Source organism: Eupeodes corollae, chromosome 2 (genome assembly GCF_945859685.1).
Source record: "Eupeodes corollae chromosome 2, idEupCoro1.1, whole genome shotgun sequence".
Taxonomy (NCBI): domain Eukaryota; kingdom Metazoa; phylum Arthropoda; class Insecta; order Diptera; family Syrphidae; genus Eupeodes; species Eupeodes corollae.
This window is the reverse complement of record NC_079148.1, coordinates 7298235-7413490: the sequence shown is the minus strand read 5'-3', so window position 1 is coordinate 7413490 and position 115256 is coordinate 7298235. Positions and strand designations below refer to the sequence as shown.

General features: G+C 33.6%; 2 protein-coding genes across 6 annotated transcripts in view; both read right to left on the bottom strand.

Annotated features, from left to right (window-relative positions):
- Positions 1–7558: 7558 nt before the first annotated feature.
- LOC129948200 (ubiquitin carboxyl-terminal hydrolase Usp2) lies at positions 7559–102882 on the bottom strand. Of its 4 annotated transcripts, none has more exons than XM_056059083.1 (11): positions 102739–102882; positions 37828–38594; positions 26517–27965; positions 21399–21561; positions 15389–15535; positions 15092–15305; positions 14707–15029; positions 14488–14637; positions 14338–14416; positions 13772–13840; positions 7559–9451 (listed from the first exon to the last, which is right to left on the bottom strand). In XM_056059083.1, exons 2-11 carry the CDS (start codon positions 38164–38166, stop codon positions 9445–9447), a joined length of 2940 nt encoding a protein of 979 aa, XP_055915058.1. In that variant the 5' UTR covers positions 38167–38594; positions 102739–102882; the 3' UTR covers positions 7559–9444. The 4 variants fall into 4 exon arrangements, with proteins under 4 accessions (XP_055915058.1, XP_055915059.1, XP_055915060.1 ...); XM_056059084.1 differs by lacking the exon at positions 102739–102882 and adding an exon at positions 74526–74675; XM_056059085.1 differs by lacking the exon at positions 102739–102882 and adding an exon at positions 74177–74326.
- Positions 102883–111964: 9082 nt separating this feature from the next.
- LOC129947291 (protein ILRUN) overlaps positions 111965–115256 on the bottom strand; it is an 11946-nt gene continuing 8654 nt past the window's right edge. For both annotated transcript variants that reach the window (XM_056057800.1, XM_056057801.1), the window contains 2 exons: positions 112929–113224; positions 111965–112852 (listed from right to left, as the gene is read on the bottom strand). In XM_056057800.1, coding sequence (XP_055913775.1) covers positions 112710–112852; positions 112929–113224 — 439 coding nt within the window. In that variant the 3' untranslated portion in view covers positions 111965–112709. The remainder of the gene's footprint in view (positions 112853–112928; positions 113225–115256) is intronic.

Sequence of the window (115256 nt, the reverse complement as noted above, 5' to 3'; positions counted from 1 at the left end):
GATCATAGGGATCTTCCCAAGGAAGACCTTTTAGGGCAAAGCGAATGAAATTATGTTGAATTGATTCAATACGTTTTCTATGAATTTCGTAATAGGGAGTCCATACCTGCGAAGCATATTCAAGATGAGGACGAACATGGCAATTATACAAAGAAAGGGTAACATAGGGATCATTGAACTCCTTTGCCCAGCGTTTTATAAAACCAAGCATAGAACTTGCCTTATTAACAATAAAATTAATGTGATGTGTAAACTCTAAGTTTGAACAAAAATGTACACCTAAATCTTTAAATGTGGAGACACGACAGAGTTTTTGCTGTGATATACAGTAGTCAAATACGTTACTGATTAGTTTTTTAGTGAAAGTTATAGTCTGGCATTTTAAAGGGTTGAGTAAAAGGCTATTTTTCCCACACCAAAATGTGAAACTATCAATGTCGGCTTGTAAAAGAATACGATCATGGTTGGACTTTATTATTTTGAAAATCTTCATATCGTCAGCAAAAATGAGAAGTTCACTTGAGCGTAGACATGACGATACATCGTTAATAGACAGGATGAACAGAAAAGGGCCAAGATGGCTTCCCTGGGGAACACCAGATTGAGCAACAAAAGGTTCAGAATGACAATTTCTAAATTTTACCTCGTAGGATCTGTTTTCAAGGTATGACTTAATCCAAGCTAAGAAAAATGGTGGAAAACCAAGAGCCTTAAGTTAAAATAAAATAATTCCGTGGCTAAGTTGGTCAAAACCTTTAGAAAAGTCAGTGTATACACAGTCAACTTCATAACCTTGTTCTAAAGCGTTTGAACATATGTTTGAGAATGTGAGGAGATTAGTAACGGTTGATCTTTTTTTCACAAAACCATGTTGCTGTTCGCAAATGATATTTTTACTAAAATATGCTACGCTTTCACAAACAACTTGTTCAAATACTTTAGGAATGCAAGAAAGCTTTGCAATGGGCCTGTAGTTGCATGTATCCGACTTGTTACCTTTCTTGAAAATTGGTGTTAGAAATGACTTCTTCCATATACTGGGAAATTTGCCTGTTTTTAGAGAAAGTTTGAATAAAAACGTAAGGGGTTCAACTAAAGCATTACTACACTTTTTTAGTACTATCGGGGGAATACCATCAGGACCGGCTGAGCAGTCATCATTCAACGCAGATAAAAGATCAAGGACCGTACTCTGTAGCACAGGTATGTGACTACAGCTAGTTTGCGAAAAAGTGTGAAGATTATGAAAATATACTTCATCAACTTCTTGAGGGCTATTAACAAATGACTCACGGAAATTCGATGCGAAAGTGTTACAGATATCAGAAGTTTTATCTAAAGAAAGGTTCTTGTAAGTAAAGTTAACTGGAAAGCCATCTGATTTTTTCTTTGAGTTTACAAAATTCCAAAATTTGAATTTGACAGAAATTGAATTTTCTGCTTGGGCAGTACAGTTCCTTTCTCATTTCGTTCCGAATTTCTCATTACTTTCTGTTCGTCGATGAGAGAGGTATATTTGTTTTGCTCTTCGGCTTTGTACATATTGAATACACTGTTGCCACATTGGTCATATATGACTAAATTTGGTCATTATTTTTTCACTTGGTCAAATGGTAATTTTGTATTCCATTTGGTCATATTTTTCGGAAATGGCACAGATGTTCAACAATTTGAGTAACGAAAACGTTCTTTTAACATACTCACTTGGCTAAATAAAATAACTGTTAAAATCATTTAAGTAACTTTGATCTGAATTGGACTTAGGGAACAGAGAGAATTATCTACGCTAAATTATTGTAAAAACTTATATACTGTGATCTCATGTTAAAACGCTTTGTTTTTATATTTCGTCATCTGTATTTGGGTTAATATAATTTAATAAAGTATGTTAGGGATTTTGTGAGTTTATTATTATGTGATTAAAAAATAAATGTCATCTGCATAATATGGAAAATATGTTGAACAAAATATTATGAATTCATTAATCACAAATTTTCCGGACTTGAATTAGTTGGTCATTTTTATTTTCAAATTTGAACAAAAACTTTTAGTTTCAACGTGTAGTCTGCTATTACACGATGAATCTAGATGCATGCGACACTTCGAACAACATAAGTGCAAAAGAGAAAAAAAATTCGAAAACATGAGACGCAAGAAAATCGACCTGTGTCGCACGGGTAAAATTTTCCTTTCGACAATTTGACGTTTCTCTGTTCTCTTATTCGTATTTTTGCTATTCTCTTTCATATGGTTTCGTTGTTCGAGAAGCATACTTCGACGGACAGTTCATTTTGTAGGAATCTATGTCTTTGTTTTTTTATTTTAAATTATATTTTAATAATAAAACTCATAAATTTTACAAAACAAAATGTTTTTTATTGATTTTAAGGAATAACAAAATTTTCTCGATTAATGAAAGCAAACAGAGAAACAAACAAGTCGATGACGAAATAAAAATGAAAGAGAACTGTCAAAATAGATTCATGAATATAGTTTCAACGTGTAATAGCAGACATAGCGAACTACACATTCGACGTACTACGGTTGGCGAACTTTACAATTCGAGTTCGAAATTCAGTGCTACCACACAAAACAAAAAAGAAAAACACACATAAATAAACGTCAACTCATGAAATTTCAAAAAAAAAGACTGTTGTGTTCATTAATTGATAATTTTCATATTTAATAAAATTACAAAATAAACCAAAATGATAAGCAACACACATTTTTTTTTTGGAGAAAACGAAAATAACAGAAAAAAAGTAAGAATACTTCGACTGTAAGAATACTTTTAAGGGCCATGTTACCAGGAGTAATTGGATGTGTTGACGAAACCCATATAGGAATCGTTGCTCCGATTGAACTGCGCCATCGGTATCTTAACAGAAAAGGATATTACAGTTTAAACGCAATGATAGTAAGTGTTTTCCTTGAGAATAGGTTTTCTTTTTTAATGCAAGTTTTTAAGGCGTGTGGCCATCAAATGTGTATTCGTTATGTTGACGCAAGATATTCTGGATTGACCCATGATTCCTTTGTATGGAACTGCATTCATCTTAAGTCAGTTTTTGAAACGTGGTACCAAAGAGGACAACGTTCAATATACCTTGGTAGTATTTATATTTTTATTTCGTGGTTCAATTATTTGTTTGTATTATTTTTTCTAAATTTTAGGAGACGCCGGTTACCCACTATCGTCTTGTGTGCTCACTCGTTTCAGCAACGTAAGTTCTGGTTTAAGGCAGTCTTTATTCAATAAGCAACACGCCAAAGGCAGACATATAATAGAAAGGACTATTGGCATTCTTAAGAGTCGATTTCGCTGTTTTTTAAATGAAAGAAAAATGCATTACGCTCCTTCAAAGGCAAAACAAATTGTGAATGCATGCTGTACCTTGAAAAACATTTGTATAAAATACCGAGTTACAGTTCCCGAGATTGTAGAAGAGGAAAAAAACTTTACCAACAGAAGGGCTACAACTCGAAATTCCAAGCAGTGCAGAAGTCAAACGGAGAGGAAATCAAATAATGGAATCTCTGTAAATAGGAACATAACATTGGGATGGAATTCAAGTTCAAGTATATTTTGCTTTCTTAAAAAATAAAAAATATATTCGATTTGAAAATTAAGTCTTAACTCTTTATTAACAAGAAAAAAAAGAAAAGGATTCATTCATAACTATAATATAAGAAAACATACAAGAAAATAAAAATTATTTCAATTTTTTTAAAATTAAATTTAAGCATTCCAATTCGTGCTTTTTCGTCTCCATTTCCAGATATTCAACATGGCGGAGATTTTTATCAACATTTTCTTTTTCTTTCCTTTTTTCTGCTGCTTTAAATACAGCAAGCTTCTTGGATTTCGTAACTGTTTCTGGAAAATCTGGCGATGTCGGACAGAAAACTTAGCTTTTATTTTTCGATTTTTAACTTTTGTTGTTTATCGGCTTCACCAGTCTTTTTCATTGAGCACCTCAATGTCTTGTAAGTCGATGAATAAGTCCCCTGAAATTTGGCTAGATGAACCAAAAAACACATACATTCTGGCCTTACAGCTTGCTCAAGTCCAAGCAATTCATTCAAAACTTGTTCCGAAGGAGTTAGGGAAACTTGAGAGTATTTACCCCCCACCAGTCACCACCACTTCCGCTTTATTCATCGCAATTTTTCTTTTTATTTTAAGCTTATAATCCAGCCAAACCTGTTGTATGAATAGGTACACATTTTTTTCAAATTCACATTACCTTGTGCCATTATTTTCCATCACGAGTAGGTGCGCCAAGTGAGTTAAAGGACATCCTCAAATACAGCTTCAACTAACATTTTGTATCTTTTTGTTTACCAACAAATACAAAAAGCTGACATCAATTTTCAAGTTTCTTGAAATTCAACGATGTGTTGAATCAGCTGTTCTGTCAGATACCTACACTAAAAAAATTGCACGTACAGCAATTGAAAATAAAAGGGTTTTCCTTACACTATGAACATCCTACCACAAATCTGAATTTATTTTAAAAAATTATAAAGTATAATAGGAAATGCAACAAAACTACAACAAAATGTTCGAGCTTTGCCTCATGGTTTTACCGTTTTTTTACCGCTAGTAGAATTTTGCCAGGAATGTCAAAAAATTGGTCGTACATCAAACAAATGTTCGTACACTGCTCTCTTCTCTAACAAAATGGAAATAAACGGTTCTTTTTGAAATGTAAATTGTGTACTGTAATGATATTAATTATCTAGGCTCAGTATGCCGTGGTGTATTGACCTTTTCAATTGTTTTTGTCAACTATTGGTAGACCACGGTCTACAGTTCATTATGTATTCAAAAAACATTTGAAAAATAAAAGAGGTCGAAAAAAAAATACTAGACGCTCATATGGAACGAAAAATTGAAAGAATGGTAAAGGCTGATCGCAAGTTAAGTGCTCCTAAAATAGCTGCTGAAATTTAAGGAAATGATGGAATATTGCTTAACCCTCAAACTGTTCGTAACTTTCTGCATTCAAATGGATGTGATGGTCGCACGGTACAAAAAAAAAAACCTTTTATTTCAAAAGCAAACGTTTCAAAACACTTGAGCTATTCGAATGCATGTACGTTTCGAAAGCAGATGATTTTTGGAAAAATGTGTTATTTCTTGACGAGAGCAAGTTTAATGTGTTAGGGTCGGACGGTCGCAGACTTGTGTGGAGGAAACCAAACACTGCATTAGATGTGAAGAATTTGCAATCAACGGTGAAACATGGAGGCGGAAATGTTATGGTCTGGGGAGCTATGGGGTCTAATAGTGTGGGAAATTTAGTTTTTATAGAAACGACAATGGATAAAAACAAATATTTACAAATTTTAAAAGAAAATTTGAAAGCCAGCGCTTCAAAAATCGGTCTTAAAGACGACTTTTTACTTGTTGCAAGACAACGATTCTAAGCATTCATCAAGGATAGTAAAGGATTGGCTTCTCTGTAATGTTATATCGCAAATGCCTCATCTTCCCTAATCCCCTGACCTTAATCCCATTGAGCATCTTTGTGATTATTTAGGAAGAAAGGACCGAGAATAAAACAATATCTATGAAGAATCACCTTCAGGATGTTAGAAAAGCGAAAGGTTAACACACTCGCTACTAAAACTTACATACATACATATATATAATTAAGTTTTTTATCACTGCACGTGCAATTTTTTGACCTTTGATTTTCTGTTTTGCCTAATTTGTTGCATTTTTTTTTTCTTCATGAAGTTTTCTTGTTTTGGGTTTAATCCTCATATACTAAACAATACCAAATTTGTAAATCTGTTTTTCTTTAAATTCTTTAGCTATTATTTTGAAGAATCACCTGTACGAACAATTTTTTGATATAGTGTACATACCCCAGAAATTCTTGGATACCTTTTTTGACATCAACGCTGTTTTTGACACGAAACACACTAACAAAAAGGTATTCGGATACCCTATATGTCTGATTGAACGCAGCCATTATGGTTGAATTTGAAGGAACCCGAAAACTGATTTCAAATTTGTATCTTTTTAATAAAGATCCGGTGAATTATTTAAATTATGCGTTCACAATTGAGTTTACCAATAGTTTTGGACCTTGCAATATAACAGTGCGTCTGCTTTTTCGGCTAGCTGAAATTGAAGGTATCCAACTCTTTCATTGTTTTTGGATCCTGAGTAGGTGATTTTTTATAAAACTTATTAGATCAATCTCTTGTTGGATAGGCTGTACTGGATATGTAGATTTTTAGATATTTACGAGCCCTTATTCTGGTAGAGTATGGGGGGAAATCACTAGCTCAATCAGCACCAATGTCTGGAACTTGCATCAATGAGACGATATTCTCAATATGTGCAGCAGAAGCTACAGGGTCCGGCAAAAAGATCTCCCATATTTTAAAAGGCACTGACAAATTAATAAACAATTTCACAGCTAAATGTTATTTTTAAAATTGGGCCAGACTTCTTTGTGGTTCCTAGTAAACTGATTTGAGTTTGGTTGGAGGAAGGTCTTAATCAGGTGACAGTAGCGATCTGCATTAACTGTAACTTTTTAACTACAGCTGCAGCACACCAAACTGTCACATAAGGGCCACGCAATCATGATTACTAAAAACGGCACTTAGATCTCTATCTATCTATACCCGGAATACCATTTTATCTATAAATATCTTTAAATATAAACCTCTAAAAATACGGGATTTTTTTTGCCGGACCCTATACTTCTTGTGAAACGATCACAAACGCGATGTCGCCAAAAATTCTGCAAGATGTTTGGGTTTTCTTAGATGATGCAAGGAATGGGTCTTCCTTGTACCTATAATTTACAAAACCTATATATGTACGTCCAAACCTTGAGTATAACTCCTATCTCTGATCTGGTGCTCCAGGAACTTACTTAAGCCTCTTGGACAGGATTTAAAGAAGAGCTTTTAAAATGATTGGCGACAATAATAATAATATCATGAACTCTATTATGATCCTGGAACAACCTTTCGTTCCCATCGATAACCGAAATCAAGCGTGGTTAGTAGACAGATGGGGGACCGTCTCGAAATCTATACCGCGTGCTGTTGTCAACTTGTTCCTTCTGTCTGTTGTTCTTCCTCCTCTGTCCTTCTGTCTTGTGTTGTTATCACCTTATAGTCTTAGTCGCTCAAGGAGCTGTGTCCCTACTCTGAGCATTTATGTATGTGCTGAGTAGTATGTAATGTAATGATACTGGAACATCGTTATGAAGTTTCTTGGCTCGCCATTTTGCTCGAGTGAAGCACTCAGTTTTTTCCCTCCTCTTAAACAGTTCAACCGTAATACTCGCACTTCTAGGAATGCCCATCTGTTTGCCTTGAGCTAAAGTTAGGCCGTACTGTAAAGTACAGATATTCGTTTTTTAGCCGTACTACGCTAATATGGAATTCCTTACCACTACTCTATCTTTCCTTGTCATTGCAATGTTCAAGAATTTAAAACCAATGTGGTGCACACACCTCCTTATTTTAAAAGCATTTCATATTCTTTGAGTGCGTTTTAAAATGGTTAAATTAAAAGACATGATTTTTACGACAAAATAATTAGTTTCTTTTTATTAGTACTTTTTTTTTCTTTTTATATTCATGAATTATATATTAATTTATAATCTAAAGTTCATAAAAATGTGGATAGTAGAGAGTTGAAAAATTGTATTATTTAGCTTTTTGAATATGCGTCGGGTGTTTTTCTTGTTGGTTGATGTTTAAAAACCACTGTTCCAAAATGTCAGTATGTAATGAGTATCTTGTTAATGTATTTAAGTGTTACTGTGTACCTTTTAATGGATACTAAATCTCTTGTTGAAAGTTAAAAATAAAAACATTATATGACTTCCGTTGAAATAACAATAAAAATCACATGCGACATTATTATAACCAAACAATAAATAAACTTTCTTTTTATTCATCATTAAAGATTTTTTGTTTATATATATAAATAATAACAGAAACAAAAAACAAAAGCAATAACATAAAATAAGACAAATAAAAATGTTGACTCCTTTTTTTTAATATATTTACATTTTAAAACTTAAACTTCTAAAGCACTTTTTTATTTTATTTAAAATTAATTTTACATTTTCGTATTATTTTTAATTCTGTTTTATTTTTAGTTTTAGTTTTTTTTCTGTTGTTGTTTTATTTAATAAAAATAAATAAAGTTTTTGTTGTTAATTAGTTTTCGACATTCCGTACATTCTTTTGTTTATTTTTGTTTTGGAAATATTATTTTAGTTCGTATTATTTTTCAGCTTTGATGTTAAAATTTGATACACAATTTTGGTTAATTTCTTTTCTTTTTTTTAAATTTAAATTGTATTTCTTAGTTTGCTATTTTATTATTGTTTGTTTGCTTTTTTTAACTATTCTTAGATTTTATTAATTGCACTTAATAAAACTTGTTGTTTCGCATGTTTTTTTTTTTAATTTACTTTATTTTGTTTAATATTTATTACATATTTTTCGATTCTTTACTATTTTGGTAAATGGCTTTTGTGGCATCAAAGAAAATCGATTTCTATTTTTAGTGTTCTTTCTTTTGTTTTGTTTTAATCAACTTATAAGTCTAAGGTTTTTTAAATTATAAGTTTATGTTTTTATATATTTTTAATCATACATATATTTACTTCTTTTCAAAAAGTCTTTGGTTCATCAGATTAGAATTAAAAATGTTTTTATAAATATTTAGATGTTTGATCGTTTTTTATTATTTTAACAAAAATAAAAACATTGTTATTTTGTGTGTGCAAAAAAAATATAATAAAATAATAGAATAAATTATTATTAATAAATTATACAAAATAAAGAATACAACAAATAACAATTATAAATCATAAAAGGATTGAACAACAAATGTAGTTTTGTTTTCTTTTTTTGTTTTAAATTAAGTTTAAGTTTTATTTAAATTTATTTATTTATTTAAACTTGTCTGCCATAATTTTAAAAAAAGAAATAATAACATGATGTAAAAAATATTGCATAAAATATAATTCCAAGCAGAAAGTTCATAAGATAAATAGGTTCTTGATGCTTGAGATGATGTTGTTTGTTGTTGTTGTTGAAGCTTTTCAACCTCACACTACCATCATCATTGCGATGAGTTCTTGGATCAAATGGATTGAATGTTTTATTTGATGTATAAAATATAGATTCGGGAAATGCAACAACAACATTTTCTTGTCGGTCGTGATATTGATTTCTTTTGAATTTAAAATTATTTTGAATCTTTCGCTGTGACAACGCTTGATCGGCGTTGTTGTTGTTTAAGTGATCTTCAATATTTCGTCGCTGACTGTGCGAAAATAATGATGAACGAGACAAGGGATGTCTTTGTGATTAATATTGCCGCTTTCTTTTATTGTTTTTATTTTTTATTTTTTAAATGTTGTGTGTGGATGTTTTTATTTTTATTTTTTAATTTCTGGAGAAAGATATATTTATATATATATATAAAATGAATAATTCAAAATCGAAATCAATTATTTTGAATGATTAAAATTAGAGCTTGAGCAGCTTTTTTATTAGTAATTTAATTAGTTTAAGGGTTAGTATTGAAAGAAATATAAAACAACAACAACAACACGGAGGAAAATAAGGATCATTTAAAGTTGCAAGAGTTGTTTGGGCTCATTTTTGGGGATATCCTCTAAACGGTTCTAAGAGAAATACAACTGAAAAATATTTAACAATTGAATATTTTTGAAGGAGATGTTACTCACTTCTGTCATAGTTACGATTAATTTGTATCGTACCCGTGCTACATATAAATAAATCTAATGATTTTTAATTTGAATGAATTATCTTTGAATTATCATTTGATTTCAGAATCAATATTATGTGCCAAATTAATTTAAAATTAAATATCAACAAATATTTAACACGATATTTAAGTTTTTGAGTTTTGTAACGACTCAAATTAAAACTGATCACAAGTGAAACTTTTTGGTATGCTCAATATTTGAGTTCTGTGTTTTTTTTTTTTTTTTGAATAATATTTTAGTTGTATAAATCTAAGACCCGTTTAGTCGATACTTGTGATACATACAATTATTGTTAATGGAAATAATAGAGCTCATATATAATAAACAATGTCATTTTACAAAGGTTGTTTCAATATGACGTACAGATTATAATAATAATTTACATATATTTAAAGAAAATGGATAGAACAATTATATTGCAAGGGAAGTTTCTAGTTGGCAGAAGTTGTATAGTTCAATTAATTAGTTCAATATGCTCCTAAATTGGCTGAAATGGTAAAAACTGGCCTCAACAAAAATGTAACCTCCACCGCTTGATGGACAATAAGAAAAAGTGGATACAATAGCAGATCACCAAAAAACAATGGATCACAGAAGTCAATCGAAAGAGTTTTTAATTTGCAAAGAGCTACCACAATTAGAGTTCTGGAAGAACGTTATTTCCACCGATTAAAGTTTAATTTATTTGGATTTGATGATCGACAGGGAGTTTGGAGAAAACTTAACCAGGAGTAGAACTTGGTTGTGGACCTGTAATCGTGAATTTGAATGATTTCGGAAGCTTTGAAGTAATAAATGGAATAATGAACTAGGATGTACATACATAGTTGCGTTCAGTAAGTTCTATTCTTAGGCCGAAAGGCAGTAACTATAAAATAATGGATTAACTTAGAGCACCCACATAGCGCCAGTAAGATATTTTTTAAGCTTTTGAAATTTACGCTAGTGTTTTTAAGAATTTTTGTCTAGCTCTAAGATAGTTTTAAGATTTTGTTAAAATAAAAATCAAACATTTTTTTTTTAAATAATTAACAGGCACTCAAGGAGTTATTAGTGCCCTTTATATGTTTATATTTAAACACAGTGTGAGCATCAGGTAGGGAAGGATTTAGGAAGAGATACCGGTGCACATTGGTCTTAAAGTTCTGAACATCAAAATGGGAGGAAAAAACACAGTTGGCTAAATCATTCCACATTCTCGATGTGCGATTTAAAAAAGTATCTCTATACTTGACAGTACGCCCGAAATTGAGCTTAAGGGTAAATTGATGAGCATTCCTTAAAGTGCGAGTATTACAGCCGAATCGTTTATGGCTGAATCACAAACACGCTTCAGCTTTAGCTTCGTCTGCGTTACGATAGGCCTGCTTCGAGGTTGCTTTGAATGACATTTCTATTATTTCATCCCTCCAAAGAGCAAATATTTTGTTTGTTGACATTTTTGTACAGCTGTTGAGCTGTGAGACAAAGCAAATGTTCAGATAATGGCTGAAACACATACGCGCTTCAGATTCGGCTTTGCCTGCGTTACGTTAGGCCTGCTTCGAGGTTGCTTTGAATGACATTTCTATTATTTCATCCCTCCAAAGAGCAAATATTTTGTTTGTTGACATTTTTTTACAGCTGATGAGCTGTCAGACAAAGCAAATGTTCAGATAATTGAACTAGAGCTTCCGTTTGGAGTCACATTACGTTACATTACGTTCTTTTCCTTACGATTGTCAAACGAAACGTGAGGTCGAAGCTCCATTGTGATAGCATGCATTGAATTCCTATGGTTGAACTCGTAAACTTTAGGCGAAGCCGAAGCTGAAACGTGTATGTGTTTCAGCCATTAAGGGCTGAAATGCAACTGGCCAATTCGACAGAACAATGTATGTAAAAATATCGATAAAACAACGAACGGCATGAAACATTGCGGCGGTGTTCGAGCAATGTAAATGTTTCGATTGTAGTTCTATAGCCTATCATTTTTAAAGCCCTTTTTGTATTCTGTCCAAGAGATTTAAACTTGTTTTAGGGGCAATTTCCCAGATATGCGAATTATATATTTAAGTTTTGGTCGGATGAAGGCTTTGTATATTACAGCCACATCAGAAGAGGTGACAAATTTCTTGCACCGTCGGAGAAACCCTAACCAACTGGCAGCATTTTTGACAATATCAAATATATGACCATTCCATAAAAGGTGATCTGTGATACACATACCGAGTACTGACAGATGATTAGTTTCCTGGTTGCAAGTGCCATTCATAGATAGTGGCATCGGGGTAAGTTTCTCTTTAACGGCAGGAGACAGCATTGAGTTTTCGAAGCATTAAATTCTACACGGTTTCTGACTCCCTATTGGACAATGCTGTCAAGATCAGAATTTAATGAGCTTATCATATGCTGCCGTTTAAATTTCACATCTGAAGGACAAGACTGTGAATCTAGAAACGAGTATGAGAAGCTGAGGGTACTGTCGTCGGCGAAACAGTTTAATGGATTAGAAGTGGCAGACATAAGATCATTTATGAATATAAGGAAGAGAGTCATGGTCAAAACGGAGCCAGGGGAAACCAGCATTTATTTTATGAATTTCAGACTTGAAACCATACAATACAACTTGTATTGAACGGTTAGAAAGGTAATTTCTAATCCAACAAGTTTTTGTTTTACCAAGTCAATGATCATAAACACACCTTGTTGAAAGCTCGTACATGGTGTTTATATAACTGTGTATCCACAATCACTGGACAGAAATCATATTAAGAATCTTTGGGAGCATTTGGATTCAAGAATTCGTAAGACGACTAATAGAAAATTACATTACAACTGACACGAGTTTCACCCATAAATTAGTCGAATCAATGCCAAAAAGATTGAAAGCTGTCAAAGAAAATAAAGGATATGTTATAACTATTAACAATGTTTTTACTTTTTCCCAAAATGATATTGAAATGTATATCATGGGAAGTATTGTATAATATTATTTTCGAAAAATGTTTTATTTTTTAAGTCAATATGTTATTATAGCTTTTTCACACGTTTGTCAAACAAAATGTTCGATTGAATTCAGCCCTGAAGATTGTTGTGGTTGTGAAAGCCTGTTTGGATCATATACAGACATCGTGAACGGCATTCCTGAATTTGAAACATCGTGAAATATTTAGCTCTTTGAGTCATTTTGAGACTTTTTATAAGGTTTTCCTTTAAAATGTCAATATAAATTTTTCTGTCCCAATGACAACTAAATCGTCCACACATGAAACGGTTATGTAGACCCACACTATTTTTCGATGCGTTTTCCAAGTTTATTTTTTGTATTGCTGTGTTAGACTTTCTTTACAAGAAGTGTAAATATTCCTCTTTGATTTATGAAGGCCAAAACCTTCTCAATTTGTCTGATAAAATGCAACCGAAAGAGAATCCAGGGAAACAGTCTAACGGACTGTATTTTGCCAAGGAACATATGACCTACCTATAACAAAAGTCGTTCTATCGAACTTTTATGTTGATTACTATTACATTAAGGCGACTGAGCTTGTATTTTAGGTCTGCCAATTTCAATTTAAAAAAAATATCGAACTGCACTTTATTCGAAACATTTAATTCTGCCAACTATACCACTGATTCAAAATAATAGAAACATATATTCTGACATTGTTATTTAACATATTTCAATATTGGACTTTGGTCAGTTAAATTGAACAAACAAGTTTTAAGTTAGTTATATTAATTTTCAATGATTTATTACTATTATAAAATATACATGATGAAACCAAAACTAAGGAGAATAATATAACAGACATTTTAGTAGGTGTTAGTTTTTGATTTTAGTTTGCAATAATCTTGTTAAATATTTTTTAAACTAAGTTAAAAACTAAACTATTAATAACACATGTGGTGTGGGATTTAATATATAATTTCTCTTAATGTTTTCTTGTTAGTTTGTAGTAAAAATAGAAAGAAAGAAAAAACAAAAATAATAATCTTACGCTCGTTCGTAGAACAAAATGTAGGCACTAGATGACACTAAATGACTTTCTGTCAATTCACTGCTGACACTGAAATTGAAGAAACATTTATATTTATTTATTTCACACTAACACTACAAAAAGCTTCTTTTTTTAGATCCACTTTATCACGGACGACAAGAATTTTATACTCTGTTCAACAAAAATATTTAGTAGAGGCCTTAAGCGTAAGCTTTTTCCAAAACAATGGCGCCTGGTGTACCCTCATTGTCTGACCGTTGTATCCCTTCTTCAATCGTGTGCTTGTCAGAGTTCCCATTATCACTTTCAATTGCAAGCAAAGAGCTTATTCATTGAATCTTATTATGGAGCTTTTTATTTCTAAAGCTTTTGAGAGATAAAACCCTGTCAGAACTTAAAAAAGCGACACGCTTATGCAAGTCAATACAATCAGAGTGAGAGGCAAACACGTCTTATCTTCCCTGTACTGACTTATTTTGTTAAACAGAGTATAGTAACCTATCATGATGAAGCATTTTCAAGACCAGATTGAGTTAGTAATAATATTTGTTCTGAAATTTACTTACACATTGTCATTAAACTCATGCCATTTTTTGGTATTAGGATGTTTACACAATGCTACATAATGTCCACCTGCTGTTGAACCTTTACGCCATACAAAAACAAATAAGTTAATATATTTGTAAGTTTATATTAAGCAACAAATTCATATTTACCCATGTGATTTGAAATTGCATACAAAGAATAATAAACATTTGTACTTGAATTAGATCCATAAGGACCCATATTCAATTCTCGCTCGCCAGTAGGGAATTCCACAATATTCGACATTTTACTCCATCGTGTTTCTGAGAAGCGTTTCAGATCTTCAAAAAAATGAAAACCAAATTAAAAAATTGTACATTTACAATCAGTTGTTATTATCATTAACTTACGGATAACCAAATACTTCGGAAATCGTTGAATTGTAAAGCTTTTCGTACTTTTCCGTCGTGTTTGGCATTTTGAACAGGTTGGCATCTCGTCTCCATCGAGAATTTCTTCGCGGATAAAAAGATCCAAGCAGGCTTCTAATTTACACCGTGACGACGAGGGCAGTGGCACACTCAAATCCCAAACAGGATCGAAGGTTACACTTGTATTGCCACAAACGGTACATCTTAGTGTACTTTTTAATTGGCCAACAAATAAATCACGGATGACAGAGTTTTCTGCCTTTGCATACCATTCCCATGTTATATCAGCCTTTCGGTTGTCACTACAAATAGAAAAAAACAAATTTTAAAACCTTAGAACTTATTCCATCAAATTCAAACTCACCTTAAACTTTCATCAATTTTTAAAAGGTCACCTTTTACGCCTGAGTTTAATGCAGAGTGCAAAGAATCAAGGAAGAAACGCAAAAACTCTTGCGCATCTTGTTGATTATAATCACTATACATTCTGTGTTTGCTTGAAAATGCTCTTTTAAGCTCACTCGGTGTAACGGTATTTACGTTTGAAGTCCACATTTCACGTATTAATTTGGCAAACTCTAGAGACAACAAAAAAAGATATCAAATTCGATTTAAATAAGTTCAATCTCTCTTGCATCAAATTTTAGGTTATACAACGTACCGCTTAAAATTTGTTGATCCTTCGACGATGAGGATCTTACACCGTTTTGTGTTTTTAGAAATTTGGTTAGCTCGCTGGTGTGACTTAGACATTGAATAACAGAATTCATAAAACATGTATTGCCGATATTTCTCAGTCCACATAATCCTGTAAATAAAATTTGTTATTTTATTATAAAAGACATTTTGACAAATATAAAAACGGTCAAATGGGTATTTTGAAATCTTAGAAGTACAGAAATTATATAATTTTAATAAAAAACGAAATCTGAAGTTAAAATGGTCTAACCCGCTTGAAACGGGCGATATCTTGACATCTATAAATTGACATTACAATAATTTTAAATTTAAATAAATAAAACTACGTTTGAAAAAAAAAATACTGACATTGAAAGTTTTAAAAGTTTAAAGGTTGAAGATTTGGTTTTTGTTTTTCAAAAAATCTTTGAAAGCTTTGTTTTTTGTGGTAAAAATATTAATAATATTATTTTAAAAGGACAAGTACCATTTTTGTAGAATTGACAAACCAATATATGATTAAAATTTTGAATATAAGTGGTACGGGTGCGGCTTGGTTACTTCCTTATCTGAAACTCTCGCAACTGAGCGGCTATTAATAGTAAAGTGTTGGTTTATGGCCTGTTCGAAAACACGTTTGCTAAATTTTTCGTTATGACTCGTTCAGTGTCAACAATGCAGTGGACAAAGCAAGAGCGCGCGTTCGCCGTGGAGGCCTACTTTTCTTTCAGTCGTCGCAATCAGCGTGCTTTCAGAAACCATTTTTATTTGCACCTGCAGGCCGTATGCTTGATCAGATAGATTTTATTGGCCCATTGTTCTTTGAAGAGAACGAAAGAGCAGTTAGCAGTCAATTCTGTTATGTCAACATGATTGTGGATTTTGTTCTGCCCAAACTTGAAGAAATTAATGTAGGGAAAGTGTGGTTTCTACAGGATGGCGCCACAGCTCAGACGGAAAGAAAGTCAAGATCTCTTAGAGGCGATCTTCAGTCGCCACCACGATCGCCAGATTTAGCCTAATATGATTTTTTCCAGTGAGGCTAGCTTAAATCGTTGGTATAAACTGATTGTCCAGAGACCCTTCGTCATCTTAAAAATAATATTCGTGCTGCTATCCCTGACATAAGCACAGATATGGTAGAAAAAGTGGAAACTAATTAAATTCCCACTATCTAAGTGCATTGATTAGAACGGTGGCCACCGTCACGCTGTCGTTTTTAAAACCAAATAAAATAAAACTTTAAATGTACTTCTATACAGAGACAAAATAATGAAATCAATATTGCCAATACTTTTTGTGTTATGATTTTCTAAAATAAGAAAGTAACTACGCCCCGCCCTGTATTTGTTTTTAGTGGGCAAGGATAAATTTAAAAATGTGTACAGTGGCTCGCACGACCAATAGGACAAAGAAAATGTAAATGTTCTCAATCAATGTCTCCAAGAAAATGTATAGATGGTGTAGAACTCAACCATCCTTTTAAAAAATATTTAAATTCAACATCACTTTAACTAAAAAAACCACATTTTAAAATATTAATTAGCAAATAAATAAAAAAAATAGCACACATTCCTTAATTTAAACTCTCACACTTCATTGGACGATTTAAAACCGAAAATAGGATTCATAATTTGAGCAGAAAAGTAAAAGAAAGGAAGCTGAAGACGTACAATGAGAAGCTTCTTTACGCTAGTCAATTAAAATTCCTTCTTATCTTCGGTATCTCGAAAGACTTAAACGAAAACATAAGAAGAACCATCGCCATAGAAGAAATGACCGAATTGGCAGTATACAAAAATAAATAAATTGGGTGGCGCAACAGTCCGTTGAGAACCAGGGCCTAGTTACTTATCACTCTCAACCATTCCTGGGTGCGAGTAATTGCAGGGATGGAGGAATTACTCTTGTAGAATTTGTGAATTCCTCTCAAGAGTCAGTACCAGTGAAAAAAACTTCAAGGATCGAACCCAAGACTTCTGGCATGACAGTCTAACGCACCAACCATCATGCCAAAAACTGAAGTTTACTAATGAACATATTATAACACAGGATACTACTCGTATCTTCTTGGAATAAGGTGGAACTACATATTTTTGTATTGTTAGTTAAATCTTAGACATAAGACAATATTATGATAAATGTTCACGGATAGAAGCAAATTCAACCTTAAAGGGTGAAAGAATGTTCATATGTGCGGCGGAAAGCAAATGAAGAATTTTCTCATAAGCATACTTGAGATACTGTAGGTATAAGCATCGCCTTGGGTCAGTTATGGTATGAGAATGTGTTACAATTTCTGGTGATCAGAACTAATATTTTTGTCTAACATCAATATTTTGAAACATCTTTTACAGCAAGATCGTAGTTGTTGTATAGTTACCATTAAGTGCTTAGAAGACAGAAAAACTCTCTGGCTTTAATGCAATCGAGACGTTGAGTTCCTCAAAAGAACTAGAAATATTGAGGACCACCTAAATATGGACAAACTTTGTCATAAAATTAGCTGGCTGTCGACGGACAGGCAAGCGTGTGCCAACCAAATTGACCACTTCGCGATTAGTCGACACTTTAGAAGCAGTCTCTTGGATGTATGAAACCGAAGAGGCGCTGATATTGGACTTGCCCTCGACCACCACTTAATGATAGCTACCCTAAGATTACGTACAGCTACAGTTCGAAGATCCAACGGAATAACAAGAGCCCCCAAATTCAACATCGCCAGACTAAAGGATCCCACGACCCGTCAACAATTTAGGGACTACCAGCCACACGAAATTAGAACAATCAGCAGCACAGTACATGACGACATCGAACACCATTGGAATGCTGTGAAAATTTTTTTTATTTCAGGTGCTGACAGAATAATCTGTCGGAAAAATGGAAACAACAACAATTTTTGGCTTTCAGAAGAATTTTGGACAAGGATCAACGAACGCAAACAGTTAAGGGCCCGAATAACTGCTGCACAAGAGGAAGAAAGAAACGAGCTGGAGTCCTGGTATCGCATGAAGAAGAGAGAGGTTCACCGCAGTGTGCACCGCGACAAGCGTAACTACATCAGCAGCAGAAGATGCTACAAATAGGTGCGACAGCAGGACCGTTTACAGAATAACCAAAGAGCTGATCGGTACACACAATTCAAAGCAACACCTGGTGAAAGAAGTAAACGGTACTAAGTTCGGTGGATCAGCAAGTCAGAAGGTGGAAAGAACACTTTTCCTAGGTTTTAAACCGAATGTTTGCAAACAACGTGCAGCCGATACCTTCTAAAGCGCCTGAAGAAACTAATCACCGAATTCGCACCGCACTACTTGGTAAAGATGAAATCGTTGCCGCAATTAAAGCGCTTAAGAATAACAAAGCTGTAGGACAGAGCTTTTACAAGCAGTGTCAACGTTATCAAGCGAACTGCTTCATCCGCCATCCAAGAAGCCTGGACCACCAGATTTCCCCATGAGTGGAAGAAGGGAATTATAGTGAAGCTCACAAAAAAATGAGATCTTACAAAGTGCGAAAATTGGAGAGGAATTTGCGTTCTACCAGCCGTTGCCAAAATAGTAACAAAAGTTATACTGGAACGCATCAGAGAACACCTGGAGGCCACGTTCGATGCCGAACAAGCAGGATTCCGCGCTGGATCCTCCTGTATTGATCATATTAACACCCTGCGGATCATTATTGAACAGTGCGTTGAATATCGATCACCACTACACCTGCTGTTCATCGATTTCGAGAAGGCTTTTGATAGCGTTAACAGGGAGTATATGAATTTGAAATCCGAAACAGAGTCAGACAGGGCTGTATTCTGTCGCCAATATTGTTTTTGTTGGTGATAAGCGATGAACTGCGCTCAGCTCTGTCAGGTAGCGGAGGGAAACAATGGACTTTGACATCCTATTTAAAGCACTTGGATTACGCGGACGATGTTTGCTTACTGTCTCATAGGATCATGGAACTCCATCAAATGACAACAGCAGCTATTTTTTGTTAAAAAATCTCTTGACTTGATTGGTTGAATGATCTTGTTAAAAATAGTAAAGTAACAAAATAATTGGTGCAAAAATCTCCAAAGTAAAACAAGGGTAAATACGAATATGTTGAGCCTGTAAGTTTCAGTTTGTTGGAATTGACATCATCAAGAAATTGATTTTTGGATTGTATAAAATATATACGTTAGTAGTAAATGAAGACTGCACGTTTTTGAGTTTTTGGAATAAATTTGTAAGGTCAAAACGTAGAGCCAAACATTTTTTTCTGACATACGTTTTTGAGCAAGTTTTGTAGAAACAAATATTGAGTTCTTCGACCAAAGGAGTTTAAAAATAGCCCTGCATTCCCCCTTCATTAGTCTTATAAGATTGTTTTATTTCAAAAAGTCACCAACAATTTCGAGGGTTAAGTGTAAGCCTTTGATTCCTTCATTATCAGTTTTTTTTTTAATTTTGAACTTAAAAGTGGTGTGTTTCTAGCTTGACATGGAGCTGGGATCATCACAAGCATTTGGGAGAAAGGATTTTTTAACCAAGCCGATACAAGAGCACTAAATAAGAATCCTAATTTAAAGCATCATTAGAATTTTGAAATTCCACTTTGGTGTTTTCAGTTTTGCGGAACTGGAATTTTTGCTCCCAGGTTTAGACCCCGGAAACTACTGGCTGTTCAAAAACCTCAACAAGAAATTTAGCTCGAATGAAGTGTTTGTTGTCGCTGAACCAGAGGCCTGTTTTAAGGTACATAAATGATGTTCTACAAAAATGGTATGGAAATATTAGAGCGGTATTGGAATGATTGTGTGCTCTTGATGAACTTTTTCAGCAAATGTATTGTTAACTGATGTTAAGTTTCTATTTAGAATATTCAAACCGGACGCAAAATCGGAACGTTTCATTCGAAAAGCTATTTTTTGCATGACATACTCTTAGAGACCTTGGGTCATATGTAAAGAGATGAGTTCAAGCTCTCTCTCAAAATGGCCGAGTTTCTGAACGATTTTGTTACAAATCGTGTTTATAAAAATAGAAGATGTCCAATTCGTAAAGATTTTCGAAAATTGTATAGATTTATTGAAACAGGTTTTCAATTATTGACAGATGAGTTTTTGGGCCAACCCTGGAAACACGCGGTAGTCCTTTGACTCATAGAGAAAAAATGAGGATTTTTCTGCTTTATGAAGGAGATCTTGGATTTTAAAGCGGTGTTGGTGAAGTCATTGGTGTCAATCAATCAAAAATATCTAGGGTGGTGCAGCAAGTCGCAACAAAAATTGCAAGCCGTGCAACTGATTGAATCATATTCCCACACACTTTTGAAGAAATAGAAGAAGCGCAAAGGTGGGGCAGTAAGTATAAGTTTTCTTACGCCATTGGTGCTCTGGATTATACACATATTCCTATAAGGAAACCACTTTATCACCACGAGGAGTACGTCATCCGAAAAGGATACTACTCAATAAATGAACAGTCTGTTCGCGTTCAACGCGGACGAAAAATGTACAAGCATTGAAAATTTGCTGGCCACGATCAGTCCATGACTCCCGTATTTTGAAAAATAGTTACTTATTTAATCATATGAATAATAATTCCTCAGCAATATTACTGGGCGATGAAGGGTATGGCACAACGCTTTGGTTAATGACACTATTTTCCTTCTTGACCCGACTGACCGCACAGAAACTACTGTTTTAACTAGTGCAAGTACATATAAAGAGCTATGAGATCGTTCTCATATAACTGAGTCAGAACTGTAGAGTGAACTCGTTTTTTTGCATATGAAACAGAGTCCGAGTCTGCTCGATTGATCTCATATGCGAGTTCAAGCTCGTCAGCTCTGACTCTGAGAACTTTCTCATCTTTTAGCATATGACCCCTTGTCTCTTCTACGCAACAATCAGTGCCATCTAAGAAATTTCAGATACAGTCATGACTACACCACGGTACTAAATAATAAGATTTTAGCATTAATCAATAAATATATATTATATAAGAACTCACCTTCTTGTTCTGGGGATAGTTTTCTCGATGATGACGACGAATAATCATCCGATAGATTTCGACTAGATAAAATCGATGATGTGCTGCTGTCACGATCCCAATCACGTGTTGGTTTCGGTGATATTGGTGGAAGGGTACTCCGTAGTGAGGAAGTATTCCGAACCTATTTTAAAAAAATCAATATAAATATTCTATTAATTTAATAATAATCTTTTTGAATTAATTTTAGTTTTTTTAATATGTTATTTGCGCTTCGAGAACAAAACAAGATTATGATTATATTTTATGGCTTTTACAAACAAAATGAAATGATTATTATTTTTATTTGTTGAAATATTTAAATATTAACGCGATTTAAGAAGAAAAAAATATACGATTTTGCGCGAAGATTTTGATTTTATTTAATGTTATATTTTAGAAAACTAAAAGTAATGTTATGAGGAAAAATGTTTTGTTTCACTAAAATATGTGTGTTGTTTTTATAATGCAGAGTAAGTATTTTGTTTAAAGTGTGTTTTATGTTGTTCTGATTTTCTTTCAAATATTAATTATTGTATTAAAGCAAAACAAAAAAATAAATTCAAATTAATTTCAAACAATTTAAGCTTAACAAATTATACAAACAAGAGTTACTGTGAAGCAAGAAGGTGTTATGGTCAAAATAATTAATACAAATTAAGCATCATATTTGTGATGAATGAAAACGCAAAGCTTAGGAACTCAAAACGTTTACTTATACATAAAATCGTATAAATAAGGCAACATAGCAACAAGCAAGCATACAAACCCCATTCATTCAAAATAAGTAAATGTCTTATTAAGAATTGTATTTTTAATAAATAATTAGAAATATTTTTACAAATATACATTTTTTTCGGAAAGGAAAAGTATTGCATATAAAAATGTGTGCCTCAAAGTAAGGAATAGTTTTAGGCGTATCCTTTTTAGAAAACAAAATTGAAGTATCAACTTTTTGCAGGTTTCCGTTTCCATTCAATTCTTTGAACCTATTTTTATTTTTACAAAGGTTTCTAATGTCTTGAGTATATATTAGAACTTCCTGGAAGCCCAACAGTTAAAAGGTACTTAAATTCAAGGTTAAGGACCAAAGAAATACATTTTAACAGCAATTGAAGTTCCAACAATGTTTTGTCTATACATATTGCAGGACATTGCTAACTATTATTATTGGTAATCCATCGTGTCTGATCGGGTAACAGTTGATAGCCTATAACTTGGCTTAGTCCAGCAGCTAAACTTTTAACCACGAAGAAGTCGCAAACATTATGTGTGTCCCTTTATGGATAACTAAGCTATTTTATGGAAGTTAGCATTCTTCGTAACTGAATTGGATCCTTTAACGAAATCGAAAAGAAAAAGGAGACCCTCTAAACTGCACCAACTATAAAGGTATCAGTCTACTTAACATCGCCTATAAAATCTTCTCTGCCGTTATATGTGAACGTCTAACGCCCATCGTCAAGAACCTGATATGTCCTTATCAGTGTGGTTTTAGACCAGGAAAGTCCACAGTTGATCAAATATTCACATCAAGGCAGATCCTGGAAAAAACCGAACAACACCAAATCGACACCCACCATCTTTTCATCGATTTTAAGGCCGCATATGACAGCATCTACAGGGACGAGCTGTATAAAGCCATGTTTAGTTTTGGCATCCCTGCCAAACTCATCTGTTTGTGCAGGATGACCATGGAGAATTCACGCTGCTCAATTAAGGTTGGAAACAACTTAACATAACCTTTCGATGTCAAAAAAGGTTTTAGATAAGGTGATGCGCTGTCATGTGATTATTTTTAACATCGTGCTTAAAAGAATAGTGCAGAGCTTACACGTCAACACTAGAGGCACTATCTTTCAAAAGGCTTTCCAATTACTGGCATATGCTGATGACTTTGACATAATCGGAAGAACTCAGCGTGATGTCAATGGGGCTTTTGTGAGTATTGAGGCAGAGGCGACAGAAGATTTAACGGTTAATGAGGGCAAAAAAAAGGACATACAACACCGACGTCTTGGTCAAAACGTCAATATCGACAGACGTAACTTTGACGTAGTCAAGGACTTCGTCTACCTAGGCTCCATTGTAAACGCAGAAAACAACACCAGGGCTGAGATCAAACGCAGAATAACTCTTACTAACCGCTGTTTCTTTGGGCTTAAAAAGCAATTGAGTGGAAAAGTCCTCTCTCGAAGGACCAAAGTGTCGCGTCGCTATATAAGACTCTTATCATCCTGCTATACGGTGCAGAAGCACAGACTATGACAAAGGGTCGTTTCGAGAGAAAAGTTCTTCGCGTGATCTACGGCCACGTATGCATCGAAGGGGAGTGAAGGAGAAGATGGAACCACGAGCTGTACGGGCTGTACAGCGACGTAGGCTTAGCCAGAAGGGTAAAAGTTCAACGACTAAGATGGCTGGGTCACGTAGAGCGCATGCAAACCAATCCTCCGACCCGGAAGGTCTTCGAATCCACACCCAAAGGACAGCGCAGTAGAGGGAATCAGTTGACGCGCCCAAGTAGAAATTAAAAGCGCGAAACTGGAGACATCTTGGGTGAGGCCCGAGTTCACACAGGACTGTAGCGCCACCTTAAGTAAGTAAGTAAGAAACCGAAACTAAGCCTCACACGTTAGGCAGGTCCACAAAACGCGAGATTCCTTAAATTGGTGGGAGAGGGAGTTCATGCAGCATACCATGGTCCATGAATATCTTAGAGCTTAGTGACGTACGACGGCAGTTGGGAACGGAAAATATAAGACGCCAACTCTATTGCGGAATCTACATGCATATGTGAGAAAAGAAACCTGGGGCAATCGTGATGCCAGAGTTTGGCTGCCCTCAACTGAAACAACTACCAGAAATCTAATTTCATGGGAACATGGGAATAGGTAAACGGGGTTTGAAGGCCAGATTTCAGAGTAAAGTACGAAACGGGTTGCATCATTGTATTGTGTTGCAACGACAATGATAAGAGTTTAGTGGACTTTTTAAACGCTAACACTCTTGTGATTTATGGTTCCATGTTTGAACACAAGACGTGCCACAATACAAGGTGGGTGTCGACTGATAGATACGAGTGAGCTTCTTCCAACCAAATTGATCGCTTCGCAATAAGTCGAGGACCCTCAAGAAGAAGTGTGAGTATTATTAACTAAACTTAAGTTATAGCTGCAGTACCGGTAGCGTGATGGTTAGTGCGTTGGACTGTCATGCAAGGGGTCTTGGGTTCAATCCCTCCCTATGCCACCTAACTTTCACGGAGACTACTTCTGGCGAGGAATTGACAAATCCTCCAAGCGTAATTCTTGTCATGAAAAGTGCTTTCTCAAATTAGCGTTCGGATTCGGCATATAAACTGTAGGTTCCTTCCATTTCTGACAACATTACTCACACACAGGAATGGTTAAGAGTTGTAAGTCATTAGGCCCTTGTTCTTCATGGACTGTTTCGCCACTTAAGTTATTTATAAGTTATAGCTGGTAATTACTGACATCAATGTCATTCTCTTGTGATAACTCTCTGAAAGTAAGATTTTAAACTTTGATATCTAATAGTTGTCATTTTCCAGCCATTAAGAGTCTTAGATAAAGCCCAAGAGACTGTTTCATGGAAGGTTTTTGAGTTCCTCAAGAATTTTGAAAAAGTATATACCTAAGAATTTATATTTTCTAATCTTTTATTGGTTGCTCGCATTATTTGGCTTGAAAGACATTGCTTTGATCGAAAAGTACATATATTCCAGGAACCATTTTCGGTATAACTAGTATTAAATATACAAATACATTTGTTGGCTCAGCAGTCCGCTGAGAACTCAACCATTCTTTTGTGTGAGTAATGTTGTCAGGCATAGAAAGATAACCAATATTACCAATGGTCTAAAAGTCGCTTTGAAAAAACATAGACTTCTATAATGGAAAAGCTATATACTGTTACCGTATTTTTAGTAAGTTTAATTTGTTTACTATCTGCAAAGACTTTTGCTTCTTCTATCTTCAAAGACCGTTTGGGAAAGTATTTATGCAATTTGTCCTAGACTTTTGAATAATAGTTGAATGAGTAAGATAACTTCATAATATTCATATAAACGAAAGATCGAAAAAATCTTTCGTAAACACTAAAGCATCTTGCACATATGCTACGAACTGTGGATGTTCGCATATTTTGACTTTTCTTTCACATGAGCTTTCTTTCTATTCGCAGACAGCGACGAACTGTCAATTTATAATTACCCTTTTCAACAAACAAAACAATAGTCGCATAATTTTGAGGTCAAGTTAAGCGTAAGTATTAATTGTCAATTTAAACAAAAATACATTTAAATTATAAGAAACCAATTGACACTAAGGTTAGGATAATAAAATTTGCGTTTTGTTCTCTAAAACATGAAAATTTTGTAAAAACAATTTGGTAGCAACGAATTGCAGTGTGGTTGCTACGAACTGTCAAACTATATTCGCGTTCCACATACCATCCACACTGCAACGAATAAATTGTTCGCGTTCAACTTAACATCAAAATTATACCACTCTTGTTTTGTTTGTTGAAAAGGGTAATTATAAATTGACAATTCTACGCTGTCTACGAATAGAAATAAAGCTCATGTGAAAGAAAAGTCAAAATATGCAAACATCCACAGTTTGCAGTTCGTAGCTCATGTGCAAGATGCTTAAAGTCCAAAAATGACATTTCTGAACAATGTTTTATATGTATTTGTTTAACCTTAAAAAATATATACATATATATATTCAAATTCAAGCACAAATAAGATTACGAAACTGAAATGTAAAAAGCTTAACCATCACCAAATAAATATCGCATATGTCTAAGAAATTAAAAACTACGTCTATGAATGAAGCCGTCAAAATGCGAATACAAATTAATAATTTTAACGGTATTAAAAAATGCATTTTATGTGTGCTAAGAGATACATCATATTTATAATATCTCTTAAAATAAATAAATAATACATAACAATAATGAATTAATCTTGTCTCCCATCTTTTTATTTTTTTTTTTTTTTTTGAGAATCAAATGAAGACAGAAAAGTAGAGAAGAGAGAAAACTAAAGAGAATAGAGTCTAAAGGATAACTTACACTTTCATCAATGTCAGAATTTTTATTCGATGGCGACGAAGAAGAAGACGATGCAGATGGCGCTGATGGCGGTATTTTTTTCTCTATCGATATCGTCCTCGAGGTGACTGTTGAAAGTGTTGGCGTTGGACAGCTTAGCATTGACACCGTAGTTAGTGTTACTTTGTCATAGGTGACGCTACTTTTCACCAAATTCGATGTACTTCCATTGAGACCACCTGTGAATGTAGTGATCGAGGTTTTTCGCAGATGTTTTGGCGAATGTGATGGCGACGATTCGGTACTACGATTTCTTAGGATCAGATTATTGCTGGCTATGCTGCCACTGCTCGTGCTATTACTAGCGGCCAGGTTCGATGTGATGCTGGAGCCTCGGGTTGTGGCCGTGCTGCTACTCGTGGCCGGAGACGCCGATCGCTCCCGCAGTGGGACTCGCCTATCATAATCGTTGGATAGTTGTAAGTTGGTGGTGCTACATCTGGTCGGTAGACGTTTGGCTTCTGCCAGCGTATTGAACTTCTCAATTGATGCCTTAATACTAGACGTGTCGCACCTGCGTCCACCCATCAATGGCAGCGTTGAGGACGGCGATGAGGTCGCTGTCGATGTTGTCGATGTGGGTGCCGACGATGAGACCGGCGGGGACGAGGAGAGCAACGTTCCATTCTGATACTTGTACGGGTTGACCTTTTCGAAGAGCAAACTCTGATTGGACGAGGAAATAATGGAAGATTTTGGTCGGAGTTTCGGTTTGTGCTGTCTTTGTTGTAATTGCTGCTGTTGATGTTGCTGTTGTTGACGTTCGGTGTCATCGCTGTCGATGTACTTAATGTCATCCAACAGTTCCGAATTTGAATGCAGACAATGCATGTTGTTGTTGGCGGGCAATCTTGACAACAAAAACCTATTGTTGTTACTACTACTAATTGGGGCACGATGAATTAGGGGCTTTATCGAGGGCTGATGCTTAACAGCAGCAGCGGCGGAGTTCACACCCTGTAGCTTATGATTGTCATGGATGTTAGTGACAATGCTACTTGCCTTTCTTGCTAATGGCGAGCCACCATTTTCATTATTATTGACACATTGACTGTCATCGATATTGTTGTTGATAATATTGTTATTGTTGTCGTCATCAATGCCGTTTTCCAATTCGAATCTTTGTCTCGAACGAGAGACTTGCGAGCGCGCCAATTCACATTCTTTTTTAAGAAAGTTCTGATCCTTGAAGGCGGAAATTAGAAAGAATTGTTGATTATCAGCTTTCGCTGATGTTTTTGGTGGTGTTGTTGTTTTTGTTGTTGATTGGTTTGAAGTTGGATTTGTATTTGGATTTTTGGAAGTTGTTGTGGTTGTGCCAGCTGCGGCAGAAGTTGTCTGGGTTGTCGTCGTGGAGTTGGTGTTGTTGGAGGAGATTGTAGTGATTTTAGCCTCAACACTACGTTTTTGCTTGGGGAATTTCAAATTTTTAATATTAGCATCTATCATATCTAGCTTTTGGTTTTTTAAAAGTTTTTCTTGTTTTTTGTTTACTATAGTGGACTTTTTTTCATTTGTTTACTCACAATGATGCACTCTCTAAAGTTTATAACTTTTGCTTTAAAATTTTACACAACACCTTCATCAAGTTTTTATGTACAGTAAAATATAAATATTTATATATTATGTAGTTAATATATAAATGGATATATCTAGTATATTTTTCACCCTATGATATCTATATGCACACGTAAACACTATATGTTTATTATTTATTTATTTTTTGGTTAAATTTATTTTTTGAAAATTCTGTATGGCGTCAAACAACACACGCTATATATATGTTATATTTTATATTTATTTGTGAGCCATTTACGAACTGTACGTCTAGAACAGAGAAAAGAATTAATAAAAAAATGTCATTTTTGCTTTTTAGAGAATGAAAAACTGGGAAATTTTTCTCATTTTAATTTTGTTTTTATTTTTAAGAAACAAGCAAAAAGCATTGCGATGTTTTTCAATTTTCTCTACGTTCTGTAAAAATTGGGGATATTTTTTTTATTTTGAAACAAAAAGAAAAAACTTTTGAAACTTTCAAACAAAAATCATGGCTAGCAAAATAGAACTATATGTATATTTTTTTAAGTTTAAGTTTTATAGAATATACATAATGAAAATAAAAATTAAAAAAAAAACATATATAGAAATAAATTTTGGCAAATTGGTTTTTAATTTACATAATTTGAATTCTTTATAAAAACTTTATGAGTGAGGTGAAAATCATAAATAAAACAATTATATGATTTAAAATTTCAAGCTGAAAGATTATACATATACATAATAGTGTTTTGTATTTGGGCGTGTGGTTTGTGTTTTTGGGTTTTGTATAGATTTGTGTTTATTTTGGATAAAAACTGAATACGAAGTTTGTATCATAATTTTGTAAGCCTAAAACTTTGAAGTTATTCAGTTTATTTATTTGTGTCTCAGCAGATGGACCCTATACAATTTTTAAGACCTACGCCCATGTTCCGAATTTCGATCGAAAGCGAATTGAAATCACTTTACAATTTCACGTGAAATGAAATTGCATGTTCTTCAATTCGATCGATTTCGAAATTACTTCGAACTGTCAGAACTGAAGTATTTTATTTTGTTTCTGAAGTACAATTTTTGCTGTTTTGAAGATGGATGCAATATTATTGGCAAATTTAAGTGAAAAAAGGAAGCAGAATTTAAGAGCAAAAACAAGAGGACGAATTTCGGGAGACAAAACAAATATATTATTCGATTTACCTGACACAATGTAAGTGTGTGAAAATTATGAAGAATTGTTCTGATGAATTAAGTAAATTCTTGATTTCCTCTTTTAAGCTTTGATTGTAATCTAAGATTAAGCAAAGACGCTTTTTATATGTTCTAAGAGAAATAGAACCTTTGATAATACCTTCATCGATTCCTTTAATTCAAAAAACTTGATGTAACCCTCCTATTCCTAGCAAAAGGAAGCTACAAAAGATCAATTCACAGAAATAAAAAATGTGATTTGAATGCGTTCAAAAAATGGAACAAACCGAAATACAGAACATCTATTTTCATGTTCGAAAATCCAATTCACAATAACGAATTGTGGAACACCCAGATTCACTTTCGCAAAGTGTATTCACAAGAAGTGAAATGCAGAACATGGGCACTATTCTTTGTATTCTTTAACATATCTGTAGACCAAAACTTCGAAATGTAAAGCCTGCAAATTACAATTTTACGGAAATAAAACAGCTTGGTGTATACATTTTGATAACATTTCTTAACATTATGATAATGTCATAAGATCATACCTGATGGTTTGTTTTCAATATAACTAAATACAATGGGTGGGTTAAAAGTTCCTACCTAATGTGTATTAGAGAGGACCAAACTTATTGTTTTATTGTTACTAAGGTTAAACTGAAAGAGTTAGCTTTAAGACGTCATTCCAATGTGCTTAATCCAGCCACTGTGCACTTTAACAAGGGGCATTAGGTGATCTTTCCGGAGCTGGAAGAATTGACACTGCCTTAACTGAAGCGAATGTGAGCACGAAGGTCTTTGGTTAGGTAATGTTAAAAAGGCTGCAGATTCAGAATCCACCCACTTAGGGAAAAAATAAAGGCACATTTTGATACCACATGAATCTAGAGAATTACTTCCCACTAGTCGAACCATTTTTAGCTTTTTATAAAGCGAAGAATATATTTGATATCCTTTTTAGCTAATTCACTGGTATTATCAAAAGAGTAGTCTCCCAGATGAAGTTTGCGTCTTAGTGAAAGAGCAGGGCAAGTGCAGAGAAGGTGAGAGATTGTTTCCTCGTCCAAACAGCTCTTGCATCATTGGAGGCTACACCAATTCGTATTGCGTGTCTGCCTATAAGACTGTGTATCGTAAGGACACCTATTAGGAAGTCTGCTTTGAGATAACAAGGCCATATGAGTTTTGTGGCTGCGCATGTTCGTAAATTGTGTAACTTAGAGTTTGTTATCGTAAGAGCTGTTCCTTTTAGCAGAAATTTACATGTAGCTATCGGTATACCTATCTTCTCACTTTTAGGTGAAATAGGTATGACGGTTCTATTTTTAGCGAGTTCATCGGCTATACAATTTCCTGTGATGTCTTGTCTCTGTGGTCCGGCCGGCACCCAAAAGAGGTTAATGTTAAATTGCTGCGCTATCTCCATAAGAGACGATTGAAAATCGAAGGCCTCCCGTTAAGAGATTTAAAAGCAGCCTGACTGTCAGAGAAGATGTCGATATCAGAAGTTGATAGCACGTTTTCTCTTATCGCTAAAATTTTCGCTTGGAAGACGCTACATTGATTAGGGAGGCGGAATGAGAGCTTAGATTAAGCTTTTCTGAGTACACACCATCCATCCATCTGATAAAATTAATGCTTTTGCCATCCAGGAGTTTTTTGTCTTCCTTTTCTTCTCTGGATGGAATGGATACCTGGGAATTTTTTCCAAATTAGGGTTTTGGAATAGTGTAGTCTATGTACTTTGGTATAGATCCAAAGAGGTTCAAAATGATGGAGTGCCCCAAATTGTTGTTGGTCTATTGAAATGAGGCGTTGAGTCTTATAGCTGTACTCGCTGCCACTTGTTTACTGAAGATGTCGAGATGATGTCTGATGGAGAAGAGTGTCTAACGCTGCTGAGGGTGTGGTTCTTAATGCACCGCTTATGCAGAGACATGCAGTGTGTTGAACTCTGCTGAGTTTGTCGTAGTAAGTGACTTTCTCCAGTGCAGTCCACCATGCTGCAACCCCATACATAAGTATTGGGCGATGACCGATGTGTATAGCCTATAGGTTATGCGAAGTTGAAAACCCCATTTTCTGCCTATGGCTTTCTTGCAAAGGAAAAGATCTACTGTAGCTTTCTTAACTCTTTCCTGAATGTTAGGTTTTCAACTTAATTTTTTGTCGAATATCAGACCATGATCTTTGGCTTCATTGGTAAAAATTAGTGGTACACCTTTTCTTGATGGAGGTACAATTACTGGGATCTTGTATTTCTATGTAAAAAGGACAAGGTCTGTTTTTTGGAGATTAATACTAAGTCCGCAGGGATCAACCCATCTAGTGAGCATATTGAGTGCGTTTTGGAGGAGGTCTCTAAGTGTATTAGGATGTTTCCCTATGACGGCGATAGCAACGTCATCGGCATACGCAACCACTCTGTAGCTTTCCCTGTCAAGGGATATTAGCAGTTCGTTAACCACTATGTTCCACAGGAGAGGAGACAGAACACCACCTTGCAGAATGCCTCTACCGACAGATCTTTTCGTACAAAAACGCCCCATCTTAAAGTTGATGATCCTGCTTTTTAGCATAATATTAATCAACTCACAGAGTGAGTACGATTTCATCTGAACCTGGAGATTTATAAGGTTTGAAACTATTCAGAGCACATGCCAATTTTTTCTTTTGTAACCAGACCTTGAAAAGTTAAGTTCATACCCGACCCAGTACAGTTTATTTTATTAATGGATTTGGAGCTATCTGGGAACTGGATGTCTAGTAGAAGGTTTAGCGTTTCTTCGCAAGAGTTAGTCCATGTACCATCTGAATTTTTAAGACAACTAGGCATGGTTGGATTTGTCTTTGGTCAATTCGGTGTGTTTCGCAATATTAAGCCATTCTTCTTGGAAGACGATGCAGCTACAACTGTAACTATACAAATTGAAGGGTATCGGGCTATGATCGAACATTTTTTGAGACCAGCGATTGCTGATATTCCTGAGATATAGTTGAGATAGCATGGAGCTTATGTGCATATACCTATATGTTTGCTCCCAAAGGGCGCTACTAAATGATATTTTAAGCGACCAGATGTCTTACATAGTGTTATGGAAAAGGCTCTAGAACGAGACTGTCTTTGTGAGCACCAAAGATTTATTTGAGGGTTATTATATTTGCAGTTTGTGATTCTTAAACAAATTATCAATGAAAAATAATGATATGAGTTATTATTTCTTTAAATTCGGAAGTCACTTTTGAGCAATATTGAACATTTTTAAATACACCCATCAAAATATTTAAATTGATGTTTGACAGATATAAGGTCTTTTTTCTAAAGGGGGCCTTTGCAGTCATATTTATAATTATGTTGATATTTTTGTTCAGTGTGCTCAGAGCACAGAAACAGATTGATATTCACATTTGCTGGGTGCCGGATACATTCCAGATAACTGTAAGGCAGATGGACTTGCCAGGAACGTTACAGTGCAGCCCATCCTACCAAGTTTGGCATACACTGGCATACTAATCGCCACTTGTAAACTGTTGCTAATACAAGACGCTATGAGGAGGGCAGGCACCAGGTGAAACAACATCACCACCTGTCAGGGTACAAAAAACATCTGGCCAACACCAGATTTAAAGCGTTCAAGGTTCTTGCTATCTCTAAGCAGATCGCATATAATCTCGATAATAGGTGCCATAACCGGAAACTGTCTAATAGGAAAGCACGCCACGAGACTAAGGCTTTTGCAGAAGCTGTATGGACGAGTAAGAGGAGAAAACAGTTCTTCATCTTCTCTATACATGTCCTGCTCTATCTCAAGAAGAAGAATAACCTAGGAGAATTGTTCTTTAACGATCTACATCATGTCAGTAAAATCAGCATCTGACGTTTCGTAAGGGACTCAAACTGGTTCCATTGAGCTTAGGAGGAAGCCTCAAGATTCATGTGGTATCCCAAGGGGCCATTAAACGCGTCTTAGTGTGTCTGTTTCAATCATGGACAGCCACTTTAACCTAACCTGACCTAACAGATTGACACAGCATCTTTGACACTTTTCAAATCGATTTGATTACATTAACATTAATTTGAATGTCAACATAAACCTTAGACCTGAACCATAAATTATATGTCGCTGTGCAATTGCTACTAACTTTTAAGGCGTAATTTTATTCTCAAATTAAAATATCATTTTGTTTCGGATAGAATAACCAAGCGTTGTGAGCAAAACGCTAAACCTGACAAATTTTCGGAGTGTATCTCATGAAAATAAATCTAGTTCTCAAATCAATTGAAATGGAGAAAAAGGAAGGTTTGTCTGGAAAAGAAGGTACATTTTTATATGAATAAATAGTTCGAGATCTGAGTGTTCAGAATCGTGTTCAGCATTCTCTAAGAACTACAGAGTGAGTTCAGAGCCCCGAATTAAAAAAAAAAAAAAAAAAAAAAAACAATACAAAAAGTTAACAATAAATAAATCCACTTTTATTACAATTTTATTCCAACCATCATAGTTGAACCACACAATATTGAAACGGTATTATTATCTCTTCCTTAATAAGATAAACCATCACTGGACGTTTATGTACTTTTATTATGTTGACAATTTGTTAGAGGCAAATTAATATTATTAAGATATTCTCAAACCTTTATTAACGGCTGAAAGTCTGTAACTAGGACGAATTGGTCCTATAATGCAAACGAGCCAGACCGCATTTAAATTTAATATAGGTATAAAATAGCTTCTTATAAATTTTAATAATCTGATGCACCATGGGCCCAAGGTATACTGTCTTCCAAAGAAAATCGGTTTAAATCTAAGAAAACTTTACCCTTTTGGTCTTAAGTAATCCCTCTAAAAGGATAGATGTAAAAATATTTAGAAGCTAGCAGATTGTTGTTTGATAATCCTAATGTATAAAATGTAAGAACAACAATATTCTAGTCAACCTTCCAGAATAATTAATCTATTTAAAATTATGAAAAAAGCTCCGAAGGCAAATGATTAATTTCAACTTGATATTGCCTTCATAAATGCAGTCAACTTATTGCATACTTAGTTTAAGCCTTTCACTTACCTTTCCTAAAAATATGCAACTAAAATTTTAACTTGAAATTTTGCTACTAGTAACAATAAGTTACTGGCAGAATATTGTTAGAATGTTTAACCTCATTTTTAATAATATAAATATAAGAATTAAACTTAAAAAAAACATTCTTTTTATTTTAATTTATTAGTGGTTAGTAAAGAAAAAACTCTAAAACAACAATCAACAACCAACATAAGCAAGTGACAAAAATTTGCACCAATTCAAACACACACAAAATTAGGCGTTTATTAGTAGTACATTCATTTTCCGCAAGGTGGTGGTTTGGTGGTTGTGGGTTAACCAAAAATAACATAACACTAAATACAAACATTTGAATTATTGGAAACCAAGGGAATCGGAATCAACAACTATTCCAAATATGCTTTCAGGACACTCAGGATTAGCTTGTTTTTTTTTTTTTGTTTTTAAATTAGTTGTAAGTTTTTTTTTATTTGCTGGTTAAACAACTTTAATGTGAAAGAAAATAGAGGTTAGGTATTTTACCTTGGTAGCCAATTGTGCGGTGTCCCTTGTATCCTGAGAACTAGATGAACTAGCAGTAGTAGAAGAAGTAGAAGTGGAAGTTTTGGTAGGAGAGATGCATGATATTTTTAAATCTCTTAGACTATTACTATCGTCCGGCAGGTCATAGCTCACATGCAGCAGTAACTTGTTGGCAGCTCGGCTGCTGCCACCATTGCTACTCGAATGCTGCGGCACCGACAGATATGTGTCTGTGATAGAGGAGCATGCAGATGCAGGAGCAGAAGTTTCGTTATTTTCATTTATGGTACCATTTGAGTGTCGACTATATCGTCTGCTATAATTATTATTATTATTGTTATTACTGATTCTACTCATTGAATTGCTACTTGTTAGCTTATTATCATTATTATTTGTCAATGATAATGTAGTGGAAGAATTAGAAGAAGTTGTAGCTGCATTGTGTGTTGATGCTGCTGCTACCGATGCTGCCCCTTCAGACAGTGAGCTGGAACGTGATAATTCACATTTTGGTATATAATTTGCTGGACTATATTTTTCATATATTTCCAATGCAGATGTCGCTACTAATCGTGCTAATGATGATGATGAATATGAGGAGGATGATGCTCGGGAATTCCTACTTGTGCTACTGCTACGTTGTGGTTTCGTGTGACTGTAGTTGTTGTTGTTTTGGTTGCAATCGTTGGTGTTATCTGTGCCCCGTTTATGGTCTAAGTCTCTCTGCGGGTAGCAATTCATTTATAGAGATTTCAATTGTTGATCGCCGATGATGATAATGAAGGGATTTTTTTTTTTTTTTTATTCAGGATAAGAAAATATTTCAAATGATTTCGTGTTGTTGGTGTTGTTGTTGATATTGTTGATTTAGGTTTCGTTGTTGTATAGTTGTTGTTTTTTTTTTTTGATTTTGAAAAAGGTAAAATTCTCATTTTATAATATATGTTGATTAAAATTTAACAAAACATGTTTTGGTCGAATTTTTGACAGATAGTTGTTGTAAGTCTTCCAATACATTTCTATCATCCTATAATATTGATACTTCACAAACTTGGACATGTTTTAGTTTTCATGTCAAATTTGTGATCTCGTAAAAAGTAAGAAGACTTTTAGTGACGTTAGAAAACAACAGGTGTTTAAATTTGCAGGTTCAGATGACATAAGAGATTTGAAGTAATGCAAGAAACTGCATTGGGCGGGTTCAGACGACATAAGGGATTTGAAAGTAAGGCATGTTTCTAGTATCTGATTGGCTAGCTGCCAAAAAATTGCCTTCCAATTAAGGAAACTTTATTGGAATTTGACTGGAAAATAATCCAAGAAAAATCTTCTAAACTATCAGACAAGCCTGCTAATGTCGAAATGACAGTTGATCATGGTTTTTCATTCCACGCAATTCCATTTAATGTTTTTTTTGTAAAAAGGATTAATTGTCAAATTGGAAAATGAATAAATGACATTTCTTTAGAATATAAAATATAATTCATGATGGACTTGTAGCTTGTTGTTAAGATATTATTTTGCAGTAAATAATGTTTTTCGTATCTTTTGCTCGATCTAGACTGAGTGTAGAGGTTATCGAAGTAAAGTTCCAATTTTGAAATCATTGACATCTGAAAAACTGACCTAAATTTACGTTCTAAGAATACAGTAGACTGCAAATAGAAAACTCATGGCTGAATCCCAAACAAGCTTCAACTTTAGCTTCAACTGACGTTTAAGAGTTCAGCCATAGGAATTCAATGCATGCTATCACAATGGAGCTTCGACCCCACGTTTCGTTTGACAATCGTAAGGAAAAGAACGTAATGTGACTCCAAACGGAAGCTCAATTATCTGAACATTTATTTTGTCTGACAGCTCAACATCTGTAACAAAATTTCAACAAACAAAATATTTGCTCTTTGGAGTGATGAAATAATAGAAATGTCTTTCAAAGCAACCTCGAAGCAGGGCCACCGTAACGCAGACGAAGCCGAAGCTGAAGTGTGTTTGTGATTCAGCCATTAAGTTGTCTGAATCTACCTAATGTGATCTCACAAAAAGTTAAGATGATTTTTAGTGACGTTTAGTTACGTTACGCTGTTAGAACACAACTAACGCTAGGTTTTAATTTAACAACCAAATAACTAGATGTCATTTTTGATGTTTACAAATTCATGACGTTTCTTGATACTTTGACGTCTAGCTGGAACGCTTTGTTACGTTTTCTTTTGACACTATAAACTAGGTTTTGGATTTATTTAATAATTTATTTTTATTAACTCTATTGGAATTTCCAACAACTATCTGTCACTTAATTTCAAACAAAACATATTCATTGTTAAATGATCACATCGTGAAGTAGGAATCCCGTGATCATGCGATTAAAATGATACTTTATTTGTTTAACCAGTAATTAGATTAAGGGATTGGAAGCATACTGTTTTTTTTTTTTAATTTTCAAATTGAAAAGTCATCCTTCCAATATTTCCTGTCATATGACATTTATGAATGAAATGTCACAATAACATTGGATTTAAATTAAATGTTCAATAAAAACTAGGGTTAGTTTAAAAAGGTAATATCCTACATCTACTGGAATATGTGATCCTAGTAAAATTGTTTTTCCTTTTCTAGCTAAACTATTTTACTGAGCCATTGTGAAGCTTTGGCAAAGAATGTTCTGTTTGTTTTGTATTTTGCTGACTAAGAGTTTTTTTTGTGTTTTGCAGCAGTCGCACTATATAACAAATTGATTACTACAAAACTCAGTCTAATTTACGTATGTATATTAAAAAAAAAAAGTTTAAAAAAACACGACCGCCGCGTCACGCCGACGCAGCCGCCGTGTAGTGGTGAAGGTGGTGATTGTGGTGGGTGGTGTTGTATAATTTATATTTTTTAAAACTAACTTTCAACTATTTTCAAACTAATTTTTAATGCAAACAAAATAAAATATCAAATTTAAAGTACTTACTCCAAATCGACTCGATGCTGTTGTTGTATCATTATTTCCGCCGGTCAGGTACGAACTGGCACGATATGAGGAAGATAAAGCTCCACGAGATAAATATGATCCAGGATAGAAGGAGCTGCTCGAATAGGTCGTTGATGGGCTTTTTGTGTATCCGTTGCTTCGGTAGGTTGAACTGTAGCCACTTGTGGAAGAAGACGAAGACGAAGAGAGCGCACTGGATCCGGTTCCGGTTGTGGATTTGTTTGTCAGGCTCGAGGAATATGTGCCACTGGTTGTTTGTGGTATATACAAACTTCCACTGGTTGATGAAGTTAATCTTCTGGGCGAAATTACAGGCATATTATGTGAGTATTTTGTGTGATTGTTGGCGATGGTGATGGCGGCGGTGGTGATGATTGGAGGACTATGATGTTATTTTTTTTAAGTTTATTTGCTTCTTCTTTATTTTTTTTTTGAAATTATTATTGACTAGTTTGAAAATTGTTTTTTATCTAAAATCTAAGCATTTATATATTTTTTTTTTATTTTTGTGTGGTTCGGTATCTTTTCCAGTTTGATCTATGATTAGTTTTTTTTGTTTTTTAATTCTTGTTTTATATATTTTTGCTTTCCTTATCTTATTTTAGTTGTGAGTTAAGATGTTTATACTTTGAGAGTATCGTTGAGTGGTTTCGAGGTATTGCAAAGTTGGTAGTTAAGGTAAGAGTTGATTTGTTGTGTTGTTACTGGTTAGTTTCGCAATCTTTTGTTTTTTGTTATTATTCTATCTGAAATGAGAGATAAACAAAAATAATTAAAATAATATTTATTATTATGTAAATCAATTTTTTTTTTGCAAGAATGTATAAAACGACGGATTTTCGAAAAGTTCAGACGTGTTTCTTGGCTTGTATTTAATGGTTGGTTTATTGATTTGGTGAAATTGCACATAGGTAGAGCGATTTCTTTCTTATTTCTCTAAAGAAGAGTTACTAATTCTGTTAAGCCGTATACAATTATTGAAAGCTCCCGCACAAAGAACCGTTTCGAATTTTTGTGCGGAACGATGTCAGCTTTAGTTCATTTTTATATTTAGACGATACGGAAATCCTGAATTGAAAAGTAAGACAAAAGTTGTGTCTTAATTAACGAACAATCAAGAAAAAAAATTTAATTGAGCGATATTTGATATACACTGCCGCTCATCTGAATAGGTTCAATTTTTTTTCACCCTACTGTAAGAGTTTCTTCAAATATAATGCATTGATGTATTGTTTTTTATGCTTATATTGAAAGAGTATCATCATACGCTTAGTTATAGAAAAAAAACTTAGTCTGAGAACTTACCGTTATTCTCTCATATAAGCTAGACCAATTTCACTCATAAAAACAACCATTATATATGGCTCATCTGAATAGGTTCAACGAATAAAAAGCAATTAAACAAGAGAATTGATTGTAATTTAATGATTTATTTTACACTTTTGTGTCAGTTGGAATGTATAACAATAAATTAGTAATGAGTATTCCCCCCTTTTTTAAAATAGTTTCGTAAATTCGATTTGGAATAGAACTATACAAATTTTCAATATATTGAAGCGAAATTTCTGCCCAGGCTTTTTTAATACCTTCTATTAATGACTTTTTGTCTTCAAACTGTCTCCCTGACTCATATACTTTACGTGAAAGAAGTCCCCACACATTCTCTATTATATTCAGGTCAGGGGAGTATGGAGGCCACCCCAACATCTTCACATTTTGGCACTCGATCCACTGTTTTACCGCTCTCGCTGTATGAATAGGTGCATTGTCGTGTTGGAATGTCCATTGTATTGGTCCAAACAAGTCAGAAATCTGCGGGAAAGCCTTTTCTAGCACACCTTTGTAAGAGTTTGCATTCATTCTTGATGTAAGAAATTGGAGTTCAAAGGTCCCGTAGAACGAAATAGCTCCCCACACCATTACACTCCCTTCGCAGCTATGAAAACGGCTAAGATAATGCTCCTCCTTTCGTAAGTCATGAAAATAATAATTAAAGCCATCTGGCCCCTCTAAATTAAACTTTTTTTCGTCTGAGAAAACTACTTGTTGCCATTCACACTTCCACGACATGTAAGTTTTGCAAAACTGGAGACGAATTTTTTTTCGGGATTCGTTTAATTTCTTTCTTTTTAAATGTTTAGCACTTTTAATAACACGTTTTACCGTAGCCAAACTGCAATTTACACCGGATTTTGCCTTAATTTTTGAAGCGGAGTCATGAGAATTGGAAGCGGCACGAATTATTGCACGTCTATCAGCTTTGGTAGTGGCTGTATAACTCCCCCCTTTCATGTTTTTTCCATATGTTTCAATGTTTCGCAAAAACTGGCTCACCACATTTTGACTTCTGTTAATGTTTTTCGCTATACGCCTTTGATTTAAGCCCAACTCTCTAAAGGCTTTTATTTTCCCCTTTTCTTCCTCTGTTAAAGGTTTTCCGCGACCCATATTCAACGTTAACTACAAAAAAATATCGGCAGACAAAATTAAAATGACGAATGAATCCCGATGTCCGATGCAACCAAACGCAAACTAAAGTTTTCGCCATTGAACCTATTCAGATGAGCCATATATAATGGTTGTTTTTATGAGTGAAATTGGTCTAGCTTATATGAGAGAATAACGGTAAGTTCTCAGACTAAGTTTTTTTTCTATAACTAAGCGTATGATGATACTCTCTCAATATAAGCATAAAAAACAATACATCAATGCATTATATTTGAAGAAACTCTTACAGTAGGGTGAAAAAAAATTGAACCTATTCAGATGAGCGGCAGTGTAACATCCCTGTCTTTATTTTTGGTGAGCCAGTTTTATAAACCGTCATATTCAAACTATGTATGTATGTAAGTCAACTTTCTGATTCAAAAACCAAATAATATTTTAAAATTGATATTCATGTTCTGAATTCGAATTTATCCTAAAAATTTCTTCATCAGGCTAAGTTTTTGAATTATTATTCCTCCTAGAACATCTTTTTAAAAATCCCTAATTTAGGACCAAATTTGTTAAGTATAAACATCACTTTCCTTTGCTTTCACAGATTTTGAAAATGCATTTTAGAGTTAGTTTTTAGTATTGATTGCTAATCTGATCTTCTGATTGTAAAAATACCCCAACGTAAATTTTATGTGAACACTGTCAATATATCGAACACTTCCCGCCCTTTTATCGTAAGAGACATTTTCAAGAAAAAGTACAACTTAATTTAATTTAAATTTTGCTAGCAACACATAGAACCTTAAACGCCATTGTTATGTCTTAACTTAAGCATTATTAATAATTTCCAAAACTGACTATGGGTACAAGTTGTTTCAAGGACCAGCAGTAAACTTTTCATTTGTCGTTTACGATAAAATTTATGTTGGTGCTTACGATAAATTGGCGGGAAGGGCTTGATTTAAAAAAAAAAATTAATGGGAGAGCCTTATTTGGAAAACTGATGAGTTATTATAATAAAAATTATTATGAAGGGCCTTTTTCCGAAACCGTTTTTGGGGAAGACTAAAATTAAAACCGATTTTTCAAAAATTCTATGAAATATTGAAAATATTTTAATTTAATGGAAGATGGGGTTATAGATTAGGAAAATCACTACACATTTTATTGACAAAATATACTCTGTACATTTTAAATTTGCTGCATAGGCCTTAAAGAGAGCTTTCAAATGTTTGCATGGCACTCAACTTGTAAAAGTGCTTCTAAAATAAAAATAATACTTCATTAGGCCACGTACATTCCACTATGACTTAAAGTTTAAGTAAAAAGGAGTTGTTGCTAGGTTTTTGAAAAAAAAAAAAAAAATACTGTTTAAATATTTGATAGCTACTTTGTAGGGAAGAGTTTGATCAATTTTTTTGAGTGCGGTTCATTTATTAATCAATCAATGTTTTTTATTTAACTTAAAATAGTAAATAAAACCATAGACCTAAATCTACCATCGAAAAAGAAACACAAAATTAAATTAAGCAATGTCGACAATTTTGATATAGTTTTTATTGATGAAAATATAATTTATTTATTCATCTTAAAAGTTACACACACTATTTAGATTTATAATTATTTAGAATAATAATTAAAAATTAAATACATAATTTACTAAAAGCATTATAACAAATTTAAAAATTTTAGTTTCAAAAGTCAATTGCAAAATCATATTCATAAAAATCCATACAAGGTCTTGCGATATGATTGTACGTAGCATAGCCAGTACTGTGGTAAGGAACATTTAAAAAATCACAGTCAAGAGGGCGCAAGTTTCTAGAAGGCGCATAAATAAAAAACATATTAAAATTCAAGACATCAAAATCAAAAAGTATTGAGTTTAATTTTCTTCTCTCAGCAAGATATTAATTAAAATACACCTCGTCTCATAAGATGGAACATTTAAATAACCAAATATTTTTCGTAAGGCAAACTTTGTGAACCTTTTTCGAACTTTTTCTATACGACAAATGCTAGACGCGATAAAGGGGCTTCATATAACAGTACAATATTCTAAATATGGTCGAACGAGGCTAGAATAAAGAGGTTTTAATGTATAGGGGTCTTCGAAATCTTTTGAATTTCTAAAAACAAACCCTAGCATAAAATTTGCTTTTGAGATCGCATGGTCTATGTGATTTGAGAAATTCATTTTAGAATCGAAGATTACGCCTAGATCCTTATGGCTATCAAGTCTTTGTAAAATGGCGTTTTCAAGTTCATAATTATAATATAATGCACTGTGATTTCTAGAAAATGTCACAACGCTACATTTCGTGTTGTTAAAATATAGCCTATTGCTATTACACCATTTAATTAAATTATTTAGATGAATTTGAACTTTTTTTTGCATCGTTAGGTGAATTTATGGAACTGAATATTTTCAAACCGTCAGCAAATAGAAGACATTTAGAAAAAGTAAAACGTTAATAAAAATGATAAAAAGAAGTGGTCCAAGATGACTACCTTGAGGAACACACCTGTTTTCTACCTACTAAATAGCTCTTTATCCACATTAGGAAAAATCCATACATCTTTATTTTTTTTTAAGAGAACACTATGTTGAACGCGGTCGAAAGCCTTTGAAAATATTGACAAATTTGTAGGAGTGGATCTACCTTTTAAAAAACCATGTTGGTAAACTGAAATGTTATTGTGAATTATTATACAATTTGTTTTTTACTACAGCTTCGAAAATCTTAGGAGTTAACTTCAGTTTTGCAATTGGTCTGTAATTTTCAATCGAAGTTTTTGTACCTGGTTAATAAAGGGGAGTTATTATAGAGTATTTCCATTACATTCAAAATTCGACCAAAAGAATTAGAAATATTGTTGATTTGATACATATGTAAGGCTGATAAACTATCAATAACATTATATTCATTATCTTTGACAACATTATAGGAAGCATTTGCTTTTCATCGTCTGAGAATTTCCAATTAAAATTAGGCAAGTTAAATCATTTCCATTCCTGGGCAACCCAATTTATTTATTTTAAGCTAAAATCACCAACAACTACAAAATAACAATTTTCATCCTTATCATTAGCATTTAAAAGATTGAATAAATAGATCTACACAAACACAAATCTGATCAATTTCGAAAGAATTATAAGGTAGTTTAAATTCTATACTTGTAAAATTTGATTGAACATCCAATAAAACTCCTCCTTCTCTAATTTGACCAATTTGACGATCTTTGCGAAAGACGTTGTATTCGGAAGAGAAATATTCACTATTCAAAAAGTTACCATTTAACCAAGTTACATTTAAAGCTATAATGTCGTACTAACAGTCCTGGGCAGCAATAAAGAAATCATAAATATAATAAACAGTTGGCAACCCAGACAACAATTGTGAGCGAATTATGGAAGTCGTCACTAAAGCAATAATAATATCACGAGTGAAAGTCAAATATCCTATCTTCCCTTTACTCGAATTGAACAGAGTATATGTAGTTGCCTAAAAAAATGTAAATGGTGATACCTCAAAAACATGACTTTGGACTTGGGCCACTAAGTTTTTTCGAAAAATAATAATTTGAATGTCATTGACAAAACTTTGCAATCAATAGAAAAGTATAAGTCGTTTTACTTGCTAAATTTTAGGCAGAACCTCCGAACGTTCAGAACTTTAAATTTGTAATACCATAATAATGTAATAATGAAATATGACTCATGTAAAATATCCTGTTATTTTTCGTTTCGAGCTGTCAAACAGAACCCGAACTATTCAACCAATAAGATCGCTTATTCTATTTCCCAATAACATAGCTCGTTGTAATTGATTAAAACAAAAATGAAATAATAATAATAAGTAAATTGATTATTAGTTAGTTTTTCCATTTGAATTTAAATTTTTAATTTTATTACTTGTTTCTGTAAAAAATGACAAATATCAAAAAGTGACAGCTTAATGTTCAAACAAAATGCTGAGCGCTCAGAACAAAGTTTGTGCACAAAATATTCAGAGCTTGCTCGATTTTCTCGGACTCTGTCCAGAACACTTTTCTGAGCAAAGAACAGAAAAATGCCTATACACTATAGATTTGTATTATTTTGACATACACTACCGGTTAAACGTTTGAGACCACCTCTGAAATATCGAGTTTTAACCCCTAAACTGAAGTTTTAGGAAAAAAGTGAAGAGCATGTCTAGTTGTAAATGATAGAAAAATATAAACTAGTTTTGTACTAAACATACATTATTTATTTAAAAAACCAATTAAAGCTCTAAATTGAGCGTTAATAAAAAAAACCCTCCTTTAAATTTAATAATTTTGTTTACAATTCTGGGCAATCTTCTTACAAAGTTTTGTATTTTTTCTTGTTGAATATTCTTCCAGCAATTTTGTAGAGTTTCCCAAAGAGAAGATTCCGATGTTATGTGGTGATTCCGGACATTTCTGACAAGCTCTTCCTATAAGAGCTCAATGGGGTTAATATCCTCATCTTCTTTTTGTTTCAGGTATCCCCGGCAAAGTTTTGAAGTGTGTTTCGGGTCATTGTATTGCTGGGATAAAAAACCTTCATCGATTAATCGGAGTCCATATACCAAAACGTGGTCTTCCAATATCGTTTTATAGATTTCTTTATCCATTCTTAGATCTCCTACTCCATCGAAGGAAAAACATCCCCACACCATTATTTAACCGCCTAAATGCTTTACAGTTGGGACAACAGTCTGGTAGCATCTTCTGTTCAGCACTGCGCCTGACGTACACTCTGCAATTTGAGCCAAATATCTCAAACTTGGACTCATCGCTCCATAAGACTGTTGAAGTCCTCATCTGTCCAATCCTTATGGATTTTGGCCCATTCCAACCGTTTTATCTTGTTTTGGGGCCGTAAAAGTGGTTTCCGCACTGCAACGCGCCCAAAAAGTCCAGCATGCCTTAGCCTTCGTTGTATCATTGATACAGATAACGGTTCTTCCCGGAATTCATTGATTTCGGCGCGTATTTCTGGTGCTCTTTTCTTCCCAGAACGCTTGCTTGTGGTGATGATATGCAGATCTTCGTTTTTCGTCGTAACTTTAGGTCGTCCTGACATCGGTTTATCCTTTAAACCGCCGGTGCTAGAGTAACGCTGTATGGTCCTGTGAACTGCTCCTTCGGATATCTTCAGCTTTGTGGCGATTTCTCTTTGCAAATAGCGTTCCTCAATAAGGGCCATAATCGAGTTTCAATAGTTATTTCCTTAACTTTTACCAATCCTTTTTTCTTTTTACCTTTTTTTCACAAAATTCCTCATAATTTATAGAAAAGGATTAATATCTGGGGTTTTTTCACTTGCACCTTTTATGAATGGTCTAAATTAACAATACAGGTAAAAAAATCCTATATTCATTCATAAACCCAAGCACCAGGTACACATAAAGCAACCCTTTGAAGATGGTCTCAAACTTTTGACTGGTAGTGTATGCTCCATCCCTAAAATTAAAAGTAGAATCAAAAAAGTAAGTATACAGTTTAGACTTGGGTATTTTGTACTTATAGAAAAACTTTTATATACTCGGCACCAAGTCCAGTGTAGACTAATGTAATTTTTCTCTTTTTCATTTCTATAATTCACTAAATGTCTGTTTGACTTAAGTGAAAATTACTCGTAAGACGTCAAAATTGACCGAAAATCATGTACATACGATTTTGGACGCACTCATCGTGATTGATTGAAGACAACAATTTGTTCTTATTTTGACTTATGTATGTCTTCATGTAAAAACAAACAGTCCCAATTAATTCTTCTTGGCATATTTTAACTTTTAATTAGCAATGCGTGTTCTGATAAAAAATTGTTACGCATCGAGCAATTTTTAAACACTTTCCCCCAATTTTTTGTTTTGTTTACAAATTATTTTTTCATCCAACGAAAAACTCAAAAATAATAAAATCTCAAATATACGTTGTTTACATTTTTTGATTTTTTGGCAAACGTCAAAAATATGTCCACCCATGTTTTGAATTATAATAAAAATAGTTTTATTCTTATTTTTTTTTGTATATTAAAATCTTGAATAGAACTTAAAAATAAATTCTTACTTTCTATATCACTTTTTCTATTCTAAGAGGAGATAAGAGGAGATGAAACGAGTGCAGAGAGGATCATATTTTTATATTTGCATACTTATTTTTTGCTTTGAACACATTGAGTCTTGAAGATTTTCAAGAACGTTAAGTAATTTCTTTTTTTTTTGTGGCTTTTTGAAGATGAACATTTTTCACCTCACATTTTTCACTTATTGCTCATTTATTTTAGTATTTTTTTTTCTTTGTGAAAAATTGTCAATATTAAATTTTTCAATTGAGAGGAGGCATATACAAAAAAATTATTTTTGGCGACTATTTTATATTTTTAAAGATTGCGCATAAATTCTCCAACAATCGCATAAAATTATTCACCAAACGACACGAGCGACGCGAAGACGCGAACGTTGTTTCTTTTAATTGTTTTTTTTTTTTATATTTCTTTCTTTGTTTTATTGTTATGTGAACTTCTAAGTTCAAGACACCATTACCGTCTGAAAATTCAAATGTTTGCGCAAGGCCTTCCCCTACGTTCTACATTAAACTAATCGTATTAGAATTTCGAATAAGAAATAAATAAAAAAAAACATTTGTAGCATAACAAAGTGAAAGAAAATCGTGAGTTTTTAGTATAGTCTGAGGAATAAGGCTGTGAGAATATAGATTGAGTCTTAAATTATCATGTGAAAACATATTCAAGGTAACAGCAGATTTTTGATTTTATAATTTCGAACAAAACCATTCCACTTTAATGGTTCCATCTTCTTTGTGTTCTCTCCTGTCAGTTTTGCTTTTAAGGATCAACTCTAATCCCAAATTGGCTGCGTTCAATCTCGTGTTGAATAGGGTATCTTGGATACCTTGTTGAACGAGTTGGATAGCTGTATTGAGATAGCTGTCAAATAAAAACAACTGTCATCTATTCACAAAAAGCAGAGAAACATTTAACCTTCGAAGTCGAAATTGTTGTAAGATAAAATTTAATGGATGATTCAACTGATTCGTCGGACAACGATGAATTGATTGGTGCGTAACAAACTATCCTAATCAGCAAATCGCTTCTTCATCGTTTATTATTGACAGAACATCCTCAAATAAAACTTCAACTATCATTTTGTATCTTTTTGTTTACCAACAAATACAAAAAGCTGAAATCAATTTTCAAGTTCCTTGAAATTTAGCCATGTGTTGAATCTGTCAGATACCTATGTACATACCCCAGAAATTCTTCGATACCTTTAGATTCCTTTTTTGACATCTCAGCTGTTTTTGATCAGCTGTTATTTTACACGTAAAACACTAACAAAAATGTATTCGGATACTTTATTTGTCTGAGATTGAACGCAGCTATTTTGTCAGTGATTGCTATGGTTAACCTGTCAACAAAATTTGGTTCGGAGCAGAGCCTGAACTGTCAAACAAAATATAGTGTTGCTTTTTTACCTCTGTACGCAATTGACAGGTGAAAGTGGAAAAAAATCTCAAACTATTAAAATACTGCAGTATTTCCATTCCATTTCCATTTGGAATTGGCAATTAATGACAGCTAAGTATTTAGGTGCGTTCAAACATAATTTTGAGCGCTCGGTACACGCTATGTTCAGAGCATACTTAATAAACTCGGGCTCAGCTCAGAACTCTTTAGAGAGCTGAAAAATAAAAATTCCGCACGGATTATCATTTTCCTGAACGCTGCCTCTGTTATGTCAAATTAAAAAAACGCATCGTTGCACTGATTTGTTGTCCAATTTTACATAATTCTAACAAGATTTCAACCACGATTTTGTGTGTTTCAGGTTCAGACAACATAAGAGAGTTTATTTGCACTCAACTGCATTTATTGAACGTACATTTTGACCAAGGCAACTAGTCTGAGTTGGTCAAGTGTCATAAGCTACAAACTCGGAATTTTCCTTCATTAACCTCTACTTTTAGTTGATTGTGCAAAAACTTTATTGTCTACAAAAAACTTCTCAGGGAAGCTACTAATGACTTGCCTTTCATATTTTAAATAAGTTTACTTATTCCTTTTATATTTTGACAAGTAACCTTTTTACATAAAAAATACAATGAATTATGCAGAAAACAAATAAATCACAGAGTATTAAGGTTCAACTTTTAGTCAATTAAAAAATCACGATTAGCTGCCTTTTTGACATAAGTGCAATTGACTTGATAGTTAGGGAGATTTTTCTTGACTAACCTTTCAGTCAATTTTCCAATAAAGTTGCCTAATTAGAAGCAAATTTTTTGGCAGCTGGCCATTCAGAAACTATAAACTTTACTTACTGACTGCGATCAATATTGTGTTGGATAGGGTATGGATTTTTAGATACCTTGTTGAACGACTTGGATAACTGTATTGAGATAGCTGTCAAAAAATAAAAACAACTTTCAGCTGTTCACAAAAAGCACAGAAACATTTAAGCTTTGAAGTCAAAATTGTTTTAAGATAAAACATATAAAATTCGGTGAAATATAGCTTCTTCATCATCTATTACGTTCATGTATAGAACATCCTCAAATACAACTTCAACTAACATTTTGTATCTTTTTGTTTACCAACAAAAAGCTGAAATCAATTTTCAAGTTTCTTAAAATTCAAACATGTGTTGAATCAGCTGTTCTGTCAGATACCTACATACCCCAGAAGTTCTTGGATATATTTTTTGACATCTCAGCTATTTTTGATAAGCTGTTATTTTACACGTAAAACACTAACAAAAAGGTATCCGGATACCCTATCTGTCTGAGGTTGAACGTAGCCACTGTCAAGTCCCTTATGTCACCTGAACCTGCCCAATAACGACATTTTCATTGATCAACCTGTCAAAAAAAATTTTATACATTGAATCTTAAATATTTTAAAACGAAGTGTCTCAAGTTCTGACATTTAATAAAAATAAAGTATTTATGTTTTTGGTACGTATTCTCTGGACAAAAACAAACTATTTTCCAAACAGTTATAATTCACAACGTTGCTTACTCAGTGCAACAGTATTCAAGATTCCAGTCTATATGTTTGAGACCTCAAATTAAAGCAATCTTTCCACGATGCCCACGATGACATTTACATATTATGTCATTTACAAAAACGAAAGTAGTTTGCAAATTGCAACACTTATTCTCAGTCTAATGTCTATAAAGTGTTGCAATGAGGAAGAGTCTAGCATCAGCTACCTTTAGAAACAAATTAGATAGATTAGTTTGCGGTTTTTTTAAACAAAATGAATGCAAGTTTTAAAAAAATGCAACACTCATAAATTACATCATTAGTGTCTTTCTTTTTAAAGTTTAAATTGACACAGGGTAAGTTATGGGTTTCTACATATGAAATGTTAGAAGTCAGAATTTTCACATGACAATGTGACACTTTGATAATAAGATAGCCAAGTTCATAGTATTCTTGTCGTGTCTCTTGGGTTTGACAGATTTCCTTAAAACTTGGCATTATGAAGAAGTTAAAATGAAAATCTAAACAAATATAAACGATTCTTTGTAGTGATATCATATTCTTGATTTAAGCCACATCAAAGATAAGATTAACTTGTTTCATTGAGCATGATGTTTATATGATAGTTATTTGTATAATTTCTTGAAAAACAACGACGTCAAATGGCAAAATATTTCCTGGTAATTTTATGTTGAAGGATTATATTTTTCAGTACATAGTTTTAATATTAATCCCTTCCTTACCTTCGAATCGAACTTACCCAACTAGCTTTCATTATTTGAGTTAATTATTATTTCGGAAAGTCAACCCAAGTTCAACCAAGGTTTAAGGATATTTAAATTATCTTTAACCACAAAAAATTAAATGTATAGGCTTTTCACAGCAAGTCAAAAACCCGGTTTTCGCGAAATTATCGGTTTTGGACGAAAACCTACATCGAAAACTAAAGTTTTCCCATACATTTTTGGTAAATCACAAGTTTAAGTGAACCACAAGTTTTTTATAAAACCTCTCGAAAACTAGTAGCAATTCAAAGTTGAACTAAACAAACAAACCTTTCGAAACATTCAGCGCTCAAATTAATGTAAACAAAACAGCTGATGGCTGCTGTCAAAACAAATATTTCATTTTGAAATAAATTTTGTCGTGGTAAGTAATATATTTTATACAATTTCCTTACAAAATAAGAATTATTGAAAAAAAAGAAACTTTGGGGAGCTGCGTGGAAACAAAAAAACGTCGAGAATAAAAGCCCGGTGGCTATTTGCGGCACTGGTGGTTCTTTTATGATCCTCCAGAGTTTCAAACGCTCTTTGTTAAGCGAGGAATCGGAATTCACTATGGCGACGACGTTTCCAAGGGATGCGTCTTCCAACTCGTCGCCACAAATATGTTCGAAGCTTTCGCTTACTACCTGGAAAAAAACTTTCCGGTAACTCCGTTCAATTTATTTTAAGTTCGTTTGCGGAGGAGAATAAGTTTAAAAAAAAGCAAAACATTCCACAATGTAAGAATAGCTGTTCTAGTAAATAAAACCACAACAGTGGACTATCGTCCCTTGATGAACAGCGATGCCAACATCAAGAAGATCCTCATTCCTTTGGACAAGCCTTTTCTGACCAGCCATAAGGACCTACACGAAATCGTTCAGAATCTTCTCAGCCCCGATTATAAGTTGCTCGGACGGCCACAATACATGGCGATTCTGAAGGCACATTTGACCAACAGAAGCAATAGTCATAAGCTCAGTATTTTGGATTGAATTTGTTGTGAAGGAAGAAGAAAATGTTTTGTTGGTTGTTGATTCTATCATATATTTTCTAGACAATTAGGTTCTCCTTAGTGAATTGTTGGGACCGGTTGAAGTAAACAAAGAGGATAGCTGCATCCACCAGAGCTTATACTTCTTTTAGTTTCATGTCGTGAGCCCATTCCACCATCCTCAGAACTTCAGTTGAAACTCTTCTTCGAGACGAGCTAGTGTTACGTTAAAATCAATTTAAAATATTTAGAATTCATTTTATTTTCACAAATAATTTGAGAAAAACAAAACTTTTTAGTCACAATTTTTTTCATCGATACAAAATTTGACAGCCGGTGTTAAACAAATTTAAATGTCAAATAAAAACGTGTAAATGTTCGGTGTGAACGATTTTTGACAGATAAGTCCTGAATTCGTTCATTTTAGGACTGTTTGTAACTAAAATATTACCTACATGCAAAAGAATAGCTGCGTTCGTGTGAGGTTGTGCAAATCGGTAAAAAATTAAAATTTGTCTTTCTATCTTTGCCCTAAACAGAAATGTCAAAACTTGGTAAATTATAATATTTAGGTGGCCAAATAAGATCACTTCCTCGAAAATTCAAACGGTGGAGAAACTTTTTTCTTTGCAAAAAAAATAGATGTCCATCATTTTTTTTAGTAAAGCGTGTATCATTCCATTATTAGTAATATGGTGTTGTTTGTATTCACTTGTAAAATGTCAGAAAATGACAGTCAAAAGTAACATCTGTCCAAATAGCGGACTACTGAAAATGGAACCTCTTCCTGAAAATTATATAAAAACGGCGGTTGTAAACATTTCTATCCGTCGGGTTTTCTCATAGGGACGCACCCTTTCACTAATCATCAAACTGTCATAACTAAGTTTAAAGCTCATTTCAAAAGCTCCCCAAAAAACTACCCAGTACACCGCAAATAGCAATATGCCTGGCGTGTATTTATACAATATATATTATGTACCACTATCGATTCGATTTAATACATTAAATAAATATATGTAAATACTGTAATGTTTACCATGGGTACCTACGTGTAACCCATGGTAAATATTGGCTACTTGAAAGTTTGTTATTTAAGTATTTTCAATGACAATTTTCGTATGTGTTATAGCAATGACCCCACAGCGAACAATATTGTTTCACTGATTTTGAGTATATGCACTGTACATACAGTGATGGACTTAACAATTAGACTTATTATAACTTAAAATCTTATTTGTTAATACGTAGTTTACATTTTATTATTCCTTGAACTTTTGTGAAGATATTAACCTTCCGAAGGCAAGGCTTTTTTGCCTTAGTGATTTACATCTGCTGTTGTTCAGCGTCCCATCAACTTTTATAAAAAAAACAGTAATGAAATTGAAAATCAGTTATTATAATTTATTAAAGATCGAGTATTTACATTAAAAGAATCTGAGAAAGGTATTCTTTTGAGGTTTTACAAAACGTAGTGGGGTGATGGGTAACCCCACTTGGCTTCGGAAGGCTAAGAAATAGAATATAAGAAAAAACAATTTAATCTTAAAATCTAAAATACTATAGAAAATAAAAATGTTTAAAAGCGAATAAAATACGATGTACAAGTCATAGGCCTATAATTTTTCTAAGAAGGGAGTATAACCTAGTATTACTAGATATGGGAAATTATTTAGAAAATATTCTTCAAACCAGGCTTGTTCTGGTATTCATCGGGCGGAATTTTACTATAATGTTCACATCAATATTCTGCTATAAATTCAAAGTGATTTTAGACGTAGTTGCCAAATGTCAATGAGAGGAACGAGAGCAAACGTCAAAAAATACAAATCCTAAACCTTTTGTAAATAAAGAAAGGCATAAGGCAGCAATCGCGTTTTGCTAGTCTAGAAAAAAAAAAAGAAATTTTAAAGTACGCATATTTTAAAAATAAAAATATGACTTTCAACTAAAATAGATATAATATTTTGTTAAAGATAAATTTGCCGCAAAAGCAACTCTACCGTGTTTTGTTGGAAAATCTATCAATAGTATTGTAGAATTTTACACGAATAACAAAACAACCGATAAAAGTTAAAGTAAAATCTTACTATAAGAGTCTCGAATGGATCTTATGTAATTTCGTTCTCAAATGTTGGTACGATTGATATTGCATTTGTATCGCGATGGCTGTGTTCGTTGAGTAATTTTGCATTTGGAATCATGTGTGTTTTTTATTGGGGGAAAAAATATTGTTGATGTTATTTAGTTTTGTTAATGTAAATGGACAAACTGGGCTTTTTTTCAAGAGAAAACAATAGAAAAGATAATTAAGTTTTGCTATGTTTCCACCAAAGGTTTATCTCAGTTTGGTTTAAATAAATAATTTTGGTGTTTTAACATCACAAGAAGATTTAACAATGATTAAATTTCACAGCACTTTCTAAAATGGAAATGGTGCTTCAATGTTTCCTATGAACTGCAAGTGAGATAGTTTGATTCGTGTTAAACAATGAAAAACTGAATAGTTCAGCACCATATAAGAATAAGCCACCTAATCCATGTGCATTTTTTTTTTAAACCAAAACTATATTTTTGTACAGAAACATGCAAATAAACAGACCATAACGCATTATCTGTAAAACCAACTCATCCACACAGGTTTTTCGTCCCAAATTTTGACTCGACTCCGATCCCCGACCGGAATCGAGGCGAATCAAGCTCATTTGAACTCCGTTCAGGTATACAAAGAATTGAGGCGAACTTCAAGCTCGTTTCAGCACCACATGTTAATGTAGCAGTCTACGAACAAACCCTCTTCTTGAAGCAATTGTTAAATGAACTTTTTTTGTATAGAATCTCAATTTCCAGATGTTTTCTTACCATTTCTTCTTGAAAATTCTCCATTTTATTAGTTTTAGTTAGCTTTGTTTGCTAAGCTATATTTTGCTAAGTTAAAGTTAATTTTAGACTTTTGATTTTCGCAAAATATTCTTATTTGTGTTTTTTTTTATTATTATTCTGACAGATCTTCTTTCAGTTGTACCAATTTTTAAACACAAAAAACTGGCTACTGCGGATCGTTTTGTTGGCAATTTCTCACTGTACTATATATGGAATACCAAAAAAACGCACTTATTTTTTACAGTTGTTGAGCTGTCAGACAAAGCAATTGTTCAGCAAATTTGAACTAGAGCTTCCATTTGGAGTCAAATAACGTAACATTACATTCTTTTCCTCACGATTGTTAAACGAAACGTGAGGTCAAGGCTTCATTGGCTGCGTTCAATCTCGTGTTGGATAGGGTATTTTGGATAGGTGGATTTTTAGATACCTTGTTGAAAAAGGAAGAAAGCTGTTTTGAGATAGCTGTCAAAAAATAAAAACAACTTTCAGCTGTTCACAAAAAGCAGAGAAATATTTAAGCTTCGAAGTCAAAATTGTTGTAAGATCTGTACAGAATCTATTCTGTCTATTATGTTCAGAACGTCCTCAAATACAACTTCAACTTCCATTTTGTATCTCTTTGTTTACCAACAAATACAAAAAGCTGAAATCCATTTTCAAGTTTCTTGATATTCATCCATGTGTCAAATCAGCTGTTCTGTCAGATACCTACATACCCCAGAAATTCTTGGATACCTTTGGATTCCTTTTTTGACATCTTAGCTGTTTTTGATAAGCTGTTATTTTACACATTAAACACTAACAAGAAGGTATTCGGATACCCTATCTGTCTGAGATTGAACGCAGCCATTATGATATCATGCATTAAATTCCTATGGCTGAACTCGTAAACGTCAGGCGAAGCCGAAGCTAAAGCGTGTTTGTGTTTCAGCCATAAGCATTAATGCGAAAAAATCAAAGAAAGTTGATCTAGAACCTTGACCAGTCGTAAATCTGCTGTCTAAGTTTTTATATAAGTTAATAAAATAAGTACGATTCGTTTTTAAGCTTACGCTAACATTTTATATTACGCCTGTAAATTAGGGTTTCTGTATATTTCTACCACAATTAAATAACGCGGCCAACCCATTAAGTACGAGATTAGGGACTCGTTGTCTCCAAGTGATTGAAAACAATTTGTACATATTTTTAAATAAAACAAAAATTTTAAAGAAAAAAACAGGATAATAGTACGAAACACACAAATAGTGATCTTATAATTTTGTCCGTCACTGTTATATATGCACGTATGTATGTAGTTTGTGAATAATGTATTTTATTTTGCGACTGCATGCATATATAATTTTGATCTTAATTAACTTTTTTAAAAATAGATATATTTTATTTTATTTTTGTTTTTTAAGCAGGTACGTGTAAATTGGTACAAATTACTCTTCCTATTTCAAATGTCGTACATACTTCTACTTTGTATAAATTTCTTTATTTTGTTTTGTAATTTTCCACCAATAACAATTGATACTTAATAATTTATATAAAATGCGAGTAAATAACATATAAAACCAGATGTATGTAGATTAGGGTGGACTGAAAAAAACAATTTTGTTTTTATTTGATTCGCAATACCTCACAAAAGTCTGAGTAAATGTCTGAAAAAGATTTCTAAATAAAAAAATATCTTCCGTTCGAGCATTCCATTCAAACTTTTGAAAAGCTGCGAAAATTTGCTCGTCTTTGACTTTTTTTCATAACTAAATTCACTATTATCATAACGCAATAGGTCCTAATGTTGAATTTAACGTATGAGAAACCTAACAAAAAAATTGAAATCAGTAGTTTTTCAACATCAACTGACCGCGAAAATCGTGTAAATCATTGTATTTTTACATTTTTTTGCTTAATTTTGAACAAAACTAGTAATGGTAATTACTGCTGTCACGGTAAAAATTACCGCGACAAGAACCATTCTCTCCGTCATCCAAATACTTGTTCCTCCCTCCTCCATTCCTACAGGTGTTTCCTACAATCTACTGAGAGAGAGAGGGGCAGCCATGGTCCATCAGCCATCGGTTCACTCTCTCAGTACTTTGGAAAGAAACATAATCATTGATGTCGATTTTCCACTTTAACTAAGGTGACAGACGGGCGGTCTTGTCAAATACTAAGAACGGGTGACAGCCAGTCCCCAAAGAATGAGCATAATTACCACCATAAGTGTCAGACGGATGGCCTGACTCCAGCAAACCAAAATTGGCACGGTCGACACTTGGTCTCCAAATGCCGAAGATACTCCATGGGAGAATGGCTTCAAGCCCAACTTTTACACCCTCATTATACTTAAATGTACAAGATGGAACTATAAAGTAAGTCCCTATTTCCCCAAATCTGCGCGAAAGTCAAACGAAATAACTTTAAAACGCGTGTAGCGAACTTCTGCCACATTTCTCTTCCCACAATTGTTTTTAATCGAAACTTACTAATTTCCATCAAGTTTCGACAATTATATTTGTTTTGCTGGGAAAGATCGGTGGGGAAAAATGCAAAGTGTGAACAATCAAATTTCTTGAGTTCCAAGGTTTTTCTTTCATTCAAAATTGAATCGGGGATGTTAGGTGGCTGAATGCACTCACTGCATTCCCGCACTCTACAAGTCAGAGTAGAGCGCGGCGAATTCAGGGGTGACTTGCATTAAGCTGGGGAGATTAAAGTGCGAGTAAGAGAAGACTACTGGGTTTGCAACTGCGTTGGCACACTCACGCAAACAAGCTGAGCGTTGCTGAAAAAAATGACGCGACCGAAAACCAATCCAGGCTTGGAAAAAGCCTGGGAACTCACTTTTTGGTAAGCTACGAAATCGAATAGATCGAAAGAAAAGTAATTTTGGAAGATAGAAATTTTATTTGAAAAAAAATTTATTTGAGGAAGTGTTTTGGAAATTTGAAAAAAGGAGAATAATTTTGGAGATTTGGTGGAATATACTCTTTGAGATACAGGAGCGGAAAAGAAGGAAAATTGGTTAAGGAAGGAAAGGAAATCTGGCAGGAGAAATAAGCTAAGTATAATAGTTTGGTTTATTTGATTAAAAAATTATTTCCGTTGAATCACATTATTTCGTTGTCGAGACATTGTTCAAAAAAAAATTATCGTTTGGCTTTGGCTGTTCGCTTTATTTCCGAAAATTACGGAACTCGTGACCCGCTTAAAATAAAACCGTTAACATTTTTTTCGGGACTAAACGTTACCGGTCTATATTATCTTTTCTTGAATAACGATTTGTTTCTTTGTTTAAAAGATCCTGGGTTTTAGCCCTACTTAATTGCAAGGTTTCCCAGGCAATTTACTTAACAATAAATATTTTGAAAATTAATTCCAAGACTTAATCTTTTATTGAAACTTCTTTCACCGTCGGTTACGCTCCGAAGGTTTGCAATTTCCTTAATTATAAAAAAATTGCTGGCGCCCTATTTCTCAATTTCAGGATAGACGCCCCTGTGGTCACCGACATTTGTATATTCTGATCAATTTAATTGATCACCTACGATATCATCTCAAATAGGATATCAATTTATTTGCTGAACCCACCCTAAGCTGAGTGGCCGGAGATATCAGCATCATACGTGCTGAATGTGCTAAATTTTTCTACGACCTTCTTTACGTTCTAGGTTCTATTCTTCGTCGTGGTTTTGTTCGGGATTGTCGTGGTCGTCGTGCGTCGTCGTCGCGTAGAAAAATTATAGCAACACTGCTTATTTCAATCTACCACCGAAGCTGCGGTTTGAATAGGACATATGGTCGCATTCTAAAGTAGTAATCGAATGCAAAAAATCATGTAAAACCGGGCAATTTTACTTTACGCTGGTTACTCTACATCATATGATCTGTGCGGGAAAACCGGTGCTTCCCAAATCTCCCCACTCTTCACCCTAGTATTTCTATATCTCGCCTAACCTTCCTTCCTCAGTTACCTACCGATTACCGGAGTCATATTTGTAAACTGTTTCAAGTTCTTTTTTAACATTTTGTTATGTTCATCGTGTTAGTGAATTTCGGTAAAAAAAAAATGGCGTCTAAAAAAACGTCTTGGAAATCATCGAGATTTTCCAAATAATTAGCCTCCCAATTACGAATATGTCTTATTGTGCTGCTTCCAAGTAAGGTATGAGGTGTCACTCTACACTTACAACAAAAAAGTGAGCTTTAGTGAAGTAGCTAATACGATTGCTACAAAGATAATGAATTTGTATTCAAAAGCTTCTATTCCTTGGGTGACCAAAGAAAGAATAGTGCAATATGCCTCTGTGGCTCAAAATTAAAATCAGCAAAAAGATTACAGATGGTCCGAAAATTCTTTTTGAAACCATCAGAATATCACGGTATCTATCTCAAAACTAGCTGAAAGTTGTGCCGAATTTGGAAATCACGATTGCTTATGAACGGAAAGCCAATTCGAAATTTCAAGGCTCTAAGGATTAATTAATTAGTAGTACCCGTGGCATGATGGTTAGTGCGTTGGACTGTCATGCAAGGGGTCTTGGGTTCAATCCCTGCCTGTGCCACCTTAATTTAAAAAAAAAAAATTTGCGCGGGTACTGCCTCTTGCGAGGAATTGACAAATCCTTCAAGAGTAAATCTTGTCATGAAAAAGTGCTTTCTCAAATTAGCAGTTCGGATTCGGCCTAAAATTGTCCCTTCCATTCCTGACAACAGTACTCGCACACAGGAATGGTTGAGAGTTGTAAGTCACTAGGCCCTGGTTCACAACGGACTGTTGCGCCACCCAATTTATTTATTTATTTTATAAGGATTAATTTCGTTTCTTCAGACTACACCGACATGATTTGTTGGGACACATGTAAACTTTCTGAAGAAATTAAACAACTGATACACTCTGGCACCTTATTTTGATGATTTTTCTTGTCACACACAAACAGAAGAACGGTGTGTAAAGCTCGTTTCTGAAGCTTCAAAAAAAGTGCGTGGAATAGACTTGATAAGAACCACCCTCTGGTGACGGTCCATTATTCCTCAATTTTAAACAAAATCGGACTTTAAAGTGCAAACTATTTAATAAAATTGTTCGTTTTCTGTTTAATTATTTTATTTTGTTCTAATCATAGTTATTTGAGTTAGCAAATGTGATGTAAAAAAAATTGCAAATCGGTAATTCTTGTGAAAAATTATAACATTTAACTGCTTTGCGCGAACTTTTAACAATAAAAATTTATTAAATTAAACTCATCATTAGGACCTATTGCGTTTTCATAATAGTTAGGACATCTTGGACAGCCACTATAACCTAACGTAACTTAGGTTATAGTGGCTGTCCAAGATGGAAACGGACACACTTAGGCCAGTTTAATGGTCCATTGTGATACCACATGAATCTTGAGGCTTCCTCCTAAGCTCAATGGAACCAGCTTGAGTCCCTTACGAAACGTGAGAGGCTGATTATACCGATATGATTTAGATCGTTTAGATCGTTAAAGAAGAATTCTCCTAGGTAATTCTTTCTTTTTTTTCCTTTCCTTTCTTCCTCTTCCTCGTCCATACAGCTTCTGCAAAAGTCATTTGAGAATACGCCTAGTCTCGTGGCGTGCTTTCCTATTAGACAGTGTCCGGTTATGACACCTATTATCGAGCTTATATGGGATCTGCTTAGAGAGAGCAAGCACCTTGAACGTTTTATATCCAGTGTTGGCCAGATGTTTTTTGTGGTGATGTTGTTCCACCTGGTGCCTGCCCTCCTCGCAGCGTCTTGCATTAGCAACAGTTTACAAGTAGCGATTGGTATGCCAGTACTTGCCAAACGTGGTAGGATGGGCTGTATTGTACCGTTCCTGGCGAGTTCATCTGCCTTACAGTTACCTGGAATGTCTCTATGGCCCGGCATCCAGCAAAGGTGAATATTAAACTGTTGCGCCATCTCCATTAGAGATGATCGAAAGTTATGGACTGTTATAGAGTTTGTAGAGACACAGTCCAGAGATTTGATAGCGGCCTGGCTGTCATAGAAAATACGGATATCAGATGTTGATATCACGTTTTCTTTGAGCCAAGACAAGACTTTCTTAATCGCCAAAAGTTCCGCCTGGAACACGCTACAATGATTGGGAAGGCGGAATGAGAAACTTAATTTCATTCGTTCAGAGTACACACCTCCACCAACCCCTTCTTTGGTTTTTAACCCATCTGTGTGAAAATGGATTGACTCATCCTCCAAGAATGTCCTATCCTCCCAAAAAGATCTGGTAGGTATAGAAATCTGGAAGTTTCTGTCGAATTGTAGTTGGGGGATGGTGTAGTCTGTGTGCTTTGGAATTGATTCTAAGTACCTTAGAATTACGGAGTGGCCAATGTTGTTGTTAGTCCACTGCGACGAAGCATTGAGGCGAATAGCAGAGCTTGCAGCTATTTGTTTGCTAAATATGTCAAGAGGTGTAAGGTAGAGCAAGGTGTCCAGTGCTGCAGACTGGGTCGTGCGAAGCGATCCGCTTATACATAGGCAGGCTGAACGTTGGACTTTAATAATAGTACATTTTGTATTTTTTTTTAAATTAAAGAAAACAGCAAACTTTCAAAGCTTTTTAAAAGTTTGAATGCAATGCGCGAACGGAAAACATTATTTTATTTTGACATTTTTTTCAGAGTTTTACTCAGACAGGTAGTTAACAACTTTTGTGAGGTATTGCGAATAAAAAAAAGTGTTTTTTTTAGCCCACCCTAATGTAGATGGTCGAGTACATAATGTAGGTGTCTGTGACATTAATTTAAAAATAGATACGATTGATTCAAGAGAAAATTGTTAGTGGACATTTATTTGTTATAAGAGATGAAAACAGAGAAAATTTGCTTACCTAAAGCAATGCATGTTATTTTTATTTTTAAATTTAGTATTGTTCATAAAATGAATAAATAAACCAAGAAGAAAGCACATGGATGTACAACAAGTTCTTATACTAAATTCTTAAATTAAGAAAGTATATTTAAGTATGTGTAAAAGAAATAATATCAACAACAAACTCAAAAATGCAATCAACGAAATTAAATTCTCTGAATAAAAACTCAAAACCATTGTTAAATTTTATAAAAAATCTAAGACCGAAAAGTTCAAAACATTTATAAACTACAATAAATGTGTTAATTCGTGAAATTATATATTTTATTATAATTGTTACGTATACGCCCGAGTGACCATTCTGTTATTTGCCTTTTGTTATAAAGTTTGTTTACAAATATATGTATGTATGTGAAGGTGCATACCTTGACACATGAAAAATATTGGTTTAACATAATTTTGTTAATTTGATAAAGGAAATATTTATAACTTTGTGCTAACTAAATGCTAAATATTTGTCTATTTTTAAACTTTAATATGAAATTAGTGCACAAATAATATTTCGGGGAATTTTATGATTTATATTATATATTAAACAATTTAATAATAAGAGAGAGATAATAAATAAGTAATAACTTTTATTTTGTTCAGGTTTTTTTTTAATGCGATGTGTCTTTTCAAATAAATGATGGATGAGTTGTGCCAGCAGAAACGATGAGCAAATTGTTTTGTGTAAATACATTTTTATTTATAATTCAAAAAAGATTTGAAATCAAAAACAAATTATTGTTCAGGGGGAAATCATTTATCATTTTCAGTTAAATTGTTTCCGTTTGAACATGGTAGATCACCTTTAGTTTATTTATGTTAAAATTCAACTTAAAAATTATATTGGACTAATTTAAAAAACACGGATAATAAACATCATTTTAAAACTTTAATGGCTGAAACACAAACGCGCTTCAGCTTCAGTTTCGGCTTCGCCTGACGTTTATGAGTTCAGCCTAGGAATTTAATGCATACTGTCAGAATGAAGTTTTGACCTTACGTTTCGTTTGACAATCGTAAGAAAAAGAACGTAATGTTACGTAATGTGATTCCAAACGGAAGGTCTAGTTCAAATCTGCTGAGCAACAATCAAAATACAGGCAGCCATAAGGTAAATATTAATAATATTAAAACACTTGTGTATTACACAAGCCCGGATTAAAGAAAATAGGGGCCCGGGGCTATTTCAAATTTTAGGCCCCTAAAAAGATATAAAACCCAAGCAAGCCAACACCTCATAACCCAGAGCGTCCTTAACCCCAAGCGAGTCAACCCAATTACCCGAGGCGCTAGGAGTCCATGCTCTCAAGGACGATGCGCCGAAGAGTTGACGCATCGAAAATCCAAGAAGAAGTGCTTCAACCCCCGATAAGATTAAAATTTTTTGATACCTGGGGGCTAATGTTTTTGAAAAATTAAATGTGTCCATTTTACAATCGCAAAAAAAAAAATCGTAAACCCAAAAGCGTTAAACCTACATAACCCAATTTTTAATTAATCCAAAAACCATGAACTCAAAACCGTCAAACCATTTCTGTTTGATTATATTCAAAACTTTAAAAATTAAAAGTAAGAAATTATGTAGTAATTAGGATTTATTAGATTGAATAAAATAATAATAATTATTTTTTTTTTCTCAATTTCATTTTTACAAAATCTTGAATCAAATCATTAAATTCAATCGATCTTAATAATTCGGATTCGATTGCTAAACAAGTTAAAGATGATAATTTTTCATCCAACATAGAAGATCGGTACATATTTTTTATTCTTTTAAGGACTGAGAAAGATTTGTCTGCTTCTTAAGTAGCTATAGGTATTGTTACGAATATTCTAAGGGCTATATAAACTTTTGGAAAATGATTGACGAATCATTTGTTTTTCAACGATCCAGTTAAGTATTTTAAATGGTGAAGTAAGTTTACTTTTTTCTTTTTTAACTTGAAAAGAAAACACTTGTGGTTGCAATTTCATCATTTGAATAAGCTGCTCTAGTTCGTAAGTTAATTAAATATCTAAATCTTTATGATAAATTTCCACTAAATTTGTTTGCTTTTATTTTTACTTCATTTCCACTCATACTTAAAATATTGCAATAAATACCGAAGATATCAGTGATGAAGTGTAAGCTTCAATCCTCTTGTGCATTTCTGTGAGCAATGTATCTATTATTACATAAAAAGTGCCAATTCTAAACTTATCAGATCTATAGAGCGTTTCTTTTTTTTTCCGTCGTTCAATATTTTTGTAATTTTTCTTTTATTGAAATCAGAAAAATCCTGATTAACTTCTTTGCTGAACGCTTTCGATTCTATTTCAATTTGTGAAAAATTATCTCGTGTATTTTTTTAAATATTCAATCGAAGACAAATCTATTTAAAATCTCTTTCCAGAATACCGCCATAAAGGCGTTTTCAAGTTTAATAATTTTCGATTTTAAAGATGAAGCTTCATGCCGAGGATTGTATATTGTATATGTTGAACAAGTGCGGAATGAATATTATCATTCACGCTACATTCGCCAACTAGATTCAATGAATGTGCAACGCAGGGAACGTAAAAAGCTTATTCATTTTCTTTTTTTAAACGAGCCTGCAATCCAAAGTTTTTTCCTGACATGTTACTGGCATTTTCGTAAGTTTGTGCTCGACAGTCTTTCATGTTCAAATCGTATTCTTCCAGCAAGTCTAATATATCGATATTTTGTTGCTCTCCTGTATGGTTTTTTATTTGCAAAAAGCAAGCAAAGCGTTCTTGGATATGCCCATTTAAATAATATCTATGTAAATATTACAGATAATTGATCCACATGCGATAAATCTGGCGTAGAATCAAAAATGAGGCCCCAAATATTTAGCTGATTTTATTTCACAAATAATCTGATTTAATACTTTATTTGACATCAAATCAGTGTGCTACTCGAAAATTGTTTTAGATAAGTAAGAAACATTTCCTCGACCTTTATTTGCATGATTAATTAAATGTTCCTTCAAAAATGGATCAAATTCAGAAAACAATTTTAATATTCCAAAATAATTTCTCAGCTCAGCAAAACATATTAAAAGTTAGGATTTATCATAAAAAATGTATGTCCTACTCGAAAGTAGGAATGGTTGAGATCAATTTGTTGTCCCACTTAATTTATAATATAATCATCTATAAGTGAGACCGCGAAAGTAGAGCGTAGTTCTTCAAGAATGTTACTTGTTCTCATATAAAAGTAAGAACCCAAAGAAAACATATATTTAAACTAGATTAAATTACCTACAATTTTCTAGCTCTAATAGTTCCTTAGATAGAGCTCTTTGAATTTTGAGAATTTTTTTCAAAAATGTGAAAAGTACATTTTTTAGTGGGTTTTTGCTTCATAGCAAGTAAATGGCAAATCCTACGCCAATGTTAAAGTGGAGGTGTAGCCGGTGAAGGGAGATGGTGAGAGCTCTCAGACCGACTAAGAAATAATAAGAAACTGTGATAATTCTGAAATTGAGAATATAGAGGTTCGACTTGGGTGTTTTCACGTCCTTATTTCCTTCATGGGAAGCACTGGAACCATAATGGCCGGCAGTGGATCAAAAGAACTGCTGCAGAGAATAGAGTAGAGAAAATAATGAGCGGCCATGCTTACTCAAGGGCCGTACGGGCTCATGTTTTGGTTCATCTTGCATTTATTTATTTTAGTTATTTTGAATGTTGAAGAAAAGAAATAATTTAAAGTTGTTTCAGCGAAATTCAGGGCAGCTCTGCACACCCTTGAAAGTCGTGGGCCTACTAGTAAGCTGTGGGTGCAGTACTTTTCAATGGTCACTCTGATTAAAAAGTTCATAGAGGCAGAGAGGATGGAAGACTGGACTCTCCATCTGACCACTGTCCAAAAAATGATACCATTTTTCCAAGCAGCCGGACATTTTTTCTATGCAAAATGTGCACATTTGTTCTTGAAAGATATGTTAACCTTGGAGACTAAAATGGACTCAGCTGAATACCATGAGTTTACAGTTCAGTACATATCAGACGATAGAACAAACTCTGATAAGAATGATGAAAACATCTGGTGGATTGACAACAGGTAGAGGGATAACTCGATGGACCCTTGAAATGATACATTTCCAAAATATTTGTTCTGAAATTGAAAATTTTTGCGACAACATGTAGAAACGAGGCCTACTCGAATAGCCTGCGTTAATGAAAAAGCAGCAAAGCTCTCTCAGTGGCTTTCTGAACACAGTCCATTCCCCAAACTTGAGGTGATAATTTCAATAGATTCAAGAATTGTGGGTAAATTGCCATATGTCTGAACAGATTTTGAGAGATATGATTTCTAAAATGATAGGGAAGAATTTTGAAGAAATAAAAATTTAAACGGAAGAACGATATAGTCACGCTTGCTTCTATTAACAATACCGGCAAAATTGGATACATCAGCATTGTTGTAGATCCCCTTATGCTTTTTCACAGGTTATGCATAGTAAAGCAGTCAGATGATGATTTAAAAGTATTTTTAAAATTCAAACTGTCAACGTTTTCAATGTCTTTATTCATAGAAAAGGGTGTTAACCCTTCAAAACGAATAAAAGTGTAAAATTTTAGTTCAGCAAATACTTTTTACATGATACATGAATGTTGCATAATATACGTATATTAATAGAATTTGTACCTTCTTGTTTTTTAATAAATAAATTGATAACAAACAAAAAAAATCCTAAGAACAACAAAAATATTTAAAAGATTATATCTCAGAGTCTATACGACCTAGCAGAACCGGTTTGGTCTTAAACTTTAGCTATTTACCGACTAAAAATTTTTACTTTTCACATTTTTGAAACAAATTCTCAAAATTCAAAGAGCTCTATCTCAGGAACTATTAGAGCTACAAAATTCGTTTCGGTCTCGAATTGTAGGTTATCTAGTTTAAAAAATCTAATAACTTTGTTTCTCTCACACTAATACTTTAGAAGATTTTTTGAAAACACAGGAAAAAGTCCAAAAATATAGCAGTTTTTTCAAGATGGCGGGCGGCGCCCGCGATGGTGGGGGGAATTAGAAAAATCGAAACTACCCTAATTTATGTAACCATTCGGGTTTTATGGTGACAATTTGACTGGCCTAATAAGATATCAGTTTAAAATGATTTTTAGAAGCAGAGAAACTTTAAAAAGAAATTATGCCATCGGAAACGGATCATTAAATCCAAAAATGTCACTATAAATTCCAAACTGCTGCTGTATAAGACTATTATCCTACAGTATAATGGATCAGAGACTTGTGTGATCAGTCAAAGACACCATATCTTCTTATACCTTTCGGTACGACAGTGGGAAAACCAATGCGCCGCTGCAAGGATGACTTAGAACAGATTGCCCAAAGCCTTAGAGAGTACAACTGGATGGCGTCAGCAACAAAAGAGAAAGATGGAGACGCATGTTGAACGAGGCTCGAACTGGATCCCGGTTGCTTCAACTATGATTAAATCATTGGCTACACCGACCAAATACAGAAGTAAATTTGTAAGTAACGACCCAAAATATACTGCAATGTAACCAAAGCTCTGATTTCAAACAATCATAATATAATAATTATGACCCTTTTCATGAACAAACAAATATTTGGAGAATTGTCACTGAAACGTAACACTCGACTCCATAAAATAAAATCTAAATGTCTATGTAGTTGAAAAAAATTAATTTAATTAAATTAGAATTAATTTATTGGATTTTTCAACTAATTATAAAATAAATTTACATTTTTTGTCGAAAAATATAAAGTTTTTAAGTGTTCTTTATTTCGGGACCATCTTTTTATGAACCAAATGGACTTAACAATAACGACACCAGTATCCGGCCAGTCTTAGTGTCCCGACACACATTAATTTTTTCGAGAATAACCAAAACAAACATCATCCATAAATATCGAAAAATACCGAAAATATGATCCGTTATATGTCTCACACATACATACATCCAAAGTTTAAAGTCGATCGGCGGGAAACTGAAAGAGTTACAAGTCAAATCAGTGTCGACGGTCTGTAAGTGCGGTTGTGTTTACGTTTTGTGTAAAAAAAAATAGATAGAGCATTTGGGAAACGTAAGTAATTTAAGAAGAATTTATTATTTTATTGTTATAAAAATTACTTAGCTTTTATTAAAATTGAATAAACTTCAATAAATCAAAGAAAAAAAAAGTAATTTTACTTATTTTTTGCCGCAGTTTTTAGTGTCCGGATACTGGAACCAAAATTAAAGAATGTTTTTAGTTTTCAGACAGAGTGTCCGGATACTGAACAAATGGGAAAAAACGCAAATCCTCTCTTTTATGCTTTTATGTGGTAGTTTGCTATATTTTTTATAATATAAAGAAAGAGAAATGTCATTTTCATACAGATTTTCAGTATTCGGACAGGGTTTACTCGGGAAGAGTATATTTGTCCGGGAACTGAAAAAATAGTCTCAGTGTCCGGACAGCTTACTTTATATGAAGTTAGAGGTATTTTTATTCATTTAAGTAGCTAACCTACCAGCCTTATTTTTTTTATAGGATGAATGCAGACAATTTAGCCCAAGCCTTAAATGATATAAGGACGAACAACACCAGCATAAGGCAAGCAGCGATCAAGCACGGAATATGCCGCTCAACTTTGCACGATCGATTAAAGGGAAAGAGACTAATCAGCGAAAGGGCTACAAAAATGGGCCCAGAACCATATTAGAAAGCCGACGAAGAAGAAAAAATAGCTTAATGGTACGCGGATTTGTGCAAGTGTGGCTTCCCCTTAAAAATGGATGATTTATTGAACACGGTCCAGAAAATTATAAAAGACTCGAAGAGAAAAACTCCGTTCAAAAACGATCGTCCAGGAAAGGCATGGATGCGAGTCTTTTTTAAAAGGAACCCCTCTTTTTCTTTGCGAGAAGCGGAGACCATCAGTAATGGTAAGGCCGTAGTTACCAAAGAGGCTATTTTAAAATGGTTCAGAGAATTTGAAGATTATCTGGAAAGCATTGGGCAAGCACAAATTATGGAAGACCCAAGAAGAATTTTAAATGGAGATGAGAGTAGCTTTTGCCTCTGTCAAAAAACTGGCAAAGTTATTGCTCCAAAAGGCTATAAAAATATATACCAAATTTCAGCTGGAAAAGAAAAAGAAACGCTGACTGTGCTGATCGTTTTTTCTGCTGATGGAACCCTTTTTGAGCCCATGGTCATTTTTCCATATTTGCGCTCACCAAAAGATATCGTCGAAAGTATGCCAGAATCTTGGTTTTTAGGAAGAAGCGAGAGTGGATGGATTAGGAGCGAAACCTTTTTTGAATATGTTGCCAACTGTGTCCAAAAACGATTACTTGCCAACATCGTCGAGCTATTGTTTGTGTGTAGATGGGCACAAATCGCATTTGACTTTAGAGTTCAGTGAGTTCTGCAGCCAGAATGGAATAATTTTGTATGCGTTACCACCCAACACCACACATATCATGCAACCAGCCGACGTAAATGTCTTTATACCACTAAAATCAGACTGGAAAATAACAGTCTGCGATTGGCAGTCAAAAAATTTAGGACAACTACTCACCAAACAAAACTTCTGTCCTCTTTTGAATGAAGCAATAATGAGGAATAAAAACATGGTGGACACTATTAACAACGGCTTTAGAAAATGTGGATTATTTCCATTACATTCGCAAGCAGTTGACTTCACAAAATGTGTTAAAAACAACACTGAAAACTTGTTAATTGCTCAAGTTCCTCAACTGTCAGACGAAGACCAACCTTTAGGTATTCCATCCCTCAATAATGCTTCAGGAGTGGTAAAGGCTCTCAAAAAGCAATTGCAAGATTTTGGATTAGATGCTGACATCGTTTTGAAGGTTTTTGAAACTGCAAAATCAAAAATTGCACAAAATGATTTACCGGAGGATATAATCGTCGACCCAGATAACTTAGGCATCCCTGGAGGATTAGGGGACCTAAGCGTTGCATTGTATAATCTCAATGGAGAGGATAATCAAGAGAAAGAAACTTCAGAAGCGGATGGCTTAAGCACAATTGAACCCGAGCCTGTACCGACAAATACCCCGCAATAAAAAAATTCGCGTAAAACCCCTGAAATTTTGTCCGGAACACATCTTATGGAAATTGATAATTTGATGGAATCCACGGTTACACCGAGCACTTCAGCAATTGTATCTCCAAGACCATCTGGTAGCGAAAATACGTCAACTTTAAGACCTTCCATATCTGCCTATACGTTTTATCCGAAGTTAACTTTTTTCAATAAAAAAAGCAAATTAAGACAAGGCGTAAAAGCACCTTTTGCTATTTTAATAATTCGTCGTTAAATATTAAATAAGTGAATTACTGTGTTTTGTTCCTTTTGTGTTAATTTTTGAAGTTTTTTAATAAGACTTATTAAATTTTATATGCCTTTATATTTTTAATAAATATTAATTTTATAGTTACTTAAGTAAAAACTAAATAAAATTTCCTTCTTTTTACCAAAAAATGGTGATATTTAATTTGCTCATAACTTTAATAAACTTCTAAACTCCATACAAAAATTCTTTGTAACGACACTAAAATTCATTCGTCCGGAAACTGAATTTTACCGTCCGGATACTAAGTCAAATCGACTTTTTTAAAATTTTTTTTCTAATTATTGCACTAAATTATGAACAAATAACAAAAATCGAAAATTGTCGGAGAATATCCAATATTTTTGAACAAATCAAAGTACTCGAGGTGGCATTGATAGCTTAAAACCCATTCCGAATCAAAGTTAAAAAATAAATAAGAGTCCGGATACTAGTGCCTTTACCTACTTTTTAAAAATCATAATTTCACAAACATACAATTATTATGATTGCTAAAAATTAACTTTTGTTCCTATTATTTTGGCAATAGCTTTTTTCGTTTCAGTAAACAGTTTAATAAACCTATTTTGTTTTTAGTTCCATTTGTGTTGAATTAACAACAACAAAAAAACAGAAAAATATAAAGTCCATAGGTTTTATTTTTGAATGCGCAGTGAAAAATTTATGATCAAAACAAAAACAACGCCATGAGTACTCTGGCATATTTAGTGTCACTTCATCGAAATGAATATCTTTCAAAAGCATCCAACCAACTTTTTTGTCCGTTAATTTGATTTACTTGTTTTTTGAGTTATTTTGTTTTTCAAACCGTTTTTGTAGTTAAATTGCAAATGTTTAAGAATTTATTAAAAAAAAACTTACTTTGTACCCCTTTTATTAAACCTTTGAATGTTCTCCTGATCCTAAATGGATGTAGGATATTAATACCACATGCAGGTTAAATGTTTATTCATGGTTGATATATTTTATCAAGTTTTTTTTTAGTTGGTAAAAATCATTTACTAAGTAAATGCTAAAATGATAAAACTACTGTTAAACTAGATCAATTTTGTATTCGTTCGCTTAGTTCTAAGTTGCCAAGCAGCTTTAATTTCCCTTACATTTTCAAGCAAATGTGTTTTGTCAATTTATGTTTTATTATTTAAAGTATTCTGAAGTTATTTAGAATTTTTAGAAGCAACAATGGCAAAAAAAGCAAGTGAAACCTTAAAAAAAACTTCGAGAACTCATCGTAAAATACCACCAAGAAGGTAAATCTTATAAACAGATTTCATCTTAAGTTAATCGAGCTAAACCAGCGGTTTGTCAAGGAAAAAAGGATTGAAACCTTGCCTCGCAATACGACATGAAGTATTTTCAAAACGCAGGATAAGAGGATAATTTTGCCTGAAATAAAAAAAAATAAGATAAAGATAAGTGCACCAAAATTGGCACAGAATCTTCGTCAATACCTGGAAAAACAATTTTTCACTGCAACGTTGCGGAATTGTATACGGAAACTTGGTTTTAACGGAAGAGTGTCGCGCAAAAAACCATTCATTAGTCATATCAACAGACTTAAACGGCTTGTATTCGCCAAAGAATACCAATCCTCGATAGTGATAGTGACGTTGACGCCAGCGCTGATATGATCACAAGTTTAATTCTCCTGGGAATGAGAACTTTTATACCAAACAGGGTTAAAAGTATCAGACCCAAGGGAAACGCTTGGTTTGATGCGAGCTGTAAAGAGGTTATTGGGGCCAAAGAGGTTAGTTTCCGTTGCTATAAAGCCAACCGTACTGAGGAAAGCCGGAAAAAGTTCAAACAAGCCAGGAAGGCCTGCAACGCCCATATTCGACGGACCAAATTTTTACATGACCAAAATTTACGGCAAAAAATACTGCAATGTCCCAAAGGCAGTAAAAATGTTTGGTCATTTGTAAAAAACATGAGGAATTCTTCCTCTTCTTCGGTTCCTACGCTCGTTGATAATGACACTCCTTTTGTTAGCTCTTTAGAGAAAGCTAATCTCTTTGCTAGGCAGTTCGCCGCCAATTATACGCTGCCAGTGAGTGTTATGACTCCGCCTGTACTTGAGCGAGTTAGTGATTCTATGGGACCAATCTTTTTTCGCACTCGTACTGTGGCAAGAGTCCTAAGAGATCTAAACACACATAAATCCGCTGGTCCGGATGGTATCCCCGCTATTGTTCTGAAGAGGTGTTCTTCAACGCTGGCAAAACCACTGCGTAAGCTTTTTCATCTGTCCTACTCCTCAGGTCTCGTTCCGAGCGGATGGAAAACGGCATTTGTCCAGCCTATTCCCAAAAAAGGCGAATCTTCCTCACCCTCTAACTACCGACCGATTGCACTTACGTCCCTTCTTTCCAAGGTCATGGAAACGCTGATTAATTATCAGCTCAAGAAATATCTTGAAGAACGGAAGCTTCTTAATGACCGACAGTATGGCTTTCGTAGCAATAGTTCCACTGGTGATCTCATGGTTCATCTCACCGAACAGTGGAACAAATCTTTACATAGCTTTGGAGAAAGTAAGATTATTGCACTAGATATTTCAAAAGCATTTGATAGAGTTTGGCATCAGGCTCTCTTATCGAAAATGCGTGCTTTCGGTTTGCACGAATCCTTCCTTCATTGGATTAGTAATTACCTTTCGAATCGTTCAATACAAGTTGTATTGGATGGATTCAAGTCTGAAAACCACAAAATAAATGCTGGTGTGCCCCAGGGCTCTGTTCTATCTCCAACACTCTTTCTCATTTTTATTAATGATCTCCTGTCTGCAACATCTAATCCAATATATTGTTTCGCTAACGATAGTACTCTTAGCTTTTCATATTCGTTTTCAGATTCACACCCCTCTTCTTCGGATGTGGAACTGCAACGACAAAATATGATAAGCTCATTAAATTCCGACCTAAACAGCATTGTACAATGGGGAAAAAGAAACCGCGTGGAATTTAATGCTTCGAAAACGCAATGCTGTCTTGTATCGTTAAAGCGAAACATACCCCCGCTGCCATTATCCATAAATGGCACTTGCATCGAGGAAACTGAACATCTGGATATTCTTGGTATGTGTATCACCAACCACCTTTTGTGGAACGATCACATACGCGATGTCGCCAAAAATGCCGCAAGATGTTTGGGTTTTCTAAGGCGATGCAAGAAGTTTTTCTCCCCCTCTGATCTGGCTGTTATTTACAAGTCTTATATACGCCCAAAGCTTGAGTATAACTCCCATATCTGGGCTGGTGCTCCTGCAACTTACTTAAGCCTCTTGGATAGTATTGAACGTAGAGCATTTAGATTGATTGGTGATATTACCATCATAAGATCATTTACGTCACTTGAACATCGTCGAAATGTTTCTTGTCTCACCCTGTTTTACCGTTATTTTAATGGTTTATGCTCTAGAGAAATAGTCAGCTGCATTCCTCCCCTTAAACAGTTCAACCGTAATACTCGCGCTTCTAGGAATGCTCATCAATATACCCTCGAGCCCATCTTCGGTCGTACTGTCAAGTATAGAGATTCGTTCTTTAGCCGTACTATGCGAATGTGGAATGCCTTATCACACTCTGTCTTTCCCAGCTATTGCAATATTCAGGAATTCAAAACCAATGTGCACCGACATCTCCTTTCAACCCCTCTCTCCCTTTCCTAGTGCTCACACTGTGTCTACATAATAAGGGTAATATATCCCCTTGAGTGTGCGCTTATTATAAAAAAAAAAAACAAATGGGTCTAGAAAACAACTTTACTTTTTATCAGGATAACGACCCAAAGCATAAGGTGAATGCAACGCGAATGTGGCTTCTCTTTAATTGCAGTAAGGTCTTGGAAACCCCCCCCCCCTCCTCACAATCAGCAGACATTAATCCGATAGAGAATTTATGGGACGAACTGGACCACAGAATCCTTAAATGCATCATTAAGAACAAAAACGACCTTAAGGAGAATATTCTCTATGAATGGACACAAACAACTGAAAAATTGGTAAGGTCAATGCCAAGATGATTAAAAGTTTTACTTCCAAAGGTTATGCTTCAAAATATTAAAGCCACATTTTTTGACTGATTTAAACAGGGTACGAATATAAAATTGACCCAGTATTACTGTAGTTTTTTCCTTTTCTTTACATTTTTTTAAGAAAAATGAAATTATACCAATTATAGAAATTCTATAAAATGTATCAACCATAAACTTACTTAATTTGCAATTTGTTATTACTTTTGTATCTGAAGTCATTTTGGATGAGGAAAACATTCAAACTTTTTATTGAAGTGGTACGAATATGAAATTTATACACTGTATGTTTCAGTATAGATTTTCGTCCCACAAAACTTTAACGCTTTGGACTGAAAAGGACATTAGCTTCCATGGAGTTACTTCAACACGCATTAAATTTCAATTCTAAATAACAATTCCCAATAAAAACTGAAACAAACAAACAAAAACAAAATTCAAGGTTGACAACGACCCAGAACTCTCAATTAAACATCCGTACACAATATCCAACCGTTAATGAACCTACATAAACTTCATTGAAATTGTTTAAAGGCATCATACTAAAAAAACATCGTCGTCATTTACATAAACAACAATCAAATGGAACACGTTGTTCAATCTAATTTTTTGTTTTTGCTTCGAACTTGAATTCTTTATTCAATTTATAAAACACTATTCACATTCGCACTATGAAGGCGGTAATGGCGGGGGTAATAAACAAATAAACATGTTTCAAGGTGTAAACAGTCAAGAAAGTTATGTCATCGATATGATAAAACTTTTAAAAACTGCTCTGCACTAGTTTACAAAAACACAACAACACCAACAAAAAACACACAATTTTTCATGGGCTCCTTGAATTCAAAATTAAATTTAATCATATGTAATGTCAAAACGTTTGCAGAAGTCACTTTTCGTTTTCTAGTCGCTGTCACTATCGCTATCATATGCATATCGTACCGTTGCATGTGGGAAAACTCACAAGTTCAAGAGCACTGCGACTGCATCGGGCAACATTACGTATTTTGACGGAGAAAAAGCAAAATCAAAATATTGCAAAACCAAAAAATTAAACTTAACGAAACGAAACGTAAACATCGCGTTTTTTCTACATACTCGTAGTCGGTCGTCGGTCGCCTTCGTTTCGCTCTAGGCCGAGGAGAAACTTATGTAATATCTCGAGTGCATTCTACAGTAATCACTTTTCATATAGAACTCAAAATATTTTCGAAAATCATTTTCTATTTTAAACTAAAACTCTCTTCTATTTTTTTTTCTTATTTTAAGATTTATACAATATTAAATTTACTTCTTTTTGTTGTTCTTGAAGTTGAAGACCATTAACACGACGACGCAACGAACGAACGGACGGACTAAGTACTTTGGAACAGTGAGTGAAGCGATTGCTTTCAACAATATTTTGTATTTTGTAAACAAGACATAAAACACAACTGACTGTACACGGAAGAGCATAATTTGTGTGAGGTAACGCTGAGAAAACCTTTATTTTCGCGATTACAATCGTCGCCCAATGCGCAGGTGTTAAAAAAAGTAAAATAAAATAACCTACAAAAACTCAAAAGAAACCAAAAAAATCGAATAAAAAAACAATCTACTCAAGAAAATAGAAGAAGCAAGAATAAAAAATAAATAAACAACAACAAAAAACAATATCTTACACGGGAGTGCAGGTGTAATCAAAGTTTTGCTGCGTCTCTTTGATGCTATTGAATTTATTTCCTCGCGCTGATTTATTCCCCGACTAAAGTGGTTTTGCTTCTGCTTCTTCCTCTTCTGCATTACCCTCCTATTGACAAAACGAATTAATGCATTGTATATTCAAGGAACTAGCATCTAGTTCCGGTTTACATATCTCACATCCATATAGAACATATTTCAATAGAAATGAAATGGTACAGCTTTACATAGACTAAGTTATCTGGCCAAAGGCAGAGTGAGAGTATTTTCATGTAACTTGCAGGATTGCCAGATTTTCATCCTAAATCGGGCTAGTTTTTTCTGACACAAAACTTAGTATGACAGCTGAATCATAATTAGGAAATATTGAATTTATGGTCGTGACTGTCATGCCAGGGTCTTGGATTCAATTACTGCTTGTACGACATGAAAAGTTTTTTTTATCTCAGGTGCTACCTCTGGCATGGAATTGACAAATCCTCCAAGAGTAATTCTTGTCATGATAAGTGATTTCTCTTTTCTGTAATTGAAAATGCCAAAATGGGTAAGGCTCCGGGTGAAGACCGAATTCCAGTAGAGTTTTTTAAGAACTGTTCCACAGAATCCTTGTCCGTATTGACAGAGTAGTTCAGCAGGATTTTTGATGAGAACGCAGACGTCCCTGAAAGCTTCAAGAGGTCATTCATATATACCTATTACACAAAAAAGACTCTTATGATATGGGCATCTCCTTCTTGAATTCTTCCGTAAAGCTTTTTAGTACTCTAATTTTTAATAGGATTACACATTGGACAGAACAAACAAAAATTCTTAATGCATATTCAGTTTGATAAACATTGCAGGGGACTTCAAAAGAAGGAAACAAAAACTTTAAGCCTTTTTTGTGGATTTTCGAGCTGCGTTAGATTCAATCGCCTTCAAAGGGCTTTTTTATAAGCTTTATAAGATTGGAGTATCAAATAAAGTCCTTATCCTTGTCAGAGCGATGTATGAACATTATGTGGCCTACGTAAGGCATGGGGAGTAAGAGGATCGTTTGAAAAGTCCGTGCAAAGTCAGACAGATGGCACTACTGGTGCATATACAGGTTATTTACAGTTAGTAGCATGTCTTGAAAAAATACACACCAAGTTTTAACCACGTCGGTCTATTGGCTTGTGTTTGACATTCGTTTGAATTGAGGAAGTCAAAAAAATTAACGAAAAAGAATTTCGTGTGTTCATTGAACATTACTTTATGAAAGGCAAAACTCCTCAGGAGACTAAACAAAAGCTTGATAAACATTATGGTGGCTGCGCACCTTCTAGTAGAACAGTTTACAAGTGGTTTCAAAATTTTTTGGAGTGGTCATATGAGCTGAAAGTTCTGGACGTCGGTTGGGAAGGTTATGGCGATTGTCTTTTGGAATTCGAAAGGAATGATCTTCGTCGACTATCTGGAAAAGGGTAAAACCATTACAGGTGAATATTATTCATTGCTATTGGACCATTTGAAAACCGAGCTGAAAAAGAAACGTCCACGACTGGCCCACAAAAAAAGTTCTTTTCCATCACGACAACGCACCAACTCATACCTCAGCAGTTGCGACCGGAGAACTATTGGAATTAGGATTCCAAATCGTTCCACATCCCCCCTCCCTATTTTCCAGATTTGGCTCCGTCGGAATATTATTTGTTCCCCACTATGAAGAAATGGCTGGCGGGAAAAAAACTATTCAAACGAGGAGGTGATTGCAGCAACCAATGGCTACTTTACAGACTTGGACAAATCCTATTATTCGGAAGGGATCAACAAGCTAGAGCAGCGTTGGACGAAGTGTATAAGCCTGAAAGGAGACTACGTTGAAAAATAAAAAAGGTTTATCCAAAAAAATTAAGCAGTTTTTATTTTCGCACGGACTTTTCAAACGACCCTCGTATAATTATATCCGAAGAGTTTTCAGCAGAAATTTGAGTTAAACAAGGCTGTGTGTTGAGCACACAGATATCTTGGAAGAGGTCAAAGGAATTCAGTTCGGAAGTACTCGGATACCAGGACTGATATTTCCGGATGATTTTGCTTTTTTATCTGAATCGGTGGAAGGAATGCAGCGTAAAGTGAATAGACTGAGACATACTGTGAAACTTGGAATCTGTCAGTTTATTAACAGAAGTCTAAAATTATGATATTTCGGGCGGAGGAGGAAGATATGCAAATAATGAAAAGTGGATGTACAAAGGTGAATACTTAGAGGTTTAAATAACATATTACCTCAACATAAAAAAGCATTTTAAGTCCAAGCTAGCGGAATCGAAAAGAGCAGTTTCTTCTGTGTGGAAACGTTGCATCGATAATGAAGGTGTCTTCTATAATGCTCTATGGCGCAAAAGTTTGGAGATATTGCCAACACGAGGTGGTGGAAAGGTTCCTCAGGTATTTTTTAAAGCGCATTTTTCGCTACATTTGGAAACAACTGAACCTCCATCGTTCTTAAGGACGTTTAAAAGATTGCTGAAACAAGTACTTAAAAAGATTTTGTCATCCAGGGGTAATCTAGTCAAAAAGTGGGAGGATTTTGGCTTTTAGCTTAGGTGAAAGTTTCAAATTTTAACCCGGTATAAGGCATTCATATCTAAGAGACAATTTTAAAACAATAACAGAGAAGTTAAGTCATGTCGCGTATAGAAGTTTTAAAGAGAAAACTCAATCTTTGCAACATAGAATGATTTACAGTCAACTAAATTTAGGATCCTCAAAAACGAACATACCTCCTCAACCATTTCCCCAAAAGTATGATAAATGTTATATTTAAAGTTAGAGGCGAACTTTTAAGTTTAAATTATATTTATTATTTGGGATACTTTTTCTTCAGCTCCTATTTTTGGCTGCAAATATTTTTATATTGGGCTATCGAACTATTTCAGGACATGGTAACTCTGGTACATTTATATATCGACTCCGAGAGAGAATACAAAAAACGATAACAACAAATTTGTTGGCTACATTCTGTCTGGAAGTGATTGTATAATGCCCTACTTTTGACAAGCTCCATAAGAATAAATCATAATCAGGAGACTTTGAAAAGACATATAACTTATATATATTATGTATATATGTTTGTATATGAGTATGAAATCTATCTAATTTTTCTTGCTGTTGTTTAGTTTGAAAGTAGGTACATAACCTTGATAATGTGATGATGGTCAATCACTTAGGATGGTATAAGAGTAAAACTTTCTTCCTTGCTGCAACATTCCCAAGTATTAAAAAACTAGTGAGGAATACTGGCACCATCGAAAAAGAGTGTAGCACATTGCCCTGCGTCAATAGAGTGTCAATGTACCGATGCGGGGCTTATAGTAACTGGAAGTGAAAAGTAAAGTTCAATACATATTTATTGTTATTGTGTAATTGAAAGTATTGTTTTACTTACGATATGATATGAATGAGCATGAGCATGCTTAGACATCATTTGCATTCCATGAGTCTGAGATTCACACATCAAGCATCAGAAAAAAAGAGTTATGTGATTCGTAAAATATATCCAATTTAAGACGGAACTTTGCTTCATTAATACAGGTATGAAAGCTTAAGGGGCGTTTTTCTTAAGTTGGACAAACTCGAAAGGAGTAATTTGACACTTATTTATGCAACTCTATTGAATAATTTGATTTTCGAATTGCTCAGTTCAGCAAAGTATGAATGTTTGGAAAATGAATTTTTGGAAAATTAGAAGTCCACCCAGAACCTTGAAACTTTAAAGTTAGTCGCCTCAAAAGAACCAAATCTCTTCATCATAAAGCTAATAATAGTTCGCATCGCCTTATCGCCAGCTATTTTTGCTCATAAAAGGACTCGTTCCAAAAAGGTATGATCTATTCCTAAAGGGAAAGTTTTAAAACTTCTATGAAAATAAATAATTCGTTGCTTTTAAAATTTCAGATGCGACCTTTTTGGGCAAAATCTGTTTATATTATATTTAAATTAACTTATTTGGGCCTGACGAAAGGCGACTGGTTTAGAGACCTTAAAATATATATAAACGGTTTTCGTAGGGGTTTTAACTTGAAATGTCTTCACATTACATTGAGCAGGAAATATTGAGACTATTAAAACATTCTTCATTCGTGTAGTGTGGTTTAAAAAAGGAACTCTGTACTTAACAGTAAGTCAAATTGAATTCAAAGGTAACTGATGAGCATTATCCTAGAAATAGGGGTATTACGGTTGAATTGTTTGAGGGCGGAATGCAACTGTCTATTGCACTAAAACATGATGTTCATAAAAAAAGCTATAAAATAATGATATACATGAAACCTTCCGGTAGTGCTAACGAGATACAGTTTCAGTTAGACAACCACCAACGATCATTTTTACAGGTCGCTTTTGAATTCTGCTCAAGAGACTTAAGTGGGTTTTTGGAGCAGCTGACCAAATATGGAATTAATAAATAATTTCTCTTATCTAAGCTTCACCTAAAATACGTTGAAAAACAGTGTATTAATGGGCTAAGGTCAAATAAGCAGGTGCCCTTATTAAAGGGGGAATTGTATGAAAACGGCAGGTAATGCATAACATGTGGTCCAAATAGGAGGGTGCCCGATTGAAGAATACCACGATTAGAAGGTTTTTGTATATTACTCTTGAACAGCTCGAGAACAAAATGAAAAAGAGGCTGGGATGCGACCCACACAGATAACTTCCTATCTCGTCTGTCGACTTGTCTTGCTTAAAAGTTTGTAGGTTTTCGTGTTGGGTTAAGAAAGTTGTCAGTTGAATCATTCTTAAGAATTTTAAAACTACCAACTTCATTTTTCATATAAAGAAATAGTTTAAGTTGAAAATCTAGTTTTGTTAAATAGATTTTTAGTCGAAAACAAATTTTTACCAATTTTAGTTTCATTTCTTAAATTTTTATAAATTGGAATAATGAAATTAATTTGAGAGATATCAAGAACCAAACGTCAATTTTTAACAAATTTGCGTACTATTTCTTGTAGATTTTATTTTTTTATGAAGAAGCGGACTGTTTTTATAAAAAAAAACTACTGAATATCGAAAACAATATTTTCTGTTAAATAAAAAGAGTTTGAAGACAATATATTTAAATTTTGAAAAGCTTACCAAGTTTTAGTATTGTTTTTATTTTTTATTACTCGTATTTCAAAGTTACGAAAAGATATATGAGTCGAAAATCAATTCTTTTCTACTTTTTTTTTTGTAAAAAAAACTGTCAATGCGATTTTTCTCACTTTTCCGAATGCTGAAAAAAATATTTCCTATCAGTTAAAATTGTTTGGAAGCCATAATCTCAAATTTTTGAAAGATATTTCTTCTGTCGATTCTATTTTTCGAATGTTCTCAAAATTTTACTGAATGTTAAAAACAATATGTTTTTAAAAGATAAAAGTAGTTTAAAGCCAATATCTCAAAATTTCGAAAAGATATATGAGTCGAAAATCAATTTTTATCAACTTATATTAATTTTTTTGTTTAGGTTTTTATTTTTTGTCAAAAAACTGTCAATTCGATTTTTCTCAAAATTTATCGGAATGTTGAAAACAATACTTTTTATATGTTAAAATTAGTTGGAAGCCATAATGTCAAAGTTTTGAAAGGATGTTTGAGGCGAAAATCAATTTTTACCAACTTTGAGTAACGTGTCTTTAGGTTTTTATTCTTTATACAAAAACTGTCAATTCCATTTTTCTCAAAACTTTACCAGATAAAAGATTATTTTTCATTGCAATAATTTGTTTTGCAGATGAAATTATTTTTTATTCGTAAATCTTTGTTTAAGGTTTTTTTTTGATTTATAAAAAACTGTTGATTGGATTTTGTCCAAAAATATGTTGGTTTGGTATCACGTTTCAATACATAATATAAAATTTAATTCAAGTCTCTAGCGTCATTGGTTCGTGAGATATATAGGGTTAATCAAAATGTTTACCTTTTTTTTAAAGTACTATGGCAAAAAAAAACCAGGCACGGAAATTTCTTGAGAAGTTTTTCTCCATGTTTCTGCCTGATTATATGTATAACAAAATTTATTCGAAGTCAATATCTCTTCTGGTTATGGAGCTATGGACATCGAAAAAAAACGCCACGAACGTACGGACGTACGGACGTACGAACGAACGTACACACACACGCTCAGACATCTTTCTAAAAATCTTTTATTTCGACTCTAGGAACCTTGAAACGTCGAGAAATGTCAAAATTTTTCAATTTGACAAATCGGACCCATTACAATAACTTCAACAATAAATCAATGCATTTAGATACTTGAAAGGTTTGAACTGTTTTAAAATTCCATTACGATTATTTATTGAAGTAATTGAAAAAGTTAATGAATAGTTTCAAGTGTTTGCTTCAGATTCGTCCATAACACCAATTCAGATGATTTTTTGAAAAGGGTTTAATCGAATGTACGTTAGAAAGTATTATGAAAATGTCACTTTACACAAAAAGTGGTTTTTAAGGAACTACAAATAAACTACATATTTCTCATGAACAAACCTAAACCACCCTATAATTTATTCGCCAGTACAAATCTGCTTCTTAAGTTTAAATAAAGAACTATAAGGGATGATAACATATATTATATATAAGCATAAGGGTAAGAACAAAATAAAATCATTAGAAAATACCCTGGCTTTAAAAATATGTGAATAGTTGGAATCAATAAAATTACGTAACTTGATTTAACATCATCATATATATAATAATATATGTATATGATTATACCAATATACCATTGAACTTAACCATAGTTAATAACAATCATTCAAGTCAAGTACTCCAAACAAGATTATAGCAACAACAAAATAAAAATGTTTTGAAAAAAAAAACGACCTTAACTCAAGCATTGTCTAGATTCTTGATGACGAGGAGGATGATGATGATGATTCAGTCAGTGTACGACGATGAGAGTATAATTAAATGCTGATGATTCATGTTTGTTTGTATTTTATTTTTGTTTCTTTTCTGTAATTTAGGCTTTTTATTAAGGTTTTATTTTAATTGACGAAACGTGATTGCATTTTGTTTATTTTTATTGTAAACAATGAAATGTTTTGTTGCGGTGTAGGCAGAAAATTCCCATTGAAGTTTTTTGATTGTTATGTACGAAGAATCAAGAAGATATTGAGGAACACAAAAAGCTGTGGGGTCTTTGGGAGAAGCTAAACAATTTGGTCAGGTTTGTCATTGTTCGTCAGTTGGGTTCAATTGCCCAAAAGATAACAAGCTTATGATCATTTGATACTTTTTAATAGTTTTTAAAATAAATACCTCCATAAATACATTTTTATTAAATTTAAGTGAAGAGAAACATAACAAATGGATGCCAAGATTTTTCAATTAAGATTTGATTGTTTTGAACTCATGAAATTAAAATTAACCGTTCAGAATATGAAAGCCATTACAAGTGATTTTTAGTTCTTGAATTGAAGTCAAAAAATCAGAAGGTTAAAAGAAAAAAGCATGGAAACTTCGCCAATGTAATGAAAACTAAAAAAAAAAGTAAGTATACAACACAGTGAACCCCTATTATATAATCGTTTTTAAATTAATTAAAATTAAATAAAAATATACAATTTTTAATATAGGATTTTCTCATAAGCAGAAATGAAGTTCGTAAGTTTTATGAACAGGTGAAACGAAATTCACAGGTACATAAACCTATAGAACCGAAAGCTGCAAAGACGAAAGTGGAAACATCATAGTGGAACCGCAGTCAATGCTGATGATATGGAAGGACCACTTCTGCAGACTGTATAACGGCGACGACGAACCGAATTCCGCTGTCAGACAGGATGATCCATTCAACATAGACAAAGAAAGCCAACAATCCCGTCCTCCCGACTTGACAAAGTAAAGATTGCCAAATCTAAGCTGAAGTCTGATACAGCCGGTGGAGCAGATGGCTTGAATGCCGAGCACTTTAAAGCAGCTGGAGATAAGTTGGTAAGAAGCATGCACCAACTCATCTATAAGATATGGTCGGAAGAAAGTATGCCCGATGAATGGAACCTCAGTATTGTTTGCCCGATCCTGAAAAAAGGAGACCCTCTAAACTGCACCAACTATAGAGGAATCAGTCTACTTAAAATTGCTTACAAAATCTTCTCTTCCGTAATATGTGAACGTCTAAAGCCCATCGTCAACAACCTGATAGGTCCTTATCACTGTGGTTTTAAACCAGGAAAGTCCACAGTCGATCAAATATTCACATTACGGCAGATCCTGGAAAAAAACCCAAGAACATCAAATTGACACGCACCATCTTTTCATCGATTTCAAGGCTGCATATGACAGCATCTACAGGGACGAGCTGTATAGAGCCATGTTTAGTTTTGGCAAACTCGTCCGTTTGTGCAGGGCGACCATAGAGAATTCACGATGCTCTCTAAAGGTCGGAAACAACTTAACACAACCTTTTGATGTCAAAAAGGGTTTTTGGCGATTTTTTAACATCGTACTTGAAAGAATAGTGGAGAGCTCACACGTCAACACTAGAGGCGGCAAAAATGGGTCTAACGATTAATGAGGGCAAAACAAAGTAAATGCTGTCGTCAGGAAAGGACATACAACACCGACGACGTCTTGGTCAAAACGTCACCATCGACAGACGTAACTTTGAGGTTGTCAAGGACTTCGTCTACCTGGGCTCCGATTTAAACGCAGAAAACAACACCAGCGCTGTGATCAAACGCAGAATAACTCTTGCTAACCGCTGTTTCTTTGGACTAAGAAAGCAATTGAGTGGTAAAGTTATCGAGAGACCAAAGTGTCGCTATATAAGAACCTTATCATCCCCGTCCTGCTATACGGTGCAGAAGCATGGACTATGACAAAAGCGGATGAAAGCACCTTGGGTCGAGAAAAAAGTTCTACGTGTGTCCCGTTCCCGTATACATCGAAGGGGAGTGGAGGAGAAGTTGGAACGACGAGCTGTACGGGCTGTACAGCGACGTAGACTTAGCCAGAAGGGCAAAAGTCCAACGACTAAGATGGCTGGGTCACGTAGAGCGCATGGAAACCAATGCTCCGGCCCGGAAAGCCGGCGCGCACAAGTGGAAAGTGACCTCACCCAACTTGGAGCGCGAAACTGGAGACATCTAGCTAGGGACCGAACTAGATGGAGAAGTTTGACATATGACTGTAGCGCCACCTTAAGAAAGTAAGTATTTTCTCATAAGAGGTTTAATTTTGAATGTTTCGGTATTTAGGCAGTTTTCAATTTTGAAGCTTTCATCTTTTGGTATTTGAAAGGTTAAACTACACCATTCAAAAATATGTTATAATGCACACTTGAACATTGAATTTAAATTGTAACGAATATGAAGACACAATTTCGTTTTACAAGAATAGTTTCCTTACCCTGAAATGTGATTAAAACCTTTACTTTTTTTGCAGACAAGTGAAAGTTAATGCCTATGATCCACAAACGAATCAAGACGTTAAAAATGAATATCGTAATGATATCGAATTGTTCACGGAAAATTCCCTGAAAAGGCTGTCAATCTGACTGATATTATTTTCCATTTCTTCTTCTTTACAATTAAAGACGCATCGACCGATTTATTTAAAAAATAATACTAATAAGCGAACACTAAAAGGGGTTTATATATATATAAAATACCAAAGACACTGTGTGAGGAGGTGTCGGTGTACATTGATTTTGAATTCCTGAACATTACAATGACTTTCAAAGACAGAGTGTTTGAGGATATTCCACATTCGCGTAGTACGGCAAAAAAATTAATCTCTGTACTTCATATTACGACCGAAGTTGGGCTCAAGGGTTAACTGATGGGCATTCCTAGAAGCTCAGGTATTACGGTTAGATTTTTTAAGGGGAGCAATGCAACTGGCTATTTCCCTAGAACATAGTCCGTTAAAATTACAGTAAAAAGGGTGAGACAAGAAACCTTGCGTCGATGTACGTTCCTCAAACGAGTTGATGATGTTAATGTCATCAATCATTTTTAAAGCTCTTCTTTACTGTCCAAGAGGCTTAAATAAGTTACTGGAGCACCAGCCCAGAGATGAGAGCTATATTCAAGTTTCGGACGTACATATGTATATACGTTTTGTAGATTGTAGCCAGATCAGACGGAGAGACAAACATCCATGAGATCACCAGTTGACCTATTGCTACGAAAGCCGTATTGCCAGTCATAAAGAAGCTTCCGTTCCTCAAGATATTCCTTAAGCTGATAATTTATCAGCGTTTCCATGACCATAGAAAGAAGGAACGTTAGTGCTATCGGTCGGTTATTTGTGGGAGAAGAAGATTCGCCTTTTTTTGGGATTGGCTGAACAAATGCAGTTTTCCAACTACCCGGAACGAGCCCAGAAGAATAGGATAGATGGAAAAGCTTACGCAGTGGTTTTGCCAGCGTGAAGAACACCTCTTCAGAATAATAGCGAGGATACCATATGGGACAGCGGATTTATGAATTGTGAAATCTTTAAGAACTCTCGCCACAGTTCGAGTACGAAAAAAGATTGGTCCCATAGAATCATTTACGAGTTAAAGAACTGGGGGAGTCATGACACTAGCTGGTAAGGCGGAATTTTCGGCGAACTACCTTGCAAATAAGTTGACTTTATCAATAGAGCTAACTAAAGGAGTGTCATTGACAACAAGCGTAGGAACCGAGGAAGAGGAAGAATTCCTCATGTTCTTTACGAATGACCAAAAATTCTTACCGCCTTTGGGACATTGCAGCATTTTTCGCCGTAATTTTTGGTCATGTAAAAATTTGGTCCTTCGAATACAGGCGTTGCAGGCCTTCCTGGCTTGCCTAAACCTTTTCCGGTTTTCCTCAGTTGGGTTGGCTTTAAAACACCGGAAGCTCACCTCTTTCTCCTTGATAACTTCTTTGCAGCACGAATTGAACCATGATTTAACCTTGGGTTTAATACTTTTAACCCTATTCGGAATAAAGGTTTCGATTCTCAGATGAATCATACTAGAAATCATATCTGCGATGGAGTCTACGTCACTACCGAGGAAGCATAGCGAATTATTGTGACCGTCCCAGTTGGCTTTTTCGTATTGCCAAACGGTTCTCTTTAGAGCTCTTTCTTTAACTGGATTTGTTTGACACGACAAATTTGCTGATATGACACTGTGGTCCGATGTGCCTAGAGGCGTCAATACACTGATTGTGTATTTATCAGGATCAGAAGTGAGAAACAAGTCAAGTGTATTTTCTGCTCGGCCGTTAACGTCTGATATACGAGTAGGCTCATTGACATACGTTCCTTCGGGCGTTGTCTGGCCCGAAAGTTGAAGCCATGAAGAATTGTGTACATTGAAATCGCCCGTAAAAACGATTTTAGTGTGAGCATACAGGAAGACAATTTTTTGAATGGAGTCAGACAGAGCATCAAATTCGTGAGAAGTCGAAACTCTGTCCAGGTTTGGGCTCCGATAAAGGATACTTCTTATAGAAAAACCCTATATAGTAAATAATAGTTTCGATTGTTTAACAGATCTATTTCGTCTACTCTTTTTTGGGAACCACTCTTTTTGGAAAAAGTTAAGTACTATGCAGCTTTGTCAAATTAAGAAACAAGTTCCTTTTAAAGTGGTGGTCCCTGCACGAATAATTTTTATAAACTTACTAGGTTCTCACCCAACAAACGTCTCCATATAGCTCGTACAATAGCTTAATGCATATTTTAATATATTATTGAAGTCAATAAACTCTTATTTATTCAAACTACAATGTCTGCAACCTACACAGTCTATTAAATACATTATTTCTAACTACGCACATGAAGAAGAGTAAAGAATCAAACACACATGAATCAACAACAGAACATTTAATATTTTGGCACTATCGCCAAATAAAATAAAATAATACATACCCCAACTATAACCCTCTAAATATAAAAGTAAATACATACATACATACATACATCTAGGTTCAAAACGCGTGTCTTCTATTCTTAATATGAAATCAGGACTCGAGAATATATGGAAAAAGAAAACTAGGTTAAATACTTATTTTAAAAACTCCATATCATCAAAAAAAAAATGTGGAACAAACAAAGGATTCCCAGAAAGTATACGAAAAGCCTTCTTTATTCGCTTCAAAATAAATATATGCTCAAGTATACAAATACATTTCAAAGAAGATTGATGAAAATTAAAAAGTTCATAAGTCAAACTGAAGTAATATCATTCAAATATTCTAAGCTGAGTAAGAAATATTTCAATATTGTTGCACAAATTCAAAAATTTCGTACTTTTTAAGGTTTAGTAAAATGAATTCAGTTAATAGGTGTTCAAAATAAATAAAAATAAAATAGGCGTTCTGAAATAAAAGGGATCATTTTATCCTTTTTTTATTCTCTTGAATATTTTCTTTAATTTCTCTTTGGCAACTTAAAGCTTCATTTTAAAATTCTTTAAGTTTAGACTCTATCAAAAAATTTGGGGTTTTTTAAAAGTGTTTTGCCATAGGTGTTCGAAATATGCATACAGTTTTGACAAAATCAAATTTCCAAATATTTTATATGTATATTTTTCTTTACTCACTTACTTAAGGTGGCGCTTAATATTATCAGTCTTATTTTAAAACGCTGTATAAAGTAATGCATCTAAACGCAAAAAATGCTATTTATAAAACTTAAGCAAGGTTGCATAATGCATAGTCCCATAATAAGCTTTACGTTTTGAGGTTCAACAGAGCCTACATAAAATTATTTATTTTAATAATTTAAATACTGTTTTACCAACTCCGAAAAGTCAGAAAGTTTATAAAATAAGATTCAACGCAATGAGCCTAAGAAACGAAGAATTTAATAAGAATATAGATTTTCGAAAGACAATATCATACAAGTAATTGGGATTATCGGTTCGGACCTCAGCAGCGCAAATAGAGGAGACCACATCCCCATAGATATCCAATTAATGGCTGCAATAAGATATTGGTGACGAAACAAGGTAAGTTTATACTAAATGTTCACACCAATTCGGAATCCGTACATTTTATGATTTGTTTATAGATTCAAGACGATGGAGCAGACATCCAAGGTTAAGGCAACCGACGCTTTGCCTTAGCATTAGCTACCACAAGACCTTTGTTCATTAAAATGCAAACTTCCTTTTCGAACCAGCTAATGACTTTGAACAAGTTCTTCAAATACGGGAGTTTTCAAAGGTGGTTGGCGCCATTTACTGTACCCACATAACGAATCCAAGAGTAGGTGGACCATCAAGGCAGTACTATATAAACACAAAAGGGTACTACTCGCTAAACACCCTAGTAGTATACGACGCAGTCATAAAAAAGAATGACTTTGTTTGACGCTGGACTCAAGATTTTTTTAGGGAAAGCAGAATTAAACAATGATTTGATGTTGGGGAATTCAATGGTCGTCTGCTTGGGGATGGTGGATACTAATATCCTTTTCACTCCCGTTTTGAGCCCTCGAACGGATGCTTATCGGTGGAAAGATGTTTTGGCGTCTGGAAGCAAAGATTCCGCATTTTGTTATCAGGTATGAGGTGCTCCTTAGAAAATGCCAAAACAACTATTATAGACTTAGCAGTTCTTCATAGCTTGGCAAACTTTTATATTTTATTTTTTATGACAAACAGCTGATTTGATAGACAGATAAATGGAATAGATTGCTCCATTTTGGTACTTTTTTTGACTTAAGCATTGTATAACTAAAATGTATGGCAGAACTTTTTATAAATGAGAATTTTCGCAACGTTACATAGAGCCTACATAAATCCTTATGCACTGTATAACTATTCATCTGTTTAGCGAATTCTATTAAATAAGACTGAAGGTATTTAAAGCAGTTTCAGAGATCATTACTGTTTGCGATTCGCCAAGTTGACGTTTGCCTTAAACTTCAAAAATTTGTCGAATTGATGTGTCGTTCTACTACAATTGGCGAATGCTCGCCTTTATCTGTCATAATCGGTTGTAATACTTGGTGACTTTGAAAAAATCACAGTTTTTTTTTTAATTCGAAGTAGTTGTCTAAGAACAAATTAAATAATTATTAAATAAATTATAATTACAACTTTTATTGATATGATTAAAAGAACCAATAACGCCCAGTTGATGGAGCTAATGGAGGCAAACCCCGACATTGCCAAGGGTGTCGGGATGTTTGGATCATCCAAAAAAAACCAAACCCAATATTGGGATTCGTTTGCCCTTGAGCTAAACGCATTAGGACCTCCTATACGAGAGAGTAAAGAATATTACATAACAGTTTTAGAAAATAAAATTGTTTAGGTTAGACTGGACTATAAATTAAAACTGAAGAAGAAAATCGCGACAAATGAAATGGATGTTGTCGCAACAGGTGGAGGACCTTTTCTGCAGTTGTCTTTGTCCCCTTTAGAACAGGCAGTTGACAATTTACTTAGTTTACAGCAGGATTTAAATCCAATGGGTAATACGTTTGGAACAAATTCAACTGCAACAGTGGAATAACCTGACTCAAATGATGCAGACATTGAAGTTGAAGATGCTTCCATGGCAATGACACCAGCCCAGTCAATAAAAATCAACGAATGTCGTAGAAGCAGGGGAAAGTTTGAGGATGAACGAGTCAAATTCCTCCAAAAACAAACGAATCATGTAGAGCTAAGATATCTAGCATCAATAAATCTTATTACTCCATTATTGTCACAAGTACTTTACCACCATCGTATTTAAGCTGTAAAACCCTTATCTATTTAAATATTGGTGTTGTAACTGAGCAGGAGCTATTATACGAATGTGAGTTCCGTCTACACATCCAACTATCCCTGATAAGCCTGCTCTTTAAAAAAAAAAGAACAGGATATATCTGCATTGATCCAAACTGGGCAGATTATTGCTTGAAGCAAATTAAGAACTTCGCTTTAAACTACTGAAACTTTAGGTTGGGAGAAACCTAGCTCAAAGTCATTTTCTATACTATTTTGATAATTTCCACATCCGAGAAATCGTAGTGCGCACGCAAGTTTTAAAATTGGTGAAATTGCAGAACTTTGAGTCGTTTGAAATCCTGAACTTATCTGATTTAAAACATATTTGAATGCATGTTTGCTAACCCGAAAGTATTTTATTAAAAACCAAGTTAAAAAATTAAATTTTAGAAAAAAATTCAAAAATCTATCGGGTTGTTTTTGAGAAAATTCGAATTTTCATTTTTTGACTAAAAAATTGTATGGGACGCCTCTGTAAGTTTTGATGTTAAAAGAAAAAAAATGAAAAAAACGCCTAACGCAAATCTGCTCAAAACATTAACTTCCAAGTTTGATTTCAATCGACCCAATGGTTTAGGCTGTAGGAGCGTGGACAGACAGACAAAACAGACCGGATGAAATCGCGGGACCCACTTTTTTCGACTTCTCTACCATCGTAGTATCATGTCGAAGTAAAAGAAAAAAACAATTTACTGAAGAAAAAATTGGCGAGCTTGTGGCGTGGTCTCCAAGATAGTAGCAATTTAACACCTCTGCACTTTTTGGTGGTCTTATGTTCTGCAAACAAGGGTCAAAAATTGGGCCTCACGTCTGGAATTAATTCGATTCAGCCGTGACGGCTGCTTGCACCAAATCACTTTTGAAACATAATTCCAAACTCCTATCATGCCATAACATTAAATTATATTTTTTTTTCTTGAAAACCACAAGTCTAAAAATACAGATTTGCATTTTTGTATGTAACGAATAAACTCAAAAAGTACTGAACTGATAATATTAATATAAAATAATAATTATTTTTTCATTGGAAAGCTGCATAGTCACTAAGTAACATAGGCTGTATTTAGTACTAGCGGCCCGTCCCGGCTTCGCACGGGTAGACATAAATAGGTACAACTCTAATATCCTCCAATAATGTTTGTCCCAGGGACACACTTTTTCCATAATTGGTATCGACTTAAGGAAAGAGTGCTTTTCCTATGAGCAATTGTATCAATCAATACGTTTTGTTGCCGCCTACAAATACCACAGCCAACGTAGTGTACAGGGAGACTTTTAGATACAAAAAAGCAATTTTTTTCCAATTTAGTGATTCATGGTCGTTTTAATTAGCATGCTTATAACTTAAATCACTGTACCTATTTATGTCTACCCCTGCGAAATCGGGACGGGTTGCTAGTATTAAATAAAGATGATTTAAACTTGTTATGCACGTTCCCACTGTACTAAATAAAATATACCTTCATAGCTCCTAGCCTCAATTTTTGTTTAAAAATATTTTTAAATGTCTTAAATTTTATCTCAATAAACAAAAAAACTTCACTAAATTCCAATAATTTTAGATTTTTAATACCCTTGGGTGTTAATGGGTTAATTTATTTGAGTATCCTTTCGTTGAGAACTAAATCATAACGTTTTCATTTTTTTTAATTGTCATTCAGGTTTAATTTTTTGTTCGCACTTACAAAGCCCAGAATACAAACACATTTTAATATACTCGTAAACATGAAAGGAAAAGAGGTTTGCTAAGTCATAATTCATAAAATATAAATTACAAGTTTCTATAACCGATAAAAAGATATTTCTCAGAAATCCATCTCATTTTTTTTTTCAGTTCAGTTTCTTACTAAATTCTCTTTGGGTTTTTTCTTTTTCTTTCTTTAAAAGAAAAAATAAGTTAGAAATATGTCAATCGTTGCAAATGTAAGAATGTAATACACCAACAATAGAATCTATAAGACTTGCAGCGTATGCAAGTCCAAGCAATAGATTTATCTCTCAAGATACATGTTCAAAGATATAAAAATACAAATTTCACATTGTGTGATGTTTTTGTTAAAACTAGAAAAAAGAAAACAACAAATATGTAATATACTTCTAGTTCTCATCTACAAACAGTACATAATATACACTATACATATGTATGTGTGTCGTAATGTCAATTTTTGTAAAACATTTTGTATATACTTTCGTGTGTTTGTACTAAAAGCATGGAATCAAGGTCGATGACAACGACCTTAAGCGACATGGTTTTTAAAATATATAAAGCAAAATGTGTACAATGTATACACAAATCTATGTATGTATATAATGTATGAACACAAAAGCTCTCTCCTTTGCAAAAAAAAACGTGAATGTGTATTTTAAAGATAGATATGGATATACGGACAATAGATACACACATATTTTTTCTAGTTAGTTAAGTACACACACATAATTCACTGGCAGTGTTGCCAAGATGTAAATATTTCTTTTACATTTTATTCAAAAACAACCAGAGTATCGGTTTACGGATTTTTAGCCAAATGTTTTGAAAAATCCATAATGTCCTCTTTATGATATGTACACAAGCAAATTTATGCATTAAAAAACTATGAGTTCTAATTATGTTTTTGTAATATTTTGACAGAAAAATGCACTTTCGACATAAATTTTACAATTTCTTTTGGGAATTTTTGAATGATCTAAAGAAAATCACCAAAAAGGACTAAAATTTTCGAAAAATCGGTTTCTTGCTTTAAATGACCCCCAAGGAACTCAAAAATGAAGTCCCAAATGACGATGGCCTGCGAATACCTTAAAGTCCTCAATTCTCGAAATTAAGAATGTAATATATTGCAAGACTGTTCACGATTTTCTATTATTCAAAACTTCAGACGCGTTTATTTCAATTCTGCATTTCTTAAATAGGCGGGTAACATAACTCGACTTGAAATTTCAGACAGATTTCAACTAAAACCGTTTTTCTAACAATTTTTTGAAAACTATCGCTTTTAATTTCGTTGATATATTGTCCCATATATTTAATAATTGTGTTTATAGTGGAATATTTCCAAACAGCTTAAAAATGGCTGTGAATATACCAATTTTTAGAAAGGTCATTCTAAAAATCTCTCCTTAATGTTTTTTCTAAACTTTTTTAAAAAGCGATGATTCAGAATTGTATCGTATTTGATGAAGTTAACTTTTTTAGTAGAAATCAGTTTGGGTTCAGATCGGGCAGATTAACGGAAGACGCACTTCTTCAATTTTGCAGCCAGGTAAATACCAGTCTTAACAGTAAACAACTCACAGCTGCTATCTATATTGATATTACCAAGGCATTTGATACTGTGGATCATGATCTGTTACTAATTTAACTTGAAAAACTTGGGTTTAGAGGATTCATTCATTTTATTCTTAATATACATATATAATTTCTATCTTCTACCCCGACTTGTTCTTAGGCATTGTAAAAAGTTTGGAGTTAGCAAAAATGTATGCACTCTATCCAACAGTGACCTGAGTTTCAATGTGAGTCTTAACTGCTCCTCTAAATGCTTTACAATCGAGCATGTATCTGAATATAAGTATCTCGGTTTATTGATTGTTAATAATTTTTATTGGAATGCTCATAATTCAAAATTGAAAAAGTATCTTTTGTCTATGACTTTTATATTGTATCATCATAGAAAATTCGTTTCGCAAAAACTCCTTGAAACAGTTTATTATAGATTGGTTCAATAGAAGTTGCAATATGTAGGCTTGTTCATTGGGGAGGTTCGTTTAATTATAATACGCAACCTTTATTGGTTGTACAGATACATATTCTTCGGCTTATCTGGAACAAAAAACGCCGTGAGCATAGTTTTGAACTTTTATTAAAATCAAAGATTCTTCTGCTTAAGCACCTTTATTTTTATAAAGTTTTACAATTTTTTCTTTAGAAGTGGTAACCTTCTTAATTATTACTTAACTTCTTACAGGCTTCGAAGTCAGGAAAGTTTTTTTGATTAAGTACCACCTTACAACAATCGTTGCTTTCTAAACTTTTACTCATAAAACACCCAGAATTGTGAAATTAATAATCTACTTAACATACAAATCTAATTCAAAATTAATACTTTTAAAAATAAAAGAAGCGAAAATACTCGTATTAGGAATTATTATATCTACACTTATTTTACAAATTATGTGATTTAATTTTATTAATTTAATTATTTACTAGAAATGTTATATTATTTATCTTGGAAGTAAAAATCTAAATCTAAAAAAAAATATCTATACAAAAAAATACGTATATCAGATGTTGATATCACGTTTTCTTTAAGCCAGGACAAGACGTCTTTTATCGCTAAAAGTTCCGCCTGGAACACGCTACAATGATTAGGAAGGCGGAATGAGAGACTTAATGTCAGTCGTTCAGAGTACAAACTTCCACCAACCCCTTCTTTTTGAAAAAAAAGGGATACGTCATCGCAAAAACGATACCATCTTGAAATAAAACTTTTAAAACACATTTTTGTAAGCAGTCACTGATTTCCTTTCAGTAATGTCAATTTAGTATTTCTGAAAAATATCCCCAAAAAGTTTATTTTTGTCGACTTCCAGGATTGATTAAGGACTAACTTCTCCTGGATTATTTGCACAAGATTTAATTATTGGTACGCTTTAATGATTCGTGGATTGATTCGTTTATTTATTTTTTTTAAATATATTTTTCAGGCAAGTGCAACCAATAGTGAAATAAAAAACAATTTTTAGATCAAAGAACAAAAAACAAAAAGCTATTTTACTTGTATTTGAATGTTTTAAATATTGCCTTAATAATTAAAAAAGATAAAGTTAATCCAATTTAATATGTCCACATTAAGAAACACAATAAAAGTAAACAAAATCAATGTACTTTCTATTAATCCCTGGTGCAACGTTAAATTGTCGCGTATACAATGGTCAAAATTTAATGAATTTATTTTTTGAGGGTCCAGAAACTACCTAGTCCAGCGATAAGTTCTGTTACATTTCAAGAGCGCAATAAAAAAAAACCTAGTATATTTTATATCATCAAATTTATTTTATTAATTAGTTCATAATATTAGTTTTAAGAAGAAAAAAAAGTTTTAATCAAAATGGCCGCCTTTAACCTTAATGCAGGCTTTCAAACCATGTGGTAATTAGTCTATAAGGGCACGCACTGTGTCGATGGGTATCGATGACGCTGCTGTTAACAAAGCAGCTTTTAGGCTATCCAAATTTTGATGGGGAGTCTTACAGGCCATGTTCTCCAGTTCGGACCAGAAAGTGTAATCCAATGGACTCCCCGACGGCCAATCTCAACTGCAATAAAATCTGGACTATTTGTACTAAGCCACTCTTGTGTCGTTTTGGCCTTGTGTGCTGGAGAAGAGTCTTGTTGGACCCATCTTTCCCCGTTGAAGAGAGTATTTGTTAATCTCTTGACAACACCCTCGAGAACATTCTCCTGATACGCTTATTCACCGGCTTTCACGCCTTTTCCTCAAAAGTGCAGTGATGTGACACCTTTATGGGAAACCTCCCACCAAACGATTACTGAAGCGGGGTGATGTCCACGCTGAACCCTTAGAACAACTTTTTTTGCTTTTTGGATGATGTCGCATAAATTTTATCATTTTGTTTGTTATAAACTTCTTCTTTGTAAAGATTTTTTCATCCGTAAACAAGATATTTGTATGTCCATTAACCGCGTGCCACTGCAAAAGCATTTTGCTTCTTTCAAGTTTTATTTTTTTAAGTCTTGGAGTTAAAAGATGTCCTGTTGTTGGCCGATAGGCTTTCATATGAAGATCATCTCAGATCAGCCTTGACATGGATCTGGCGGATATATCCAATTCTCTGGCCATGATCTTCTGCTTCCGGACGATTCCTACGAATTCGTTCAAGCACGGCTGTTACTTTTGCGCTCGTTCGAGAGATGCGTGGACGACCACTTATTGGTCTGTCCTATATTCTTGATAGTTCATCAAAACGTTTTATAGTACGATACACACACATTCGGTTTTAAAAGTTCGAAAATTTGATTTGAATTTTTTCCACACTTATAATATGTAATGCGATTATCGCGACTCGATTTTCTTTAACGCCCATATCCATTCCGATTAAAAGCTGAAACCAAACAAGCTTCCATTCTTTACTTATAAGAAGATGATGTGTTTCGAAAAAATAGTTAACGGCACTATTCCTAGTGCGCTCTTGAAATCGTGTAACAGAACTTATATTGTAGTATTTGAAAGAAAATTGTAATTAGCCAGTAGATATTGGTCTTTTTACTGTTTGTTTAAAGTTAATAATATTAATCAGAATTATAAAACAGGTATTTAAACTCTTGAAGAATTGTATATTTTCCAAAATAAATAGAAACTGATTTTGATATATAAATTATAGTCAATAAAAGTTTTTCTTTTAAACGAGCATTGAAAGAAAGATTTGTGGTTTTACCTATCTGTTATTGATTCTACTGCCGATAAAACAAGTCTAACGAAATTTGCAAATTTCTGTTTCCAATTGAAAAACGGTATTTGCTTTAGAGATAATAATAATAGATATAGATATCTTGCAAAGTATACTTTTCGTATTTAAAATTAAAAAAATAATGTATGTTTTATCTATAAGGAAATATAATCTGACGCAAGTGACTTTAGATTTGATAAGGCTAAGTGTCGTTTTAATCAGGTTCCTAAAATACCTTGAAAGTATTTATGGCAATTTTTTTTCTAACGAAAAGAGAATCTCATCAGTTGTTTGAATGTTATGCAATTATTTTAAATAAAAAAAACTAAGCATAACTCCAGATTATAAATAAAATGAAATTTATGAACTTGCTCATGGATTCAAAACTACATAAACAGAAGTAATTGATTTTTTTTAAAGTAATGTACAAAGAGTTGTACAACAATACTTAGCACATAAAAAGGCTTTGTAACTAAAGGTAGTTGGTCTTTCTTTTTGTTTTAACATGGATGTTCACAATTGGTTGCAAAGATTTTTGACTAAGGTCTTTTTTTAAAGTATTGTTAGGTTTTTGTTGGTTCTAGAAACTTTGAAAACCTTATGATTAAAATAATCTATTTATAAATAATAAAACGTTTGTATGATTTATAAGCTGCAAGCTGTTCTTTTACAACAAAATATCTTAATAATATCTTTTATAGCAAGATAATGCCTTCCGCAATAATTAAGGCCAGTTTTATGTCAAAAGATGTTTTAATTTAGCAAAGAGCACGCCAGATTGTCTACTTAGCGCATTTAGATTGAGAGTTTCCAACATGCATAATAAAGATTGCCAAAAGTTATAGCTCTGTTTGCTATTCAAAGGGAGAGTCTTTGGTTCGAGAAGTAAAAGGAACTGGCTGAATATTGTGATATGAATTTTACCATCAGTCATGTAATGGAATCGATGCCGAAAATGCACACAATCAACACAATTTTTGTGAAGGAAATTATTTTAAGATTGACTCTATTCAAAAATTAATAACAACTATGTTTAAGATAAGAGGAGAGTTGGTAAGATTGAACTTCATTCCTCACCGAGACGATTCTTCGATAATTTGCACGCTTTGGTGAGAGAAGATATTATGCATTTCATTGGAAAGTTTCCAATTTTCAAAGAAGTGAGAAAAGACTTCCTTGGAAGTGATGTATTAAGCGATATGATGGCGATGTAACACAATTTTACGGTCAAACTTCCTTATAACAAACTACTTCATAACGAAGATCTCTCTATTACGAATTGCTTTTGAGTACACATCTTTTTGGTTACATTTTTGTTGTGTTTTGATCTCCTTATAATGAATTTCCATAAAACGAATTTTTCTCTGTCACGAAAAAATGTTGTTGCTGGAAATCCAAATCTCATACGTTTTTGTTTCTACATGACACATTTTCTTTTAAAAACAACAGCAAGCAAGCATATGTTCAGGCTTCAGTGAGTATAATTAAAAATGTCTCGAAGTAGCATTTCTCTTGAGAAAAAGTTGCTGATAATCCGTGAAGTTGAAGAACGATTGACTAAAAAAACAATCATTGCTATTGACGTGTTTCGAACCTTGAAGAGTATCGTACCAACTAATTTATTTGAATCTCTCAAATTATTAGACGATTTCGTTGAAAAAGAAAAAAAAATCATTGCTATTTACGTGTTTCGAACCTTAAAGAGTATCGTACCAACTAATTTATTTGAATCTCTCAATTTATTAGACGATTTTGTTGAAAAAAAAATGGAAGAATGTTTTGCAAACTAAAATCACTGACTTCTTTAAATAAACGTAAAAAAAAAACAAAAAAATTCTGTGTAACGAATTTTCTATATAACAAAATAATTTTCTGGTCCCGGCAAATTCGCTATAGGGAAGTTTGACTGTACTTCGATTATCAAAAACAAATATCTCATATTATCCAAGTAAATGGTAAAGCATTCTACATTCATGTAGTGCGACTAAAAAAAGAATCTCTGTACTTTACTGTACGTCCAAAATTGGGCTCAATGGTAAGCTGGTGTGCATTCCTAAAAGAACGGGTAATACGGTTAAATTGTTTGAGGGGAGGAATGCAACTGACTATTTCACTATAACACTGTTTATGAAAATAACGATAAAATAATCACAGGCATGAAACCTTGCGACGGTGCTCGAGAGATACAAAAGTTTCAGTTAGACAATGGTCACCTATCATTTTTAGAGCTCTCTGTCTAGGAGACGCAAGTAGGTTATAGGAGCAACTTTCGGACGAATATAGGCTTTATAAATTATAGCCAGATCAGAAGGGCTATAAAACTTCTTGCACCTTCGGAGAAAATCTAAACACTTAGCAGCATTTTTGGCGATGTGAAATATGTGATCACTCCACATCAAGTGGTTTGTAATGCACAATTCTAGGACTGAAGACTGTTCAGTCTCCTCGATGCAAGTACCACCCATGGATAGTGGCATTGGGAGAAGGTTACGCTTTTGTGATAGTAGACAGCATTGAGTTTTCGAAGCAATAAATTTTACACGGTTTTTGATTCCCCATTGGACAATGCTGTCAAGATCAGAATTTAATGAGCTCATCATAAGCTGCCGTTGGTAGTCCAAGTCCGAAGCACAAGGATGTGAATCTAAAAAGGAATATGAGAAGCTGAGGGTAGTGTCATCAGCGAAACAATTAAGTGGGTAAGAAGTTTCAGACAAAATATCATTTATAAAAATAAGGAAAAGTGTCAGAGACAAAACGGAGCCCTGGGGCACAGCAGCGTTTATTTTGTGTACATCAGATTTGAAACCGTCCAATACTACTAGAAATGAATGGTCCGAAAGGTAATTTCTAACCCAACGAAGAAGGGGTTCATCAATACCAAATGCACGCATTTTCAATAAGAGGGCTTGCTGCCCAACTCAATCAAATGCCTTTGAAATACCAAGTGCAATAATCTTACTTTCTCCAAAACGATGTAAAGGTTTGTTAAACTGTTCGGTGAGATAAATTATGAGATCACCAGTGGATCTATTGCAACGAAAGCCAACTGCCGGTCATTAAGAAGCTTCCGTTCTTTAAGATATTTCTTAAGCTGAAAACTAACCAGCGTTTCCATGACTTGGAAAGAAGGGATGTACATAAGTGCAATTGGACGATAGTTAGATGGTGAGGATGATTCGCCTTTTTAAGGGACAGGTTGGACAAATGCAGTTTTCCATCCACTCGGAAAGAGACCTTTAGAATAGGACAGATGGAAAAACTTACGCAGTGGTTTTGCCAGCGTTGAAGAACACCTTCTCAGAACAATAGCGGTGTACTATCCGGGACAGCGGATTTGTGAATGTCAAGATTTTTAAAAACTCTAGTAACTAAAGAAAATTCGTCCCATGTACATAAGACTTTTTAAAATGAACTAAGTCTTAAATCATTGGGTAGGTTCAGACAACATAAGGAATTCATTCGCAGTCAAATTTATTCTTTGAACGTACATTTTGACCAAGGCAACTAGTAAGTTTTTCAAGTGTCATGAATTAAATATTTTGAACTTTATTTCACTTCATGGTTAAAAAAATATTTAAAAAAATTATTGACTGCAAAATACTGCTCAGGTAAGCTATAAGTCTATCACAATTTGTGTTTTGTATTGTAAGAAAATATTATTTATTTCTTTTCCAAATTAACAAGGAACCCTTTTACAGATAGCTTTAAATGAAGTTGTGCAGAAAATAAATTAGTCACAGAGTAGAGTAATAAATTTCAGCTTTCAGTTGAATGAAAAAAACATGATCAACTGTCATTTTGATAGAAGTAGACTTGGCTTAATAGTTAGGGAGATTTTTCTACTTTCTAGTTTTCCGTCTTTCCATCAAAGCTGCCTTAATTGGAAGGTCATTTTGTGGCAGCTAGACAGTCAGATACTAGAAATTTGCCTAAATTTCAAGTCCCTTATGTCATCTGAACCTGCCTATTACAAATTTATTTATTTCCTGTTGTTGACGAAAAAAAGTGTACTTAGATTACTTCAAAATTGATCCCTTTAAGGGGGTCATCCCATGTGATGGGTTCAAAAAATCGATTTTATTCATAAACTGCTAGTTTAATATGTCTAGAAAACGGTAGTAAAGAGATTTTTCAAAATTCGAGGTCGTTTTAAAGGTACAACTTCGGGCTGTTAAAAAAGATAAAACAAATAAAGGAATCGGTGGAAAAGGACCAGGTAAATTTACTGATCTGATAAAGTTATTCCGGAAATCTTTATTGAAGGTTTTGAAGCTAATTTGAAAGTAATGTCGGTTATGGGTTGCCGCGAAGCCCATGCTCACGTTAAGAAACGTTATGAAAAGCGATTCTCACGTTCTGAGTGATGCCATTAAACAAGCCAGAATTAATTCAAGAGCTTAACAGTCTGCTTTGAAAGAGTTTCAAGAAGAAGAAAAAGGAATACTCTATGGACTACGCATCGCCGATTGAAAGGTAAGTTGATATTTTCATAGTTAAGAGGACTTAAAACTTTAAACGAGTTTTTCTTAAAACTGTGTTTTTTTAAACTTTCTTCCATCGTATCTCAAAAACGGCTTTACCAAATGACTTGAAATTTGATGGGTTGGATTCAGCACATGTAAACGCATGAATTGAACTGTCGACAAGCAAAACTTCCATAAATTTTGTTTTTTATAGTAAAAAATTAGCGACTTTTTTTCAAATGTCTCCCAAAAGTCCAATTTTTGGTGTATTCATTAAATGATAGTTCATTCCATGCATTTAGGGGTACAGATTAAAACGACGTTTACTTTGTTTTAGATAAGCCAATCAGCAGAATCGTGGAGGAAGTGCGAGCCCATTTTTTCGAGGTGGAGTTGTTCACGCCGGTGTAACTCGTGTTCTTTACAATATTTTTAATTCAAATTTCATATTTATGCTTTCAAACTATGTTAATAAAAACTTCATAAATTTGTATCTATTTACTGGTCGTAAAAAAATCCTAAAGCTTCCTTAAAATACAGGCCGTCACATGGGTTGACCCCCTTAAATGATGAGTTCTTTAGTATCATATTCCTTCATAAACCAACATTTGATCTATTTTGCTTCCACTAAATAGTTGTTGCATATGGTCATTAAACTCATAAACGAACTAAACATTATTCAAATGGCAACTCTGCTCGATTACATACTGATGAAAAAAAAATCGAATATTTCAAAGCCAAATTGCAAAAAATCAATGAACCAGCTTCCTTCCTTTTTCTAAATCTCAACGAACAGAAACAGACACATGAGACATGATACATGAAGAACATCGTTATATGGACGTTTTGTTGTTTGTGTCATCGACGTCGAAGTCGTTGTTGATGTTGATGTCGATGTCGTTGTCGACATCGTCGAGGTCTTCGTCATAGTCATCGTTCCTGTACTTGTTCTTGCCTCATACTCATCCACAATATACCTAAACGGCTACTGCTACGGCTAAATTGCTGTAGGCTGTTAGATATGTCAGGTTGGTTTTATCTGTTTGTTTGTTGGTTTACTCTCTGATTAGTAGATGGAAAGCAAGGAAGGAAGGTATGTGGGTAGATATTCCAACAACAACAACAATGAATCTATTTTAAAGGTCATAATTTTTATAGTAAAACAACAAAAATACATTTAATTCGAATTCGAACCTATTCCGTTTCCTTTTTCGACCCGATCCGATTCGACTCGATTCAAAAAGGAAAACTAAACTTTGAAAAATTCTGCATGTAGGTAGCCACATTCTCGTATATGCACAATAATAATAATTATTATGGCAACCAAAGAAAAACATTTTTCCGAATGAATTATAGGCGTATTGTATATTCGTAGGTACATATATATTTTTCTTAAATTTATTTTATTTTATTATATATCTACTTTTTGTTTTTTTCTTTCTCAGTCAAACTGCGGTACATTTTTATTTTATATCACTTTCGTGGCCCGAATAGTCTGAGTGTGATGTTCGGTCGGTGGGCTAATTTTAGGTTTTCTTCTGCTAATTTTCGCGACGAAGGCAGGTAGAAGGTAGATAGTACATTGTTTTACTTTCGAACGTTTTTTCATACAACTGATTTAGGTAAGAAAAACTGACAAAAAAAATAGCCACCACTCTAGGAATCGAAATGAAAAACGAAGAGAAGGCCTAAAATCGATCAAACAATTTTACAAACCACAAACGTCTACGTCTACGTCGTCAACGTCAGTCACCGCCACCACTGATTCTGGTTTTATCACGGACGAACGACAGACAAATTTATTCTCAAACTTAATTACGACAGCGACAGGCACAGGACAGCCCAATAAGAATTTAGCCTTCGTGCTTCATCTCATCATCAACGTAAAGAGAAGATATTCTTCTTTCTTTAAATTCTTATTAACATAGCACTCTTTTATTCAAAAACCAATTTGAATCATTTTTTTCAATTTTTTCGCAAAAAGAATCTTCACCCAAATTTTGATGAACGAAAAACTAGGTCGCACTCAAAAAAATTTTTCTTTTTGAGAAAAAGAAAATATACATAGGTACGTTTTACGTTTCTTATTTCTTTTTTTTCACGGTCGTTTTATTTGGATGGGAAACTCACAGGTTAAATATTTAATTGAATTAATTTGAAAGGACACTTACATATTTTAATTATATAGCAATATTTAAGTTTTAATTCGTTTATTTTTGCCTTTTTTAGCGGAAATTATAGCACATAAAACTTTGCACTTGGGAAACGACGTTCGTCTCCTCCACTTCCATTTTTTTAGTGAGAAAACGAAAAGCAGAAAATAAAAGCACACAAGTGAATTGGTATAAAATGAGGCGAAAAGGCGAAATGGATGAAGTTTCGCTGAAAGTAACGTTTGATGACAGTGATTTTATTTTTTTTAGGGCGAATTCGATGTTTTTGCAATTTGACAGGTGGATCTTTTTTGTTGGTGGAGCTGAAGGCGAGTTCGCATTGTGTATATGATAAAGAAAGCGTTCAGCTTTTACCATACAAGTAAAAGAAATAATGGCTCGATTTCAAGAACTTAATTATTATATTATCTTTTTGTGTTTGAAGAGCGTTTTAAAATGCTTTTTTAACCAGGGTTAATGTCGTCCAAAATGGTTTTGGGTAAAAGAAGAAATCAGAATCAACTAATTTGATATGCGTAAGGTGATAGTCAAAAATGACAGGTTAATAGGGGACAAAAATGTGCATAGTAATTTCCCAATGAATATGTGATTTCTCTCTCAATATAAATAGAGTTACTATTCTTATTGGAAACTGTTCAATCCAATTAAATTTATGTGGTTTTCTATTGAACGAAAATATTGATGTGCCGTCGACGGGCCGGCAATATTTTTTCTTAAACGTTTTCCATTGGGAAAAGTATTGATGTTTTTTCCCGACGAATTGATTCGTTTAGTTTAATCACCTTACATTAGGGATGCCAAACGTCCCGCTACGCGTGGGACTGTCGCGGAAAACCGTCTTTGCCCCACAAGTGTCCCGTGGCAAAGTTTTGTCTCGCGAAAATACCCTTTTCCATTGTTTTTGTTTACAGTTTTTCTTTCTTCAGCTTGTGGCATTTTTTCGTCGTGCTCTGGTTTATAATTTGTTGGCTGTGAAAAGAAGGTTCTTGCAATTCTTGTAAATTCGCCATATATCTCATAGAGGAGAGAATGATGTTAAGCGACATCAGCAAACGCAACGCCACACAAATTTTAATGAGTGCAACTCCCAAAACCATCCTTGTCTCAAATTTTGTTTGCAAAGATACTAAAGAAAAGAAGGACACAAGTGAAGTTGATGGAACGTTAGTAAACCACACTGTAAAACACTCACATAGCTACTTATGTCGTGTTTATTCAGCGATTCCAAGATAGCATTAATAATATCGTGCGGGAAAACAAAATGTACTAAAATTGCAAAAAATATCTTGGCAAAAAGATGATTATTGCGATTTGACGAAAGACTCAAATAAACCATTTTCGATTGGGACTGATGCGTCCAATAAAGGAAACATTAAAACATTTCCGTTAATTGTAAGATATTTTAAGAGTAGTCATGGTGTCTGCTCCAAGTTATTAAACTTTCATAATTTGAATCTCTCAAAAGAGTAATTATATTATCCAGTTTATGTGTTAAAAACATAACAGCATTTTTAGCTGATAACATATGAAAATTTTGGTAAATATCAATCCATTTTCACGGAATTCAAAAAAGAAAATAGTTTTATTACTATTATATATATATATATATTATAGTTTATAATGAATTTAGTTCAAGCACTAAAAACGTTTCCAAACCTAAAGAGTTCTGAAAATGGTGCGATGAGAAATGGTCCGAGCTTTTAAGACATGTTCCTACTCATTTCTTGTCGTTAGTTCCTGCCGTGACAGGCTTCTTAAATATTACAGATCAGTTAAATGTTATTTTCTTTCACAAAAAAAGTTCCACCATATTTAAATTGTTTTTGTAATTCGAAATAGCTGAAGCTTATTTAGCTTTTATATCCCATGTCGGTGGAATTTTTAATAATGCAATAATAGTTCTTGATAGCGAAGACACATCCATTGTTAATTTATATGAGATAATGAATGACCTAAAAAATTAACTAAAGAAAGAAAGAGAACATAAGTTTTTTGGAGCCTTATCTCGCTCTGTGTTACTGAAATGAAATAATTATCAAATTGTAAGACAATTTTTCAAAGAAATTGATGCATTTTATGAGAATCCGTCCATACTTGGGTAAACTTTATTTGAAAGAATTTTCAGTTCAATGAAAAATTTTTGGTGGGAAGAAAGAAATAAAATAACAATGTCTGTGTTAGAAGCAGAGCTTGTGATAAAGCAAAATTTCAATACGTCTTGTAAAGAATTCTGTTTAAAACGAAATAATTTCCTAAATTACATCAGTTTAAATTGTTTATTTGTTATATTTTATAGTTTTACGTATCTGTTTTTTTTTGAAGAATGTTAAGTTTCTATTTATTTATTTAATTACACTAAGGAAGTAAATCAATATATGTATGTTGGAATAAAAGAATTTTTTAAACTAAAGAACTGTTTTGTTTTTCATTGACTTACATTTTTTTGTCCACAGAAAATTTTCAAATTTGACATCCCTACCTTACAAAGACGGGAAGGAATAGTCATATTTGGCTTTTAGAATCATTAATCACCTTTGCCGATTCCGATGACTTGAAATTTTTCAAATCTGACATCCCTACCTTGCAAAGATGGGAAGGAATAGTCATATTTGGCTTTTAGAATCATTAATCACCTTTGCCGATTCCGATGACTTGAAGTCTTAAACATGGGCGCAGCTCATCAGCAATTTAACTAGACCCTGCAAAAATCATAAGTCATAAGTTAAACAACTTTTTATTCTCTAAAGCATTCCAACAGTTTGTCTTAGGTCTAGTTTGTCCACAATGGGTCGAGTCTTAAACCAAAATTTCAAAGGCTCCGGTTCAAATCGAATATTATCGTATTGTTTAATAGGAATTTTGGTTAACTACAGTATTGGCGTATATATGAGATGGGTTAATCATTGATCAAAGATAAAGTAATCTTAAGTATTAAAATAACTTTTCAAAATATTGTACATTAAAAGTACCATTTTTTAAGATACCTAGGAGGTATCCACTTATTTCAGTGCCACAGTGTACAAGGTAAACAATTTGGTCTACTTTGTGCCAAAAAGTTAAAAAAAAAACACGATTATTCCGATTCAACTAATTCATTAAATCGAATTGTAAAAAAATCAAATTTTCATATTGTTAAGCCAAATTTTTCTCAACCATGATTATATTTGTTATTATTGGTACAAAATTATTACAAAAAAAATATACTCTGACACTAAGCTTTCCAATGATACACCTACACTTGTGACCACATTTAGAAACGGGATATTGTTAATATTTTCATCAATAAGATTTTTTTTAAGCACCAATGTGTTTAACTAGTACCGTTAGTCGATAATGGCTGACATGTGTGTTCCAATCATGTGTTTTCCTGAAGGCGGGAAGTTGTCAAAATGTGGTTATTTTTGGGAATTCATTTAAAGTTGACATTTTTGCTGGACACAAAATTAGAAACGACAACTAGAATCAGTGAATTTGTTTTAAATTCGGTTTTTAATCGATGTAAGTTGATTGTTTTCATTATTTTTAAAATATTAATTATAATACAGTGAAAAAAAATGGATAAAAATAAATCGTGCATGATATGTAGAATCAGCAAGGCCGATCCTTTCTTGATTCTGGTAAGATAAAAGTTATTGTTGCGCCCTAAATTGGTCGAGAACTGTCAGCTAGAACCACATGTGTCAAAAAAACCTTCAGGCGCGATTGAATTTCGCTAGACTCTTCTCAAATAAAACCTTACAGTTTTGGAAAAAAAATACTCTGGAGTGATGAATCTAAGTTCAATTTGTTTGGGTCAGGCGGTAAAGTGTACGTTAGACGTACACTAAAGACACAAAATACACGCTGAAGACCGTGAAAAATGGAGGAGGAAACATAATGGTTTGGGTGCATTTTCTTGGAGTGGTGTTGGTCCATTAGTAAGGATTAACGGTCGAATGGATCAAGATGTTTATAAAGGCATACTGGAGAATGTCATGGAGCCTTCTTTCGCACACATGAACATTAGTTACTTTTTTCACCAGGACAACGATTCACAGCACACTGCACTTATTGTGAAGCAGTGGTTTGCAGATACAAAAGCCAGTGTTTTGGATTGGCCCGCGCGAAGTCCGGCCCTGAATCCGATTGAAAACTTATGGGCAGACGTCGAGAGAGGATTAAAGTCCAAAAAATCTAAAAATTCGGACGAGCTTTTCCAAATCATTAAGGAGGTCTGGAAGGGTATACCACTATCAAGATGCCGCACTTTGGTTGAAAGTATGGAAAGAAGTTGACTGCGGTTATACAAAGTAAAGGATTCCCTACAAAGTATTAATACTTAATTTATGTTAAATTGAAGACTTTTTAAGAAATATCATTTTGCATGTTCTGTTTCTAATTATACGGCCACACACAATTTGAATTATATACCTACATGTTTATTTTTTATATTTGATATTGTCTAGCTTTTTTCTTGCATTAATTATTTAATGTGTAAACCTGAAACCCAGAAATTTGACTGAATTAAAGCAGTCGATCAATCTTTCAGGCTATAATGATCAGGTGTGGGTGAGCATGGAGGTTATTAGCGGTCTATCATCTTTAAAAGCAATCAAATATTTGAAACACAATTGGTGCGTGACCTTGTATTTTAATTTATTAACTTCCCATAGGAAGTTATTGTAATGGGTTTGATTTGTCAAGTTGAAAATTTTGACATTTCTCGACGTTTCAGGGCCCTTATTATGAATTACGAAACGAACGGCAGAAAAAACGAAACTCGAAGAAACGAAAGTCATGGTGAAGAGCGATTATAAGATACGAAAATAGAAAGCAAAAAAAGTTGCCAGGCAAAAACGAAAAATGATAATTTTTTAAAGGAACAACTAACTTCACTCCTATTAACAAATGTCAAAATATAAATAAAGTCGAGGAAGTTTCAAAAATAAATGTAATTTGCATAAATTCTATAAAATGTTTTTTCACTGCGACTATTTCGTTGAAAGCAAAGATGAATCCCAAACTAACGAAGAAGAGGAAATGCGTATAAAAAGAAGAGTTTTAAGAGATTCATCGAACCCAATGAGCCTTCCAAGTTCTTATCAGTCAAAGCCTTCCAAAGAATTTTGGATTTGGCTTGGCTCGTCGGCAAGTAATTTTTTGCTATGTTTGGATTGGTTTCCATAAAAGCTACCAGCAAATCCAACTGCTTAGCATTAGTTGTAGGCCTAGAAGGTTAGAAATAACTTATTTGTATGTTTTTGACAATTTTATTTATTATTTACTTGCATTTTTTTGCGCACTTAACAAAACAAAAACCAACCAAACAAAAAAATAAATGACATTTGACATCTACCCCCAAAACGAAAGCTTAAGGCACTCGTAAATAAAAATACGAGTATCGTCATTTTTACGATTCTCGTTTTTCTTAATCGCAATTTGACGATTAAGTGTCACTACAATCGTTTTTTCTAATCGCAATTTAACGAATAAGCGTTATTTTGAACGAGTTTCGTTTTTCATAATAGCCCCCCAGGGTCCTTAGAGTCGAAATAAAAGATTTTTAGAAAGATGTCTGTGCGTGCGTGTGTACGTACGTTCGTACGTCCGTACGTCCGTACGTCTATACGTCCGTACGTCCGTACGTTCGCAACGATATAGCTGAAGAACCAGAAGAGATATCGACTTCAAATAAATTTTGTTATACAGATAATAAAGCAGAAAGATGCAGAAAGGGCTCTCAAGAAAATTGCGTGGGTGGTTTTTTTTACCATAGCAGTTTAAAAAAAAGTGAACATTTTGGTTAACCCTAAATATCTTACGAACCAAAAACGCTAGAGACTTAAATTAAATTTTATATAATAAACTGTAACGTGATCTCAAAGATGTATATTTTTTGAAAAAAATCAATATAACAGTTTTTTTTATAAATCAAAAAAACTGAAAAAACAAATTTGTCACCTCCTAAATTTAGCGACTTACATGTGATTTCATCTCCAAAACAATTTTGAGCAACGGAGAATAATGTTTTTGAAATTTGATAAAATTTTGAGAAAAATCGAATAGACAGTTTTTTTTATAAAAAATAAAAATCTAAAAAAACTTTACTAAAAGTTGGTAACAATTGAACATCGATTCAAATATCTTTTCAAAAACTTGAAATTTAGGCTTCGAACTTATTTTATCTTATAAAAAATATTGTTGTCAACATTCAGTAAAATTTTGAGAAAAATCGAATTGACAGTTTTTTTACAAAAAATAAAAAACCTAAAAAAAATTAATAAAAGTTGGTAAAAATTGATTTTCGAATCAAATATCTTTTCAAAACTTTGAGATATTGGCTTTAATTTACTTTTATCTTTCAAAAAATATTGTTGTCAACATTCAGTAAAATTTTGAACAAAATCGAATTGACAGTTTTTTTATAAAAAATTAAAAACCGAACAAAAATTAACAAAAGTTGGTAAAAATTGAATATCGATTCAAATATCTTTTCAAAAACTTGAAAGTAAGACTTCAAACTTATTTTATCTTATAAGAAATATTGTTTTAAGCATTCTGAAAGATGTTGAGAAAAATCGAATTGACAGTTTTCTTACAAAAAATAAAAACCTTAAAAAAATGTATAAAAGTTGGCAAAAATTGATTTTCGACTCAAATATCTTTTTAAAAATTATAGATATTGGATTTTAACTACTTTTATCATTCAAAAAATATTGTTGTTAACATTTAGTAAAATTTTGAAAAAAATCGAATTGATAGTTTTTGTACAAAAAATTAAATACCTAAAAAAACATTTAACAAAAGTTGGTAAAAATTGATTTTCGACTCAAATATCTTTTCAAAACTTTGAAATATTGGCTTCAAACTAAGTTTATCTTATAGAAAATATTGTTTTCAACATTCGGTAGAATTTTGAAGAAAATCGAATTGACGGTTTTTTTACAAAAAATAAAACTCTAAAAAAAACAATACTAAAACTTGGTAAAAATTTAATTTCGACTCAAATAGCTTTTCAAAAATTAAAAATATTGGCTTCAAACTTATTTTATTTTACAGAAAATATTGTTTTCGATATTCAGTGATTTTTATATAAAAATGCAACAGTCCGTTTTTTCATAAAAAATAAAATCTATAAAAAATAGTACGCAAATTTGGTAAAATTGATACTAGTACATATAGACAAACTTTTAACCAAGACAAATCGACAGACGGGATGGGAAGTTATCAGTGTGGGTCGCATCCCAGCCTCTTTTTTCAAATTTTTTTTCGACTCGAATATTTATTTTGTCTTATAATTTTTTTTATTAAATAATAAATAATAAAAAAAAATAATAACTTGGGTTTTGTTTATAAACAAAATAAATTCTACCAAAATTGACACACTAAAGTTTAACGTCCAGAATATATAGACAACAAACAGTTTAAAGTTCAATATTATTGATTGCATACCAAGTTCTTTGATGATAATAATCATTTTAAGGGACATAATGGAAGGAATCAGTGTTTGCCGCATTCTAGCCTCTTTAATTATTTGACTAGGCTTAGAAGAGTAGAAGGGTACATTGCATAATATTGTTTTTGAAATATGTTCTTAAAAAAATTGGCTGGTTTTTGAAAGGAATAAGGTGAAAGTCCCAACAAATTTTTGTATCTTAAATGTTGTTTTGAATCTATTTGTATGAGCCATGATCTGATACAAATTTTAGACCTAAGAAATCTCTGGCGTATCTTTCACTAACATTGCCCTGCAATTTGTTTCAGTCGTTGTAATCAATTTTTGAACAAAATATATTATTTTTCATTACCTTGTTTAATTGTGGAAGTACCAAAATGTCTTTAAAATTTTTCTAAGAGATTGTGTTTTAGTTAGATAGAAATCCAACTCTCTGGATCTGTTTGGACTACAATCGTCGAAGATTTGTTTGAATGGTTGATATGCAATTTATTTTCTATACATACAGTGGCAAGCAAAACTGGTCGGATGTTTGTCAAACCTAAGTTCATATTGCTGTTAAACTTGTAAAAATTACTAAATTTGTTTCCGGTTTTTAATTGTTAACTCTTTGTTAAAACAAACATAAAAACAGAAATTTCTTACAAAAAACAAAAAGAGTCAATGCGTCCAGTTTTGTACGCAATACTCAGCTTACAAAAAATAACGATTTCAATAGAATTTTAGTACTTGGGCCAGAGACCCTATCTTTTTAAAACAATTTTCACTCTTCTTAGCATACTTTCCACTAATTTTTTAATTGTTGTGTTTGGTATATTGGTCCAGGCAACTTGACCGATCTCATAGCTCGTTCAAATTATTCAGAGGCAAATCGTGCTGACACAATGATCTTTTAACAATTGTACACAAATTCCCAATTGGATTGATATCTTGGCTTTGTGCAGGCCCTTTTAATGTTTTAAATGGATGGTTTTCAGGCTGCTCTTTCACTATTTTGGAGATATGCCTGGGGTCTCCCTAATGTTGGAATACAATTTCCTAAATTGGATACACACACTGATCAACAAACTCAGGCAATATGTTTGCAAAATATTAAGGTAGCCTTACTTCTTCATTATTCCTTCTACTTTATGGATAGGACCGACTTGCCACGAAGTGAAACTTGCCCACGCCATTATAATACCTCCACCATGTTTCATAGTTTGTTTGACTTGGTGTTGCTGAAGCTCCTCACCGGGTCGGTGCCAATAATAAGACTTACAATCCGATTGATCATCGTTTCATCAGACCATATAATACGTTTCCAATCTTCAACATGCCAGTTTTTGTGTTCTATACAAAACTGTAATCGAGCTGATATGTTTTTTTTTGGGGCGATTAACCCCATTCCTTTCAATGCTCTTCTGGCTGTCCATTCGCTTGTTGGTTTGTTAATGGCCAGTGTAGCATCTTTATGTGTTAACTAGGAGCTTTAACGAAGCAACCGTTCCATTTCACGAGTTATTATCCGTCAGAATTCTTGGTCGTCCTCCTAAATTACCCGGAGACTAAAAATTATTTGTTTTATAACCGCTTATTTTCATTTGTCTCCTGAAGTGCCCTTCCGTTAATTGTTGTTCTATCTATATTCTGATGAAGTGCTCTCTCTTATATTTGGCAATATCTTTCTGTAATACAGCCACAGAATTCCAGCTAACTGCTAATAGTTATAATTAAAACACCAACATCATTCCCTTATAGTTTCTTTTCTGTATTTATATAACTATTTTATAAAATATTAATTTCGTTTCATTTTCATGATTTCAAATTTAAAACGAACAAAAAGAAAAAAACCTAAAAAAAGAGTACATTATGAATTAAGTTCAAATGAAAATACAAAAAAAAGAAAATTTGAAGTCATACAACGACCAACACACATAGGAAAACTCTAAAAACGATATAAAATTACAAATGAAAATTTAAAAAAATAATACGATATTTTTTACAGGTTTTGTTTAAATTTCAATTAAAAACGAATGAAATCGAAATCACTACTTTTTTGATATAATATTTTTGTTTTGTTATTGTGTTCAGTTTAAAAATTGTTTAAAAGAATAAACTAAAAAAAAACTTATATTCTAAAACCAATTATTATGTATTTATGTGTAGTGTATGTATAATGTGTAATATTGTGTTGAAATATTGTTTATGCAATAAAGAACTTGCACATCAAATATAACGGATGAATATATATAAATTGTATATTTTATTTTTGTTTGTTTTTGTTTTTAAATGGAAAAGAAATATTTACTTATTTATTTCAACAATTTGTTTTGTTTTTGTTTCTTTTAAATTTAAATTTAAAATTAACCAAATGGATATTCATCATTTTGATAACAGAATTAATTAGAATTAGAATTTTGTTTTGTTTAAATGGGAAATTCCAAAATAGATTTACAAGTTATTTCTTCAATATTTTGTTTATATAATTAATATAATAATATGCAAGTGACACATAGCGCCCAACCTAACAACCTAAAGACACGCAGCACGCTCATTCCATATTAACCATTATCACAACATTGACTTGGGGAAAACTCTCAGGACTCATTGAATTGGATGTTCGTAGCTGTGCCATTCGATCGGCTAAATCAGCAGCGGTATCACAGGTGCCAGGTGGTATCATCCATATTGTTTCTTTTTTTTTTTAATATATAACAAACAATTTATATTAAAGAATGAAAAACAAAATAAAAACAATTTTAAAACTTACCTCCAAAATACCAACCATTTGGGGTACATAGCCTCCACATAATGGCAGGATTCGTTGGGGGTATGTCAGCAACTATGTCACATGTGTCACCAGGTCGTATCACTGGAACTTCAATTTTTCGTGTTTGATTTGGAGACATTAGAAAACATCCATTTGGCCAATCTTCGTTGCCATCGTTTTGCAGCTTCCATGCTTGTTTTAACTCCGAAGGACGTGATTGTGCTATTATCTTCATGGATGGTAACGTTTGCATGTTGCAAAAGTCCAGGAAGCAACCGATCGCCGTTTGGAGATTCCTGAAATAAATATTTAATCAAATTTACTCATTTTTTTTTAAATTTTATTTTTTATTGGGTGGAAGTTTTTTGAAATTCGGATTTGAAAAATACCAGTTAAAGGACAGCAAAGTGGTTTGAGTTTGAAAAAATTGCAGTCCAAATAGAAGTTAGGTAACTTTAGAGGGTAGTTAACCATCTTTCTTAAGTTTATAGGGTCGTTCTGATTTTTGAATTATTTTGGTTCTCTGATTGACCTTTTATGATTTTTTAAATTAGGATTGAGGCTGACGGATGCAGGAAAGCACGAAAATAGGGTAAGCACACTACTGCGTAAATTAGCGAACGCAGTATCAGCAGTATACAATATGATATTGACATATCATTAGAATATTTCTTTCTCTTCTTTTTGGACACATTAAGTTTGTATTTATATTTGTTTAAGCCCAAATTTGTAGTCAGGCAAAAAGAAATAAGGTCAGAACAAAGAGGTATGCGAAACTTTTAAGAACAGTTGTTGTACATAATTGTTAACTGGGCTGCATAATTGTATCGTGAGCCAATTCTTGACGATGCTGTTTGTTCGTAGACCACGGGCGTGATAATTAGTGCGTATAACTGTCAGCCCGGAATTATTGGATTCGATTCCTGCCATATAAAATTTTTGTACGTGGGCACAGTCCTTGCAAGAGGCCTTCAACAGCAATTCTTGTGATGAATAGTGTTTTATAAAGTTGGCCTTCATCCCTGAAATGACTCGCACACAGGGATGGTTGAGAGTTGTAAGTCACTAGGTCCTAGTTCTCTAAGGATTGTTGAGCAAACAAATTTATTTATTCAGTCGGTTTATTCTACTCTAAGTGTTCTTACCTTGCCTTCAAGTATTGTAATTGTAGAAAGAGTTATTATTCTTTCATGAAAGCAATAAAAACAACATTTTAGAAACAGGTGATATTCCAAATCATTTTAAGGAAGCTCTTAAATTTCCTATGCACAATAAAGGAATATCTTTTCTCAGTTTATCAAATAAAATATGTACAATCATATTTAAAATAGAATTGGAAAGTAGAAAAAAAGCCCAAAAATAATTAGTGAGTTACAATAACATATTTGCTTTCAAAATATGGCCAGCAACGAAGTAAATCATAATATGTGGAAATCAATCTTGTGAATACCTTCAATTAAAACTGTGAAAAAACTGTTTAGGTACTTTATGAAAAGATTTGTTGCGTTACTTAGCACAATGCTAAATTATATTATAGATATTGGAACGGGATTATCTTATAAGAAAGTTAAAATTCCAGCTTGGCATATCTAAATGTAAAAATTCTAGAGATATTGATAATGGCGTAAAACAGTCAAAAGTAAAATCGTATAAATCTTTAAGGTATTCCCAATTACTGTGGAATTGTGATTATTTTAAAAGTGGACGATAAATATATAGAGCTGCGGTAAAAAAAATAGCTCCACTGCTTTTTATACAAATTAAACCTAACAAAATAATAACATTTCTATTTTTTTATAAAAATTATTTGTCTTAAACAAGTGTCCATTTCACTAATATTTAGTTGAATAGCCTTTGTTGGCTATAACGGCTTCACATCGCCTGGTCATGGAATTGATCAAGCTTTGGCACCTTTGGAATGAAAAACTCTCCCAAGACATCTTAACTGAATCTCAGAGTGACTGATTACTCGTTGGATTAATTTGGGAGACATTTCTTCAGCCAGTCCATAAATTTCCAATGAGGTTTAGGTCAGAAGATTGCGCTGGCCATTCCATTACATTAATTAAGTTGTCCGCAAACCATTTTTGTGCCTTTCTGCTGGTATTTTTGGGGTCGTTATCCTGTTGGAAGACCCACAAAAGCGGCATTTCCTCCTCTTCATAAGGGAGCATAACATTTTGGAGAATTTCAACATAAACATGTTCACCCATACTTGTCTTTATCCAATGTATGGGACCATCTCCATTGTATGAAAAAGATGCCCATACCATTATACTTGCTCCCCCATGCTTTACAACTTTGGTTGTGAATTTGGGGTTATATTCC

Excerpts from the sequence above, each read along its gene's own strand:
- LOC129948200 (XM_056059083.1), bottom strand. The coding sequence starts at position 38,166 with ATGCCTGTAATTTCGCCCAGAAGATTAACTTCATCAACCAGTGGAAGT. Across the intron at positions 14,638-14,706 it reads TCCGAAGTATTTGGTTATCC|ATCTGAAACGCTTCTCAGAA; the intron begins GTAAGTTAATGA and ends ATTTTTTTGAAG. Across the intron at positions 13,841-14,337 it reads CATGAGTTTAATGACAATGT|TGTCAGCAGTGAATTGACAG; the intron begins GTAAGTAAATTT and ends CTTCAATTTCAG.